Source organism: Enoplosus armatus, chromosome 4, assembly GCF_043641665.1.
Source record: "Enoplosus armatus isolate fEnoArm2 chromosome 4, fEnoArm2.hap1, whole genome shotgun sequence".
NCBI lineage: Eukaryota > Metazoa > Chordata > Actinopteri > Centrarchiformes > Enoplosidae > Enoplosus > Enoplosus armatus.
Genome location: NC_092183.1, coordinates 1,079,217 through 1,201,567, shown reverse-complemented (window position 1 = coordinate 1,201,567; position 122,351 = coordinate 1,079,217). Strand labels below are relative to the sequence as shown.

At 42.2% G+C, this 122,351-nt stretch overlaps 8 protein-coding genes across 15 annotated transcripts in view; 5 read left to right on the top strand and 3 right to left on the bottom strand.

Moving 5' to 3' along the window:
• The first annotated feature begins 9,391 nt into the window (after positions 1-9,391).
• On the top strand, positions 9,392-29,098 carry LOC139283997 (protein mono-ADP-ribosyltransferase PARP14-like). Of its 2 annotated transcripts, XM_070904133.1 has the most exons (23): positions 9,392-9,583; positions 10,295-10,377; positions 11,765-11,792; positions 12,311-12,358; positions 12,849-13,022; positions 13,756-13,881; positions 14,424-14,525; positions 15,149-17,330; positions 18,053-18,199; positions 18,557-18,632; positions 19,886-20,122; positions 21,632-21,844; positions 22,080-22,182; positions 22,486-22,635; positions 23,566-23,628; positions 24,390-24,575; positions 25,171-25,374; positions 26,028-26,149; positions 26,468-26,703; positions 26,809-27,080; positions 27,238-27,377; positions 28,065-28,239; positions 28,500-29,098. In XM_070904133.1, the coding sequence occupies exons 1-23, from the start codon at positions 9,400-9,402 to the stop codon at positions 28,781-28,783; spliced, it is 5,535 nt and encodes a 1,844-aa protein (XP_070760234.1). In that variant the 5' UTR covers positions 9,392-9,399; the 3' UTR covers positions 28,784-29,098. The 2 variants fall into 2 exon arrangements, with proteins under 2 accessions (XP_070760234.1, XP_070760235.1); XM_070904134.1 differs by lacking the exons at positions 9,392-9,583; positions 10,295-10,377 and having other exon boundaries at positions 11,784-11,792; positions 12,258-12,358.
• A 15,173-nt stretch (positions 29,099-44,271) lies between these two features.
• On the bottom strand, positions 44,272-59,900 carry LOC139283885 (phosphatidylinositol 3-kinase regulatory subunit alpha-like). Of its 5 annotated transcripts, none has more exons than XM_070903954.1 (17): positions 59,709-59,900; positions 58,112-58,251; positions 56,921-56,925; positions 55,667-55,759; positions 54,995-55,098; positions 54,704-54,809; positions 54,406-54,604; positions 54,134-54,216; positions 49,497-49,602; positions 48,825-48,923; positions 47,109-47,289; positions 46,879-47,004; positions 45,943-46,085; positions 45,385-45,561; positions 45,215-45,289; positions 44,609-44,779; positions 44,272-44,506 (listed from the first exon to the last, which is right to left on the bottom strand). In XM_070903954.1, the coding sequence occupies exons 1-17, from the start codon at positions 59,898-59,900 to the stop codon at positions 44,317-44,319; spliced, it is 2,190 nt and encodes a 729-aa protein (XP_070760055.1). In that variant the 3' UTR covers positions 44,272-44,316. The 5 variants fall into 5 exon arrangements, with proteins under 5 accessions (XP_070760055.1, XP_070760056.1, XP_070760053.1 ...); XM_070903955.1 differs by lacking the exon at positions 56,921-56,925 and adding an exon at positions 55,933-55,946 and having other exon boundaries at positions 58,124-58,251; XM_070903952.1 differs by lacking the exon at positions 56,921-56,925 and having other exon boundaries at positions 54,704-54,812; positions 55,004-55,098; positions 58,116-58,251.
• Positions 59,901-63,318: 3,418 nt separating this feature from the next.
• Positions 63,319-66,297, bottom strand: shld3 (shieldin complex subunit 3). The gene is made up of 3 exons (XM_070904959.1): positions 66,262-66,297; positions 64,219-64,982; positions 63,319-64,031 (listed from the first exon to the last, which is right to left on the bottom strand). Exons 2-3 carry the CDS (start codon positions 64,858-64,860, stop codon positions 63,828-63,830), a joined length of 846 nt encoding a protein of 281 aa, XP_070761060.1. The 5' UTR covers positions 64,861-64,982; positions 66,262-66,297; the 3' UTR covers positions 63,319-63,827.
• A 675-nt stretch (positions 66,298-66,972) lies between these two features.
• On the bottom strand, positions 66,973-77,187 carry LOC139283639 (serine/threonine-protein phosphatase 2A catalytic subunit beta isoform). The gene is made up of 8 exons (XM_070903649.1): positions 76,773-77,187; positions 74,336-74,374; positions 72,508-72,678; positions 70,313-70,486; positions 69,975-70,064; positions 69,655-69,816; positions 68,780-68,898; positions 66,973-67,711 (listed from the first exon to the last, which is right to left on the bottom strand). Exons 1-8 carry the CDS (start codon positions 76,872-76,874, stop codon positions 67,639-67,641), a joined length of 930 nt encoding a protein of 309 aa, XP_070759750.1. The 5' UTR covers positions 76,875-77,187; the 3' UTR covers positions 66,973-67,638.
• A 547-nt stretch (positions 77,188-77,734) lies between these two features.
• On the top strand, positions 77,735-81,144 carry srp19 (signal recognition particle 19). The gene is made up of 5 exons (XM_070904454.1): positions 77,735-77,901; positions 79,413-79,488; positions 80,140-80,211; positions 80,318-80,426; positions 80,719-81,144. Exons 1-5 carry the CDS (start codon positions 77,864-77,866, stop codon positions 80,847-80,849), a joined length of 426 nt encoding a protein of 141 aa, XP_070760555.1. The 5' UTR covers positions 77,735-77,863; the 3' UTR covers positions 80,850-81,144.
• A 995-nt stretch (positions 81,145-82,139) lies between these two features.
• Positions 82,140-85,865, top strand: rsph14 (radial spoke head 14 homolog). Its single transcript, XM_070905098.1, has 6 exons — positions 82,140-82,314; positions 82,636-82,738; positions 83,224-83,342; positions 84,111-84,333; positions 85,283-85,419; positions 85,576-85,865. The coding sequence occupies exons 1-6, from the start codon at positions 82,140-82,142 to the stop codon at positions 85,863-85,865; spliced, it is 1,047 nt and encodes a 348-aa protein (XP_070761199.1).
• Positions 85,866-88,036: 2,171 nt separating this feature from the next.
• LOC139284135 (dematin-like) lies at positions 88,037-111,016 on the top strand. Its single transcript, XM_070904314.1, has 18 exons — positions 88,037-88,113; positions 98,226-98,297; positions 100,081-100,145; positions 101,344-101,378; positions 102,710-102,790; positions 102,895-103,023; positions 105,241-105,285; positions 105,575-105,749; positions 106,178-106,222; positions 106,770-106,922; positions 107,044-107,153; positions 107,237-107,342; positions 108,521-108,579; positions 108,658-108,700; positions 109,236-109,243; positions 109,337-109,393; positions 109,756-109,836; positions 109,954-111,016. Exons 4-18 carry the CDS (start codon positions 101,367-101,369, stop codon positions 110,065-110,067), a joined length of 1,218 nt encoding a protein of 405 aa, XP_070760415.1. The 5' UTR covers positions 88,037-88,113; positions 98,226-98,297; positions 100,081-100,145; positions 101,344-101,366; the 3' UTR covers positions 110,068-111,016.
• Positions 111,017-116,002: 4,986 nt separating this feature from the next.
• The window catches only part of LOC139284355 (actin filament-associated protein 1-like 2), a 16,024-nt gene continuing 9,675 nt past the window's right edge, over positions 116,003-122,351 (top strand). For 2 of the 3 annotated variants that reach the window (XM_070904596.1, XM_070904595.1), the window contains exons 1-2: positions 116,003-116,138; positions 121,737-121,871. In XM_070904596.1, coding sequence (XP_070760697.1) covers positions 116,123-116,138; positions 121,737-121,871 — 151 coding nt within the window. In that variant the 5' untranslated portion in view covers positions 116,003-116,122. The remainder of the gene's footprint in view (positions 116,139-121,736; positions 121,872-122,351) is intronic. The other variant, XM_070904597.1, reaches the window with a different exon arrangement.

Sequence of the window (122,351 nt, the reverse complement as noted above, 5' to 3'; positions counted from 1 at the left end):
TTGCAGCAGGTCTAACTCCTCCACCTTGTTCAGTTTACCTGAATCAGAAACGGAGGCTTTGATCCAAACGTTTGGTTCTCATAGACTGAACAGTTTGGACACACTTTGTCTCACTGATATGAGACGTCGGACTCAATAAGAATCTCATTTCAGACCAAAAGACAGAAAAGCATCCGTTTTCTTTCATTCGGTTTGATAGCAGCATTTCTCCACTTCAAACCGCTGCACTTGCTGCTGTTCTCTTTATCTGCTGACGTTCTGTCTAAGTGGATTTACATCAATAATTCTTTCACACAGTGGGACCTGCACTGTGTTCACATTAGTAACTGGTAGCTGCACACGTTTTGAAATGAAATTCAATGCTTTTTAACAGTGCAGAACAAACACTTCATGAATACAGACGGCTGTGATGAAGACCGTGTAGTCTGAGACTCGTGAGTCAAGTCAGAGTCCACACAAAACCAACACACAATGCAGAAAGTCAGGAAGTAACGGTGCTTCACATGTTCACCACATTTAGATTACAACGATGGAGGAGATGGACTCCAAACACAGACTGACGGAGCCTTAAATACTCATCATGAACCATCCTGTTTCTGTTCTTTTAATCTGCAGTTGAATGTTTTTTATAATGTTTTTAATTATGTAAAGCTTTGAATTGCCTTTGTGCTCCACAAATAAACTGCCCTCGCCTCTCTCTCTCTGTATTACACCCGTACACTCACATGCTCTCTCTTTCTCAGCAGTCTGCTGCGGTTGCAGGTTCCAATTACTGATGGCAATTTAAAGACGCGGGCGGTTATAATGGACCCTAAAACCTTGATCCTGCAGCCTCTTGCTGTCTCGGTGTACCACAGTTAGTTTGTTAATCTTGGTAACTAAGAGTTGACTCACCTGCTGAATGCTGTGATCAGTCCAGTGTGATGAAAGTGAAAGTGAAGACGTTTCAGAACATGAGAAGAAACAGCAGCAGCTGGAAATGTGTCTGAACATGTGAACAACAGCCGGTTCTGAAGGATTATTCAGACATGTTGTTTCCTTCACTTCACATTCTAGATTTATATCTTATCTCAGTTTCACTTGTTTGTCTCGTTGATTTGACGTATTTTGCTTTTTAAAAGTGCAGTACAAATACACTGTAGTATTATTATGACACGGTACAAGTCAATGTAGTCAAATACGAACAGACCTACAGCAGCTGACGTTGGAGCTCTGCCTGCTGGATACAACCGGAGAAGGTGCAGAGCAACAGAAACCAGCCACCAACTGAAAGACGGGGGTGGACAAAATAACAGGAACACTTCAACACTTGGTCGCTGTGGAGGCTGTTTGTCCTGTTGTGAAGTATCTTTCAGTCAGTGCTAGTGACGCTTTATAACCACTCTGCTCTTTTGGTGATGCAGTTTCCGTTGCCTTGGCAACTCAACAACCATCAGAGAGGAAGACGTCGCATGTGACAGCAACACGACATCTGTGAAACGACAAGGAGTCTGGACAAGAGACCGAATGAACAGACGTCAGCTGTCTGTGACCAGAACCACTACCAGCATCCACCGGGTGGGGGTCAAAGGTCATCTGGCAGGACTCAGGGCACGGTCGGAGAAACATCAACGGCAGCGTTCACCGGCAGAATTTGTGGACTGTTTGACTTCTGGGACGCTTCAGCAGTGAGAAGCCGAGTCCAGGAATTCAAAATTCATCTCAGTTTTATTTATTGTGTTTTTGTACACAGGACGGTACATTTCAGGATTCTTTTAAGAAGAAAAAGGGTTATATATAATAATATATATAAATCAAAACTGTGCATAAAGTAACTAATTACATTAACCATGCAATATCAACTCCAGGAAGTGGGCTGTGGCTTGTGTGTGTGTTGAAACGTGTTCAGCTGGATCTGGTCCAGAGTGAGACGAGCTTTGACCAGTGGGAGTCGAAGTTTACGTGGGTTTTCTTTTTATTACATGAATATACATTATTGTAAGATCTTAATAGTTGTATCCACGCTGATCTGTTGCGTCTGTTATTTAATGTAGCATGCCGTATTGTATCTCTGAAAGCTGTTTGTTTCAGTAGAGTCTGCACTACCAGCAGATGTCAATGGTGTTCCTTTTATGTTGTTCCTCAAGGAGGACAAAGACGTGTTAAAACACTGGTTCAGAGTCACTTTTGTATTTCACACATTTTTTTAAATGCATTTTCACACAACCTAAAATCCCTTCTGACCTGACTTACTACTGTCCAGCATGTGCAGCATACAGTCAGCAGCAATCGCTGTGGTCCGAGTAGTATTGACCAATCACATTACCTACACCAGAAGCCCCGCATCATCGGCCATGGTCCCCAGAGGATAAATCGTTCTAGACGACAGCCAGTGGGTTCCGAGATTGTTTGAAACACGATTGCTTATTCTGCCTTGCATTCAGAAAGATACCATCTCAACACAAGAAAAACGTTCATTGTGACATATCATGAATTTTCAAGTCTTTGCATATTAATTTTCAATGAAAAGGAAGAAAGTTGTCTGGAGGGAAGAAACAACATTCAAAAACTATAAATGAGACCTTTGACCTGCAGTCTGACTGGAAAACACGCCTCTGAAGGAGATGAACTTTCTGCTTGGAAACCAAAAAAATGGTAAATGATCCCAGTCACACCGACCGAGCTGCCATGCAAAGGTGCTGGTCTCCATCAGGAGCAACAGTCAGTTATGTAAGATCATAATGACGTTGGCCTCCTGTTGCCGAGCTGCTGCAGGACTCTGGTATTTATGAGCCTGAGGTGCCACCTGGACTTCTTCAAGAAGCTGCTGATGCATGTTGGGACATTTTCTGAGTTTTTGTTGTCTCGATAGGTCCTGAGCAGTAATTATCTGAGAACATTTCTTCTTGGTTTTGGCTTCTTCAAAGAAACAGTAAAGATACTTATTTTGTTCTTGTGCTCAATTGTAACAGAAAATCCCAAAACTGTGCTGAGTTTTAAAAGTATATTCTGAAAGTGAATAAAGTTTTCTGTCAGTTTAAAATGTTTAGTGATGAAATTGTCATTATGATTTCAGCCACACACTCGTACACTCTCCATCAATATAATACAAAAGTCCTGTAATCAATACGATGTGAAACGTCATTTTTAGTTGTTGATTAAATTCAGTGGTGATTCTTGCTGCAGCAGTTTGTTATGTATATGTATTATATATATGTATATATGTATATATGTAAATGAGGTTTTCACCATGTAAAATGCATAAAAGGAAAACGGTACAGATCTCTGCAGTCAAAATTAATTGCCATTTTGCCAATTTTGATAATCATTAATCACAGAATAGGCAATTAATCAATGAGTAAAGAAAATGATCAGCAGATTGATTGACAGTGAAAATAATTGCTAATGCAGCTTCAATCCCGTCAGCTTCATTATCAATCGCCACAGAAGCTGCGATCATTAGCAGCAGTTAACGTCACGTTTCTCACAAAGATCAAAGAAATATGTTGATTGAAGAGATATTATTTCTGCAAGTCGACTTACAGAAACCTGCACAGCTGCAAACATCATTTTCACCAGTTTCATGTCATTATTTTTGTACCGCTGCTAAAACAAGACGATGTCTTCGTTTTTAATCCCGCCCACAAGGCTCTGATTGGCTCTGTTGTTCCCCAGTTTGGGATGCATCAGTACAACAGCAGATATTTCTTGAATTGGTGAAAAGAAGATCGGAGATGTGGGCGACGATTCAGGCTGCTGTGGGAACTTCAGATCATTGACAGTCGGTTGGGATTTTAGGAATAGGGGTCAGTGTGTTTGTGGACTGTAGAAATATCACTGTTGGTTTTTAAGCTGTCCCTACATAGACCTTGTATATGTACTGTGGTATAAATAGGGATATAGGGCCTTCAAAAGATGCTCATTTTGTAAATGTGTGCCTGTAAGCAAACACCACCCCTGTTTTCCACCCCTGGTTAACAGATCCAGATGTTTTCCTTTTAAGCTTTGAGCTTCTTAATGAGGAATATGGAGGAGAATGAGATGCAGCTGGGATGTAAAGTGTTAAAGGTCCTGGAACCTGTGGATTTATAGATCTCTCTCCTGCAGCTCCGCAGGGTTTTACACGTTCATCACATCTGGGTCAGGAGGCCCTGCATGCCTGCGGCGGCGGGACAGGCGTCTGCATGTCTGCTGTCAGGACGGACACATAAATACCTGGACGTGCAGATGCTGCTTTCACTGTCAGACTGTCTGCAGGTGGAAGACAGAAGAGGAAGCTGAGAGACTCAAACATGATCCCACTGAGGCTGGTCGCCTTCGGCTGTGAGTATCCTGTCCGCTTCAGTCAGATTCAGTTTCCCTGGTTTTGTAAGTTTTTAGTGGCTTTCATACATTTTTTCTCAGATGCGCAGTGTGTGTACAGCGTGTTAATAACTCTGTGTTTTGAATCATTAGTATGGTGAAAAGAGTTGTACTATGGTGAGTTATAAATGTCAGAATGTAGTGAGAAGAAGTAATTCTACTTCTACTACTTTGTTTACTTTTTCAGATTTTAGACTTTGAATGTGTTTTTTATGCAGTTCACATACTTCTGGAGCTTTTGGGTTAGAACTGCATCTAATTTGCTGATGATGGAGCATTCACTTGTTTCCTCACTGATAAGTCAAATGTTCAAGTATCAGAGGTTTATCTCACATACTTATTAAGAGGACGTTACAAGATTTGTTGTTTGCGACAATTAATTTTTGACAGTAAAATGTGGCATGTATTTTCCGTGCTGTTGACATTTATAATAAATATGTAGGAGCTGAAGGTGAACTGATCCATCCCAATTAAAGAGTCTCTGTTGTTCAATGCTCAGTATTTAAAAAGCTCACAGGATTATATTTTTGTGAGTGAAGATATCCAAAACGTCTGTTTATTCATCTCCATGCCTGCTGTCATTTTGTCAGAACAAAAATCACTTTTTTAAGATCTTATTTTGGTATCAAAATGTCACAAATGCAGAAATGTTTCATGGTCAGTTTATTATAAACGGGTTATTTGTGATGCCTTTTTACATGTATGCTGTGAACTACAGTAGCTTAAAGTGTTTAAATCGCTAAAAGTCATAACTCAGACGACCTTGTGTTGTGTTTTCAGTGCTGGCTGCAGCTTGGTATTTCACTCGTGCTGCTGGTAAGTTTTTAATGAAACTGAAGAACACTGTCTCTGCTCACTCTGCTGGAAACCAGAGTTTGAGCCAGTGTTTGTTAAAAAAAGTTGAAGATTAATTAAAGCCTGTTAATAGAAATGTGTCGATCACTCCTCTCCTGGAAATATCCCACAGCTGCACGTTTGGTGTTCATGTTGTCGTTATTTGAATGAATATTCTGTCTTACACAGTTTCATGACAAATAGATCAAAACAATAAAACATTTTGGATAATTATACTGGAGATGTTTGAATAAGGACAAAACACAAAGTGCACAAGACTCAAGGAAACATAGACCAGTGAACCATGATGATGATGCTGATGATGATGATGATGTCGCTGCTTGTGTGTTTTGACAGAGGGAGAGGTCATCTATGCCTGTCTCAATGACACCGCTGAGATGTCATGTGGTAAGAAAACACACAGAAAAAACTCTCATCTTGCCGTCTTTATGGGAAAAGTTCATCCACTACATTCAGTATTTTACCACTTTATTGTTACTTTGACTTAAAACTAATTCTAAATTCAACATAACAGGAAATGTTTGACATTTTGGGATATATGTTTGTTACACTTCGTTTTTGTACCGATTAAACAAACATATAAATATATATAACATGATAATTAGTGAGCTTTAGAGGTGCTAGTAAGTGGATTTTTTTTACCTTTGGACAGAGCCAGGCTAGCTGTTCCCCCTGTTTCCAGTCTTTATACTAAGCTAAGCTAACCAGCTGCTGTCTGTATCTTAATTTTTACAGTACAGACATGAGAATGGTATTAATCTGAATATCTAAGTATAGGTCAACTCTTTGCCTAAAATATTCAATTAAACTTGTTGAGACTTTATGTCCCCACAGTGTTGTGCCACAGAGGGCGATCAGGTTCAGGTCCTCACAGTGTCGGTGGCCGAATACGTTCAGGTCCTCACAGTGTTGGTTGGCGAATACGTTCAGGTCCTCACAGTGTTGGTGGGCAATCAGGTTCAGGTCCTCACAGTGTTGGTGGCCGAATACGTTCAGGTCCTCACAGTGTAATATACACAATGGCTCATTTAATCTGTGTATCATTATCACTTAAATCAATGAATGATAAATCATGGCTGTAACAGTCCTTCCCATAAGAATGGACATCTAGTCGAATCAGATCAGAGAGCTCTCAGCCCGCCAGTGGCACAGTGTCTGAGAGGACACAGTGTCTGAGAGGACATGCATATCACCCCGTCAATCAAAGTGAACTGGATATAATTAGAAAAGAAAATACCATTTGTGACTAAATGTGTGTTAAAAAGTTAACAAATGAAATGTGGTGTAAATTCTGTAAATGACTTCATACTCCTTTCTCCTCCTCCTGCAGATGTTGGCAGTAAGATAAAGCTGGAGCACATCCTGTATAAAGTTGGGGTGGGGACGAGGTGTGGGGAGGGAAAGGCCCAACCAGACGATGGACCCGACACCTACTGCTCCTTCCCCTGGGCTGAGATGGTGGTGGAGGATCTGTAAGAAAACCTCTCCTCATCTTTGTACATTCATTTCTCAGTGAATAAGAAGAAGAACTCCACAACGAGCTGACAGAAATAACACACAAGTGTTTCACTTGTTTCACAAGTGAGAAAACATTCAGAATCCCACTGACATCTGTAACGACGCTAACAACTGAAACTCCGGCCTTGGAACAGAGGCTTTGTGTTTACACAGTCTTTTCTGAAGTTTTTAGACTTTTATAGTTGGGAAATTAACTGCTGGTGAGCTTTATGGATGGACGCACCTTTGCCTCCACGCTGTAATATTTTCACGGGAGCTGTAGTAAAAATGCTGAGTGAGATTTTACTGAGATACAGAAGCTAGTGGAACGGAGGTTAGACAGGAAGTGACGTCATGACTTTGGCTCTCTGTTGTGCAGAGAAGATCATTCACAGGAGAACGTGATGACGTCACTCCACCATGTAAGTTAAAAGAAAGCAAAAACCAGTGACCCAAACTGGTATATTAACAGTGGCCCTCAGCAGCTCGCTGTCCCGGACTGGTCATCAGACTCTGGTGTGTGCAGGGCTGCAGGGGACCAGACTGTGCAGTCCACCTCTGGGTCTGACCGTCTTCTCTCTCTCTCTGTCTCCAGCTGTGGAAACAGGAGGTCCTGTCAGGTCCCGGTCACTGAGTGGGTGTTTGGTGAATATCCCTGTAAGGAGCAGACCAGGTACCTGGAGGTGTCCTACACCTGCGCCACACCACCTCCTCCACCACCACCTCCAACCAAACCTGACTGTACGTACGCACACGTTTACATTTTATTATCCAGTTCAATTTGGGACTATTTCTTTTTATTCCCCCTTTCGTTCATTCTTTAATCTTATTTTAATCTTAAGTAAAGCACTTCGTTGAAAGGTGTTAGGTTAGGTTTTATTAGATTTGCCTTTTCTTCCTCCTTCCAAACTAAACTCTTTGGACTCAGAAGTTCAGAACATTCATATTTTCATTGACAGCACAAATCATTTCAATGTGCTTTTTGTTGTATTTGTTGTTTCTTGTCTGTTTCTTATCATTTGTGCTCGATATAAAGATCCTGACACTCATCACTGTTTCTCTGCAGGTGAAGACAAATCAGCTGGTGACGCCTGATGCTGTTAAAACTTTATTGTTCGTCACTGTGGAACAGAACAGCATGAAGACTCGTCACCTCCACTTCTAACATCCGACTTCAAATCTCTCTAAAGCCTCTGTTTGTTCTTTACTGTCAAACAAAGCGGAAACATCTTCAAATCTTATCTTTTAGAAGTCTGATCCACTTTCTGAGGCAGAAGTGTTTGAATTCATGTATCTAAATATGTAAAACATGTTCGAGGTTATTTACTCAAGAAGGATTTTAAGTCAAGAAAATAAAAGTTTTCCTCCCACATCGTTCATTTTCCCTTCTGTCTGTTACTCTGCATCTTCAGTAGCTGCTCTGAAGCACTTTCTATCATATCACATGGTCTTCATCAGCAGATGGAGTTTGTTGCCATGGGAATAGATATTTAAGTTTCCACATTTTTGTCTGAGCAGATTATGGACTAATGCATTCATTCTCATCACGTTTATATTATTACATTTTGTAGGAATTACTTAATTTTCTGTGAAGTAATCTTATATTAGAGAGAACAGATTGCAACTTTGATAAACATGTTTCATTAACTGGAAAACTCACATTTCAGAAGATCAATGAAAAAGACTTTATTGTTTTCCTCTTCTATAAACGCAACCGGTCAGTGATACTGTTGCTGTTTATTAATGTTCTGTAAAAGACACGTGAGATTAATCCGGGGGGGGTTACATTGTTTTATTTAATTTTCTCAACACATACAGGAACTCTTCATCCTTCAGTTCATCACACACATGGAGATACGTGGTTTCCACTGGACAGGAGGGGCGACCAGTCTTAATTTATAAAGTAACTAAAGCTGTCGGACAGATGTGCAGTAAAAAGTACAGTATTACCTCTGAGATGTGGTGCAGTAGAAGCAGAAAGTTGTATAAAATGGAAAAACTCAAGTAAAGTACCTCAAAGTACAGTACTTGAGTAAATGTACTATTAAAAAAAAGTACATTCCACCACTGGTTACTCAATTAGTCAACTTATTTTAATAATTGATTAATCATTTAAGTATTCTTTCAAGAGACAATTATAACATTTTATTGTTAAAATGTGTTTTATATCCTTTTTAACTGAATGTTTGTTTTAGAGTTGAATAAAACAAGACATTTGAAAGCATCACCTCTACTGTCACTATCATTATTATTATTAATTAATTAATATAATTTAATTTATTTATTATTTATTTGTTGTTGGTGGTGGTGCACCTTCTCTGCCTGTTTTTAGGTAAAATAATATAATATAATCTGTATTTGTACAGTTAACAGACAGACAGAGAGAGAGTAAGTGTGGTATTACTAAAAGTCACAATGAAAGAAATACTCCATTATAAGTAAAAGTCGACATCTTACTTAAGTAAAAGTACATAAGTACTGGCAGCAAAATGTACACTGTGGTATTACCAAAGCCTTCCATATGCTGTAAATAATAATAATACTAATAATAACGACAGGTTAGACTCTTCAGTGACGCAGCACCTTGAACTCGGTTCAGTTTTTCCGTCATTTAGTGAAGAAACGAAAGTGAAAGCCGCCTGAAGTCTGCGGAGCGTCGCCGCTTGTTTGTGTCAGTCTGTCGGGGGGTTGGAACCCGACGGCAGCATGGACGAAACCGAGTGCCCGCCGGTGACCGTGGAGGGGGACTGGAGTCCGGCTCAGACCAAAACCATGAAGAACAAACTGCAGCTTTACTTCCAGAGCAAGAAGAAGTCCAGCGGAGGAGAGTGTCGTGTGGAGGCGGGGGACGGAGCTCCGAGAGCCGCCGTTTACTTCCGATCAGAGGAGGGTGAGTCTCCGTCCGACGGCTCGGCTACACGACACCGGCTTACTGCTCAGCTTTCTGTCGGGAACCAGCTTTTATTGGATTAAACTTTCAGATGGAAACAAAATACACAAAGTGACACCGAGTTTAAAAACTTTAGTGCGAAGAGAGACGACAGCCGGGCCTGACGCCCCTCCCCCCCCCCACACACACACACACACACACACACACACACACACACACACCCCCCCCTCCTGAACCCGGACACTGAACACTGAAACAACATTTCATCATTAACTAAAAGACTCAAGGGTTCGTTTCCTTGTTGTCTCCCCAAAACTTTCCAGCTCTCTGCTGGAGCTTGAAACTGATCACAGTTCAGCTGTAAACACTCTGAGTTTGTCAGCTGACTTCCCAGCATGCACTTCACCTCTCCAGCTGCCACACCTGCTTCTTATTGTTCAGATGAGTCAGCTGGTTTGTCCTCTCAGGTGGACAAATGAAAACAATGATCACTGTGATGGAAAACAAACATGACGGAGCCGGGCTAGCTGTTTTCCCCTGTTTCCAGTCGTTATGCTAAGCTAAGCTAACGGGCGGCCGGCTGGTTTAATGCGACCGTACGTCAACTCGTAGACAGAAAGAGAATAAATGTGTTCCTCTAAGAGTTCCTTTGCAGAAGTGAATTATCTGCAGGGAAACTGATGATGACTCCGGTGTTTGATGTGATTCCAGTGAGAGAGCGAGTCCTCGCCAGGAGGAACCATGAAGTCATCCTGGACAATCAAACTGTCAAGTTACGTCTGGTTTCTGCTTCAGTAAGTAGAGAAGTTTTAATGTTACAGAGTGAACAGTGTGACCGGTTCCTGTGGGAGCTCAAAGACTACATTTCCCATCAACCTCAGAGGATGAAGCCTTAGTTGTGCCTCTACATGTGTTGTTTAATTGTTGACTGCGTCTTTGTTTAGTGTGAAAGTTCATTCTTCACTTTGGGAACAGTATTTAGACGAATTCGTCTCAACTCAAGGTCCACTTTTTCTGGACCTTTCAGCCACATCTCACAGTCTTCATCAGTGAACGGAGCTCTCTCAGTGGTCACCAAACCCCATTGGTTGATGAAGACTGAGATGAGGCTGAACGTTCCAGATTAAACTAGTAAGTGGACATTGAGTTAAGATTAATTTGTCTAAGTTGTTAGCAAATGTTAGCATACTAGCTCAGTGAATCCATAAATCCTGACATGCTAACTTGTTAGCATTCTCAAACATTGGATATCTATTTGTTATGTTCTATATGTTCCTTTTTTTTTTTGCTCTATAGTTTTAGTTCATGTTTAACTTATTGGTTTGATTGCACTTTATCTATATCTGTAGATATATATTAATGATGATCTCAGACATCCAAGAGGTCACATGTTGAAGCAGCGTTCCTACATGTTAACCTCTCAAACTCTTGATTCTTCCCCTCAAATGTCCTCTTTAAAGTTCCCCACTGTCTCATAATGTCACAGATGTAGTTTATCATCTTGTTTCATCTCTTGATTGAAGCTATATGACGTTTACAAGTGAAATGATCAAACCTTTGACTCCATGTTTTTTATGGCCGCAGCTTTCAGTCAGGTGAAAGAGTTCTCGACGTCTTGAGCATCAGTTCAGAAACATGAACCCCAAAATTCATTTATTTGCACAAATGTGCTTGAATTCATTCTCCAGCGTGTAAAAACTACACAACACATTTTATTTATTCATGTGTTTTGGTTTAAACATACCAAAGAACATTTGAATGATTAAATTAAACATGTTTAAAAAGTTATCAAATATATATGATAAATATTTATTATGAATATGTGATTGGCCACATGCCCAGCCCACCAGATGTATGTGATCAGTTGTCTTATGAAACTTTAAACTTGTTGTTTCATACTCCTCTTATTTAAATGTTCTTTGTAACGTGTTGTTTGATGACCCTGATGAAACAATGAAGTTGTTATTTTTGAGTTTTGACCTCTTCAGCCATGTTTCCTTTTCTCCATAATAATGATAATAATAAAGTTTATTTAGATGCACTTTGGAAGCAGGTGAGACAGAAAAGCTCAAATCTTTAAATGTCTGAACTTAAAGATTATGTTCTTCATGTAAAACAGATTGTAGACATATTTTTCATGTCGTTCGATGCCATTAAAGTGTTTTTGTTTTCACTTCTCAGAGCCCAACGAACAGTGACGACGTCTCAGGTAAACTGCTTCCACATTATCTGCTTCTTGGCTTTTATTGTGACAGTGTCCTTTTTTTTTTTTTAAATGACTTCCTGTCTGCGGCTCTCAGCTCGCAGCCCATTGGTTCCTACTGAAGACGTGAATCTTTAAAAACACCTCACAAAATATAGTTTCATATTTAAAAAGGCTCAGTTATTTCCTCCATATTGAGGACTGAGTCAAGATAAACTACAGTGTGTGTGTTCATGGTGATGGGTTTTATTATTATTAATAATAATAATAATAATAATAATATATCAGAGATTTTTTGACAAGAAGAAACATAAAATATCACCAGACTTCATTTAAGCTTTAAGTACATTCCCATCAGTTATGTGCAGCCATTTATTGAATATGTTATATAATAATAATAATAATAATTATTATTATTATTATATAATATAATATGTAATAAAACTGTTTGCTCTGTGTTTGGTTTGGAAGCAGATATTTTATTTTTAGCACACTGATGTTTCCAAACCTGATTGTCTCGACAGGTTCAAAGAGTGAACCTGGAGACGGAGCTTCTGCAGGGAGCCAAGAGGGTAAGAACAAGCTGTGTGTGTGTGTGTGTGTGTGTGTGTGTGTGTGTGTGTGTGTGTGTGTGTGTGAAGGTTTTATTGTACGTGTCTGTAAATTCCTGACAGTTTGACAAAAGTTCCACTTTCAGCCACATTTCATGGCCTTCATCAGCGGATGCAGTTAGCTCTGTTTGTTTGTGTTTAAAGTGCTTTACACATAAAGTTATTATTAATTTAGCACTATTACACATAAGGCAGTGTTTAGTTGGTACACTCCCAGTTAAATAATTCCTATTAATTACTCAGCTAATGTGATCTAGAGAGTCATTTAGTCAGTTTACAACAGGTCAGCTGCTGTCAGCAGGTCGCTCTTTAAATAGTGAATTAATAATGAAAACAACTTTATTGGGTTTCAATAGAAGAGTTTATTAAAACTCTAAACTCTAATAACTGCCGCTGAACTTTCCCTTTAATTAGTCTCAAATAATATTTGTCTTTATTTGTCTCCTCTCAGAGTCGGAGTCCGTTCAGAGCGTCTCTGTGGTGTTGGACAATGTTGTGGACAACATGTGCAAAGATCTGCTGTCCATGTTGGTGGAGAACGTCTCCGGTTTGGACGAGAGCAGCTACAGTCTGGAGATCATCTGGGAGACCAACAGAGCCGTGATCACCTTTACCCGCCCCGCAGGTAGGAAGTAATACGAGACAGATCCACGTCTTTCACCGCACCAAGACCAGGTCCCGAATAGTTCAGTCTGAGCCATATTTAAAACCGGCGAAACCACCGAACATGTGAAATGATCACCAAACATATTAATGATATACAGATTTATAAATGGGATGAAATAACGTCGAGATAAACTAAAGCGGGAAGGAAATTCTGCTGCAGAGAAGTCGTATAAAAAGGAGAATGAAGTACCACATCTACACAAAAAACAGAACCAGTGGCAGTTTTATTTGTGTTGTTTGAACCTCTGAGGAATGTAAAAACTCATATGTATGTATTACACATACTATCATAGTATTCATCATGTACAATCACTTCAGAAGGTGAAACCAATGCCAGAGAGGAGATCTCTGAAATCTAAGCTCTTGAGTTTGTGAGTAAAAGTTAAGGATTTTCACTCTCAGCTGTTAAACACTTGATAAATTCTGGCTTTTGAAACAAATCCATGATGTTAGAAAGGTCACATGATCCATGAACGTCACACAGAATTAGAAAAGTCTGTGAACAATAAATGAGTCACTTTGAGAAGAGAGAACAAATCCAAAATATTTGATTAACTGACCCTGAACCAGCAGTGATGTAGGTACAGGCCTCGTTTATTCCTAACAACAGGTGTCCCTTTGGAGTAAAGCTCTCTGCCGTCCCCTGATGAGCCCGTCTCAGTCTTTCAGGAGTAACGTGGAGTATTTTGCAGATGCGGAGAAGTTCCTCGCTGCAGGTCAGTCCAGCCAGAAGCTGCAGAGACACGGACTCACCGCTCGGCCGCTGGAGGCAACGAAGAGCGTCCGAGTGGAGAGTCTTCCTCCGACTGTGGTCAAAGGTACACACACTGTTAAACCACCAGCTCGTCTGCATGTAGAGGAACTCCTGTGGGTTCAACAGGGGCCACCACGACTTTAAACCTGGAGCTGCTAACAGGTTATTCAGAAGTATCAGCTTTATGTCTTTTGAGAGATTTGTTGAATATTTGTTGGTGTTTCACTTCATTCTTTGGTTCAAAGTTTTCTTGTTTTGTTCTTCATATTTCACATTAACAGCATTTTGAAATCTTTGTTCTGAATTTTTAGATAAATCTTTTTCCTTGAAGGTTTCAGAGATTTTAGTTTTTCTTGTAAATCATCGTTGTTGTTGTTTTTACCCACTCCAGTTGTTGTTTGCATGAAACCGAACCTTTCTTATCACATTTTCTACCGCTGACGTTTGTTTCACCTTGTTGTTGGTCTGCAGAGAAAATGTCACGGAGCGTCACATTATACCCTCCGTGCAGCTTTTGGTTCTAGTAATCCAGATTTTGGAAAGATTTAAATCTGCAGCATTTATGTCGTTGTATTTAAAAATTCTGTGTTTCTGATTCCTTTCCAGACATATTGGAGCTGTATTTTGAGAAGAGCTGGGCTCTGCCAGACCAGGTCGTCATGATCCCGAGTGAACAGGCTGCCATTGTCACTTTCAGCGACCATAAAGGTTTTACTGCAGATATTTTACCCACTGCTATTTGTTGAACTGTGTGTTCTTCTTAAAAACTAATTTAAAACAAATGTCTAGAAGTCTAATGAATGAAGTATGCAGACACCTGAACATTTCACCCACATTTGATGGTGTAACATGTAATTCCAAATCCATCTGTGGCTATAACAGCCCCCACTCTGTTGGTTTCAGACTTTCCACCAGATTTTGATACCTGGCTACAGGATCTGCTCTCATTCAGCCAGTATTAGGCCATTGATGTCGGGTGATAAGTTCTGCTCACAGTTGGTGTTCCAGTTCATCCCAAAGGTGCTGGATGTGGTTGAGGTCAGGGCTCTGTGCAGAACATTGTCATGTTGAAACAGGAAAGGGACAAACACAAAGTTGGAAGAACACTGTCATCTAAAATATCATTGTACGCTGTAGCATTAAGATTGAACTTCATTGGAACTAATCAGCCCCAGACCAAAATGAAATGTAAGAACAAGGACGTCCACATACTTTTGGCCACAAAGTGTGTCTTAGTACCTGGAAAGAAATTCAGTATTATTTAAATGCCTTGCTACAAATAGAACAACCACTTACCAGAGCTTTCTTTTTTATTCCCTTTATTGCTGCAGTTGTGGAGAGCATTTGCACAAAAGAAGACCATGTGATGCGTTCCATTACTGTCAAGGTGTATCCGTACTACAAGTCTCTGGGCACCGCCTTGTACGGCAAAGAACGACCAACATGGAAGATGCCAGAGCCCTTCACAGAGAAGGTTCACCCCGTTGTCTGGAAATTCCTCCTGATGAAGAAACAGTTAAAAAGCATCAATGATCAGATGGTTCCGTACTTCTGCAGTGTGGACCTGGATAACCCTGAGGTGAAACTCAGCCCCCTCCAAAGTTTTTTGAGGCAGAGCGGTCTGACTGCAAAACATGTAGATATGTGGATGAGTACCGCTCAAGAGGCCTTCCGTCAGCAAATGTCTCAGTACACGGCATTTGAATGTCCAGTGAATACACCTGCATGGAAAGCTGCAGAGAAAGATGTCCGTTCGATTGTCAGGGAAGACGCCGCGCTGGTTCTGGATGCATCCAGGGGGATTTTGACCGTGGCTGGCCGAGCTGACAATATCAAACATATCAGGGCTCCTGTGGAGAACATTGTTCTTAAAGCCATGAGTCAGATTAAACGGCAGATGGATGGTGTTTCTGAGGGAATGGATTTGTCCCCTCCAATGTTCTACATCCTGAATCAGGAAGGGTTGCAGAAAGCTTCACTGGACATTTCCCCTGACATGAACCTCTCCTACGATAGAGGCGCCCAGAAGTTAACCATTACAGGACTCCCTGCAGAGGTTTACCAGACTAAGGCATGGATCTTGGAGAGGAATATGGGTATGAGTAGAAAACAGATGGATGTCCCTCCATGTCTTTTAAACTTTCTCAAGACAGTAGATCCCATGGAGATGTCACAGGACTTGTTCACATCCCAAGGCATCAGTGCTATCTACAGCATTGAGAGCAGAGGGGTTTTCCTGTTGGGGAGTTCTGACAGCGTCCTTCCTGACGCAGAGAGGAAGATGAAGACGGCTTTTGCCCTGCAGACTCTGGATGTGGAAGACCAGGAAGTTCTGAAACTTCCCAACTGGGTGGGCCTGAATCAACAGCTGTTGGACACCTACAACTCCATAAAGAAGAAAACAGTGGCCATTCAGATCCACTCAGAGAACAGAGTCAAAATAACAGTGGCCGGCTTCCAGAATCCAGTGAAAGAGGTCAGCAGCAGTCTGAAGGAATTTATTGTGAACTACTCAAAAGTACAAGAAACCATTAGAGTAGAATCCTGCGCTGTTGTTAAGTTCATTGACAAGCAAAAATCACAAGATGTGTCCAGTATTGCCAAAGCTAATGATGTTACAGTCCATTTTGATGAAGAAAGACCAAAAATCATCATCACTGGGGCTCGTCTTCACGTCCAGAAAGCCAAATTCTACTTTCAGGAACTGACTAGTGCTCTCTTCACTGACAACTTCACCGTGGACAAGCCTGGAGCTAAGAAGTTCTTCCAGTCTCAAGGGAGCCTGTCCCTGTCTACAATTATGACAGACTTCGGCTGTGTGGTGTTGCTTCGTCCAGAGAACCAAGAGGAAGAGAAGGAAGAGAACTACGAGGAAGAAAATGGCCTTCGTTATTGCAAAGTGCAGACCACCAGTGGAGTTCTGGTTTCGGTAAGCAAGGCAGACATCTGTAGCTTTGGAGTTGACGCAGTGGTCAATGCAGCTAATGAGGAATTACAGCACATTGGCGGCCTGGCTTTGGCGATGCTCAAAGCTGCAGGACCAGAGCTGCAGAAAATCAGCAACGACTACATTTCCGCAAATGGAAAACTACGTCCAGGTAACGCCATCGTAACAGGTGGGTGTAACCTGCCTTGCAAGTACGTGGTACATGCGGTCGGTCCACGGTTCTCTGAGTATGACAGGAAGACGTCAGTGTCGCGCCTGAAGCTTGCAGTTAAAGAGAGTCTGACACAAGCAGAGAAGGTCAACTGCTCCACCATTGCGCTGCCAGCGATCAGCTCAGGTGTCTTTGGTTTTCCTGTTGACCTCTGTGCTGACACCATAGCGCAGGCAGTGCGGGAGTATTGCGACAGTCCAGGAGGTCAGAGATCGCTGACTGAGATTCACCTGGTGGACAATAATGATAACACAGTGAGAGTCCTGGCCACAGCCGTCAACAGACAGTTCCTTGACCTTGGACCTACTATGACAGTACCACAGCAGGCAGGAGGAACAGGCACTGGGGCTTCAGGGTAAATTGAAGAAACATTTTTATTTCTGTTGATTAGAACACACTACAAGGATTTGGAGATCATATTTAATGAAACAGATCAACATTCTGTGAAATGCGGTTGTTTGCTTTTTCGCTGTGAATAAGATGAGGAGATTGGTACCAGTCTCATACCTGAATGATAAATATGACGCTAAAGCCAGCAGCCAGTTAGCTTAGCTTAGCATATAGACTGGAAACAGGGGGAAACAGCGAGCCAGGTAACAAAATCCAAATGTAAAAACATCAATTGTCTGTTTTCAGGGGTTTTATGCCAGACTAACTCTTGGCGTAGTTGGCAGGCAACCAGCAAAAACTCTTATATATGTTTTTACACTAAGATTTTTGTATGGATTAAACAAAATGTAACATTTTAATTAGTGAGCTTTAGAGGTGCTGGTAAGTGAATTTTGTTGCCTTTGAACAGAGCCAGACTAGCTGTTTCTGCCTGTTTCAAGTCTTTGTGCTAAGCTAAACTAGCCGGTTGCTAGTGGCGGCTTTACCAAAACGGATTAAATCACAAAATGTCAAACAAAGATAGGTTAAGCTCCATCAAAAGAGAAGAAATATGTTCAGAGCTGTCTGATTACATGTTGCACTGTATCTTGTTAGCCGACAAGCCTTGTTAGCTAGTCACCAACCCATCCAATAGGAATGTTTTACTCAGGACCGAGGTGTTTGACCGACTCACATTGCCATTCCTAGATATCAGCGGGGTCGAGGTGGGCGTCAGAGTCAGTCGGAAAGAGGAGGACGAGGAGGTGGACAAGAAGGAGGGGCTTGGGGATCAGGAGCTGGATCTTGGGGAGGTCAGAGCACCAGGGAAGACACCCGGCCTGGAGGGCATGGAGGGTAAGCGAAGCTTCTTCTTCTTATTTTTATTATGTTTCCTCTCTGTTGTTCGTGTCTTCTTCCGTCTTCTTAATTTTGTTTTTACTGCTCAGTAAAGTATTTAAGACCACATTATTGGAGTCCAAGATAATTAAAACACCCAAATGCAAATACTTGAAACGAAAAACACCAAAAGGAATAGAGAGAGCCACATACTAGGACTCAGAAGTCATGCAAGGGAGGGCAAAAGTATTGAAAGAAATCGTGGCCTTCCTTTTCCCAAATGTTTGTCTTTTTGAGTAACAAAAACATACTTTGGACGAAGTACGTCTTTGATTCTTTGGTTCTTTGGTTCTTTGGTTCTTCGATTGCCTGTAGGCCACAGAGGATGGAGCAGACCACAGCTGAGGGGCTGAAGATTGTTCTCTGCAAGGGAGACATTCAGGACCAGACTGTGAGTACTGACCCTGTCAAGTCTTTTAAAAGCATCATTTGAAAAACATTTTAACTGTTGATGCATGATTCTGACATGAAAGTGTGGTGGTTTATGTAAAAATAGATTTGAATGGAGGGTCTAAGGACAGAGGGTGTCATACTCTGTACAGATTGTAAAGCCCCTTGAGGCAAATTGTGATTTGTGATATCAGGCTATATAAATAAAACTGACTTGACTGTACAGTTAACTTCTATCTTATTTTTGTAGTCCATTATTTCCGTTGGTTATGATGACATTGTACTCATCAAAGTAATTACTCAAGTCACTAAAAAGACGTCAGAAGGGCGAAGAAACGCGATCAGACAGGTTAAAAACAAACCGACAGGTTTTTACTTTTGATTATCTAAACCACTTTATTTGGAGGTCAAACTGAAAGTGAGCTCAGCTGTAATGTGGCTAATAAACGCTCCTTCAACAGCAGGTCAAAGGTGAAGCAGGAAGTGGGTCTGTCAGTGATAATTCTATTGCTCACTTCCATTTTCATTTTGGAATAAGTTGTGTCTGAACTGACGGTTTCTTGACCTGTCAGACTTGACTTGGTGAGTACGTGATGTTATTAGAGATGGGAAGCAGTCATTGTGAAGACAAGTTGATAAATATCTAGGACACTGATGCATTTTATCATTTTGTGTTAATAGCAAATGATGCTACGTGATACTTTTGACAATTTCAAATTTGAAAAAGGCCAAAAACAGTGAGTAAAATAAAAATATCAAAGGATTACTTTTCCATTTTTTGTCGGTTTGGGGGTTGTTGCACCACCGATTGTTTCCCACGTGAGAGGCTCCTTTATTGCTGTTGAACAACAGTATCCATCTACACTGCACTGAAAAGTCCAGTGATTTTTACGTCTACTATGTCATTAGTAGTATGAAGGCACCACATGATCCAAACGTGGTTGGATCTTTGCTCGTCTCACTGTAAGTTAGGGCAGGTGTCGTTTGTGACTTTATTTGTAAGGTTCTTACATACGAGGTAACGTGAGCAAAATAACAAGCCGGCCGTATTAGACATGAACAATCTGTCGTCCTGTAGTTTGTTTCTTCCCGCACAGACTTTTAATGGATCTGTGTCTCTTTGGTCGACGGCGTAACAAACTCCTGGAATCAGCATTTTATAGCATATTTTTTACTGACAAGAATTCAGTGAAGTGACTGATCCTTTCAGTTGTAGTCTAATCTTGTGTACGATGCTGCCATTTTGGTCCACAGACTGGCGTCATCGTCAACACCATCTCAGAGAACATGAACCTGAACCAGGGGGCTGTTTCCAAAGCGATCCTGAAGGCGGCGGGGCCCCGCCTGCAGTCAGCTGTTCGGACTGAAGCCGGGGTGGCAACACTGCAGCACGCCGACGTCGTCGTCACCGACGGCTTCAACCTCAAGTGTGGGAAGGTCTTTCATGCTGTTTGCCCTCTTTGGGACAAGGGAGCCGGCCAGGCTGAGGGGGTGAGTGCTTCTATTCAAAGATGATGTGACATTTTGTTTTTGGCAACGGGATAACAGAGAAACTGTGTAGTGCTGTGGCGGGACAAACCTGAAGCAGGACTGCAGCTGTAGTCTAATAAAGAAACTGGAACTTCCAGGTTCTGTTTCATAAGTAAGAAAGCTCATTCAAAATCCCATTGACATTTGTAACAATAATAACTAAAAATCCAGCCTTTCTCAACAGTATGTTGTGTTGCTCACTTCTGAAGTTAAGACAAGGATGGTAGTTTGTTTGAAAATGATCTAATGTCGTTGTTTATTCAATAACTCAGTTTGTAGGCCTTTAAAGAAGAGTCGAGGGGTCGCGGTTAGTTCAGTCATGTCTGTAACAGCAGAGATTACAACCACAACGTTGGGAAAATGACATTGATAGAGAGCAATAGTGAAGTCCCACAATGACCAGTACCCCCGCTGCCGCTCCAGTACGTTTTGATGGGAAAGTAATTGTTGTTTAACTTAAAGTTGAAGGTTTCAACTTCTAGAGCTCCTGGAACACGCTTCATGTTTTCAGAAAGACCGAGAAAAGAAATGCTGAATGAGAGATTGGGTTATAGAAGCTGGTGGAACAGAGGCTAGACAGGAAGTGATGTCACTCAACACTCACGCAGTATGATCCTCTCCACTGTCCATGCGTGTGTTTAGCATGTTCCTTCACAACACGTCCAACTTCACTTCACTTCACTTCACCAAGTTTTGTCTTAATGATCTCCTCAGTGTTCTGTAACAGAAACACCGGAGTCTCCTGCACAATGTGACCAGACTGTTCTGGATTATTTCAACTTTGTATCTGTGACGTCCTTCAGGATTTGCAGCTCTTCACTTTTTATGTCCGCAGGCTTCTTGTGTCCGTTTTTTAATCAAAGACACACAGTTGTTCATCTTTTGTTCTGATGATTCAACAGGAGAGTTCTTCACGTCCATCAGAGACTTGGAAGAAGTGAAGCGACTCTTTAGGAACACCTAGTGGCAGCATTAGTAACTACACCTACATTAGAAAACATGTAGTCCTCCAGAGCACGTGATGGAGGAAGTATTTAGATCATTTACTTACATAGCAATACTGCATTTTAAAAATACTCCATTACAAGTAGAAGTCCTGCATTGAAAACGTCTTATTAACAGTATTATTAGGAACATGTGATATACTGTTGTGTAGTTTAATCTATAATAGTGCATCATATCTTATTCACTCGTCATATGTTTAGTTTGTGAAATATGAATCTTTAAAGTAACTAGTAACTAGAGCTGTAGGAGTAAAAACAACTGAATTGTGGTGGAGTAGAAATATAAAGTGCACGTCCCTACATGTACAGGACGTCAGTAAATGTACTGTAAATGACGCTGTTCCAGAGGATGTGATGGGTCGATCAGGGGAGATCTAACCAACAGCCTTCACTCAGAAGTCTTTTTATCCATGTATGAGGGTACGGCAGTCTTACGTGGTCTCGAAGTGTCTTCTTTATGTCTCAGGATTTAACATCAATCATCAAATATTGTCTGGATGAGGCTGAGAAGCGCCAGATGACGTCACTGTCCTTCCCGGTCATCGGTACGGGAAACCTGGGCTTCCCCAGGACGGTGGTCTGCAGAGTCCTGCTGAAGGAGATCCACTCATACAGAGCTCCTCGCTATCTGAGAGAGGTGGCCATCGTCGTTCAGCCGAGTGACACCCAAACTGTGGATGTGAGTTTTCATTTTGTTGAAGGCAGCTGCTTATCGTGTTCTGACAACTGTGACTTCCAAACCAGAACACCAGTCTTACTTATCTGACAAGGCGAAGCTCAGCTTGTTAAGCATTGAAAGACAAAGTGTGTGCTGTACATACAAATACTGGCCGTTGATTCTGCTGCTTTCACTGCCGATCTGAGTTGAGGTGGAGTGACATGTTAACATCATATGCCAACATCTTGTGTGTCAGTGTTTCTCCAGGGAGTTCAAAGGTCAGACTGGTCAGAGAAACATCCAACATGAAGCACAGGAAGTTCAAAAGTCCCCAGCTGCACAATCACAAGAGTCCTCAGGTAAGAACACCTGTCACTGAAACACCTGTGGATTTCCTGAACAACACCAGAGAGAACATGAAACACCTGTGAAATGAGACTGTGAAGAGTCACATGTAGTGAATGTTTTAGAGGCAGAACATCTGCAGGTGTTTGACAGATTATTGACTCCTCTTGTTCACCTTTAACCGATGAGTTCAGCTGAAAACCTTCTGCAGACTCTTCGTGGCACACAGTTCTCACAGCTCAGCGTTTGACTCGTTCTGGTCACATTTATGGTCACAGTCCGTCTTTAAACATGAACTCTGTGTGTGTGTGTGTCAGCCTTCTTCAGTCAGGTATCCTCCCCCTCCCTCGGTGTGTACCGGATGCAGTTGGGTCAGCTCACCCTCGAGGTGTCGTCTGGAGACATCACCCGGGAGGCCAGTGATGTCATCATCAACTCCTCCAATCAGGACTTTACCCTTAAATCAGGTGACTCTCCGTCCTGGCAGCGCTGCCCCTCTGTTTGTCTGTTTGGGGTGAATTTCACAATAAAGTAGTTTCGTTAACAAACCTTGTATAACGTTGAATTCATCTCATTTCTTAAAATGTTAACTTTTTCTAAATGATGCAGCCGTCAGTTTCAGTTCATTTCAATGAAAACTGACTGAAACTGGAAACATGTTCGCTTTCTGTGTATCAACGATATGATGATTATAATAATGTAGTGAGGACTTTTGAATGTACCACGAGGTCTGCAAATTATGGTCATTTTGAATATTTCTTCATTTATTCTATGTTTTTTAGATATTTTTTATATGAAAAATTATGTAATTATAATATTTGCTTAGGATGAATGATTTACACCATTAGCGTGTTACCAAATTATCATACATTTTCATGTAACTTTTGTGAGTTGAAAAAAACACAATTTAAAGTTAAATTTATAAGCAATAAAATGCACCGTTGCTGAATTCAATACACTCAAGTGAACTTGTTCTGGACCAGTAGCTTATAGCAGCTAACATTAGCATAGGCAGCTGTAACTGACATTAGTGAGCTTGCTGACTTCATGACTTCATGACTCACGCTCCTGGTGAGCAGAGAAAGGTTTTACTCAGATAAACAGAATAACTGTGGAAAGTGAAGGCAAGTTACAGTCTCACTTTCAAACTGTAATTATCACTCAGAGATGAGCACAAAACAAAACACAGGAACACATGATGTGTAAAGTCTGTTGGAGAATCATTAGCGAGAACATAAAGCGAACAGGATTTGGAGTTAATGGGCTGAAACAACGCAGAGATTTATTATTATTATATTATTTAATTTGTTCGGGTTATCTGTCCTCCCACTGAGAACCACTTTTTTTCAGCTGTCTGTATTTTAAAATAATGAATTTGTGTTTTTATGGTATCTCAGGAGTGTCCAAGGCGATCTTAGACGGCGCTGGATTAACGGTGGAGCTGGAGTGCTCACAGATCGGTAACCCTCATTTATCCACACACTGTTTGCAGCTGAGGCTTCAATGTCTTGCTCAAAGGTACATTTAGTTATTGAGAGAGGGGAAGAATTGAAGTGAATTTCTTATGAGTCAGAGAGAATTTGTCCACTTTAACTACGGGACCAGCCTGAAGACCCGTGCTGCCAAAAGATGCCATTGGTTGCATTGTGGGAAATGTAGGATGTTTTTGGAGGTTGGATATCGCCACCTCGGCTGCACAGATTTTGGAACGCGATCCTGTGAATATCTCAACACCTACCTGATGGACTGGCACAAAACTGAGGATGAACTCTACTGATCGTTTGACTTTGGCTGCAGCGCCACCATGAGGTGTCCACCATTAGTGCAGATTATCAGCCTCAGCAGTACTTTTTGTTTAGTGCTGACTAGCAAATGTTAGCATGCTAACATGCTTAACTAAAAGTGTGAACAACGTTATACTTGTTAAACATCAGCATGTTAGCATTTAGCTTAAAGCTACGCTGTGTCTAAGTGCAGCCTCACAGAGCTGCGAGCTTTCCTGGAGACGGTCTGTTCCACTGGCCTCACTGCTGCTTCTGTACTTTGTGATTGCACCTTTGAAATCTGACTGTTTGCGTCTTTAACCGATATTTCAAACGCTGTCGCAGAACACATTTCTTTCTCTCTTCAGCAGTTCGTATCTGCGTTGTAAAATTCAGCTTCCTAAATCAGTGTGTTCTACCAGACTGTGTCGTGAGTGCTGTGTGGTTCCTGTCTGCAGTGAGTGCTCCGGGTTACCAACCTCGTCCGATGATCCTGACGTCGGCCGGGCAGCTGCCCAGCAGAAACATCCTCCACATTGTCGGCCAGAACGATCCTGCAAAGATCAAGGACACGGTTCAGTCAGTGCTGAAGTTCTGCGAGGACCACAAGTTCAGCTCGGTCTCCCTCCCGGCCCTGGGAACAGGTCTGTGCAAACAAAGGCTATATACGCGTCACTGTTAGCATTTCAATCTGACATGTTTCATTTTTACTGTGTTTTAAACTCTTCTCCTGAAGAGAAAAACGTTTCCTTTTTGCTCTGGTTTGTTTGGTCATTCCTATCATTGCACTGGTTGGCTGTGCAGCCGTGTTGTTGGATTTACAGTCAGACGTAGAGTTCTGTGGTGTTATTCACTCGTCTCGCTGCAGTAGAACAGACAGACAGGAGGACGCCTCAGGTACAGTAGACAGGAGGTTCTGTCTGTCAGAAACCTGCAGAAGTTTGTGTCACGTCAAATATCAAATATTAAAACCCTCCACTTGACTAGCAAAGACTAATAGTCTGGGACAGACTGGGACAGACTGGGACAGACGCTAAATCGTCAGTGGTTTGTTCTTATCGTGGCTGTAATGAACACTGCAGCCTGTAGGGGGCGCCACAAGGACTTCGGACTGTTAGTCTGTAGTGTACACAATCAGGTTTCACAGACTGTGCTGTCTCTTCATGCCGATCCTCTTGTCCATCCTCACATCATCATCATCATCATCATCATCATCACCAGTCCTTGTCTGCCTTTTAGGTCAGGGACGGGTCAAGCCATCGGCGGTGGCGGACGCCTTGGTGGAAGCGGTGGTGGACTTTGTGAGAAAGAAACGCCCAAAGTTTGTCCGCAGTGTGAAGATCCTGATCTTCCAGACAGTCATGGTGTCGGAGTTCCACAAGAGCATGAAGAAGAGACAGGGAGAGGACGTGGTGGAGAAGAGCGTCTTCACCAAGTTCAGAGGTATATTCTAATTATTTTCCATCCTTTCTTTCTGTTCAGTAACTTCCTAAAACAGCTGCTCACTGTAGTCCTCATCAGGTTTGATCCTCCAAACAGGAACATGTACTGTCTGTTGGACTCACTGAACTTGTTGACTGTAAGAAAAATACAGAATGTCACCAGATTTGTCCTTTATGTCCTAATTAAGCTGCACTCGTTTGTAGCAGTTCGCATCTGTGTTGTAAAATTCAGCTTCCTAAATCAGTGTGTTCTACCAGACTGTGTCGAGAGTGCTGTGTGGTTCCTGTCTGTGGTGAATTCTCCGGGTTACCAACCTCGTCCGCTGATCCTGATCCTAAACATTATTATTTCTATAAAATAATCGGAAGCCGTCTGGTTTCCGTTTGTAGTCCGAGTGGTATTGACCAATCACATTTGAGCGGGCTCTGGCAGCGTGCAGGTGAACAGTCCGTGTAGAGCGCAGAAGAGACGCTTTGGCCGAAATGTAATCTCTGAACCCGTCAGACGACAACTGATAACTGGTTCCCAGGTTGTCTCTGTCATAGCAGCCTTACAAACATGTCTTTAATACTTCTGTAATGTTATAGAGAGTCGGTCTAGACCTGGAAATTGAATTGGATTAATACAACAAACTGTATGGTTTTATGATTCAGACACCGTCACTTCATTATTTTCGGGATCTGCGGAGGAGCGGCGGTCCGGCGCTGATGGCCTGGTCCTGGATAGGGAGGAGTTTGAGCCCACAGTGTTTCAGCTGTGTGCTGACAACAAAAAGGTGAACATGCAATTATTCACTTCACAAGTCAGCACATTGCACATACAGCGATCAACTAGCATGTTAGTTTCACCAGCAGGGAAATGTCTCCTTGTGTTCACAGGACAAAAAGGTTTTCCAGCCGCTGGTTTCATCTCTGGAACTTTGTTGTATTTTATAAGCTTGTCATTTTATTTAACTCCAGCTGTAAGATAGAGGTAGTGCAGTACAAAGTGCAATATTTCCTCTGAGATGTGCTGGAGTAGAAGAAGAAAGTAGCAAAGAATGTACCTGAGTAAATGTACTCAGTTAACTCCACAACCTTTACCACCTCTGCAGGCTTTGAGTCAGGCTAAGACAAGGATCAAGGACATGATTGTGGCCGAGCAGATGGAGAGGACCATCACGGACCAGTACATCAGTCAGCTGTCGCAGGATGACGTGGACCAGCTGAAGACCCTGCAGAGGAAACTGACCGTTAGCATCCGTCTGGACCAAGGTCAGGAGGACCAGGAGCCCCAAATCCACCTGGAGGGTCTGACCAGAGACGTCTTGACCGCTGAGTCTGCGATCAGGTCGGCAAATTCATTTATGACACAAAAAGGAGAAATAACATGTAATAAAGCTTCAGTCCAGAGCACCAAATGTTAGCTTTGAACTCGGTTGTTTGTGACCATCAGGGACATCATCCGGAAGATGGAGAGGTCGGAGAACATGAGGAAAAATGCCCTGCTGGTGAGTGGACTGGTAGAGTGGCAGTTTCCGCACAGCAACGGGACGATGGTGCCCTTTGACATTTACACCAACCTCAAACTGGAGGAGGCTCTGGAGAAAAAACAAACAGTGCCGATCAAGATCAAGAACGAAACGTACAATGCTGATGTAAAGCTCAGAAAAGCAGTTTCAGCGAATGGGCTTAAACAGGTGGAGCTACTCAGAAAAGACTTGAAAGGTGAGTGTGAGTGACTTTGTCTCCGTTGTCCTCATTTAACATGTTTAAATACAAACCTGTTCTCATGTCCAGTAGTGCCAACGGCCAAAACTATGAAAATAAGCTTCATGTTCATCACTCACCTTTAAAACAAAGCGTCTTCTCATTCTCTTTGCAGACGACGCTGCTCTGCCGCCACACTGGGACGACCTGAAGGGCGACCTGCTCAAGCTGTTTCCTCTGGCTTCAGGATCCAAGGAATACACCGATGTGGAGACAGAAGTTCAAAAGACCGGTCTTTCTGCAAACATCATCAGTGTATGTTCGATCTCTGATAATCACAACACGTGTGTGTGTGTGTGTGTGTGTGTTGGTGTGTTGTTTCAGGTACAGGTGAAACAGGAAGTTCTGTTGGAGCAACAGATCCATCAGTTTGAAGGTTTATCAGACATCAAAACCCTCCACAGAGCTTCATAATACTAATAATAATATATAATAATGTGAAGTTATCATGGTGGCAATGATTTTGTTGAAATACGATGTCATTTACCAGCAATGTGTTTGAATGAACTGCTGAATAAAACCAGGTGATGGGCTGTTTCAAGACGCATCAAATTTCCTCTTCCTTATTCCAGGTATTGACATACTAAATAGAAACAACCTAAAATGCAAACATTGTATTAATCCAAGCACCAAGTCTCAGTGCAGACTTTCTAATAGTAAAACCTTTGGACTGACAGAAGGTTGTCGGTGTTAAAACAGTTTATTTTGGCTCCAATTGTTGCTGTGTGTCGCTCTGTCTGCTGGATGTAAACGTAGCCGTATGCTAACAGGTTAGCCACTGCTACTTGATAAGCTAAAGGTATGTCAGGGCTGTGTTTCTGTGAGTAGTTCTGCCTCTTTATAGAGATTATAGAGCTAGGTGCACCTGAATGACGTCTTTACTGCTGATAATTAAGTTGTGCCGTTGGATTGAATAACGTTGTGTTGTAACTGTGTTGGCAGATTGAACGGGTCCAAAATGCGACACTGTGGCAGAACTACCAGCTCATGAAGAAACAACTGGAGGTGAAGAACAAACACACAAAGAACGAGAAGCGACTCTTCCACGGCACCGGAGCGAACTCCATCGATCTCATCAACAAACAAGGCTTCAACCGCAGCTACGCAGGAGCGCATGGTAACCAAACACAGGCACACTCGCAAAGCAGTTCATTTATCTCCACATTTAAAGTTGCATGCACCAAGACATTAAAGCACAGCTTCAGATTTCTGGCTGTGAAGATAATATGAGGCTCCTGCCGTCAGAGTAGGACGTGGGCATCTTTGTCCTGGTCCTTGCATGTAGGTTTATTGTGTCGCAGCTCGGGAGATGAGACCTTGAGGAGGCTGTTGTCTGGCTGAACGCGACCTGACTGTTTTTTGTTTGTGTCTCTGCAGCTGCCATGTACGGCAACGGCTCTTACTTTGCTGTGGACCCGGTCTACTCTGCGCAGGGCTACGCCAAGCCCGACGCCCAAGGGCACAAGCGCATGTACCTGGCCAGGGTCCTGGTTGGAGACTTTACCAAGGGAAGAAGTGGCATAATCACCCCGCCCTCCAAAAACTCTGGGAACACTGCAGACCTGTATGACAGTGTTGTTGATAACGCTGGCAATCCAACCATGTTTATCGTCTTCAGTGACATCCAGGCATACCCAGAGTACCTTATCACATTCACATGAAGTGCCATGCTCCCTTTGTGCAACAGTTTTCATAAAAATGTACCTCTATTATTTGTTTTAGTTTAAAAAAAATATATAATAACATTTCTTAACGGGGCAGTTGCCATTTTCTTGATTTGGTTTCCAAACATTCATAAATAAATGTAGAAGAAACCGTCACACTATGTCTGAGTTTAAGATCAATGTCAGAGAGAAAATGTTCTGAAAACCATGAATACGAATTTTAAAACTGTCATTTTCCTTCACATTGTGTTTTTTGTTTGCTTTGGATTATAGTCTGAAATACTGTTTATTAAAGGAACACAGCAACAATAATCAACGAGATCGGTACCAGTTTGTGTCGACAACGTGGTGTTAGGGTGGTTTTATATGAGGGCCGGTGTCAGCTGGTCGCCCCAGATCACATTTGATTGGATAAATTGATGTAATACCGACTTTGAGTATCTCTTTAAACAGGACTTTCATTTCACTGCCATGCTAGCACCAGGGCTCGATGGACGGCTGTCGTTCCTTTGGTCCAGACTTAAATAAGCCCATCTCAACAACTATTGGATGGATTTCCATGAAATTTTGTAAAAACATTTTAGTCTTTTGGTGAAATGATCATTTGTCCAACACTTTGGTTTGTGACCAAATGCCTTCAAAACCAGTGACAATCCCATCAGCCTCAGCTGTACTTTGTGTTTACTGCTAATTAGCCAATGTTAGCATGCTAACATGCTAAACTAAGATGTTGAACAGGATAAACATTAAACCTGCTAAACATCAACATGTTAGCATGCTGACGTTAGCATTTAGCTCAAAGTACCACTGTGTCTAGTCATATTTACTATATGTGATTATATATATGAAAAATACTTTTCTGTGGTATATTCTATTGAACAGAAACACAAACAGACATCTGACGACACCCAAACCAATTCAGGGGAAGTGGACGACTGTTGTGAGTGGAGATGCTGTAACTTGTATTGCTAACTGTAGCTGTAGCTGAGAGCCTGACCCTGTAAGGTCCTGTACTACCCTGCTTAACTCAACGGGAATTAAAATGTGAGAGAGGAGCTCTCATTGGCCAGCTTGAACTGCCACTTTTTAACTGCATAGTTAAAAATGTAAATATCGATTTATTATTTGTTTGCATGCATCAATGAAGTAATTCTCTACACATAATTACTCACTGAAAATGATTATTCTAGTAGCACAGTTAAGCCCACAAACAAACATGTATAAAAGCCCAACACCGCTGGGGTTACATGAATTACAACAGGCCGGTGTGTAAGCTAAGTAGAGGTAAGGCCGTGAGCTTTATCCCGGTCTGCAGCCATATATCATATTCAAAATGTCAATTTCATAACAGGGAGAGTGGAGACACAGTCCAGTGTTCCTCCTCTAAAGTGTCTATTCTTAGTCTCAGGATTAGTCTTAAACTTGATTTATTTGACTTGACATGTACATATAACCTCATGACAAAAAGATATCAAAGGAAGTAACAGAAAGTAATTATTTACTGGAAAATTACTCAGCAGCTTAGTGACGGTTAGTTTCCTTTTGTTTCGCAATATACTCTTCTTTCAAAATGACATCTAGAATTCACTGCACACAAGTGCGGAGGTCCGTCTGGCTGTGTGAGACGAAGTACTTCAGACTAACATATTCCGTAAAAGAAACAGAAAGTTAACCCTGAAATTCCACATTGACTGAGTGTTGCATCAGCTGCAGAGTGACGACTGATATCCAGTCATTTCTTCTTCTTCACACTGTTTTCTGTCACTTCAGTAGAAGTGCCGCACTGTGAAGGCCTTCTAGGAGAGACTGTGTTGTATTGTGTTGTTGTACCCTCAACATTTGAACAAGCGGAGAAGAGGGTCTTTGTGCTAAGCTAGGGTAATATGTCCCACACCTCCCTGTAAAATACATGTTTCTAGATTGAATAAGGCTGAAGGATGTTTATGAACGGGGTTATTTGTGATATATGAATTACAGGCTGCTGCGTAAGGTCTTCGGCTTTATCACAGACTGAACATCTGTCATATTAAAAATGTGTTATTACATCATTGCTGTCGTTTCACAGCCGAGGTTTCTGTTTCGATTTCACAGCATTAGTTGTTTCCTGGGAGGAAGACAGTAAAAGAAACTTAGGAGGAGAAACCAGAGTAACGACTTCCTTCATGTTTGGCACTTTCTCCCATGGACACGACTGACAAATGACAAAAATATGTCGAAAGGACTAACGGGATAATTATTTACCATCTTTTGTTCTGCGCTAACGTTAAACTTTACTTTCCAAATTACATCTAAAAATAACAGCACTTCAGTTTCTACATGTCATCCAAACTGCAGCGCATGTTCACTTTTTAACTGGCGTCAGACCAAAGGACCTGGATTCAGTTTGGGTGAGTAAAATAACAGCAAACTAACTAAAATGCTGGTGTGTGTGAGTGTGTGTGTGTTGTGTCAAACCGTAACACACAGAAAAAGAACCAGGTAAACTCTGATTTCCTCGTTGATACCTGTTATCTTTAGACTAGTTGAAACAGGTTTGGCAGCTGTTTGGTTGATTAGACACCACTTCAAAGCTGAAGGTTGTACTTTGTTAAGAAATTAAATATATAAATCGCCCCCAACTTGGATATAGGATATCCTATAACCCACATACAAATATATATAATAAGTATTATAAGTATCACAAAAGTCAGATCAGGACAGTTAGGCTGCCAGTATGCTCCATCAGAACAGCTTGTCAGATGGTCGAATAGCCTTTTCTCTGTGTTTGTAATGTTTTGCAGTGGGATGGCAGGTCGGATGAAGAACTGGGGGGTGCTGATCCTACTGATCCTCTTCAGCCTCACTGGAAGACTTGGTAAGAAATATTAAGTTCAGGCTCTTTAAGAGTCAGTCCTGTTTGATTTGGCGGCACCTGTGGTTACCACGGTAATGTTACACCTCTGAACAGGGGAGGGCACAACTTGTGTGAAATCAACACAGCGACTGTGAGTGGGTCACTGACTGAGGCACAAGCCAAGCGCTCACCATACAGAGCAGAACCTTATAACTATATAATGAACCAACTCATAGAGTACATTCATGTTTGTCTTGTTTTTCTATTATCCAGTCAGTAAGTGCAGTTTAATAGCCTAAACTCACGTTTAAAGTCAGTCAGTAAGCATGAGCCTGAAGAACGCCTCCGACCGATCCTGTGCATCATGAAATATAACATTTGTTTGGCAGAGAAAAGTGAAGCTGACCTCCGAGGACAGCGTGAACACACGGACCCTTCAGAACAAAGGTACCCTGATAAATGTCTCCTTTCCACCTGTTAAGGTACTGGTACACTTGTTCTGCACAAACACATGAAAAATACTGGTTACTGACACTCATCTGGTCACAAGCAGCTGTGACGCTTTGGTTACAGTTAATGAGGACTGTCTGAATATCGCAAAGCCACTGAGGACACGATTTGTGTCTCAGCAATAAGACAAATGGAGGAGGATCACCGTGGAGGGGGATCACCGTGGAGGAATCACCATGGAGGAGGATCACCATGGTGGAGGAAGATCATCATGGAGGAGGATCACCATGGAGGGGGATCACCGTGGAGGGGGATCACCGTGGAGGGGGATCACAGTTCTCCATTATGTGACTGGGACAATGTTATGAGGAAACTACCTTACACTTTGTTTAAAGCAGTGGTTCCCAACCTGGGGGTCCCGACCCCCACTAGGGGTCGCCAAATCTCCACGGGGGGGTCGTGAAGCCCTCTTGATTTTAAGAGTGTACGAATTTTTATGTTTATAAAATATAATATATATATTATATATATATATGCATTTACTTCATCTCTGTGATGAAAACAAGTAAATTTAAGGGTTATTTTATAAGTTTCTATCTTTATTTATTTAGAAAAAATATACATAATAAATACATTATAGATATAAACGTTTTACACAAATCTCGCTACAGAAGTAGTAAAAACAAAGAGCTGATGGAAGAATGGCCAAACGTCAGGGAGAAGAGAATGCTGAATATCTCAAAAGGACAAAGTGAATGTGTCATTTGCAGTGAGAAGGTGAAACCCTCCACACCCTGAGACGATGCGCCAACTCAGGGACTTTTTCCTCAGAAAAAAGGAACTTGTGAAGACAAACAGGCCCCGAAACATGAGGCCGGAAGCGACCAAAAGCAGGCGACTGTTGCGTCGTTTGAGTGCGCTCAATGAATTCATATATTGAGCCAAAGCTACACAATATCGGTGAAATGCTGATTAAACGGCTTGCATTAAAATGGCTGAAATAATGTGCGGACCTCAGGTGGCTAACACATTTAAGAGTGTACCACTGTCCAACAACACGGTGAGCGCTGAGAACGCACTACCAACGCCAACCACTGTGGCACATGAAGGAAACCGAGCTGAAACAAGACATTCTTGTCTGTCAATCTCACAACCGCCACAAGAGAAGACATTTTCAGTGTAGTTGACACTTCGGAAAGCACAGTCTTCCCTACAGCAATTTAGCTGCATGCTGCACAGATGGAGCTGCTTCCATGATGACAAGGTGCCCCACTGCATAGTGTTTCACTGCGTAGTGTTTCACTGCGTAGTGTTTCACTGCGTAGTGTTTCACTGCGTAGGGTTTCACTGCGTAGTGTTTCACTGCATGGTGTTTCACTGCGTAGTGTTTCACTGCGTAGGGGTTCACTGCGTAGGGTTTCACTGCGTAGTGTTTCACTGCGTAGTGTTTCACTGCATAGTGTTTCAGTAGACAGTAGATGTTATTGAGCGCAAAGTGGAGTACAGAAAGAATAAACTGGTGAAGGGGGACCTAAGGGAAGGTACTCTCAAACTGAAGTCAGATTCACATTACATGCGGTCTTTTGTGTAATTATTGTGTACCCCTCTATGATATAAATACATGTTAATCTTCTTTTAGGGTGGACATTGACAAAAACCCAATGAGATTGCAGGATGATTTTCAGGAGTGTGACAGTTTCACCGCTTGTGTCATTCAGAAGAAACAGGTTTGTGGATTTTAAAAGAATCAGAAACCGAAGAACTGAACTCAGTCATACTGAAACTCAGATCAGTGAATGTTTAATATATAAAACTAGTTATCAAAAGAGTTGAACATCAGAATACAATAAGATACCACATCTTGCATAAGTTGTAGAACTACAGTACAACAATATGTTTTCTATAAATGTTGTGACTATCTGCTGTGTTTTTATGTTATTTTCAATTACTTTTCCAGGATTTTGACAGCTTCTTGGCAGCTATTGATGAACAGAAGACACAAGATAGGCTGCTAAGTGCTTCGGAGATCTCACACAGCTACAGCCAAAAACTTCTGGTCATGACTGACAAAGAAAAGTCAACTTATGACAGAGTCCAACAGGAATACAGCGTGGATCCTCTTAACTCGGTAATAGTCAGCAAAGAACGCCTGGACAATGTCTCATGTTTACCAGAAGCAGACAGCTACACTGTAGTGAAAATATTTGGGAGTGTTTCAGAAGATGGACATGCTGTGTCTGGCCTTTCTGGCTCATCACTTGCAGAGCTGGTGTTGAAATCATCACTAGAGGCAGTACCAGTGTTCTCCCTTGATGGAAACACAACCACAGACTTCCAACGTAACTTCATTCAGGTTTTTATGGCTCTTGGTATCAAAGCAGTCTTAGAAACAAACCAGAAGGATCACCAGATTTACCAGGTCATGAATCAACTTGGCTCAGTTTCTCGCTACCAAATTCCAAAAAGGCCGGTTGATCATACCACACAATATGACCAACAGCAGATCCTCGTTATGGAGGATGACCACAATGTCAGAAAAGCTGCTATTCATCTTTATGAGAAGCATCCAAAGGTTTCCTCTGTCTACGTTCTCGATAACAACCAAAGACCAAAACTGATTCGGGGTGCCTCCGTGCCTCTGTCAGAGGACAGCAGACTGGTGCTGGTAGGCCATGGCATACGAGACAACTCAGGAGAGATGAGACTGGCAGGGTACACAGCGCAAGACGTCACCAAAATCATTCAACGAACCTTCAGGGTTGGTGATAAAATCAAAACAATAAGTGTGGTGGCCTGTGAGGTCGGATCAGATAAGGCGTTCGTTGAAACCCTGCTGAGGGAGCTTCATGAGACTGCCAACATCAAGACAGAGCTGCACCTCAGGGATGCTGTGCTTCAGGTCAGCCACACAGGAGAGAAAATCACCCAAGAGATCTCTACGGAAGGGGTGCAATGGCGACATAAAGATGATAGCAAGAAAGTGGTGGCGACCCTTGACAGGAACGGAGATGTAATTATTAGAAATGAGGCTGGCAGTAAAGGAGAGGCAATTTTTACCAATGAAAGAAACTTGCTAGGGCCCAACCATCCAAGACGTTTTCTGACCTACAGGCAAAGCTGGCCAGATAAGCCAAAGAGATTTATTGACCAGAATGTTTTTAAGAGGTCTAAGCACGCTGACCAAATAAGTGATGCCTGTGATGAAGTTGAAGCTCTGTCCTGGGGATTCTTTCACAGAGACCAGCCCCTTCCAGAAAAGATTGACACCAAAAACGTGAAGCGAATAGAAGAGCATTATGTAATAGGGGAAAGAATTGAGCATAAGAATAAGATAAAGTGGATTGTTGCTGAGTGGAAACTAAGGGACATTCTTTCCAAGTGTTATGAGATTAAATCAGGAAAAGATGTCAGAAATGTCATCCGTCACTATGCAAAGAATGGAGAAAATAAGCCCACATACCTGATGGTCAATGACTGGATATTAGTTGTTAATCCCGAAAATCTGTATGTGTATCCAGTTGGAAAAAAGCTTGCTACAAATCAAATGAGCAATGGAAGACTGGATGAAGTTAAGAACTGTATTATTGAACAGATGGGCAAAGAAAAATACTCAGACATGCGAGGACGAATTCTAGATAGAACCATAAAAAACCCAAAAGAGAGCTATGTTCAATTTGTGAGAGATATTTTTCGTGGAGAGCACACAACTACCCTAACACTATCCACTGGGGCTTGGTACACCACATATTTCACTGCATCAGTTATATCTGAATCTGCTAGAAACTTCCGGACATTTCCTCTGGTTCTTATGGCCCTGGATATGGTTGAAAGTCAAGACAACAATATCCGTCAGAAAGGACTGAATTTCTTTTTTGAAGACCATTCAATGGCAAGAGGACAGAGTTGGATTGACCCAAGCAGGCGTGGATTTAGTGGCTCAGCAACACCTAAAGGTTCCAGCAAATTAAAAAATGATAAACCTCTGACTGAGAAGGACTTAATGGATGCACTTGCAACGGTCCTATCAAAAGAAGTCAAACTGTACCAATCATGGCCACAAAATGATGAAAGAAAGTTACAAAAGATAATTGAAAGTAGTTCAGTTGAAATGGAAACCTTTATCAACGATTACCAAACTTTCAAAACAGAAATAAAAGAGAGCAGTGAACCTTCAACATCTGGCACATTAGGAGGCCACAGTGACGGCCACGTAACACTCAAAGACCTAAAATCTGCCTCAGAGTTGGAGAATTCATTCAAACTTGGATCATATTTCTCCAGGGCAAGCGTGCTATCTGCTGAACAGTTCCACAGTGAGATAAAGGCAAAATATGGTGAAAATCTGGCAGGGGTGCACCTCCAGGAGGACAGTGTCAGAATGGAGAATGGACAGATCATATGTCACCTTGTGTTCGAGGGTGCTGATGCTGAACCGGTTGAGTTCAGAGTGGCGTTATCTCCGGAGAATCAACACTACAATGAAAAGATGTTGAGGAACATCGAGGCAGCAGTTCACGAACTGGAGACTCGCGGTTCAATCCCCTCCCATCAAGACAACCAGCATGTAGAGCACACTGGGACTGCTGTTGGGACGCTGGGCCTCGTGCTGGGGATGAATGGAGCTATTCGTGCTTTTGAACAGGGTGATATCAAAGATGGTGTGGTGGGGACTTTGCAAACGGCTCATGGAGTGACAGCTATGACAACATTTATTATTGCAAGACAAGCTCTGTCCTCAGAGACAAGATTGGGCAGAGCAGCAGCAGCAATTGTGAAAAAGCCTGTAATGACGGGCATTATGACAGTTATACCAATAGTGGGAATTGGATTTGGGATATACAACGTTGAACAGGATTTGGAGAAAGGTGGCATACAGGGAAACATTGATGCTGCCTTAGATGTTGCTGTGGTTGTTTTAGATGTTTTAGAAAATGCTCAGCCTGAACTGGTACCGTTTATCGCACCTATAAATCGGGCTCTATCACTAGTCCGGATGGTTGCTGATGATGTTTATATGGGCATACAGAATGAACTAAACAGCCTCCCAAAGAATAGTGGAGTTCTGGAGAAACTGCTGGCTGTTCTTTACGGCTCTGAGATGGGGATTTTTCACTTTGAAATTCAAGTCGCAGCTTTTTTTTACAATTGGCGTTACGATGAAATTGAAGAGGGACGCAGACTTGTTGCACAGATATCAGACTATCACAAATATTACAGAGTTACGAAGGAAAAGGATGGAACAAGTGCCATTGATTTTAGAGGTGGTGACTCTTCTTGGAATGGAGGAAGTATTCATTTCAGCCTTGCTGACCAGGGTCAGTCTGAGCTCTGCATGGACTATTTCATATCTAGTAATGAGAGGTTCAGGAAGAACTGTTGGAAGATTGATACGCATGGAAGCAACGACATTATTCTTGGCCTGGGAGAGTCACATCAATTAGAGTACAAGAAACTACAGAAAAAAGTACTGCTGTTCATACCAGCTGGCTCTGTGACAGTCGTTTCAGGTTATGAAGCTGTAGCAAAGTCAAGATATGGGGTATACAAGGGAAATAGAGATTCTAATAAGTTTTTTGCTACTCAGAAAGAAGAGGATCATTATATGATTGAAGTCATGTTAAGTTACTATTACACACTTTACGGTGAATCAGGTGATGACATATTCTTCCTCGGACCACAGAGAAGTTACGTTAAAGGCTCTGGTGGAAAAGACACATACATCATTCCTGAAAATGGAGGGAAAACAATAATTAACAACTACGATCCCTCCAAAGCACTAGATGTTCTTCATTTCAGTGTTGATTACAGTCACATTTCTGTGTCTAAATCTGGAGATGATGTTGTGTTAATGTATGAGGGCAGTCATACTGTGACCATAGAAAGATGGTTTTTAGGGGAACTGTATCGTCACATGAACATGATGTCAGGAGACGGAGTCTTATTTGAGATTTCCTCCACTGTGGGGTCTTCCGTTCAGCTGGTGGCCAGAGGAATTAACAAGATGTTTGGGACACATGATGAAACTGTCAACGCATCACAGCCACTTTTAAGTACTGTTACAAACATCTTTGGGTCTCGGTTTGATGACGTGCTCACTGGAAATGGGGAGAACAATCTGATAGATGGAGGAGGAGGTCGAGATCACTTGATTGGTGGTGAAGGAGAAGACATATACATAGTGAAAGACAGAAATCAGATTGAAAATTACTCCGGAGACATTAAAACAGACCTGGCCATAATAGAAGCAAATCTTCACACGTTTAAAGTCAGTGTAGAAGGTGACAATGCTGTTCTGAACGCTCTCCATGACAACACATCCATCCACGTGACTTTAGTGAGGTGGTTCAGATCACCAGCAGACAGACACTTGCTTATTGTCACAAAGGATCTGATCACTTTCACAATCTCAGATAATAAGACCGACTGCCTGCTGAATGACCCGTTTACCAAGTGCATTAAGAGTGGCAGCATTGACTACAGCAGCTCCCCATCTGCCCTGGTGGTGGACCTTCAGGCGGACGAGGCTTTTGGCAGTGTGACGGAGGTCCGTGGGTCAAAGTTCGATGATGTCATCAGAGGGAACAAAGAACACAACGTTGTTGTTCCAGGAGGAGGAAAGGATTTCATTCAGGGTCGAGGAGGAGAGGACTGGTACGTTATCACACCAGGTCAAGGAGTAAAAACCATCAACAATCAATCCCCAGATCTAGCCATGGATGTTCTCTTCCTGAAAGAACAATATCAGCACATAACATGTACTTGTGACAGACAGAGCATCATCATTTTGGTATATGGCAGAAAAGATGTTATTTTACAGAACTGGTTTGAGTCAAAGAATTATCAGCACCTGCAGATCCAGACCAGTGATGGAATAACAGCGGGATTGATGCCCAACCGCAGCAGCTGTGGCGAGTCTTTAATGTTACCCTTAACTGTTGATTATAGAAACCAGGAACCTGAACCCCTTCATTCACCCCAAACACATCTCCAGAAACCTTCGATTAATGTAGAAGATGAATCCGCTTCTTCTGGACATGATGAGTGCTTCAGATTTAGAAGCAAAAATTCAGAGAGAGTCTTCTGCGGCCTTCGAGGCAAAGTGATGGTGATGAATAATTCTGACTCAGTGAAAGAAATGTATGGCTCCTCAGGTTTCGACATTATAGTTGGGAACAGCAATGACAATTTGCTTGATCCTTACACTGAGGGTGCACTGATGTTTGGAGGTGAAGGAAAAGACACTTACACAATCAAACAAGGATATGGAAACAACTTAATGATCGATAACTTTGCAGAAGATCAGAATATTGATACTGTGTTGGTTGACATGGATTTCCTCGGTGGCAGCCAAGTCGCATTGGACTCATCAACAGGAGATCTGAATGTGACGATCACGTCAAAAGGGGAACAATTAAAACTCAGTCTGCTCAACTACAATAAAGGTTACGAACATCAGCACCTAGACTTTCAGAGCTCAGACGGAGTACATTTTAAACTGAAATCTCTAAGCTCAACTGGAGATGTCCCTTTCTTTCACATTGAAGCTTTCAAAGTGACTCTGAAACAATCGCAGGCTGAGTGCCGGTTGGACCTCAACTCTCAGAGAAATCTGTCAAAGGTCCATACAGTGCAAGGCTGTCCCTCTCAGTCCAATGACATACTAGGTAATGATCAAGACAATGCTCTAATTGGTGGATGGAAGGATGACACCTTGGAAGGAGGCGAAGGAGATGACACACTGATGGGAGGGAATGGAGCTGACATCCTGATTGGTGACCTGGGGGACGACACTCTTTATGGCGAGGATGGAAATGACACTATGATGGGAAACTCTGGCCGGGACGTCTTCATTCCTGGACCAGGAGCCGATGTAGTGGACGGAGGTCCTGGAAGAGACACTGTTCTGTACAGGGGCGATCATGACACGGGTAAAGGGGTTTATGTTAACCTGCTGACTGGACAAGGCCGCTATGCTGATGCTGAGGGGGACGTGTTGAAGGACGTGGAGACTGTCATCGGAACCATCTATTCCGATATCTTGGTGTCCGGGTACGAAAGTTCTCTTCTCAAGGGCTCGGACGGGAATGATATCTTGGTGTCCACTGGTGGTGATTACCTGATCGGGGGTGATGGAAGTGACATTTACATGTTGGCTTTCCACCATGGTTCAGTCACTATTGACAACTGTGCAAAGGACAACGCCACAGATGTGTTGTACTTGAGCTCATGGTCAACACCAATATTTGACTGCCAACTTTTATTTGACAGAGTTCTCCTGACTTTCTATGGACTCAACCAAACTACTGTTAAAATCGCACTGGAAGGCTGGATCGGTGATGATGATGAATGCGGTCATTTGAAGGTGGTTTTCAGAGAGAAGGTGTTGTCAGTGGATGGGCTGCTACAAGAGTGCCAGTTAAGACAGAAGGCAGTGGTTGAGCCTGTAGCCATAACTTGCGTTATCTTCATCAGTCTTGTCCTCCTTATACTTTTTAACAACAAAAGACGCAGGAACAAACAGGAACAAATGAATCAGTTTCTATGATGGCTGTTGCAATGTGGATTTCTGTGGTGCTGTAGCTGAAATGTATGGTTCATTGATCATTTGTCTTTTCGTCACTTATCATTTGTGGTTTGTAACTGCTTGTTGTTACTTTACTTTGTTTGGACAAACCTTGTTTTCTTATGAAATGAATTTTTCTCCATTAAAAATGTCAGTGATCCAAGTCAGACACTGTGCTTCTGTTACTGTACTCAAATGTTTCATCATATCAAATCGTGGCAATTACTGTTGCTGCAGAGTTGGTGAGAATACTTTCAATTGATCCAATGTTAAAATTAGAATGTTTGAATTATGCATTTTTCAGAATAAGCAGACAGAATTTGAGAATTAACTTAAAGCTGAGACTTTAGAGAGTTAAAATCAAGTCTCTGCTGAACTCACAGCAAATAAAAATGAGAACAAAAACAAAGAGTTCCAAGATCCTGGTGCTTTATTGTCCTCAAGTCTGACATTAACAACATGAGAGAAGCAAAGAGACAAAAAAAAAACAAAAGATGACGAACGATTTCTGATACAGAAAATACGGTTTATGTATTTTATGGAATTCAGATGATTTATAATTAAGCCAAGAAAAACACAAACACCTGGAACATCCAACATATTTCATCACCAGTGTGAAGAGGAAACAGGTCTGGGTCACGACTGCTCTGACGTCCAACATGGTTATGAAAACATAATGAGCTTGATATTGACAGTCGGTGGTTTAGTCTGAAATCAGTTGTAAGTTTTGGGCCAAAGATATCCGTTACAAACTTCGGATATCTTTGGAGATTTCCTTCATTCAAAAGTGGCACCTTATGAAAGGATCGCTGGCCCAAAACTGAAACAAATGAAAGTCAGAGAAACGACAATTAAGCCATTAGAGGAACTCCAGCTAATAATTTTAAACCAAAAATGGATAAATATTATGAAAATGGAAATATATGTAGAAATAATGAAACATAAAATAAATATTTCTGGGCCACAGATGCATCAGTAAAACAAAACGGATTTTGTGAATTTAAACAATAAAATTAATCCCACAATTCGAAAATAATGCAATGATGGTACTCTTGAATACTACATCTTGTGTTTACTCAAAGTACTTTTATGTCAGAAACACATTTGTTAGAAAATAAAATAAGATTTTCTTCAGATTTTCTAACCCTAACCCTAACAAAAAAGACAAATAAGCCCGATCGTCCCGATAACCGTAAAATGATTTTCAAACCTGCAATGACGCAACCGCAGTTGTTTCTTACTAGCAAATCATTTTAGATATTTGAGGCTTTTGCACTAACTAATATTTAAAGCAGAGAATTAAACTTGTAGACACAAACTGAAGACAAACCTAAAACACACAGTTGGTCCTTAAACCTACTTGTGGAGTTCCTCAGGGCTCAGCATTCGGCCCACTTGAGTTAAATTCGTACATAAATTATATTCTATTAAAAGTCATCAAAGAATAGTCTTTTTTTCACAAAAACCTGTGATTAATTAAAATTGACAAATTAATCAACAATGGAAACAATCTTTAGTTGCAGCCGTATTGAGATGACACGCTGAGTGTCTCGTGGTTTTAATTTGATGTCATTCTGACAAAAGATGAAGCTCAATGGACCTTAAATGTGATCATCGTTGCACAACTCTATATGAAATATGAAAATGTCCACGAGACACACAAACTGAGGCAGGTAATGAATGTCTGACACACACACACACAGATCAATATTGATTATGGTTCACTGATGAAATAAAGGAAATGTTTGTAGATGAATATTCGATGTCAGCTGATTCTCTGGATAATCTGAACAAAACAGAGACGAGATGTTTCTCACGGTGTAAAATCCTTCAGACGTTCAAACAACTGTTTTATTCATTAGTTCCTAAACTTCCTATTGTCTAACATTACAGATCTTTGCTTTGTGTGTGTTTGGTTTGGATGTTTTACACAAAAAGCAGGACTTTAGTGGCATAATTTGAATGTACTGAGTGATTCTGAGTCTGAATCCAACAGCTGTCACAAAAAATATCTGGGGGAAAAAACAAAGAGCTTGAAAAGTTCAGGACATTTCAAAACATTCTGCAACATGTTTTCCAAACCGATCCAAGAGAGGAAAAAGTTCGACTGAAGTTACCAGGTGGTTACCATGACAACAGAAGTAATACTTAAGACTCCCTCAAGTCAAGGTTCATCTCCTGTACCTGGTTTCTCTTAAAAGGAAGTCAAACGACTTAATGCACAAAAAGAAACAGAAGAGAAAAAGACATCGTGATTCAGATTTTCTTCGTTTTACGGGTGTTTACAGGCTGCATTTTGTCCATGAAACTCAGCTGAAAATCCTTTGAGTAGATCCAGAAAGACCCAGAAGATCCAGAAAGATCCAGTTCTCGTCATTCCTGAATTTCTGTCACAGTTTTGATCCAGCACAAGTAAATCTTTGTGGACTTGTGCTGACGGACGTTTATTGAAATGAAAGAATACAAGAATCATCCGTCCGCTCGGCAAAAGTAATCGACACTCTGAGGCAGCGAACGAAACAAACCTGAAGAAACGGGACCTTTAAAAACACTTGGGGGGGGGGCTGAGTCTTTGGATGATGCAGGTTTCTGTCTCCTGATATAAAAATGCGGGTCAGTCAATTCACCCTCATTTTAAACCTCGTCACTCACAGTGTTTGCAAGAAAAGTCTTTCTGGATTGTCCGCCATTTTGCCTTTGACATCATCATCATTTCATACTTGTAGTTTCAGAGTCCAGTCCAGTTGCGGTTCTGTCCTGCTGAAGTGTGCTGGATCAGCACTTCAGAGTCATGATTAAAGATAGAGTCCGTCAGTTCAGCTCCTCTGACGTTCAGACCAGCTCTGACCTCTGACCTCTGGCCTCCACGAGACAAAAGAAGGTGACGTTTGACAGTTCAGTACCTCGTACCTCCACAGACAGGAAATTAAACTGGGACATGTTGGTCGCCGTATGGAGTCGCACTGAGGTCTCATGGGACACATTAGTGAACGAACATGAAGCGTTCATGTTGCCTATCAATCATTTGGAGGCTGTTCGTTTGTACACTATATGAGCTTTCTGTCACGTCACATTCAAATCCTGACAAATGCAGCTATATATACTGAAGAGTTGAAAGTGTGCAAGAGTTGACAGAATATATGGAGGACCGTCTGAGAATCTTGTTTTACGTTTCTTTAAGGGAAACCCTGAATGCCTCTCGCGCCCTCTGAACTCTGATCTTTCAAAAAAGAAAGGAAACAAAAAGGTTCCCAAGTGATCTGGACCTGACGCGTCAGTTGAAATATGTGTTGATCTTCGGCACCAAATCAGCTGAATAACTGAACACTTATCTTTAGTTCACTGGTGTCTTTTTTTTCAGGTGGAGCTGCTAGTTCTTTCCTCACAGGAAGTTAAAGCTCCATGTGATGACTTTCACAGTAAAATAAATGTAAGTTAACAGAACGCTTCATCCTCAGTGAACTGGATTGGTTTTTTGATCCATGTGATGTGCAGCACCAGGATGTTTATTGTCTTCAAAAGTTGAACAGACTTCTTACCGTCTGTCAGGCTGTCGAACGTTTAATGCGTCACGTGGTCAGGTACTGGACTCGTTTGGGGAGACGCGATGGACCGACCGACTCGTGTTCTGGGCGTCTGCTGCTGGTCTACGCTCCCAGTATGAATGAGGAGGAACCGGGCGGGTCACCGTCTCTGCTGGCTGTAGACGGGGAAGGCCAGCGTGACGTTGAGCGAGTCGTTGTGTTGGACCAGCGAGGTGTGCTGGTAGTGCAGCACCAGCTCCTTCAGAGAGCCGTACAGGTTGTAGGGCTCCGCAAAACCAAAACCGGTACTGGTCTTGTTGATGACGCAGTGCTTTACCTCTCCGTCCACACTGAGGGAGAGAGAGACACGCAGAGATTAGAGGAGACAGACAAGTGTTTGCAGCTTCCTGAGGCACAGACAGGTGAACAGGTAAGAAACAGGTGAGTCTTACACCACAGAGCAGGCGTAGCAGCCCGGCTTGCTGCTGTCTCGGACCAGGAAGGTCCCGTCTCTCTTCCCGCGGAGCAGAGACTCGGCCTGAATGCGGTTGATGTTTCCCAAACGCCACAGACGCTCGTCATGATGAGGAAGGTCCTCCTCATCCTCCACCATGCTGTACTCACTGAGGACACATACACACACAGGACATGTTAGCGCGCGCGCACACACACGCTGCTAACAAATGTTCATGCTATCATTTAAGTGGGCAGACAGGATCCTGGTTCTGGTTCCTACTGTTCTGCTCCGTTTACAGGTTGACCGGCGTCCCTAAAGCTCAAACTGTCTTCAACAGTCCAAAGTCACATAAAGCAAATCTGACTTTTAAGTATTTATGCTTGAAAGATTTATTGTCAAAATAGTTAGTGATTCATTTTCTGTGGATGGATTACTTGTTCTCAGTTCTCGGCGCCTTCTGAAAGCCACTGTAGTCACGGTGAAACAACAGCAGCACCTTTAACACGAGCTGGTGTGTGCTGACGTTAACGTCCCGACACACTGGGGGGGGGGCACCACAGCCAGGACTGTTCCAAGTCTTTAACCATCAAGACAAACTTACTCCTCTGTGGTTTCGTTCTTCAGGCCGAGCCACTCGTTCAGTTTCCTCTGACGAACTCCCTTCTGGGTCAACCACCTGACACACACACACACACACACACACATCAGTTAGTATAACGTGTTGAAGTACAGCTTTGATGTGATCTGTGTGTTTCTGAGTGTGTATCTTACATGAGGTACTGGTCCCTGGTCTTGCGGAGCTGGATCAGGTCCGGTTTGATGCTGTTCATCTTCTTGTCGATCTCTCTGTAGTCAGCGGCCTGTTTCTTCAGGTCCACCTCCAGGTGGCGCTTACTGTCCACGATCTCACTGATCCGAGACTTCAGCTTGTCGTAGTTCTCCATGATCCTTTGGAAAGATGAGAGCGAGGTTTACTTGCTACACACTAAACGAAACAAGACGTTTAATTGCCTCATCTGGTGTAAATAAAAGTTTCAAAGTTGTTTGAGATTAGTTGGAGTCTGATTTGCAGTTTCTGTAAACTGGTCCAGGTGGCCCAGAGGCGATTCTGCCAACCTAAACACTGACCAACTGGACCCTGCTAGACCCTACAGTGAGTCCAGGAAGTTGATCTGACTGCATAACAAACCTTTTTTCTTCTTCTAAATTTACCAGCAGGTGGTTTCTTCCTGCAGGCTCTGGTGCCATGGCAACTAGGGCTCCTTCAAATGTGTGTCTGTGTGTGTGTTTTAAAGGTCTCTTGTCACGGTTGCCGTGGCAACAGCCTACCTCTGGATCTCCTTGTCGTTGCCCTCTCGACGAAACTTCTCGATGTACTCTTTGCTGAAGCGCTCCTGAGTCTGACACTGCTCCTCGAAGATCTTTATGGTCTCGTTGAACGCCTCGATGGCCGTCCTCTTCATCTGGATCTCCTGAGGGGTGAGGAGGAGGAGGGAGAGGAAGAAGAAAAACAGGACGAGTCAGAGAAGGAGAAAATCTGTTGCATTTCATCTCTAATTTTTCTCTTTGCTCACAGTGAGTGACAGAGGCGCCCCCTTGTGTTGTTTGTCTGTTATTACAACAGTGTTGACAATAAGAACGACTCCTGTGCAGAAACCATTTGTCTTAATAAGTAGACTCGAGGTTACAGTGGACACTTTCAGTTTATTCTTTGTGTCGTCTGTTGTTCTACTGGAAGTTTGACTTTCACAGCCAAACAAAGATCCTCTGATAACTCTTACTGGAGACTCACTGTAGACTTGAATCACTGAACTCCATCTGGTCTCAGATCCACAAATAGATCCTAATTACATGATTCAGGGCGAATGGCTTTTGGCTGTCAGGCCCCAACATAGGCCCCTAGCTTATGGTCATCATCCACATCTCTTTTAACTAAGAACATTTACTCAAGTACTGTACTTAAGTCCAATTTTGAGGTACTTGTACAAGATCTGAGTACTTCTCCCACCTTCTCTTTAAAGACTAGTTTTTATAAAATGGTATAAATAAATAAAAATAAATGGTTAGGATTATTATTCTGCTTGTATTTATATTCCATTTACTTTGAATTTAGTTTCTTTTTAATGATTTATCTTTTTATTGTAAGCATGTTTTAGTGTTTTATCTGTCGTTTTATTACTTTATGAGTCACAGCTGCAGAGGTGTGTCTGGGAGCTCATCACACCAGCAGAGTACTGTAGTGTACTGTAGTGTATCGTGGTGTACCTGTGAGGTCCTGGTGTACTCCTCATACAGTCTGTCGTACTCTCGATTCTTCTCCTGGTACTGCAGATGATACTCGTGGAGCTTCTTCCCCACAGCTTCGATGCTGTCCTCCTTCACCACCTGGTCCTGGACAACAAGAACACAACAACAATGCGTCCAATAAGACCAACCCAGTCAATGAATTGTGGTCTGAGCAACACAACCGGCTGACCATCGGACAGTCTACAGACCTGCTGGTGTTTGGAGACTGGGTAGAGCAGCTTGACGTCCAGTTTGGGGTTGTACTGGGCGAGGGACTCGTGGCGGTAATGGTTGATCAGCTCCACCACTGAGCTGAAGGTTAGAGGGTCGGAGAAGCCGTACTTCCCCTCTCGATGGAAGATCTTTATCAGTTTGTTGTTGCCTCCTTTCCTGAAGGTGATCAGAGGACATTCGTCCATTAAAACAAACCAGTGTATATTTTCATCCATGCAAACTGGTGTCTGACATTTTATCCACAGAGCCAGTGGGACTGTACTATTAGCTGTACTAATACTAATAAGTATATACATTTATTTTTTTGTTTTTATGAATACTCAACATTATTATATACAACATTAAAAAAAGTAAAAGTCCTGCATTAAAAATCCTACTTACATAAAAGTACAGATGTACTTTCAGTAAAATGGACTTAAAGTAAAGCAGTAAAAGTACATGTTCTGCAGTAAAATGTCTCCTGTGAACGATATCTGATTCTATCTGACATTATAAGATTGTTAATACTGACGCATCAATGTGAGAGCAGCATTTACTGTTGAGCTGCTCGAACTACTTTATATACAGTTAGCTAGTTTAACTGCTTTATATACAGTTAGCTAGTTTAACTACTTTATATACAGTTAGCCAGTTAACTACTTTATATACAGTTAGCTAGTTTAACTACTTTATATAGAGTTAGCTAGTTAACTACTTTATATACAGTTAGCTAGTTTAACTGCTTTATATACAGTTAGCTAGTTAACTGCTTTATATACAGTTAGCTAGTTTAACTGCTTTATATACAGTTAGCTAGTTTAACTGCTTTATATACAGTTAGCTAGTTAACTACTTTATATACAGTTAGCTAGTTTAACTACTTTATATACAGTTAGCTAGTTAACTACTTTATATACAGTTAGCTAGTTTAACTACTTTATATACAGTTAGCTAGTTTAACTACTTTATATACAGTTAGCTAGTTTAACTGCTTTATATACAGTTAGCTAGTTAACTACTTTATATACAGTTAGCTAGTTTAACTGCTTTATATACAGTTACCTAGTTTAACTACTTTATATACAGAATCAGAAACTGTTTATTGCCAAGTAACATACATTACAAGGAATTTGCCGTGGTCTGATGGTGCTACATTTTTTTAACATATAATCTGACAGACAACAAGCATGTAAAAATATAAAGGTAAAAGAATAAGACAAGATAAATAACAAACAGTGCAGTGACCAAAATAAAGTGTCCAGTATTGTTCAGTAGGGGGTGCGTGCGTTAATATAACGTATAAACGTTAGTTAGTTTTAATGTCTAGCATTTTGTTTTTGGTTTAATCCTGTCATATACCGTATTCCCGGTGAAATGTCAGGAAGGTATGAACGTATGAAATAATAGATACCGCCCAAGAATATTTGGTACTTTAAGTATATTTTGATACTAACACTTCTGTACTTGAATGCAGAACTTACTTGTAACAGAGTATTTTTACACTTTCACTGAAGTAAAACATCTGAATACGTCTTCCACCACTTTGGGACGCCTGATGTGTGGATGATTTTTAAAAATGTACTTTTCATTTATGCATATAGTAATGTAAAAATGCAAAACAAATTGGTTTAAATGATATATTATTTGTATGAGATTTGGTTGGGTTTCAGGAGGCCTGTGATGATGTGAGGCGACAGTGATGAAGAGTTTACCTCAGAGTCAGAGTGTAATCTCCATGCATCTTAGTGGAGGCGTCTCGAACCAGGAACGTACCGTCAGCTGTGTCTCTCAGCTTCTCATTCACCTCCTCTCTACAAACACACACACATAAAACACACACCACGTCAAAACATACAACCCCAGATCACTGATACGACAGGGTTCTCCTTTCATTCATCATCTGCAGCCATTTTGAAGCAGAAGCCTCAACTGGATCCTGACTGGGATCATCTGGGATCTACTCCAGTCTTGTCGTCATGAGTGAATGAATGATGCTTGTAATGACATGATGTAATGAGTTTTATGGTAACTTGATTCTACCACTGTTTGCAAACTGTGTATTGTGTATAGCTTGTGTCTTGGGCTGTTTTGTATCCATTTTACTGTCAAGTTTTGTGTATTTTAAAAGGCCCATCTGAAGACGGCCACTGCAAACTATAAATGTTGTGGCATTGGTTCATATTATATATACACGTGTCCCTAATAAATAAACATTAAATAACATAAATAAATGTGTCAGTATGAAATGAACCCAAACTGGCTGCCTGATTATAAACCACTCATGAATTCTTTGTAAAATGTATTAACCAATAAACTTTGAAATGTTTTGCTACATGCTACTGGATGGATGCATGTATCTGTGTGTGTGTGTGTGTGTGTGTTACCTGGAAATGTCTCCCCAGTACCACTCTGCGTCCTGCAGGGAGATACTGTTGTTGAAACTACTGGAAGGTGCTGGAGTCGAAGACTTGACCGGTTTAGGAGGCAACGCTGCAACAAAGACAGAAAGTGGACACTTGTATTGTCATAGTGTCGGGTACGTGCGCTGAATCAATAGCTTCAAACGAGTTTTTAATTCTCTATACAATCATTCTGGAAGTCTGTTTTATGATCAAATATTCAGAGAAAGCCGATCGATCAGGCGGCCCGATGATCGCTCATCACAGATACATCAGTGCCTGATATGTGTCAGCTGATCAGCAAATGTCAGTAGACAAATTATTTGTTTGATTTAGAAACAGAGTTTGTCCATCAGAGGACTCTGACAAGTTGATTCTTACACTGTTAAATGTAAAAAGTTTACAAAAGCATGCAAATCCAAACACGATGAATGCTAGGTGCTGCCTGACGCCCGAAATGTCACATGATGATACACTAATAAATGTTCATTTATCTAGTGTGCAGACTGTATTTAAAAAACAAACAAACAATCAATCGTGATTCAGATCCCACATTTGTGAATCATTTTAAAAATCAACTCAGAGCTCTCTGGTGGACAAACTCTGTAATGGAGACCTGAAACCTTGTTTGTCATTTCTGTACCGACATCTTGTTGATCTTGAGATGATCAATGCTACCTGTGATAAGCTAATATCGGCTGAGTGATCGCTCGAGTCAACACCACATACGACTTTAATTAATGTTTATCATAGATCAGCATAGTTTATCATAGGTTTTCTGCATGTGTATCGGCTGCCTATTAATACATTTTATCTACCAATCTACCAATTAAAGTTTTATATTATATATGTTATATTTTCTGTTATATATACTTTCATAATCAAATCTAAGGAACGCTTATCAAAAATCTTTCATGTGTTTTTTAACGGTAAAACATTCGGCCTGCACGATAAACACCTTCACACACTGAGCATCTACAGGAGGCATCGTTCCCTCCGTCCCTTCAGAACACAACCACACTGTGTGTAAACCTGCAATAACTACGATATTTTGGGCACTTGGGGGGGGGGGGGGTGACATTGTTAGCAAACAGTTGATTACAGTTGTGTAATTTCCCCCCGGGGATCAATTAAGTATTTCTGATTCCGATTTCCTCATCCAGCAGTCACAGAGAAACACCATCCTCCATGTGGAGTCATGCTTGTGTCTCCTGATGAATCAAGTCCAGAATTCTCTCTCTGTTAGCTCCGTTTCTGGTCTCCTCCACCTCCTGAGGGAAACATCTGGCTCTGTAGCTGCTAAATGCTGCACTATGTTCAGCAACTCATCTCTGACTGAGTCTGTCTGCTGTCTGTGAACCAGGACAGATAAACCAGGACCTGAGAGTGAACCAGGACAGATAAACCAGGAGCCGAGAGTCACTTAAAAGCTCCGTGATGATTCTCTGGAGGCTCATCACTACCAAAGACAACTTTCACAGTGTTGTCACGTTGTCACTTATAGTTATATATATTGATTATAGCCTTTAATGTGAAGCATCAACTCTCAGGCTGATTTGGGGGGATACGTCTCCCTAGTCACGACTGACAAAACACAGACAATAAACCTACACGCAACAGTCAAGACAAAGAGCCCCATTTGTTACTTGTCAACTCAGGTGATACACCTCCATACCTGCAGCACCACAACACACCCTGCAGGAAGTTCACTCACATGTAGTCTCAGTAAAATACAGTCATTTTAAAAAAGGTGTAATTATGCTTCAGTCACGTGTACATCAGAGTCGTTCAGACACATTGACGTGTTTCTTTTATACTTTTACAGATTGGTGATATAACAGACGTAGAAAAGAAAGAAAACACAGGAAAAAAATTCAGTTTCACCCCGTTGACAGTTTGAAGAAAAAAACACGACAGGAACGCAAAAAAAAAAAATTTATCAACGTAAACGGACGAGACAATGACAGGAGGGCAACGGTATAAAGTGCACTGAACAGTCATTCGTTTTCCTGCTCTGCTAGAAGATCACTTGTGACAGAACTGCGACCAAAGTCTTATAGAAAAAGCAGAGGAAGCTACCCGGCAGGACGCTGGACGCTGGATAAACCAACCAGCTTGCTTGACGCGCAGCTCCGCATGACGTATTGTTGAGATTTGAGAGCGTGAGCGTTGGCTCCATAACGCCCTTCTCTGCGTAGGTTCGTGAAGACGTTTTTATGTATCTTTGCAGAAGCGTAAGTCAATACAATGACTTCCATAAGGTTTTATTAAAAACATTATATAGAAGAACTCATGATGGAATTTGAATCATCATATAATCTGATCAAAACACCATTTTACAATTAGCAGGAAACCTACAACGGCCATATTATCCGTACACAGTCTGACTGCCAGGTGTTGGTCCCCTCTAGGTTCAGGTCTGAGCTCATACCTGGACTCTGCATGTTAATGTAGCAGAGGATCTTGTCTCGTCCTCTCACCGGCTCGGCCTCGGCCCGGCCTCCCTCCTCTCGCTCCATGTCGGCCTCTAAACCTTCTCCCACCTCCACGATGCTTCAGAGGTGAAACCAAACATGGATCCTTCTTTTCTGGGTCTCATGATGTCCTGCCTACAGCCGAGCGCTGCGATCCTGCCTCGAAAAAACTGACGTCATCTCGAAGGAAACAGGTCCGGGCTACATTCTCCTGACTGAGCTCTATTTTCCGGTCTTTTCGACTGTCTGACTGACTGTCGACTGCACTGAAATCTGGAAGATATCCTCTTTAACTGCTCCCTCTCTGCACCTGCAGGTAGATTTTTCACATTTTTACCTTTGACTTGTCTACAGAGAAACTAACCGCCTGGAAAAACATTTCTTTTGCATGTATCAGATTTCTGCAGTCACGTTCAGTGTGAAAGATTTAAAACGACGCAACTTTCTCTCCGTCCGTCTCCCTCTCTCCCTCTCTGAAAACCAGCCTCAGTTCAAAGCTCAGGAGAGCAGCTTGGAGATGTGTGACATCACCGTTGCCCCCAGCCAATCCTGCGATGGCAGTGATATCACCGAGGCAACACCCCCCTCCCCTCCCGTCCTCTCCTCTGCTGCATCTTTCACTCTATGGATGGATGATGTCATCGTTTCAGCTGCCGCTCAGTCTGACCGACTGGCTGATCAACACACTGACTCAGAGGCCGACCGAGTGAAGGGATGAATAAATGAATTAATGACTGAATAAGTAACTGCTCACTGACCGAAGGATCAAAGAATCACGTGTCCATCATCTTCAATTAGTTGTCACTTATTTAATCTACAAAATGTCAATGTCAAGAGTCTACAGCATGCCAGCAGCTCTGTGAGGCTGTGCAGTGGTGCTTTGAGCTAAATGCTAACAGCAGGTATACCGTTCAACATAACCATCTTAGTTTAGCCTGTTAGCATGCTAATTAGCAGTAAACACAAAGTTCAACCTTTTGGACAAATGCCAGTAAGGTTTCAGGATGCAGCACAGCACAGAGAGTAAACTTACAGACGAAGAACTTCTTCCTGTTTTTTGACTCATGAAACCACAACGTTTTAATTTGGTTTTTATCTTTCTGCTGCTACTGTTTCCTGTGGTACACCCCAAGGATGACACCCCCGGATGAAAAGTCAGAGGATCACCTCTGCCATCGTGAATGTCTGAACATTTCATGACAATCCATCCAATAGTTTCACTAAAAAACACAAATTTGAACCTCATGGTGGCGCTACAGGAAAAGTCAGAAGGATTCATCCTCTGAGAAACATGAACGTGTGAACGAAACATTTTTCATCAGTTGTTCACGCTGCCAACATGGTTACAAACAGAGAAACCAAGCTTGTATCATTTCAGCACTATGATCAATGCTACTTTCATTTTTCAATACCGATGCCACGACAACCAAGTTTCAGAACCAAATCCATACTTTGTTTTATACCTTAAACTGAGGAACATAAACCTGATTATCTATTAAACTTACAACAACAAGAACAACTTTGTCTAAATAAAAAAGTCTAAAACTGGCAGAGTTTTGATTGAAAATCCAGTATATGATATGAATATCATCATATCTCATATATAAAAGCAGGTATAGAGCTGACATTTTCAGCCTTTGACCGTTATTAATACTCCACAAAGCTCCAATTAGGGAGGCTATATTGACAAATACTGTCAGGAAATCACTGCCATCATATTTCTAGATCATTTATCCCTCAATAATCTCATCTGGATGAAAAATGTGACAAACATCTGACATTTAAGCCTTGAGATTGAGCAACAGTTGTGACTCAGATCCAGCGTGACGCTGCTTCACTGCTGTCAGAGGAACAGAAAGTGATGATGATCGAGGACTCTGCACCCGTCACAGCTGTCCTATAAAAGGGTTGAGGTGCTTTTGCAGCTTTGCTTCTTATTAAAAAAGGTGCTTCGAGTCTTTGTTTTTACTCCTCGTGTAAACAGCTGACTGGGTGAATTAAAGGGTTTCATGTCGACAAAAACATGTTCAGATGAAAGTGTGTAAACTGTTTTCTCTCGTCAACACGTCATGTGATCACAGCAACGATTACGCTCTCCTCCATTAACCAACCACACACACACACACACACACACACACACACACACACCTGGTGCAGCCTGGTTCATGTTGAGCTCGCTGGTTATCAGAACCTCCAGAACCTGAACCAGAGGATCCAGACTGGACTCAGACCTGAACAGGAACAGAGAGTCACAGGTTGGGTGAAGGAGAGGATAACCTTTTATATTTTAATGTTCATAGTTTCAACAAGTCATGTGTCATGATCAGGGTTAGGCCTTTAGTTTAAGTTTATTATGTTAATGAGGGTACTCACTAGTAAAGAAAGACAAACGTGTGTGTGTGTGTGTGTGTGTTACTGACCCTGCAGTCTGTCTGAACAGAAGAGGACTGAAGCTCTCTGCCAGGTTTCGGGGGCTCAGCTGGTTCCTGGCTCCATTCAGACAGAGTCGGGCCAAGTGTCGGACCACGCTGAGCAGGGTCAGGCCGTACTGGGCCGGGCAGGTCGGCGAGCTGGCCACCCCCCGCAGCACCTGGGCACAGTCCTCCAGGTCCCGGACCTCTGCAGACCAACAAAGGAGGACAGAACTGTTAACAAACACCGTCTGTAATGTTAAAGACCGTAGTGTGTGAGTACTGGGAGGGGCCACTCTGGTCTGACCTTGCACTGCATGAATCATGTCGGCCTGCAGCGTGGAGGGGAGGACGGCACCGGGGAGATCCTGCAGGAACCGGACCACCCCGTCACACAGGGAGGAAACCTCCAGCTGCTCCAGGTCTGAAAAACAAACACACCTCAGGTTAAGGGATCGAGGCTCAGCTATCCACAGTTCCTCTAAAAGACCTGGACTCAGTTACAGATGCAGACTGTTCTTGACCGGGGGGCCGTGGGGGTCTGGTGGGTACGACGCAGACCACAGACCGCCAATCACCCTTCTGTATTTTAGAAAACATGTCTGACAGCAGAAGAAGGCGGCTCCTCACCAGTGTCAGCCAGCTGCCGAGTGTCCAGACCTCCTCCACTCAGACTGCGATACACACCGGGACTGTCCAGACCTGCAGGGACACACCAACAACACAACACATGACCAAACAGTCTCAAGTGTCAGGTATAAACAGCCGAGTGATGATCCACGTTACATACAGACAGAGGAGAGAGAGAAGTGGATTAAACTCAGGACACACTCTGGACATTTTAATGTTATTTTCTGCCAGGACTCTGGTTCTCCATGTGAAGCTCACTACAGGTGCTGTCCCCCATGAGACGGGCAGTGAGGACGGAAGAGCAGTTTGAAATGTTGAAAATCTTCTATAGCGGTCCAAACACGATGCACCGGTTAATAAACCTTTACCCCCCATTTAATAAAGTTAGAGCAGAAACGATTAATCGATTAGAAAATTAATAATAAGTGATTTTTGATGTAAAACCATTTGCTGGTTCCAGGTTTCAGAAAGCAGAAAGGTTCATGTAGGATGTGACTGAACTCCTGCAGTGTGACGACGTTTGCTTTGTCTTGATGTAGAGAACAGCTGAGTGCAGTTGTGTCAGACATCAGAAACACATGATATCATGTATGTAGCATGTGTTAATGTTGGTGTGTGTGTGTGTGTGTGTGTTTGGTACCTTTGCTCTCTATGGCCTCCATCAGTCTGCTGAGGAGAGGAGGGGCTGTGTCCGGGGGTCCAAACTGCTCCGGGAGGTCTGGCAACATGAAGCCTAAACACAAACACAACAAGCTGTTGAACACGACGACACACAGTATCTGTGGGTGACACTCTCCTGCTGAATCATCAGAACTAAAGATGAACAGTTAGAAAATATCTGGCTCCTTCATCAGAGCTCCGCTAACAACAAGCTGAAGCTAAAGATGACACACCCAGCTGTTAAACTCTGGTCACTGTCTCTGGGTCTCTGATTCGCACACCTGACCGGCTTCTTGTCTGTAGCAACAGAAGCTGATGCTCATGGGTAACGTAGTTTAATGAACAGTCTGATGGCCAGAACATAAACTTGGTTACGTTATCCAGGAGAGCCCTGAGTTTATAGAGCTGCTCTTCAGACATAAGAATATATAACATTTGTGGCTCCGTCTGTCTGTTAAAGTGACGGCTTCTTGTTCTTCAGACTGAGACGTTAACGTCCCTCACGGCTTCATTCAGAGATGACAGCATATTTACAGAAAGAGACACAACATTTGGCGGAGAGTGGAAAATGTTAGGATATGAAGGAAGAAGAGTGATGTCTGTTCTCTCTCAGGCTGCATCACTGATGGATTTTAAAATGTATTTTGCTGCTGAAGTCTTAATGAGCATCATGAGCAACGCAAAATAACAAATGTGATACGATACGCAATATTAAATTCAGACTTGTGTCCTGTTGAAGGTGAAACAGGAATGGTTCAGGTGTGACAGTCAGACTGTTGTTGTGATGTAAAAGTGACTCGGGTGTTTATTCAGACATGAGACCGACATGTTAAATTGCTATATGATTAATGTAAAGGGAGCAGGTCTGAAAGAGGATTTGTGTTGACGAACATTAAGGAGATCAGTAGAAGAAAACACTGAAATGGAGATTTACAGCAGGTGCAACACCTTCAGGAGGCAGCAGCTCCTCCAGCTTCACTACTCTTCACAGGAGAAGCTCAAACCGCTTACAGTACTTTTAATATGAAAGGGTGAAAGCAGCAGGAAGCAGAGTGAGCTCAGGGCGCAACAGCCAGAGCCTACTAGCTTTCACCACAACACACACACACACACGCGCTGCGGATACCATCAACACACACAGCATATAGTAAATCACACACGCACTTCCTGTGTTCTCTGGTAAGGCTGGTGGCAGCAGAACAGAGCTGAGATCTGTTCTGTCAGCAACCACAACCCTGACTAAACATCAGCTCTGTGTGTGTGTGTGTGTGTGTGTGTGTGTGTGTGTGTGTGTGTGTGTGTGTGCACCCCAACACGTGAAGCTTTTACTCTGCAGATGCTGTTTGAGGTTTTCTATAATGTGTTTTCTGTCTCATGGTTTAACTTCAGGCTCAAAGTACAAAGTAATGCCACTTATTTCACTTCAGTTGTTGTTGTTGCTGTGTGTGTGTGTGTGTGTGTGTGTGTGTGTGTGTGTGTGTGTGTGTGTGTGTGTGTGTGTGTGTGTGTGTGTGTTATTGTGCATAAAGCTGCTGCTGAGGAAGCAGCTGAAGGAAACTCAAGTGTGTGAGTCACACTGAGCCACTTTTCAGGCTAAAAACTCTCATAAGTTTCTTCTTGAAACATTAAGAGGATTTACAACAACAGTAATACTGAACTGTAATAATCTATCATCAGCTATTAAAACACTAGAGAATTTGGAGAAATCTGTGCTGCAACAGTTCACTTAAGATCAGGTACAGACAATATCAGGAGAATTAATCTGTGTCTCCCGACTTCATCATGTCGCAGATTTCTTCTATTCTCCAAAACCTTAATGAAGCAGTAGAGCCACGGTCAGCCGGAGCACGAGGCCATGAAGGAGCATCATTCATTCAGATATATAAATCCTTAAAGGCCTTTCTGTTTGGCCAACATGCACCGAAGAATGTTTCAGCATATACAACGTGTGTGCTGCTGCAGTTTATCAACGATCCATCTTTTTAATACATGGGGGTCAAGTCAAGAGAATGTATTTATAGAGCACATTTAAAGACAGAAACAACACTAACCATGTAGTCATATCAATAATCTCAAATGGATTCAACTGTAGTGATCAACAAACTGTTCTGAGAGCAGCAATGGAAAACCTTTCACTCCAGTGGAAGCATATATAATACAAATAAAATGGGGCCTAAAATGGAGCCTTGGGGTACACCACAAGAGAGAGCCTTTGTGCTTGGTGGCCGCAGAAGAGAAAAACTATGGGATGATTTATCAGAATGAACCAGTCAAAGAACATTTCAAAGTCATGAAGGGAGGCACTGAACACATGTTATCCAGAGATGGATCAGCCGCTATTAAAGGCTGCAAATCAATCGTTTTCCCTCTGAGGATTAACAGCTGATCACCTGTTGGATCATCAGCCTGACTGATCTTTGTGTACTCACCCTCGGACTCGGAGTCGGTCCTCACCGACGCTGCAGATGGAGATGGAGGTCTGGGAGGGCGGGGCTTCGGTGTGGGTGGAGACATCCTCTTTCTGCCAACAAACTCCACGTACGTCCCCGGAAAGTCGCCTTTCTCCTGTCAGCCAGAGAGGGACGAGTTAGAGACGTCTACGTCTGACAGAAACTGTGTGTGCTGTAAACTGTAAATATACTGGCCACTATTCTTAAAGAACATGTAAGGGATTGTTATCAAGAATGTTTGCTCCTGTCATGTGTTTATGTTAGAATGAATATCGACCAATACATCCCTTTGAAATAAAAAGAGAAAAGCTGTAATCTGTTGTTGTTGCATAAAGAAGTTTAACTGGTGGGAGGATTCATTCTTTGCTGGTTGAGTGAGAAAGATGATTAATGTGTAGAATATTGTATGAGCACAATGACAGGAAAGTTTGACATTTGAAGTGATAACATCAGAGTCAACACAAACTGTGGGGGGGGGGGGGGGAGAGAGTGTTTCCTCCAAACAGGTGAAATGGAAACTTTAAATTGCCTGTAGGTGTGAAACCGAGTCGCTTGTTTTGTCGTTTGTGTGAAAAAAACTCGACACTAAGATGAACAGTGACGGCTGAAAGTGGCTGCAGCTTCATTCAAACAGTGATGAGGATGATGAAGCTCTCAAGATGATATTCCTCCAGTCATATCTAAATCATCATAAAAAGTCAATATTTAATGAGTAAAACAGAGGCCTTTTCAGCTCAACCTCCGGACACTAACCAGTTTAATGTAGAATATTATAAATATTAGATTGTTTAGAGGATAAAATGTCAAAACTTTCACCAGCATTATGAAGTATTCTTATTCTGTTGGCGTGGTGGAGTTTTCCAGACCTCTGTAGCCGCTGCTCATTAGCTGATACTAGCATAACACACCTCAGTCTCACACACAGCTGTCAGACGGAGAGTTGCATTGTGGGTAATGTAGGTGCCAGTCTCTGGTTCTGCTGCGTCATTTTTTATCCTTTTTTTTATGTTAAAGGAACCCCATGATTGACGCCTGATTCATCACCTGATCGATCAATGATCTGTCTGTCAGACTGTCGGTTGGATTTCTGGCAGGTCAGAAAGTTTGGTTGCCTGTCTGCAGTTTGAGCAGCTCCACAGTCTGATTCCCAACATGGCTGCTGTCAGATGTGTTATAATAAAGTGTAGTAAGCTTGTTTTAATATTACTGGAGGAGTATTTTATATGTTGTGGATAAAACTGAGACTGAGCTGTGATATAAGACCGAACTACACTGCAGAACAGACACCATGTCTGCAGCTTTTTCTTCTCTGTCTTTCTGTCAGCATCGTCTTTCTTGAATACACTTTATTGGACAAAACACACCAGCGGTTCAGTGTGAGCTCCCGCTCAGTTGCTCATATAGTCGCAGGTTCTGCTAGCAGAAAGGCCGATTAAAACGTATAATGTGAGTCAACACATCGCACACGATTAGTGAAAAACGCACAGTGTCTGTCCACCTTAACTGGGACAAACCAGACTTAACTAGACCTTCCCAGCCCCGACTGTCTAACGGGTCAGTGTGGTGTCGTACCTGCGTGGTCTCGTTGAAGCCCGGCAGCCAGCCGATCTCTGACGGTCGCTCTTCGGCTCCGTTGCTGCAGCCGAGTGCCAGCAGCGCTCCTTTACTGACCAGCAGCATGTCCCCAACATGTAGGTCGATGTCCTCCTCTCTCTCCTTCTTGTAGTCGTACAGCGCTCGGTACTGAAAGCCCTCGGAGCTCATCGTGACGTCTGCTGCTGAAGGCTGAGTATGGCTTTACAATAACTAGCAAAAACAGCTCTGAATAAAAAAATAGAAAAATAGGATTTTTTCTTATCCTGAGAGGATCTAATGTGGAGAACCTGGACTGAGTAAATATGGCGTTTCCAGCTGTCTGTATGTCTCTCCTGTCTCCATGTCTGCTAAAGTCCTGTCATCCCTCCAGGCCGAGCCACAGCCGCTCAATCAAAGCATCCTCGCCGTTCATGAACAGGAGTCTCAGCAGAGGTGGCGGCCACATCTGGGGAGGCGACGAATCAACCTGTGACACGAGAGGAGGCCACAGTTGATGAACAATTAGTGAGTTAATACAGAAAATGTATCAGCAACTAGTTGGATGATTGATTAATCGATTAAGTCATCCATCCTCTGGCTCCAGCTTCTCCAATGTGAGGAGTTTCTGCTTTTCTCTGTTTTGTATCTCAGTAAACTGAATATCTTTGGTTTTGGACTGTCGTCTGTTGATGGACAGATTTGAAGACGTCACTTAGAAATAAAAATAAGAACAAAGAACTAGAAAACTGTATCATACAAACAACTGATTAAATCTTTTCAGAAAGCAGAAAATGAAATAAAAAATGCATCAAAGAGTCACATAATAAAGACAATGGTTGTGAAACAGTAGTAGGTGGATTGTTTATCTTTTGCCTTAAAAAGGCAGAAGGATTTGACTCTTTCTTAATTAAAGGAGGTGGTGTATTCTATTCCAGGGCACCAGCATGCAGAGAGGAAACCTGACCCGTCTTACACTCAAATCTAAAAGGTTTTCCCCAACAATACTTTCTTCCACACTTTTCTTTGAGAAATAAACTGGTTTTCTTTTCTACAAAACAATAGGTGCAGTCACATGCGCTCAGCATCTATATACAGTCGGTTGCCATTAAGTACCTAATATGTACCTAATAAACTGGCATCTGAATGTACATTTTATATTCAACCTCTCAAATATGGGGGCAATGATTTGATGGCTCTTTACTTGGCAGTTAAGTTACTCTTAAAAACAAAACTGCAGGGTTTCTCCCCAGGCGCTGTGGTGAAGCACCAGACCCTGATGTATCTGGTCTTGTGATATATCTAGTTATATATAGTATATAGTTCTTATTATTATTATTATAATAGAAACTAGAAGAAGAACAACAAATACACAATATCTGGCAATTGTGCAAAATAGCACTTCTGTGCATTCTTCTAATTTCGTGTTTCATGAAGGAGCTTTCAGGATTTTAGAGGTCAGTTTCAGCTCTGCTATAAAACACAGTGAGAAACCTCTTAAAAACGTGTGTGTGTGTGTGTGTGTGGCCATCCTGATTTGAGCACATCCTGTTTTTCTGACACTTTAATTGAATTAAAATAAAAAATAGTCCAAAACCCAAAGATAGTCTGTTAACATTGATATAAAAATAGCGCTGAAACGATTCATCTATTAGTCAATCAACAGGAAATGAATCAGCAATTATGTTGATGCTCAATTCATTGTTTAAATATTTAAAAAAGATAAAATTTGGTTGTTTGTGGCTTTTCATTGTCTTGTGTGATAGTAAACCGAGTATCTGACACAAGACTTTGTCATCTTCAGGGTTCATAAAAAACTGTGATGGGTTTTCGTTATTTTCTGACATTTTATAACCACACGAGTCATCGAGAAAAAAGACTAATCAGAGTATAACAACTCTAAAATCCTCACAATGGAGAAGCTGGAATCAGAAAATGACATTTTAACTTGAAAGTAATCAATAATATATCAATTATAAATATAAAACAATGTTCGTGAAATAAATCAATTCTGCTGATCGTTTTAGGATTACTACGTACATTAGACAAGCTGTAAAAGAATAAACATTATGTCAGTTTTAACGTTAAAACTAGTTGTAATGCAATATAAATGAATTTCAGACTACATTAAAACATTACAATACATCCAATTAAGGTCGTAAAGATAAAAACGAAGTTTCTAACAAGTTTAATACGTTTTTCACAGAGTAAAGCTGAAATCCACACAAAGCACAGAGAATTTGAAACGGGCTTGCGTTAAGTAAACAGCAGAAAACAAGGAAAAACGGGTCAGACCCAAAATGTGAGGTACTTTCCAATCAGCGGCGTTGAACAATCAAAGAAAGAGTTGGTATTTCACCTCTATCTTCACTCCCACCGATAACCTTCATACTAACGCTCCAAAATGTTGTAAAATAGTGTCATGAAAGCACAGACATGAAACACAGACAGACTGAATCCCTCCAGGAAACGGGAAACGACAATGCATGCCAGTGCTAGCTTAGCCTGCTAGCTTGTGCCAGTCGCTCCAACGTCTCACCTTTTAATCTTTCACCAATTGAAACCTCCCGGGGAGCAAACAGCGGACGCCATTATGGAGCAGCGAGCAGACACGACGTCCAGATCTTCTGCAAACTGAAATATTGCGCTTTTCTCGATTATTTCCAAGGTGGAGACACTCGTGGCTCAGCCGTCTGAATTCTAGGAGCTACACTGGCGTCAATTCGCAATAATGAAAGCACTTCCGGTACGGCCCGTCAAAGTAAAATCGGCTTATAGTATTAAAATACCAAAAACTTCAAATGGATGTTCAGTTTTAAGGAAAAGCGTTGGTCTGTTAAAATAGGTATACAGTTTACATTTAAAGTTACTTCCTAGATTTACATTTTACTAGCTAAAATGCGTTATATAACAGAAAAAGCCATCAGAATTGACAAGTTCCGGATGGCTTTCAAAATAAAATATCACTGGCGAACATGTGTTGCAAAATTAATATGCTACACAACACCAGCGACAAAATAATGTTAGTTTTTGAGGGGTAATCCTTACAAATCTGAACACACTTTGGAATTTTCCCACAATCTTATTTTTACGTCACGTATTCGTAACGTTAAGAGGCCATAAACATGGATTTAAGAGATTACAACCGATTACAGCTGGGCAGGGAGGCAGGGCACTGACGTCACATCCGGCGACCTAGATTTTAATGCAGTGTGCACTTCTGTCAAGGCAAGGGACCATGGCAACAAAAGAGCGTGTGTGTGTGTGTGTGTGTGATGGGGGGTGTAATGTATTTCTGCTGTCCTCATTTAGGTCTTATACAAGCATCACAGTCTTTGTGTGTGTGTGTGTGTGTGTGTGTGTGTGTGTGTGTGTGTGAGATGGAAAACCAGTTTTTTCTTGTGTGTCAGTGAAAAGCAGGGTGACTCCCGTATCATGTGACTGCTGCTGCGGCTTTTCCAGAACAAAGTGCACATCACATGCAGGGCTGTACATCCATCCATCACTACAGACTGTTCATTAAAAATATTAAACCTTTTATTTACATCAGAGAGAGATTACAAAATCAATATGAAAAATACAATACAATACAATACAATACAGACTGGAAGATGTGTCAGTTCAGTTCATTAATGAAGTAGATTTTTATCAAATATGTGGACATTGGGATAACTAACTCTCAATCTCTCCATGTTGTTGATTCATGTCAGTAAACTAGTCTAAGCAGTAATATTAAAACAAACTGCACCAAGTTATATTACCCTCAAAGATATATCATTATTCAGCGCTCACAATCTAAATGTTGGCCTGGTGGCAAATATTCCCAACAGCTAGTAGTTGGGAACCACTGCACCAGAGGATAAGGTCAGTCGATCATTGGGATTCATCATCTGGAGAGCTAACACATACAATCTGACCAGTAGTTGAATCATAGATAAAATATCAAGTAAATTAATGAAGACTGCAGTTGTGATGAGTCTCAGAGTTTGATGATAAAATCTAAATGTGTGTGTTCCTCTTATTACTGAGACATCTTCAGGTGATCATAACATCTGCACCTGTCATATTTGTGGAAGCCTGAGTCTGTGCTGCCTCTGTGTACTTCCATCTGAAGTTCCTCTACATGCTGAAGATGTCTCCCAGTCTGTGAACCGACAGGCTGATCTTCTCCGACAGCTGCAGCTCCTCCTTCAGGAAGCGTCCCACCTGCTCAGAGCAGAGAACGTCACAGAACACCCAGATCTCCGCCCGCTCCCGCCGGATGTTGGCGTTACATGTCGGCAGCCTGGAGCTCCAGACGGACCGGCTCAGAGCCCGCCACACCTGCAGGGAGGAGGACCGGCAGGTGGGGTGAGGTGAGGGAGGTGATGAGACGATGAGAGAAGCAGAGAGAAGCTGGATACTCCTCCAGGATTTTATCCTTACAGTTTCACAACTGTCACTCTTAGGTTATACTTCATTGTGTTTTGGCAGCTACAAATAATAATAATAATAATGATAATCTACTGACCTGTTCGATGTCTCTGGCCGCCCCACAGTTGTGCTGACTGATCACCCATTTGACCCTCTGGCGGAGGTGGAGCCTGTGGATGGACACCATGTGACGGAACTGCTTGGACAGCGACTGGGAGCTCTGCTGCAGAACTCCTTTCTGTGTAAAGACGCTCCAGGACCGTTTGACCGGTGAGTCTGTGACAGAGAAGCCATCTTTGCGTTTTTCAGGAGATGGTCTGGTGATCTCTCTCTCTGGTTTGTTAGAGAGTGAGGCGGGGAGGAGATGGTTTGGGGTTTCTGAGATGCAGACACCATCTTTGGGTTTTTGCTGATTTTCAGGTGGTGCTCTGGTCGTCTCCACTCGTGGACCCTCATGAGGTCTCTCAGCAACATCAACTTCAGGTTTCTGTAGTCTGTTTCGTGCTGTGTGAGTGTGTGGCCGGCTGTCAGAGACGAGTAATTCTGCTGAGGAGGTGATGACAGGAGCTGGTTTTGCAGGTCTGATGGGCAGGTGGCAGCCTGCGGCGGAGGGGAACCAGGGGGTGAAGACCGGAGGAGTCCGACAGGGGAAAGACTCCAGAAGCTTCTCTGTCGTCTCTAACAGAGAACTGAGCCCGGCAGCTGATCCCGGCTGATAGTGCAGAACCACATCCTCCATGCAGACAGACGGACATCAGAGGACTGACGGCACCACCCTCCTCCTCCTCATCTTCCTCCTCCTCATGATGATGATGTCTCTTCAGGTATACAATGCAAGGGATGATGGGAAACGGCAGGATCCTGTGGGAATTCAAGTAGAACAATGCTTAATTTTACATCTTAGTAAAAGTTTACAGGGGTGACAATCTACATCTATTCTGTTCAACAAATCAGTTCTTAAAGCTACGATGTGAGCGTATGGATCCAACTGAACTCTTGAACGGGTGAAAATAAAAGTGGACAAACCTGATAAAAAGAAATGGATTGAATGGATCCTGAATAGCAATGGATGGATATTACATAACAAACAACTCTGAGGGTGATAAACAACAATGCCTTAACTTGCACCAGCTGTTCTTAAACTCAAACTTGGTCTCATTTTAACATGTTTAATAACTACAGATTTGCCTATCACTAAATTAAAACGGGTTGCACCAATGTGAACATGGTCATCACATGTGACACCTGATACTTCAAATAGCTGAGTTAACTAACTATTAGTTAACATAAAGAAGAATTTAAGTAGATATGCCTACAATGTCAAAGAAAGTACTACTTTCTTAATTAGAAAATAAGATTTGCGACTTGGGAAACTTTTATACAGATGTTCAGAAGAATCTTTTTATATTGAGGATCAGAAATTCAAAGCAGCAGTGAGTTATAGGTCTTCACAGATTTATCTTTCAGAAAAACTGATGCTGAGCCTTGTGATTTGAATGTAATGATAAAACATGAGAGACACAAACTAACAACCCTCCAGACCAATCAGCAGATGACACACTGCATATACTGAGACAAAAGCCGTGGGACATAAACATCCAACATGTACAGTATCAAACCTGTCTTAAATGAACTGCTGCCACCTTGAGACAAAGACGTGGAATTCAGGAATTAATTCCTGAAGATCTCTTTTTCTTTCTGTTGTCTGCTGACTTACAGGAAACACGCAGTAACGCACCTTTAATATGAAAACAATTACCTAAAAGCTAAATGAAAAGCTGAGATTACAACATACTGTGTGGAGAGAAATACAGAAAACTCAAAGTCGATCCGATCAAACGAAGCGTTAAATCAACATTTTAAATATTAACGGCAGGAAACGGATCGTTTAGCAATTTGTTAATGCTTTCCTGATTTAGTTGACTGTCACACTTTAATACAAGTTAAACTTGTTTCATCAAACTGAACATCCCCTCCCTGGTAGTTACTGTTTTTAGCTTACCATGCTAGTGGACGACAGCGACCTGTCATTAGCTAAAAACTGCTAACTAACAAGCTACAAACCCACATGGCGCCGTTGGAGGTGACATGTCCAGGTATTAACACCCACCTGTACAGTCCAATAACACAGAATACCAACCTTTATGTCAGCTGAGTGTGGTCCTCTGTCAAAAACAACCGCTAACATGGAGTTAAATGGCAACTGGGGAGCTAACATGGAGACAGTTTGTTGTGCGCTTCCCGGAAACTCTCGCGATAGTTAAGTTAACGTTCACAAAAGTCAGGGTACGATACATTTTGTTATATCCTCCTTAAAGCTACACTTCAAGGTTAAATGTATTTTAAAAATATTCTTTTTAAAATCTGCATGTATTTGGATTTTGATTCCCACTCAATGATATATTCTCCCAGCTAAGCTGTAATATTTAACTACACTATAGACAAAACCCCAGCAAAGATATCAGCATACATTGGCTCAGTGTTTGATTTACAAATACAGCTTCTCTCCAAATAAGTGCACAATATGAAAACAAGAATATTTTATAGTAGGCTTTTTCAATCAACGGTTCAATAGATTTTTGGTTTCAATTATTTAATACAGGGATTTTCAAATCATAACGTATCTAAATCTCACAACAAACATTAACTCGGGACTTGACGAGCTTTGTGAACAATGAGGAAGATTTTGTTTCAAAATAAAATTTTAAAAAATCATCATTTTCTAAAGTAAACCTGTAAAGTTTAGTTTACCTGCTTTATTAAAAACACAGTATGTGAATTCAAGCGTCTTCACCACAAAGACTGAATAAAGTATAAATGAAGCTAAAGAAACGACACTGACGCAGCTCAGTAGTTTGTCAATAGGACATTTTATTTCATACGTCTGTTGTCTTTATTCAAATTACAGTAATATACTTGCTGAGATGACCACCGGCTGCAGCCTGGACAGCTAAAACTGACAGCTGTACTACTTGAAGCAAACTTTTTTCCTTTTTTTTTTCTTCTTTTTTAAAATTATCTTGCAACAGAAAAAAAGCACATATGCCATGAGATGTGTGGTGTGGTGGTGATGTCAGGTAGGTAGGGTTATAGTGCTGGTCTAAAAAATAAAAACAAAAACAGAAAAACCAAAGAAAGAAACATTGCGCGCGTTGTACATGTTGTAAAAGGATCAGAATATGGCACATTTGGTCCACGTTGGTAGTTTTATTATCTCGTTTTCAAACATGTAATAAACAAAAAAAAAGAAAACAGATCATAGTTGTACGTGTTGTATTTCCCCAGAAGCACAGCATTAATGACAGCATATTGAAAACAAGACTGTAGAGGGGGCCGCTCTTTAAGTTTCTCTCTTTTTGTTAAAATCTTGGGTCATCAGCCAATCGTTTGTTTCTATTCTCCCTGGTACAGTATTATTATTATTAATATCTTCTTTCCATCCAAAATGGGGGGGTGTGGGGGCAGGGGGGGTAGGGGTGGAGCTTCGTGGATGATTGACAGGGATGGCTTTGGACATTCACAGGAAGTAGTCAGGAGTGCGTCTGGTCACATGGGGCTCGCCGCGGCGGGGGGCGGGGTCAAACTGAAGGCTGAAGAGACAGAAAGGGTTTGTTATTGTCGACATCACTTAAATACTGCAGAACGAATTAAACATTCATCTGTAAAATGTTTGGTACAGGATGTTGTAGCCCACATGAACTTGGTACCAAGCTAGTGTTTCACCAGCTGTTTGATAAATCCTTCAAAAGTGAGAAACTTCTCACCAGTTTGCACCTTAAAAAACTTAACAAATGTCTTAGCTAGTCTTGGCTTTGCCCAATCAAAATCAATCAACTGTGTAAACAGAAAGCCACTGTAGCATCTCAAGCTATCACATTTCTAAAATGACAGTTTAACTATCAATCCTTTCTACAAACAGATATGTTTACATATATGGAGAAATGTGTTTCAGGGCTAGTTGTATTTATAGCGTTTTGAAGGAGTGGGGAAAGCTGCTAGCTGACGTCATTTGGTCACCAAGTCAACAACTAATCTTTACACTAGAAGTTTTAGAAAAGATGAGTGAACAGAGAAAAGCTCTTAGAATCTGATGACTGTCTTAAATTGGGTCATATATATATTCACCCTTGTGTCAGACAGGAGTGGACATTATATGAACTGACCACAGCCAACATCTTTTCCTAACCATAACCAAAAGGTTTTTAGTTGCCTAACCTTTCCCATAATAACCACGGACAAGTCATGGAGCTTTGACTCCTTCCCTCTGGTGTCCCCTCCCCCAGGTTACAAAACACCAATAAAAAGTGAATTGGGTTTTCAAGTTGTCAATCTTTTCATTGAACATGTGATCATGTTTGATCAAGTTAAATCAACAAGGTTCAATCTAAATAAAGCAGGTGCAGGAGGGATCGTGGCAATGTGGCCAAATAATAAAATACATTTTTTAAACTCAGATAACAATAACAGAACTGCAGGTTACCCCACAGCTATGGGCCACACCAGGCTGAAAGCCAGCTCACGTAGCCAGCTCACGTAGCCAGCTCACGTAGCCAGCTCTCAGCTGCTTTAGAACAAAAATTCTACTTAATCAAATGAATTCAGTCCATCTCCGAACCCTACCTGAGAATTAGATCAACGTGAAGTGTCTTTATACTTACAAAGAGTATTTGAGAGTGTCGTCCAGTTCCATGATGGCTGCCTGGTTTCCACAGCGGTAGCAGTAGTTTGGAGCACTAAAGATGGTCACCACGTTCTTGTCATGGCCCCAGTTGTAGCCCTGAAGGTACGACAACACATCTCTAGTTAGAAAATGTTAAAACCGCATGACTGTATTCATCTGCAGAGGCACAACAACACTGCAGAAACAATCGCATCTTTTAAATGATTCAACGAGTCAAAGGAATTCAACGACCACCAGACTGAAACTTCTCTACGTCGACTGGCTCCGAGAAAAGATTCTCGTTTGCTAATAAACAACATTAGTTTGAATCCTCAGTTTGTTGCAGCTGCTGACCGAATCTCATTTAAACCAAGTGTGAGTCTCTCAGGTGAAGAGACTCTCACAGAACCAGTGGGAGTGAAACTGGTACAGAAACAGGAACGGGGGAGCGCTGCCCCCTTACAACTTCATTATATTGTGTTGTCATGGAGACATGAGGATTTTTTTAGGATTCTTCAGTCCACTTGTGTGTGAGCATGTGTGCCAACTTGACGAAAATACACTCGAAAAGCTTAAAATCTCAAAATGTGTGTATTTGTTTGTGGTTTTCCATCAGAAAATTTAATCAAAATAACTATTTTGATAATCGAATAATCAAAAATGACTAACGCTTGCTAGTTCCAGCTTCTCAGTTATGAGGATTTGCTGCTAGTTTTTATCGAATATTTTTGGGTTTTGGACCACTAGATAAAGCTTAGTTGCAGCCCTATTCTACACATTTTGGCCATCACTTGCTTCTTTGGATAACAGCTGCCTGATAAAAACCAACACAAAGCTACAGAGAGTGTGTGTGTGTGTGTGTGTGTGTGTTACCTCCATGACCAGCTGATGGGCGCGGGACACCAGGGTGAGGCCGTTGGCGTGGTTGAAGGTTTCAGAGATGTCCTGTCCGAAGGTGTAGCCAGCACCTCGGGGGGAGATACCCCACCCACCACGGTCATCAGGGTCCGACCACAGCAGGTCACACATTGGGCCCTGAGGTGGGGGGGGGTAATTTAAGGTTCACTTACTCGTGTTTTTATCAAATTTTAACCACCACAAACTGGCTGGCCTTCACTAAACAACTTTTAACTGACATCCAGTGTTTCAGCATTTGGGTGTGTGTGTGTGTGTGTGTGTGTGTGTGTGTGTACCTCATGTGGGACTTCTTGCAGGCGGTCCAGAGCTCGTATATGATCCAGAGTGTCTATGGAGGGAGACAAACCTCCGTGGAGACAGAAGATCTGAAATAATAGCAAGAGAAATTACCCTGATTGAAGTTATCCTGCACTATGAAACATGAGAACGTCAGCAGCTTCAAAATCTTAAAGTCTTACTTTATTTCAACCCCCCCCCCCCCCCCCCCCCCCCCCCCACACACATTTAAACAACTAACACTTAAACAGTGAGTGTGCCGTTACGTCCCGTATCAGAGGAAGGAATCACAGCACAAACACACGATGCTGCTGCCCTCCCTGGCTAACCGTCCTACCTGTCCGTCCACGAGCGCGGTGAGGGGCAGGTAGTCGAACAGGTCTGTGAAGTACTTCCAGACGTTGGCGTTGCCGTACTTCCTCAGGCACTCGTCGTAGAAGCCGTAGACCTGTGTGATCTGCCGCGACTCGTGGTTCCCTCGCAGGATGGTGATTCGCTCCTGGAAACGAACCTGGAGACACAACAGTAAAGAATGGTTAATTAATTAAGTAACGTCTAAAATGTAAAAAAAAAAATCCCATTACAGTCCAAAATGAAGTCTTCAAAGTGCTTGTTTTTTCTGAACCAGTGAATCTTACTTTCTTTTTAGAAATTTAGCGATTATCTAAATTGTTGCAAACATTGCAATTTTTTGCTTGAAAAATAAATTTGACTAATCACTGCAGCTCTAGTCACAGTACTGACCCGTGACAAAGTCAAGCAAAGATTAAGACACTGTGTTGAAACTGGGCTTTGATCAGATATTTCCTGATTTAAATCTAATTAGTATTGAAACATCTTTACATATCTGCATCACTATCTGCTCTACGTGAGGAACATGATCTTCTTGCTGTCAGCTGATGCTCACACATCACTGTAAAACTTCACAGTAAAACTATCAGCACAGAGACACTGAATACACACTCCCTGTGTGTTGCTGGTTGGGTTTCTGAGGCTGATGATGAGGATCCACTGCGTTTATTCACTTCTGTTCGAACAGATCACATTCAGAGTAACTGGAGGTTATTTTTAGATGCATTCAGGCAGCCAGATCAACAGGTTCAGTCGCCTGCTCATCAGATTTGTCACAATAAAATCTCGCAGAACCGAGACTTAAAACATAAAGTTCTGATCTTTAAGTCTGCAAACCTCCAGAGAATCAAATGATCCCACTGTGTTGAGTGGTCGCATGATTTAATGACTAGAAACTTAATAAGTTTCATCTTCAACTTCATTTAGAAACCAGCGAATACATTTTGACAGTTTCCAAACAGCAACTAAGATATCGGGTGCTTTCAGAAGCCTTTCAGCCATGTTTTTCATCTGGCTGTCACATCTGACAAAACAGATATTCTATTTTAATTAATCCTGCTGTCGACGCAGGCCGCATTTAACTCGCACTATCTGCACGCAGCCACAGCTCAAAGCATATCCAAGTCTATTTTCTTCCATTACGAGTGTATGCAGTGACTGTATGTTGGGCTCTGAGCGCTGTGGGTGACCTACACTCCATACTGTCCCTGAACACATCCTGTGCAGACAGATGGAGGACTGAAGCTGCTGCCGCCAACGTGCTGCTTTAGTTCAGGAGACCACGTCAACATATTTTGGTTCAGGTGTTTATCGGCTGAGCTCCTTTTTGCACTGGTGTGATGTTACGCAGTGAAAAAGGCGGGAACCCGGTTACCAGCTGATAATCAAACAGCAGCAGGTGGTAAACTTTTCATTTAATCTTTTCACAGCTTTTGAACGTTGGCAGAGACACTACAGTAGCTTTTCTATTTCATTATGGTTTATTAGTCTGTACTGTTAACTATGCTGATGTATCTGTGCTGTTTTGTTTACTTGCTGGACGTTTTTTCAGTCAGCTACATGTGACATTATGTGTGCAGAACTGAAATAGAGTGGAAACCACAGCAAACCAGCTTCAACTACCGCCGGCAGGGTTTTGGGGCAAAATCTCACATGACCCTGAAAAAGCCCCTGAAGGATATAAATAAAGGCCCTCTGTTCTTAGTAGCAGCCGGGACATGTTGTTCATCACTACGCTCATTTACACACATATTTACTGTTAACATGCTACACTGATCAACAGCTGTCGGTCATCTGTCCCAGACAAATGTTACAACTAGCAAACTTAGGGATCATCCCAGCTGTATATAACAATAATTCCTATTTATAATATAATTCTAATTAATCAAGTTAATTGAAGTTTTTAATTCTGTGTGGATGGGCTTCCTGCTGCTGAAGTTGCAGCAGTGACTGTTTGCTGCAAGTCTGATGGTGCCAACTGAAACTCCACAAGTAAGGATTCAATCCTCCGTCACAACAACCCCACTGTTAGTGTAGAGGTAGTCAATGTCTCCTGACAGCCTCCAACCACATACAACAAGAATTACAACTAAAATGAGTGTCTACAGCAGGTTTCAAAACCTGCACATGTCCTACTGTTTGTTAGCTCTGCATGAACATGTTTCCATGCTGCACGTTTACCTTTAGCGTGACGAGCAGCGTGACCGTCTCCACGGAGTAGTAGCCTCTGTCGACGTAGTCTCCCATGAACAGGTAGTTGGTGTCGGGAGACTTGCCTCCAATCTTAAACAGCTCCATCAGGTCGTGGAACTGACCATGGACGTCGCCGCACACCGTCACCGGGCATCGCACCTGAGCACACAGGTAACAACGTCACTGGGTCATCTCAACCACACAGACATAAAACAGTAATGATACGCAGATTAAACAGCATTTCAAACAAAGTTGAATCAAATGACAGATTTCCTTTTGAAGTGAAGCTTTAGTTTTTTAGTTGAGGTTCTATCTTGACTTCGGAAACATGAATCTGTGATGAAATATTCTAAACTGAAGGTTCACTTACTAGCTTTTGACAGCTTCTTATGTTAAACATATGATTAAAGCCTAACAGCAGCATTGGCAGGTCAATATAATATATATCAGTCTTTGGTTGAAATGTTAAAAACAAACGCAACTGATGACTAGCAGGTGCCAGAGAACATTTTGTTTTAAGGGGTTACAATAATTATTATACCAATATCCAGTTATTCAAACTGCTAAAAGAGCTAGTAAAATTGACTCGTATTATCTTTACAGTTGTTTAATTGTAAAATAACCTGTTTCAGTACATCTTCGACACAATTTAAGATCTGATTTGGGAGATGCCAGAAAAATGTGAGTATCAGCTAATTTATCCTCATTTGATATTTTTTACCCTTAAACAATTGCCCTGCAAAAATCTATATCAGTCGGGATCCACTTCTGGCAACATGTGCAAAACCTCACCGAGACTAAAATTACATTTCCCTAGCAATGAGTAAGGAACGTTTATTCGGTAAAAACACCGACACTGTTTGTAATTTGTAAAACCCGTCGGCCGTCAGTAGATCAACACTATCAATGTGCTGAATAAAGACTTTGATTAAAAGATGAAACCATCTCTGATTAGAATAACACTGAACAACTTCTGAGATAAACACAGTTCCATTTCCTCATTAGAGATGAAGTTTATCAGGACTGATAGAGGAAATACACAATGTTGAAATGGTACAATAAAAACATCAGTTAGTTACATTTGGGGAAACGAACACCTAAAACTGTAACCTACTGTGAATACACGATTATGCTGAAACGTATAACACGCTGCTGATTGACGTGTTGTGTTCAATGCTTATTGAAGGATAAAATTAATATTATGCTTTTATGTTTGCGGGCAGATTTTTGTTTCTAAGAAGACTTGTTGGCATATAAAATGAAAGTGTGAGAGAGCCTGCAGCTCGGCAGAGACACAGTTTGCAGTGTAAACAAGGTGTGATATTGTTCAGACTACAGAGGCTCCGTTATATTCTGCTCCAAACACGCCAGAGGGAACAACGCTGGAAATCAGCATCCAGATAACATTCATGTCTTATTTAAATATTATAAAGACACCCATTATAAATAGAAGAGCTTTAGTAGAACAAGAACTTCTATTAACCACTAAACTGTATACTGTTTGGTTTCAGCCGAAGAATCAAACTTGTCATCAGAATTAGGAACAACTCTTCACCTACATGTGTTCATTTCTGCTGTACAAGAGATTAATGAGACTTCCTGCACAAAAGCTTTCAACATTTCTATTTTAGTTCTCTTTCTGATGCAGTTTGGAAACCCTCCAGCAGCTGAAGGCTTCAGCAACTGAGTCTGAACAGTCTGTTCTGCTTTTTTGTACTTGTATTACTATAATAAAACAAAAGAATAAAGAAAACAGTCTTTGGTTCAACTTTAACATTGTTTTGGCCAGCTTGGGGGGGGGGGGGGCAAATCTCACCTCCTGGACGTTGGACTCCTTGGTCAGGATCTCCTTGGCCTGGAGAGGAGACAAACACACAGATTCTTTATTCAATTAGTGACCTTTAAAACATTTCCTGTAAACCACATATCAGACGCCAAGTGAGCATGCAAGCAGAAGATTAAATAAAACTCTTCAGACAGACACACAAACAGTAACTCATGTCATACGCGCCCACGTTTAGCCTCCACGACAGATCTACGTGTTATTTTTGAGGCGTCAAGGCTGCGTGACCTCACAGGACACCGTAGAGTTTGAAATGGTCATGGACAGAAAAGCTGAGCATTTGCTGACGGAATGACAAAAATCACTAAACTGTGGTTGATGTATTTTTAATGCTCTTATTTGAATGGCAGTTAATTCTAATTCTTAGAACTGTCAGATCTTGTTGTTGTGCTTCAAGCTAATGGCCCTTCAAAAGGGTATAATAAGTAATATGTATAGTAGCTGTATGGGCAGTCCACTCATCTAATGGTAAGTTAGCAAGTTAACATTACGCTAGCTAATGTTACTTGCGGCTATTCAAATGAAATGACATAAAGTGAATAAAAGGTAACTTTAGTACATTTTCCTAGTCTGTGAATGGGGTTAACCTCATAGAACTGGAGTTACATCCAGTAACTCCCATTTTCACGTCAGATACACTACGTCAATCATCAAACTACATCTTTCCTTACTGTTTTGATTGGGAGACCGCCTGCTGCAGAAATGACAATGTGCCTTTAACTCCCCTAAAATAAAGCTCAGTTGATTCAAAGAACAATATGAAACGACATTACCTGCTAAAGAAGAAAAAGACTCATTGCAACTTTGCAAGTTTTTATCTTTTTGATGTTTTTAATCTCCCACTCTCGATCTTGGGAAAGATTATTTACTACTCATTCACAACATCAGTCGCACAACAACCCAAAATTAAGATTAATAAATATTTTTTTCAAAGAGACAAACAGTTTAATTGAGAAACCGAGATTAAACTCTGGGCTCCATGATTGCATCTCTGTCTCTCCTACAGAGCCCACCACACTTTCAGGTTTGCTTTTGATCAACTTGGTTTTGTTGTTGTTTTGAGTTGGACTATTTACACTTTTTTTTTATCCAACCATCAGTCAGAAAACCAAACACACTCACAAGTATATACATGCATTTACAACAGTATACAAACAGAGAAAAGCAGGAAATCCTCATATCTGAGCAGGATCTGCTAATTTTTCTGTTGATCAAGTAATAGTTTCAGATCCAACAGCGCGTTTCTTTATTATTACTTGCATTGACTTTCAACACCAGCACCACCAGGTGCACTATCAGACCCTTACAAGAGCTGTAGATCGATGTATCTTTAGTAAAATGAAAAGGTGATCAAATGTTCCTGTCCCGAGTACAAGATACTAATTCACCATTGAATACAGCAGTTTAAAGACATCACTTTGTGCTCCATCATTAACCATTATTTTAGACATTTCATTGAATAATGATATCTACTATTTATTTTAATAGTTATTCGCAGGCCTGACGCTCTATAGATCTTACATTAGCTGATACCAACTACCTGCTTATTATTACTAAATTAAATTACTCTTTCCCGGTTCACTAACTAATCGGATTGTTCACCCCAAAAACGACTCAGCTGACACTTTCAATATTTAACCGAACAAACGAAGGTTTTAAGTTTTGTTTTTCATTCATTCAACTCACAAGGAACCACAATTATTCCTCTACACATTCCGGAGAGAATAGCCTGCAACTTCTCAGTAATGGCAGTTACACATATAGAATAAAATGTGTTTTGATTAAATAAATAAGTCGACGACGCAGGAAAGCTACTGAACGAGTTATTTTTATGGTGCAATAAAGCCGAAGTGACGCCTGAAAACTGAGAGGCTTGACAGGTTTATGCAATAAAACGGTTGATCGATAAAGACAGGGCGCGGTGCAAACCATAACATGTAACGTTAACTTGCATATTATTAGTAGACATTTACTGTCAATATAAGAATAAGAATATATAATTCCAGAATTAAACATTTGCTAAGTCCTTGTCTGTGCGCAAAAATGCAGCCCTGATAATAAACAGGCAGTAAAATGGATTCCCGTCTATTTGCTGGTAATGATGTAAAAGACGCGAATTTTCGGCCTGTATGTCCTGAGACGACGGTAGTCGGAAAATCGGCCACATTACCACCGTTTTATTGAGTCAGGTAGTGCGCTTAACGCCAATACCAAGTTTAAAAAAAGATTTCGCTGCTACAGCGCTATAAAACATTGGCAAACTCAGGATGACTGGTCGAAATGCGGGTGAAAATAGCCGCCTTGCCGTGACTTACTTTCAGAAATTAGTCGGAGCCGCTTTCGCAATCTAGGCCACATTGAAAGTGAGGCCGACTGAGTCCGAAAAAAACAGGTAGCTGTAACAACTTACCTTCTCGCAGAGTGTCCTGACTTGGTTTTCTGATAGCTGCTTACACTCATTTAGCTGTTCGATCCATTGGTCTAATTCTTTAGTAAAAGATTTGTCTTCCATGACAGCCGCGGTAGCTTGCTAAGCTAGCTGTGTTAGCTACCCGAAAAAACAAACTGGCCTGTGTCTCAACACTAGCTGCGTTAGCTTTTAGCTCGTCGTATTGTTAACCCGATCTAGTCCCGCCAAATCGGTTGGAAAATCAACGATAAGACCTAAAATTAACGATCCCTTCAGTCAACTTCTATCATGATAAATTGCCGACGTTAAGTTACCACCGTTAAAACCAGCTTATAAGGGCCGGGGGAGTGAAAAGGGTCGAATGTCCCCGATGCGACAGACCGTAGCGGCAAAAAGCAGCGGCGTCGCAGCGGCTAGCCGATTTGCTAAAAGAGCTAGCTACAATAACATCCGGGCATTTCAGCAGCGCGCAGAGTCAGCGCATCAGCGACACCGCGTGGACAGACAGTAAACTAGAAAATTACAATAATTTTTCCCTCAACTTTTTAAAAGTTTATATTTTTTTCGGGTGTTGGGAACAAAAACATACTCAGCGTTCTTTTATCAGCATGCCATGTCGTGATAATTTTGAATGAGAAAGGATTTTCATTTGCTCTGTATCTGTGATTGGTGATGACAATACTTTTTACACTGCCCCACACCTCCCAAATTAAAACTAAGGAACTAATAATTAGCAATAAAGTAATAGACATTTCTCTTCTTGGAGTTTTTAGAACCATTTGTTCATAAAATGTATAGCAGTGAGTTAGATCTCTCGGGGGGTCTAACTGGCCCAATAATTATCTTCCAGGTACAGTAGGGTCACATTTTCTGATGGCCCCTTTGACAAACTGTGACGTTCATTCTGCTGGTTACAGAATATAGTGTAACACCGGCGCACTTGGTACAGTGAGCAAGTCAACAGTCAGTGTGCATGTGGAGCAGCCGTATGGCTGCGTGTTTTACGGCACAAATCAAACCGCGTCGTTAGTCTCTCAAACCAGCAGAGACTTAACCTCCTGCAGTCTGACGAACCACCAAACGAACAAAGAATGGCTCATCTAACTGAAAACTCCGCTGACAAAGAGAGGTGAGTTCTTGTAAAAACGAGTCTGTTAGCCTAGCCCAGCTAAGCTAAAGCTAACAGTGATTAGCTATTCGGTCACGCATTGTAAAATCCAATAGAAGATTTTTGAATTTCAGAACAACTTGGGTGTCTGCAAATGTAAGAAGAAGCTGATAGATACTGTAGTAAATATGTCGACAAAGAAGGGCCACTCTTCAATTCGGCATGCATTATATTCGGGTTTTAGCTTTTAATCCAACAAAAACTACTCTTTTGGTGTAGCTTACGTTCCTGGGTCCACTACAGCCCTCGACGAGGTAACGTTTGTGAGATGAGACTATGTTAGCTAAATGTCGAGCAAACCGAGTAAAAATGTTTAGCTTAAAAAACCCGTTTGCCACTAAACCACATTAGAATGTCCGTTTTAACTGATTTGGATATAAAGTCACGTTTTACGAGATCTTTTGCCGTAAATGTTAAAGTGGCCTAGTTTTTACATTAAGTTTGGCCTGTTGGTCTGTCAGTACGACAAAGTGGCGTTGTTGCCCTCTAGCATGACGTGTATAAAGGGTCCTTTAAACCTCAATATGTGGCCGTCTAATATTGACTCCACCGACGTTATATTGTTTTCTATGGCTGAAGACGTTGGAGGACAAGAACATGTTCTACTTCACATTGTAGAAATGCTATTAGATGAAGTGTAACGCTACGCGAGGTTAACTTCTCAGTCAGGTTAGCAGGGGGTTGGCCATTAGCTAGTCACAGTGTTAGCCAGTGTTTTGTCCCACTCAGCTGTGAGTTCCGGGCAGCAAAGTCAGAAATGTAATCAAACTACAGCTATTCAACAATTAAATAAACAGTACCCGTGTGTGAATAAGCCTGCAGCCAGCTGATCGCACACAACTGGATTTAAACACACCTTCTTAAAGTCAGTATGAACGCTGCAGTGAAGTCAATGACCTGTAAAGAGGTCTAGGACTATTTTCTTCATCGTTTGGTCTTTTAAAAAGTCATAAAATATTGAAAAATGCTCACCACAATTTCCAAGTTAAAGTCTTTATATTGTCTATTTTATCCAACTAACCTATCCAAAACCCAAAAGTTATTCAGTGTACTAACGTAGACGACTAATAAAATCAGTAAATATTTACAGAAAATTGACTTTTATCTGTGCATCTCAAAATTACAACTTCAACGTCTCATTACTTCCACAACTAACTGTTTTCTGGTGAGTCCATGATCATGGATCTAAAGAGACTGTCCTGGTAAAACAAAGAGTAAACAAATAAAATAGATCCCAAAAGGTGGTGATAAGAGAAGCATTGTGAGTCAGCGTCCTGTCTCTCCTGTCTTTGTCTCCAGGCTGAGAGGAACAGACAGAACATACAAGTCACTCATCACTACAGAAAGATGTTAGATGTCATAATAATATCAAGATAACTGGTTAAAAAAACAATATATGATCTGTTATGTTGAGATAATAAAATGACTAAATCATTTGCAGCGAGTCAGTCTGTGTGTGTGATGTGTTCCAGGTTCATCTGCATCTATCCGGTCTACATCAACAGTAAGAAGACTCTGGCTGAAGGACGAAGGATCCCTGCAGAGAAGGTGACGCTTTTTACTTTCCGCTGTGTTTTGTCCGCTCTGTAGAACTCTTGCTAGAACTTGTGACTGATACTCGGCTCACCTGTAGCCAGATGTAACCTGTGCCCCAGAACACAGAGGCCTGGTCCAGGCTCAAGGGAGACTTTAACAGCACTCTCCTGCGATCCTCAGGAAAACGTGCTGTCAACTCAGACTGGTCCTGCATTAGTTTGTCCCTTGTTTTGCTGTGGTGACCAGAGCAGAGTCTCAGACTCGGTCTCTGTGGTCTCTTTAATGCTCAGCTGGATGTCTGAAGTTTTCCTCACCTGTTTGTGATGTTTCAGGTGGTTGTACTAATTCATGGTGTAACTTTTGGTTTTAAAGTAAGTTGACTGTTGAATTTGTTTCCTCACAGCAGTCTGAGCAGCTGTTACACTACAAGCACAGAGGATACTGTGGCTGGGTTTCCTAAAGTCTGCCACATTTTCTAAGAAGCTTTTACTCCTGAGTCTCTCACTTTTACGTCAACATCCTGCCCCCCCTCTGCACTGCAGTGTGACATAGAGACCTGAATGAGGATCACGTTTCAGTTAATCGTGCAGCCCTAGCTGAAAACATGTGGAGTGTAACATGTAGTTAGTAAACCGTGACGAGGCCGATGCTGTGTGTCTGCAGGCTGTGGAGAATCCGTCCTGTGCTGAGATCAGAGACGTCCTGACGGCTGCGGGGGTCAACGTCTACGTGGAGGTGAAAAGAACCTTAATTGTTCCTGCAGCACAGAAGAAGATGACAACAAATGTCACACACTTAAAAACACTTGATATGATGACGTGTGTGTTTGTGTGTTTTCCAGAACAAAATGCACCCCAGGGAGTGGAACAGGGACGTCCAGTTCAGAGGTCGTGTCAGAGTTCAGGTGAAGGAGGCCGACGGCAGCTTCTGTCAGGAGAAGTTCGCCTCCCGTAAGTCCTGCACACACAGTGTGTGTGTGTGTGTGTGTGTGTGTGTGTGTGTGTGTGTGTGTGTGTGTGTGTGTGTGTGTGTGTGTGTGTGTGTGAATCGTAATTGAAGAACAGAATAATTATGTTACTGAACTTCTGGAACGGAGTCCCATCCGATTCTGTATATTTACTTACATGTTGATTAAATATGTATCTGACACAATTTACTTTTCACGAGCTGCTTGATCCGACAGTCGGCGGTGTAGAGAATAAACGAAATAAATGACGCGATGATTTATTTTTGTTCTTCCAGGTAAAGAGGTGATGGTTTACGTCGCAGAGATGATCCCTAAACTAAAGACTCGGACCCAGAAGAGTGGAGGAGGAGACACCAGCTCTCAGCAGGGCGAGGGAGGAAAGAAGAGCAAGAAAAAGAAGAAATAGACTCTTAGAAATGACGTGTTTTCAGTTTTTTTTTTGTATTCATTTCTTTTTAAATACATGTTAAATATGAGGTCAGCAGTGTCGAGCAGAATCAAACCCTGAAGGTTGTTTTGAAAGGGTTTGTTGTCACGTGACCTCGGACACTCTTTTCTTTATATTTTGACCACACTGAACTGCGAAACCTGCTCGCAGCTCCTCATCTAGTTTCCAAAAACAGGCCCGAGCCGAGACTCATTTCGTCCTTCATCGTTCTGTTAACTTCATCGTCTCTTTCAATAAAGACTTCATGTTCTCACATTTTTGTTGGTTTGATTTGACCAAATGAATCGTCCTCGTGGAAGCAGTCAAAGAAAGGCGTTGTCTTGTTTCTCTGTCTCAAAGCAGAACTGGACCTGATGGTTCTGTCAATACAAGCTCAGGTTTAACTAAACCGGATGATTAGTTTAGACTGTCTAACTTCCTCCGGTTGTTTTAAAGAAAGTCAAAAGAACGTTAACATCATGAGAAGTACCTCTGGTAGAAGCCTGTCCTCTTCTGATGCTGGTACGGCTCTTTGAAGTACTTGGATCTCAGGCCAGGTCCACCTCGTAGAACCTGGGCAGAGCTAGAGACCAGAAGGAGAACGCATACAGCCGTCACATACTTGATCCTGAATCATGTCTCTTATTCCCAGCTGCGGTGATCAATAGGCTGAATGATCTCTGCTGGTGTTAGTTAGACTCCTGACAAACACTAACCACAGAGACCAGATCCTTCAGTCCCTCAGCTGGATCACACCGGCTTCCTGTAGAGTTCACTTCAAAAATAGTTTTATGATGTTTTAATTCTCAGAGTTCGACCATTATTATTGATTATTTTCAGGTTCATCACAGTTTGGACTTGTTGCTTCTGTAACTCCAGACTCAGACATACTAAAGAAGAATAGAGTAACAGAATTTAAACCTCTGTGTAAAACTTGTTAAACTTGAGTCGATCTGTCGACCCTGTGGCTGTTAAAGGCCAGGAATGATGTAATATAGGAACTGAATGATGTCATTCATGTTTGTGTTGAAGGAAGTTTTGAACTGAATGTTTGCGTCTCTTCAAACTTCTGCTTTGATTAACATCCTGTCATCATTTGAATGACTTCAAGATAAGTTACAGACGCTCGAGGAACGGAGGCGTGGCCGGAAGTGGCACCATGACGTCATCGGCGCTGTGTTTTCGGTTACCAGGCAACGGTGTTTCTGCGTTTCGCCTGTTGGCGAACTGAACAACGATCCCGCTTTTAATTAAACTAGTTGATTAAACATGGCCGCCTCCCCGGTGGACTCGACCCGGGCCCCGGTGGCCTTCGGGCAGCGGGCCGTGCCGCAGCTGTTCGAGGAGCTGCTGCGGCCGGAGGCGGGCAGGAGGCAGCGGGCTCTGGCTTCACTCTGCGACCTGATGCACGACCCGGAGCGGCTCTACCAGACTGTTAACGGGGGTAACTGCGGGTTCACAACCACCGCACATCATGCATCACATGTGTAGACTAGTTACTAGTTTAAGACTTCTACACACAAAACATCTGAAGAGTTTATAAAATATGGTGTTTTGTCATAAAGTCAACTCTCAGTTTATACAAGTTCATCTGAAACAATTAGTCCGTTAATTAATTTGATTTAATTTAATTTCGATTAATTTGAAACTAAATGTGAAAATACATCATATAAAATGGAGAGATGGGAAAGGAAAGGACATTTGTGATAATTAATAATAGAACAGAATAATCAAACGCTGACATTTTGTTTTTCTACTTCTGCAGGTTTTCTGGAGCAGCTGAAGGTTTTGTTAAAGGACGAAGATCCATCAGTCAGAACAAAAACCTGCGAGCTGCTTCACATGCTGACCGCCCACAGCATCGGCAGGTAAACAGAGAGACAGGAGACAGAGAGACAGACAGGAGGGAGACAGGAGACTAAAACAGCTGCTCACTGTAGTTTTTATCAAACAAACAGGAGGAAATAGAGCATTTGTTGGGGACTATTTTCAGCAGCGGATGAATCCACATGTGGGGGCAGCGGGACGGTGTGTATGGGACTGAGTCGAGATAAACTACAGTGTGTGTGTGTGTTCATGGTGATGAAGGAACATGTTTTAAATAATAATAATAATAATAATAAGATATATCGGGCTGTGATATAGACACATCCACTGCTGCGTTGAGTCTGAACGTGAGAGGAGCGGTTTGTCCCTGCTGTACTCTGAGATGCCACCAGCAGGTGGCAGTATAACACATCCGTGACGTCCAGGTGAACCTGAGGCTCAGACAGAGAAACGAGGCCTCATGATGGACAATGGGGACTTAAATCACTGTTGGGTTCATGAGTGCGTCTCTTGTCTCCTCCTGCAGACAGGCTCTGCTCTCCTCCTCCCTCCTCCCTCCTCTCTCTCAGCTGTTGGACGACTCCTCGTCCTCCTGCAGGAGGAACGTCCACCGAGTGCTGAACCGCCTCACTCTGCTGCCTGCAGGTTCCGACTCTTTATTGTGTTTCTGTCTTGATTCAGTTCTGTTCTGTTTGTGTTTGGGAACCACGACTCAGTTCGAACAGAAGCATTATTTCTATTACTTCACTAAATATATTAAACACCGAAGACTGCATACTGTTTCCATTAAAATTAAAAAATGAAACTATTTCCTTTTTATAAACATGTTAGCCTGAACGGTGTTGCACACATAGCTCACTCTCAGGAGTAGTAATAGTTGTACTTTTTAGCAGTAACAGTAGCAGTAACACTAGTAGTGACTGTAAAAGTATAAACTTTTCAATCCTAGAAGCTTCAATTCAAGAACAACTCAAAGAATTTCAGAAAACAAAATCCACGGCAGGTTGATGCAGAATCAGCATCATTTAATATTATATTATTTAAAATAAATGGTTTGACTCAGCATGTGATCAATTAACTGATGACTCCAGTCGGTTTGGGTCTCATTCTGGTAGTTTTGTAAAACTGTTTCTATCAGTAGTAATAAACTTGTTCTAATAAACAGAAGAAACACAATCAGGCAGATTAGAAACAAACCAACAGTTTATCTAAACACTTTATTTGGAGGTCAAACTGAAAGTGAGCGTAGTTGAAGTGTCACTAATAAACTGTCATTGCTCAGAAACACTGTGAGCTACAGTAAGTACTGGAGGTCAAAGTTGAAGCAGGAAGTCGGTCTGTCAACTGTGATGGATGTTTATGACCGTTTGGATCCTGATTTTACTAATCCAACCCTGGGATTACATCCTGCAGGTGCAGACGCTCTCCTGACTCTGGTTCCTAAACTGATGCTGAAGCTCAGACAGGAGGAGGAGGAGGAGGTGCAGGTGCTGCTCCTCTCCACCCTCAGCTCCTGCTCCAGGCTGGACCCTCTGCCGGCTCTGGCCTCTGACGGTGTCTCACTGCTGGGCCACAAACTCTCCCACCGCTCCCCGAACATCCGCAGGGAGGCGGCTGCAGTCCTGATGGACCTCAGGTTAAACACCAGGCTCTGTTCTATAGAGTAGGGAAGTGTCCAGTGTTATTTATGTCACTTCAACTCCTTTCAACATTTATTTCACCTCACTCAGTGCCACTCGTTTCAGTGTTTGTTGTTTCTGACTGCTGGTTTCAGTGTTTGTTTGTTTGTTTCTGACTGCTGGTTTCAGTGTTTGTTTGTTTCTGACTGCTGGTTTCAGTGTTTGCTTGTTGCTGTCTGCTGGTTTCAGTGTTTGTTTGTTTGTTTCTGACTGCTGGTTTCAGTGTTTGTTTGTTGCTGTCTGCTGGTTTCAGTGTTTGTTTGTTTCTGACTGCTGGTTTCAGTGTTTGTTTGTTTCTGACTGCTGGTTTCAGTGTTTGTTTGTTTATTTGTTGCTGTCTGCTGGTTTCAGTGTTTGTTTGTTGCTGACTGCTGGTTTCAGTGTTTGTTGTTCTGGTTGCTGACTGCTGGTTTCAGTGTTTGTTTGTTTGTTTGTTGCTGACTGCTGGTTTCAGTGTTTGTTTGTTTGTTTGTTTGCTGCTGTCTGCTGGTTTCAGTGTTTGTTTGTTGCTGACTGCTGGTTTCAGTGTTTGTTGTTCTGGTTGCTGACTGCTGGTTTCAGTGTTTGTTTGTTTGTTTGTTGCTGACTGCTGGTTTCAGTGTTTGTTTGTTGCTGACTGCTGGTTTCAGTGTTTGTTTGTTTCTGACTGCTGGTTTCAGTGTTTGTTTGTTGCTGACTGCTGGTTTCAGTGTTTGTTTGTTTGTTTGTTTGTTTGTTGCTGACTGCTGGTTTCAGTGTTTGTTTGTTTGTTTGTTGCTGACTGCTGGTTTCAGTGTTTGTTTGTTGCTGACTGCTGGTTTCAGTGTTTGTTTGTTGCTGACTGCTGGTTTCAGTGTTTGTTGTTCTGGTTGCTGACTGCTGGTTTCAGTGTTTGTTTGTTTGTTTGTTGCTGACTGCTGGTTTCAGTGTTTGTGAGGATGGGAGGCGGCAGGTGTGTGAGGAGGCGATACTTCCTGTCCTGGTTGGTCTGCTGCAGGACGACGACATTGAGGTTCAGACCAACGCTGCAGGAGTCATCATGTACACTGTGATCATCACCACAGGTACAAACACACAACTGATTTTTCAAACTGTCAGTAAAGTGGACACTCTCAGGGACAACAAGCTGCCTGCCGTCCAACAGCACTGCAAGTTCTGGAAGTTGATTCTGTTTCAACTAAACGCACCACCTCCTGACCTATCTGAATGTCCTCCTGCAGGTAAGCAGCAGTGTCTGGATCTGGACGTCGTCCCCGTCCTCCTCGACCTAGTGTCTGAGAAGAAAGAGGAGGAGGAAGAGACGGATAAGGAGAGGAGGAGGAGGAGGAGGAAGGCCCTCATCATGTACTCCCTGCGGGCTTTGACCGCGCTGGCTGAAGCTCCAGACGGCCGCCGCCTCCTGCTGGAGCAGCTCCCCCTGCTGGTGAGGAGGAGCGAGGCTGCAGAGCAGGACCAGGACATCCGGAGGACCGCTCAGACTGCCGTCAGTGTCGTCACCTGGACTCCCTGAGACACCGACGACCTCTGACCTCCAGAACAGACCTACTAGGTTAGCCTCAGCGAATAAGCTGATGAATAAAAGATGTAATTATATTTATATATGTTATATATATCATTTATTATCTGATGAATGTTTTAGATTTTTGAATTTGCTTGTTCTTGATACTACATACTGCAGGAGTTTTATCTTCACCACATGAAGAGCAGGAAAGACCTGAAACTAGAGCCGAAACAATGAGTTGATTAATTGATTATTTAGTATTTTAAGCTTAAATACCAAATAATCTGTGGCTGCAGCCTCTGCTCTGGTTCCAAATGTCAATATTTAGTATTTAATTTTCGATAATAATAAAACTGAAACTTCAGCACAAACTGATCTGGACATTTGTCACTATTTTCTGACCACTATTTTAAGACCAAACGATGAATTGACTGATCTGGAAAATAATCAGTAGATTAATCAATAAAGAAAATAATGCAAAAGTCTGAAACCAAAAGGTTCCCTGTTTTCTGAGAGAGAGAACAAAGACAGCACACCTCGCAGGGTGTGATACTTCTTGTTTACTTCCTTTTTTTATTTGATCATTTGGATTTTTAACAACTATAAACAGCAAAAAGCATCTTAATGGGCAGTTTTTAGCCACATTAGCAGCGCGGAGAATGTCGGTGTGTTGGTCCTCCGCTTTGGTCCAGACTGAAATATCAACTTTTGACTCTAATATCACTGAGGACCTCTGGGGGCCTCTCAGTGACCCCAGCAGGGCCACAGACCTCAGTTTGAGCTCCCTCTGAGTAGCATCACCTTCAGCAGTGTGTTTGTCCTGAATCGTTTCCTCTCTGACCTGCTGCACTGAATGCAGCTGCTCTCCAGTCAAATTAAGGCCATCACATGAATGAGGCTCTTTTGTCTGAAGCTCAGGGCGCTCACATGAAGAGGAGAACCACCGAGAACCATCGAGAACCTTCGAGAACCATCGAGAACACCACGACACCACGACACCACGACAGGAAGCAGAGGTGAGGAGCAGGCTCGGGAATGTCTGAGCTTACCGCTACTTTAATATTTAATATATTTATTAACATGTATTAACAAGTAAACTCAAAGGTGTTGAATGTTTAACTTCTCCGAACAAGAAGGTTTAAATCAGGAACTGAGGAACGAGTCAACGTGTTTATGAATCTGACGTTTGATTCCAACTAAAGTAAAATCATCCATCACTTTTTAGATTGATTCCACTGGATTTCATTTTCTAAACATCGACCTGCAGAGAGTCACCCTTTCTTATTGCATTTTATTGACTTACTTGATTATTATTTATCATTATTATTAATAGTAGTATTTAAACACAAGTTAAGGATAATTAGATTAATTAATAATGAAATAATTACAATAAAGTAATAGAATAGAGGATATTAAGAATTTTTAAAGGTCTAATCAGAGAATCTACATTCAGGATTCCTGCTGTCCGTCTGTCACGGACACTCCTGCAGGAGCAAGACACCAAAACCTTTTGTCTGTCTGTCTGTCTGTCTGTCTGTCTGTCGGTCTGTCTGTCTGTCGGTCTGTTGGTCTGTCTGTCTGTCAGTAACAACTTAAATGTACACACACACACAAAAAACACAACATGTCTCATTAAAATGTGTATTTCACAATTATAATTGCAGGAGGGGCGGCGCCCCAACGCCCTTAATGGACCACGCACCCCTGACCCGGACCCCCTGGGACCCCCTGACCCCCTGGGACCCCCTGGGACCCCCTGACCCCCTGGGACCCCCTGTGCTCAGTAACCCTTCCACACCTCCCGTAGTTTCAAACTGAACCTTTTTTCTGTGGAAGAAAATCAACAACAATAATCCTGACAGTTGAAACTGAAAGTTGACACAGAATATTATAGAAATATTAGAGCCTTCAAGGTCAAACTCTGAAGTATTTACTAAAACAAATAGATTTGTGTTAAAATATACTGTGACACACACACACACACAGACATGTTGCACTGTCATGTTTACCCCCCCCCCCCCCCCCCCCCACCCCGCCCTGCTGCAAATGGATTGGTCCAGAGAGAGAGACGTTGACAGGTAATGGGCTGAAACAGCAACAGCAGAGAGAGAGAGAGAGAGAGCGCGGCACACTGCTGCTATCACACACACTCACGCACACTCACGCACTCGGACTATATTTGGGACTGAGCGCAGTGAGAAACAGTTGGTGACGGAGCTGCTGGATGTTTCTGACAGACACCGGCAACAACTGACAGGTAAGATCCACCTTCTGCTGTCCTCCTGTCGGGTCACACGGATCTGGGATCTGGGATCTGTGACTGAAGTCCTCATGTAGAATATTATGGAAATATTACAGCCTGATGAAGAACATACGCATCATATACAACACACTGTAGGATTATTACAGGGATATTCTGTAGAATATATATATATATATATATATATATATATGTTCATGTTCGATGTTCTGATGTCCAGCAAAACTGCAAAGTGAAGTTGGATTAAAATATACTGTCAGATGTGAACACGATAGAGATATTATAAGAATACTAAAGCTATTGTAGGAATAAAACGCCGATGTTTTCAGCGGGACTTCGTCGCGGCTCTCTCCCCGGTTGTGGTCGACCTTGTCCGGGGGAGCCGGCGCTGTGATACGCCGGGCTGCGGTGCGCCGCAACGGGGCAGAGGAGCTCCGACGTTCCCTTCCCTCCTGCAGGCGACTCACTCCCTCCGTGTTTCCTCAAACAACAGCAGCCCCCCCAGTGTTTAATTATCAGGTTATAGAGATTGAATCAGGTGTGATTCAGTTACTGTGTGATGGTCTGAAGTTATGTAAGAGGCTGCTGGAGAGTGAGCACGCCGCGGAGGAGAGGAGGGATGGAGGATGGAGGGTGGATTAAGAAGGAGAGGATGGTTTTATGTAACCCCCCCCCCCCCCCCGCCCTGCATCCAGCATCACAACATCTGCCGGCCGGCCTCCACTCTCAAATCCTCCCCATGATAGTCCCACAATGTGAAATATTCCTGTAACTGTAAAGGCTGATAGCCTGTAATCTATCTCTACCTGTATTCCATGGTGACTTTACAGTGCTGGCATTATGTTGCTTGATCAGGATGATGAATTTGTATAAATCCTACATTTATACACATAAATGTAACTTTATTGATATGATATATTGCAGGTTAGGCCGTCAAAGTGATTTGTTAAAGCTGTTTAACAAATGATGAGATGTGGTTCAGACCTTCATGGTCCCCTCAGGATGAACTGTAGTAACTCTGGTGATCCTCTGACTCTTCATCAGCGCCACCATCAGGTCAACATGTTCATGTGTCCAACACTTTGGTTTGTGACCAAATACCTGCAGAACTGATGACGTTCATCAGCCTCAGCTGGACTCTAGCTAACTCTAACTAGCTAATGTTAGCATGCTAACACGCTAAGCTAGGATGGTGAACATTATACCTGCTAAACATCAGCACGTTAGCAACGTCATTGTGAGCTGATGTTAGCATGTAGCTCATAGCTAAATGCTAGGAGAGAACACGTGAAGATGTTGAAGATGTTTCTGTCCATGTGGAGAATAGAGAGGTCTGGTTTTTGGGAGGAACCCGTGAACACTCAGTGAGAGATGCGTTGTCATGGAAACACTGAACAACAGACTCTTTGCTCATGGATGTAAGGAGAAGCGTTAACCGTCCGGAGGTCAAAGGTCACAGTGAGAATATGACACAAACAGGTCATAATGAAGCTGTGACAGGGAGACGAACTGATGACTCGCTCCTATTGAACCACTGTAGCTGTGGATAATGGTTCTCCAGTCCTGTGGGAGCTAGAAAGAACCTGTGTGTGTGTGTGTGTGTGTGTGTGTGTGTGTGTGTGTGTCTGTCTCTGTGTGTGTGTGTGTGTGTGTGTGTGTGTGTGTGTGTGTGTCTGTCTCTGTGTGTGTGTGTGTGTGTGTGTGTGTGTGTCTGTGTGTGTGTGTGTGTGTGTGTGTGTGTGTGTCTCTGTGTGTGTGTGTGTGTGTGTGTGTCTCTGTGTCTCTGTGTGTGTGTGTGTCTGTCTGTGTGTGTGTGTGTGTGTGTGTGTGTGTGTGTGTGTGTGTCTCTGTGTGTGTGTGTGTGTGTGTGTCTCTGTGTGTGTGTGTGTGTGTGTGTGTGTGTGTGTGTGTGTGTGTCTGTGTGTGTGTGTGTGTGTGTGTGTGTGTGTGTGTGTGTGTGTGTGTCTGTGTGTGTGTGTGTGTGTCTGTGTGTGTCTGTGTGTGTGTGTGTGTGTGTCTGTGTGTGTGTGTGTGTGTGTGTGTGTGTGTGACAGACTGTGCTGCAGTTAAATCTCTTCATATTGAGGATTTTAGTTTCCTCCAAACACAGAAATTTCAGCCTCAACACACATTGGATGTAATATTTGGTTCCATGTATGTGAAACCGTGTAAAGATATAATAATATATTGGGTGAGTATTCAAGTCCTTTACTGCAGTAAAAGTACTAATGCCACTCTGTACAAATACTCTGTTCCAGTCAAAGTCTGTGAGTATCATCAGTAAACTGTCCTTAAAGTACTCCAGCAGTCAGATGCCCCCTGTGTCTGTCCTCCTGTGTCTGTCCTCCTGTGTCTGTCCTCCTGTGACTGTCCTCCTGTGACTGTCCCCCTGTGACTGTCCTCCTGTGACTGTCCTCCTGTGACTGTCCCCCTGTGTCTGTCCTCCTGTGTCTGTCCTCCTGTGACTGTCCTCCTGTGTCTGTCCTCCTGTGACTGTCCCCCTGTGACTGTCCTCCTGTGACTGTCCCCCTGTGTCTGTCCTCCTGTGTCTGTCCCCCTGTGACTGTCCTCCTGTGTCTGTCCCCCTGTGACTGTCCTCCTGTGACTGTCCTCCTGTGACTGTCCCCCTGTGTCTGTCCTCCTGTGTCTGTCCTCCTGTGACTGTCCTCCTGTGTCTGTCCTCCTGTGACTGTCCTCCTGTGACTGTCCCCCTGTGTCTGTCCTCCTGTCCTCCTGTGTCTGTCCTCCTGTGTCTGTCCCCCTGTGTCTGTCCTCCTGTGTCTGTCCTCCTGTTATAGATTCTGTCATTAGAGGATTATTCCTCCTCATTAATGTGGAGCAGGATGTTGCTGTTGGAGTTGAGGTGGAGCTCATTCTGAACTATCAGCTAATGATTATTAGTTCGCTGTGGATGAATCAGCTGATTATTTCCTCCATTAATGGATCGATCGTTTGGTCACAATGACCCAGAGCCCAAAGTGACGCCTTCACAAAGCTCCACATTATTAACAAGACGTTACAGTTATTAACAGCATTCAGAGGGAAAGCAGCACATCTGCATCTGAACAGCTGGAACCAGGAAATGGTTTCACACCATCAGTTCACTTCCTGTCAGTCCACTGATCCATTAATGGCTTAATAAACTGTTTAATAACTGCTTCATGTTTTAATCTGTGAAGTCACTGAAGCTGTCAGATAAATGTAGAAAAGTACAATATTTCCTCTGAGACGTTGTGTTGTGGTGGAGGAGAAGTAGAAAGACTCAAATTTGTACTTAGTACAGTATTTGAGTAAATGTACTTGGTTACATTCCAGCACCATTTAGGATAAAATATCATGTCTATGTTTTTCAGCTGGTGTTTGACGGGTCTTCGTGTTGGTGGTGAGCTGCTGTAGTTCACACCTGGTCCTTCACTGATCTAAGTGAACAGGTGTGGAGGAGTTTCACATCACTCAAAGAGTCATGACGTGTGTTGTTGCAGAGAGCAGAGACCACTTTCTCTCCTCACATCAGCGATGATAAAATATCTGAGTCCGGCTTCCTGAACATTCACAGTTTGGGTTCCTGTACTCGTACGGTCCCTGAACGCCTCAGCGCTGCGTGGGCGCTCTCCTCTATTTCTGGACACATGAGTCATCTTCATCATCTTCACTCATGTTACACAATAAAACTTTGCTCTGCTGAGACTCTACTGCAGCAGAAATAGAAAGCAGAGTAGAGCTCAGTCCTCAGTCTGTTGGGAGGTTGCTGGTTTGAATCCCTCACTACAGTTTGGGTCACCTGAGGCCTGTTTCATTAGTGTGTTTAACTTACAGTACTGAAGTACAGTTCTAAGGTACTTGTACTTTAGTGTTTTGATTCTATGCTACTTTATACTTCAAGGTAAATATTGTAACATGTATCTGTCAGCTGTGGTTACTTTCCAGATTATAAATACTATAATAATCCTATAAAATACATAGTATACAGTATATCAAATGAGTAAAATTACAATATTTAAATGGGCTTTTACTTTTATACTTTAAGTAAATGTTGCTGATAATACTTACATACTTTTACTTAAGGTGAGGAATACGTGACTTTTACTTGTAACAGAGTATTTTTAAATTGTGGTATTATGACTTTTACTTTGAAAAGATCTGATGAGATCAGTTTGTGTGACGTTGGTGCGTCGAGATGTCTGAGACCGATCTGAACATAATTCAGAGGATCGATAAAATCTGAACTTTACTCTGTTTTGTTAGAATCTGTTTCCTCTCCAGGAAGCAGCCGCTCATGTTCATGTCTCACTGATTAAAGTCACATCAGCTGTCACTAATTAATGTTAATTAATGTCTGAACTCGATCAAAGATCATCTGTGAGGAAAGAAGCTCCACTCTGTTTCTGTAGTCCAACAGAGCGAGACGTCGTAGTTTTTAACCAGGACCGCCCGTCTGATCTGTGTAAAACAAGTCACATTTGATTATCTGCAGCTGTTACTTATTTAATCAACACGTCACCTGCTTCATTATCATATTATTATCATATTCGACTTTACTGAGCGTCTCTGGCACAAACGTTCACTTGGGGTTAAATGTAATTCTGTCTGATCTCATTTTCAGAACAGCTGTGTCCTTTAGGTAAATATGAGAATCAGGTTGGACTCAGTATCAGCAGATATTAAAAAGTGCCCGTTCAGTGCTGCGTCTTTCCTTTTCATACTCAGTGATTAGAAATAAAACTCACTGAGCTCATCGCTCTGTGTCTGAACCTTTTTAGCTTGTGACTCCTCAAAGTGCAGAAAAGTCGACCTCTTGTCTCAATTTTTTTTCTTTGTTTTATTTGAATTCACTTTTGAGTCTTGAAGAAGTAAAATGATCCATTAATAATAGAAAAATAGAAATGACAGGAAAGTCGAACTTTGTGTAGCAGAAATAAATATTTTCTGCTCTCCAGATTTACCTTCCTCCAGGGGTCACGACCCCCAGGTTGAGACCCACTGCTGTAGGGGACCAGAGGACGGTCTGAAGCAGGACTTCAGATTGGTTTCAGACCGGTGTGGTGGTTCATGTTGTGATGATCTGAGCAAAATGTTCCTTTGATAACGAGTGAGGATTGAATCGTGTTACTGCAGCAGACGGAGGCTTCAGCTCTTATCTCTGAGAGCAGCAGGGGGCCGAGGGGGGCGAGGGGGGGCGAGGGGGGCTGTTGATGTTGCAGGAATGAGGCCATGGGCGCAGCCAGCAGTGGTGCTGGTGTGTTGTTTTGGCTGCAGGCGTTCAGGCTGCCGTCCACTCGGTCGGTCGATGCTCCGCTGCAGGAATTTTAAGTTGAGTGTTTGCTGATACGACAGCTGGACGAGCTTTATTCAGAACAACACCTCCCTCTCTCCTCCAACATCAGACCGGGACCTTCTCCTGCAGATACATGATGTCATCATAACAGTAACCTGAGCACAGTCACACAGCCAGGTGTGTCTGACACACAGCTGGACTGTGATCAGTTAGAATGACACACAAGGAGGACGGAGGAGGTGAGGAAGGAAAGGAAATATTAACCAACTTTAATAATAACAAACTTTATTTCTAAAGCACCATCATACAGAAAAGGTAACACAAAGAGAGACACCTACACACTTAACATAAAACAAGGATGTTAGGAAGGACGTAAGGGAGTATAGAAAGAAGGAGGAGGTAGGGAAGGAAACGATATAATAGGGAAGGAGAGAAGGATACAGGCAAGGAAAGGAGGAGGTAGGGAAGTAGAGAAGGAAAGAAGGATAAGAAGAAGAAAAGCTTGGAAATGAAGGAAGAATTCGAGGAGAGGAGGAGGTAGAGGAGGTCTGAACTCTAAGCCAACATGGCTTCCACGTAACAGCGTCGTGTTTACACGGTCCAGGTGTTTTACTGTTGCTTTATATCTGTTGTCATGACGACAGCACCAGAATAAACCAGCGATTGGATGGAGGGTCTCAGTGCTTCAGTTAACATTCATGATCTTTCATCAAATCACTGTTTGATACCGGGAGCTGTCGTCATGACAACAGCTGGACCGTGTTGATGGGTGATAATGAAACAACAGGTGGGAGGAGGAGGTGAGGAAGAGGAGAAGGAGATAGGGAAGGAAAGAACAATTTAGTAAAAAGTATGAAGGAGGAAGGAAAGGAGAAGCTTGGAAAGGAAATAAGGGGGATATGTAAGAAAGACGTCCTCCTCTGTCTAGCTGAGCGCCTGTCAATCAGGACGTCCCCACAAACATGTTGAAGACGTTACGCTGTGATGTCGTCGGCGTCAGCCAATGACAGCAGCCGTTGCCTTAACGAGGACAGGCTGGGTGTGGTCACATCTCTGTGAGGTCAGATAAAAGTCTGCCAAAACACACACACACACACACACACACACACACACACACACACACACACACACACACACACACACACACACAGGTTGCTGTAACTGTTGCGTCTTGTGATTTCTGAGTTGCTGTTAAAGCCGCCGTCAGAATGAAATGTAGTTCAAGGTGGCAGGCGGCCATGTTTCTGTTTGACTTCAGTTTGTTAACTTCATAGTTTTGAGCCTTCAGTATATGAAAGAAGTAACTTAGTAAATGAAAGTATGTAAAGTTTGTGAAGTTTGGCCTGACTGTAGCGCCACCTTTAGCACCGTAGTTGATCAGCATGAAACCGCTGACGGCGACTCAGCAGACGAGAGGAAAGTTCTCAGTTTGCACATGTTGTTCCAGAGAGCAGGGCCACACTAACTGTCACTACATGAAGCTGATAGTACTGGTAGTACTTTTACTTCAGCAGGACTTTTACTTGTAATGAATATATTGGTACTTATACTTAAGTAAAGGATCTGAATACTTCTTCCACCACTGCTGATTTGAGATCATTGTGTTCATTTGGAGGCTTTTCATTGATTGAAAGACGTCGCGTGCGTGTGACTCATGAGCACAGCTGGAATCACAAATGAATCTGCAGTTTGTGACACATCTGCGATCTGTTCAGCCGCCGTTACTCCTGTCAAAGCACCGTTCTTCTTCGTCTTCGTCTTCATCTACAGGAAATGTTGCAGCTCAGTAGATGTTTGGACAGACAGGTTGAGAATGAGAAGACTGAGTCAGAGCTGTGAATGTGAAGCTGTGACTCAGCAGTTTTCAGTCTCTGACCCACTTACAGCTTCAGGCATCAACATGTTTTACATTTTACTGCATCACGACTCAACAGAAACTCTGATGAGACGGAGAGCAGCATGAAGCCCAGCAGGAGGAGCGTTTCTGCAGCTTTCAACCTGGAGAGAAGCTTTACATTTAACTGCAGATAAACCTGTTTGTACTAAAACAGATGTGTTACAGCGATTAGGAAACAACAACAACAACAACAACAAACGTAATCAGAGCAACGGGAAACTGTAATGCATCAAAAACACACAATAACTTAAATATAAGACTTGAAAAACAGACTACAAATGTAGACTTTCAGCAACAAACTTTAAAACCTGTGTGTGTGTGTGTGTGTGTGTGTGTGTGTGTGTATCTGTGTGTATCTGTGTGTATCTGTGTGTATCTGTGTGTGTGTGTGTGTGTGTGTGTGTCAGTGTGAATGTCAGGTCTGCACCTTCTCAGGACCTGTGTGTGTGTGTGTGCGTGTATCTTTGTGTATCTGTGTGTGTGTGTGTATCTGTGTGTATCTGTGTGTGTGTGTGTGTGTGTGTGTGTGTGTGTGTGTGTGTGTGTGTGTGTGCGTGTATCTGTGTGTGTGTCAGTGTGAATGTCAGGTCTGCACCTTCTCAGGACTTGTGTGTGTTTTCTGTGTGTGTTTTCTGTGTGTGTTTTCTGTGTGTGTTTTCTGTGTGTGTTTTCTGTGTATGAACGCAGTGACCGGCACTAACGACCTCCTCAGAGACACTAACGACATCATTTATGTCTCTGACACAGAGAGAGAGACGGACGCCCACTGGACAAGTCAACCCGTCAGTTAACTCGCTCTGCTGGACCCTTTCTTTACTGTGTACTTTTACTCAACCACTGTACATAAGTACAAATTCAGTTGAGTATTTCAGTTTCTCTTTTACTGGCAGTATAAGTAGGGCTGAGTACAGGTACAGGTACAGAACGTGTACTCTGTGGTACTGCCTGAAATGTACTTTTATTGTAGTACAGAATGTTTTGTTGGCTCTGGTGTCACAAGATTGAAAACTTTACACACAAGCTGATAAAGTATCACATCTTTCTGCTGTGAGTTTGTTTGAGCAGCAGGAGCGTGAATCATGTTTGCACCATCACTCTCTCCTCCTCCACACCACCAGCTGCTGACAGCAACACGCTGCAGCGCCTTCACTCTGACCTGTCGTTGAAAGGAATTCTGGGAAATGCAGGAAATCACTGACGGCTGTAGACGAAGTGCATTCACCAAAAAACGAAATCACGACAACATGTCATCACGTCTGTTAGGCAGGAAGAGTTTGATTTATACTCCCAGGCGTGGCAGCCGGGTGGGGTTTACAGTGTGTGTGTGTGCGTGTGTTGTATTAGACACACACACACACACACTCTCAGAGTCGGGGTGGTCTGATGGTGGGAGGTCTATTTTAGTGCAGCATCTCTCTCTTTGTCTCTCCCACATTTCTGCCAGCTGATTGGACGGCTGGGTGTGGTAACCTAGCAACCTTCAGATATCTCCCAGCATTCCACTGAGTTATCTCCCGTCCCAGCAGACTCACAGATCTGCTGAACGAGAGCCTGAACAAACACTTTTTGAGCAATGTCTCTGCCAAAAACCCCCAGCAGGATATATTTAGAAATGTCCTTTCAGGACCCCTCAGAGTGAATCTTTACACGTCGACGATGACCACCAGAGGCAGAAAGACACGTTTGCCTGAATGATGGCTTGAACTCTGATTTATAACCTCGTTAAACTGTTGACAGGAGTTCTGTGTACGATGTCCTGATTTCAAACAAACTCCTGTCAGCCAATCTGTGAACAGTATTCACCGTGGTCACGTTTAAAGTCGGCTCATTGTTGATCAAGGTTTAAACATTGTGGAGCTAAACCTTTGGTATGTTGCGGTGTAGATAGTCAGCTGAGTCGGGTCGGCACATTCGGCTGTGCGTCAGCGCTGAAGGATCAAATGTGATCAATGCCAGTTCTGGCTCATAAATGTACGGTGGCCCTGAGAGCTCAATACACTGACACTGACAAGAAAACATCCTCACCAATGTGACAACACATGTGCTGCAAATACAGAAACGCTTCGAGTCACACTTTTAAAAAATGCTGAACTCACTTAATAGAAACAAACTAATGCTGAAACGTTCTGATTGCTTGATTCAGATTTGAGTTGTAAGCTAGTAATCAGCAGAAGCAAATAATATCTGAATCAACCAGAATGCTAAAAGGAAAAACTTTAACTAACCAATAACGCGCCCCAGGTGTGAGCTCTCAGGGCCACCGTATCAATGGCGTCCAGATGTGGCTCATTTCTGTTCACCTGACCTCCTTGTACCTGATGATCAGCCTGAGTCATCATTTACTTTCACTTCATTCTCTCAGACGTTGTGTTCACATTAGTTGTTTTCTTGCATAACTCAACATTTTTCACATTTTATTTGTTTTTTATTTAGATGTTGGTTTCTTGTATGAACTAGCTTCACTGGCTGACATCACTTCCTGTCAAACATGGACGTCAGCTTCCTCCTGAACCTCCCCCAGGTTCATCTTGTGTTTTCTGTCAGATGGAGCAGATTTCATTTTCAGATCAAACTCCTCCTGTTTGTCTCCTGCCAACACCATCGCTTAGCAACAGCATCGACTTCCTGGAAATAAAACGTGAATCTGAAAATAGACGCAGAGCAAACAGGAGGAGGACTGCTCGGCCTCTGTTCAGAACTCCATTCAGATATCTAGTGATTCTAACGGAGAGAGCCACTGTGAGGCTCTGACAGTTCAGCGGCGACAGAGAGGTGTTTAATCCACTCGGACACACAAACTGCTCGTCCGCTCAGTTTCTATTTTTATCACCTGAAGCAGCTCTGAGCTCACCTGTCTGCTGTGAAGATGTGTTTCTCTGTCCTCTGGGTTAAAATGTTTCAACAGTCTGCGCTCTGTTTTTATTCCTCTTCTTAAAGCTCCTCGTTTGGTTTCCTCTCAGCAGACTGGTGAGCTGGAGGATCTGTGAAGAGAAACTCCAGTGAAAAGATGTAAGTCGACCTGTTTCAGATTCGCATCCGTTAGTTTCACACAATGACAACTTCATCACTAACCACAACCAAGTCTCAATAGTCCCTCTACAACATGTCTAACATTAGAGCTCTGAAGGAGAAACTGATCAACAGTGATAATCAATAAATAACTCATAACTGAAGTAGAACAGACAGTGAAAACAGACTGTCAATAGTTTATGTCCATTACTGTAATTAAACATCTGAGTATATAAAGTAGCATAAAATGGAAATACTCGTGTAAAGTACCTCAAAATTGTACTTAAGTACAGTACTGAGTAAATGTACTTAGTTACATTCTACCACTAACGCCGAGCAGTAACGTCTGACTGTGGAGGAACTGATACCTGATTCCTCCAGCTTATTGATCAGATTATTGATCACCAGGAGCCATTAGACTGTAATTGATCTCCCTCCAGGGACACTCAGAGGTCTCTGTCTTCTCTGGAATCTGGTCCCAGACGTGATGAAGGGAGGCTGCTGGTGTTCCGATGTCACATCCTCGATAGGCTCACAAGTTCAAAATGCACTGCAGCTGCTCACGCTGACGGAGCTGGAATACCACACTGTAGAAATACTGCATTCAAAATGGTACTTCATTACGAGTACAAAAGTATTTGCAACAAAAAGCACTTGTATTGATGTTGTTGCTGGTCGAGCTCATTCTAACCTCCATACTTTCTATCAGTATTTCATCGTTATGTTTCCTGTGTAACACTGTGAAGCTGAGTCGCTCATGTGGCTTTATGACGAGGGATCAGATACTAACTGAGAGCTGGCTTTAGTTTAGCTGGTGGACGTCAGCTGATGTGAGGCGGCCATGTTGTTGCTTCATGTTGTTTTGGACCAACTTCCAGATGTCAGATGACCTCCATGTGACCTGATCAACATCATGGAGGTGTCCTCAACCAGACGCCAGGGACCACAGCTCCCAGTCCACCAAATATTAATGTGAATTATTCAGTGTCACAGACACCAGCAGAGATCAATACAGGGGGGGGGGGGGGGGGGGCAGAGCCCAGTCTGACCAAAATCTGAAACATCAGCAATGTGGGTCAAACATTTACTCAAGTACTTCTACTCCATCACACCTCAGAGGGGAATGTTGTACTTTTACTGCACTACATTTATCTGACAGCTGTTCAAACAAAACACACGATAAGTTTATAGAATAAGATTAAAGCATTTTGATTGGGACACTTCCAATTTATTAACACGGATTAAAACCTGGAGAGTGATGTATTCAGTCAGGTCAGCTGAACATGCAGAAATATGACATTTGTCGACAAACAATTCAACAAATACGGAGAATTAAGTGAATAATGAATAAATATTCACGAGTTTGAATTCAGCTCTTCTTTCAGGAGAAGTCCTATTTTGTCTGTAATTAGTTCCAAATTACATCGTTTTTCCAGGAAACTTCCTCTGAAATATTAGGAAATTATGTGGAAATTATAAACCTGCTGAAGCCAAACAGTATTTCAAACTTTGGTATTTATTTTTAAAAATCTGTACATTTTATCAGTGTTAATTTCTGTATTTAATAAATTATGAATATTTACAAAAGCTCAGGGTTAAAATACTGTTTGTAGCGTGAACCCTGTGTTTATTTTACTTGATCATGTCTGCTGCAGAACCAGCAGCTCAGTTGGAGTTTTTGGGTGATAATAAACAGGAAAATAAACAGCCTCAGATACATATTCTGTGTGTTATTAATGTATTTTAATGTACGTATGTGTGTGTGTGTGTGTGTGTGTTTCAGGTGCTGATCAGGCTGAGAGCCCTGAAGACAAACAGATCCAGACATGATCCCTTATTCTCCCTGAGGTATCACACACACACACACACACACACACACACACACACACTGTATTTCATTGTGTGTCAGTGTGTGCAGGTCTTTTCCTGTCACTGACCGCATGTTACCCAGACTTCCATGTGTGTGTGTGTGTGTGTGTGTGTGTGTGTGTGTTGGACAAAGCTGTGGACTCTGGAATGATCCCTTTGTGTCTGTCGGTCCCATCAGACAATGCAGACCTGCAGACCTGCAGTCCAGCAGCTGCAGCAGAGCGCTGAGTCCTGACACTGACGTTAACTGTCTGAGATCAGATGAAACAAACACTCGTTCATTAGTCACGTCTTCTTGTTGTCTGTCTTCTCCAGATGTTTCAGATGGACATCAGTTTCATCTCTGTGAGTCCAGTACAGACACAGATCCAGGACCTGATTAGCCTAGCTTAGCACGAACACTGGAGGCAGAGAAAAACTGTATTGAGTGTTTTTTAACAAGTGAACAGATAACAGCTCCCTTTCTTCTTTGTGGATTTTATTTAGATGTAACTGTCAGTTTGTCGTGTGCAGTAACCAGGAGACCGACTTGGTTGCTCGTAATTACGGTCGTAACGATGGACGAGGAATAATCTAGCAGCATCTTCTCTGTGTCTGAACTCAGCGCTGAGTGGAACAGTTTGATGAGTGCTTGCTATAGTAAGCTAGCAGTGTCGAGTTCCTGCTTTTGTCTAAACGCTTACAGCCACTGCTGGTAGTCTTATTGCTGTTACACAGTAAATAACATGTCAGCAAAAGTGTTGAGTTGATTATTTTTTCTCTTTGGTGAAGCTAGGCTAGCAGTTTCCCTCTGCTTCCAGTCATTGTGCTAAGCTAGGCTAAAGACATGTCTCTGTACTAGTTGCGCCGAGACTGTGACGATGACGATGGTCCTTCACACTGAATCACAGAGATGATGTAACTGACTGGACTCTGGTGTATGTGGGTCTCTGGTCCAGCAGCTGTCCGTCACAGAAAGCCTCTGCAGCAGATTTCTGTTTCCAGCTGACTCACGAACTCCACACACACACACACACACACACACACACACACACACACACACACACACAGTTATTCTGTCAGCTGGTGACCACCTCACCGTCTCCTGTTTACTGTAACATATATATTAAATATACTGTCACATATATATGAAATATCTATAATATGATGTCTTGTTGTGTCTGCGTGTCTCTCTCAGGAACTGACCAATCAGCAGTCAGGATGATGCCCAAGGTAAACACAGATTTCACCTCCCTGTGATATTGAAACTGTTTAAAGTGTCGTCATTATTTCTCCTGGTTTCTGCTTCTGGTGGGAAGAAGAACCTCAATGTCTCTGAGATTTCTATTTTTAGCTCCTAAAAGAAGAAACCTGAGAGAAAAAGATTAGATATTAATACTGACGGTTGGTTTAGATGAGTTTCATCAGGACGCTCTGTAGAGTCTGGACTCTGTAGACTCTGTAGAGTCTGGACTCTGTAGACTCTGTAGAGTCTGTAGAGTCTGGACTCTGTAGACTGTGAAATCGGTGGACTCTGTGGACTCTGTGGACTCTATAGACTGTGGACTCTGTGAAATCAGTGGACTCTGTGGACTCTGTGGACTCTGTAGACTCTGTGGACTCTGTATACTCTATAGATTCTTAGGACTCTGTATACTCTATAGACTCTGTGGACTCTGAAATCGGTGGACTCTGTGGACTCTGTAAACTCTATAGACTTTGAAGACTGAAGACTCTGTATACTCTAGACTCTGTGGACTCAATAGACTCTGTGGAATCTGTAGACTGTGAAATCGGTGGACTCTGTGGACTCTATGGACTCTGTGGACTCTATAGACTGTGGACTCTGTGAAATCAGTGGACTCTGTATAGTCTATAGACTCTGTGGACTCCATAGACTCTGTGGACTCTGTGAAATCGGTGGACTCTGTGGACTCTGTAGACTGAAGACTCTGTAGACTCTGTGGACTCTGTAGACTCTGTGGACTCTGTAGCCTCTGAAGACTGAAGACTCTGTAGACTGTAGACTCTATAGACTCTGTGGACTCTATAGACTCTGTGGACTCTGTGGACTCTGTGGACTCTGTAGACTCTGTGGACTCTGTGGACTCTATAGACTCTGTGGACTCTATAGACTCTGTGGACTCTATAGACTCTGTGGACTCTGTAGACTCTGTAGACTCTGTGGACTCTGTGGACTCTGTAGACTGAAGACTCTGTAGACTCTGTGGACTCTGTAGCCTCTGAATACTGAAGACTCTGTAGACTGTAGACTCTATAGACTCTGTGGACTCTATAGACTCTGTGGACTCTATAGACTCTGTGGACTCTGTAGACTCTGTGGACTCTGTGGACTCTGTAGACTGTGAGCTTTTTGAATGAAGGTTTAGATGCATTAAATCAGGTTTAAAGTGATTCCACTGAGCAGAAACCTGAATGATCCTCATTGATTCCTTCATTAGCTGAAGTTTTCTTCCATTTCACTGAATATCAGTTTGAGGTTGACCTCTGACCTCTGACCTCTGTGTGTGTGTGTGTGTGTGTGTGTGTGTGTGTGTCAGCAGCAGCTGGCCCAGACGTCTCCAGGCAGTGTGTTGTCTCTGAGAGGGTCCAGCGTCCCCGGATCCCCTGCTGCCGCCATCGTGGTGAGACACACACCCACAGATCAAGTTATATTATCCTTCAGATTAATCTTGAGGCAGTAATCTGTAATCTCTGGGTCTCTGTTCCCTCCCCCCTCTCGCTCCAGGCCAGAGTGGAGGACGGGGTTATCGGCTATAAGGACTTGGCAGCGTTACCAAGAGACAAAGCCATCCTGGATATAGAGAGACCAGACCTGATGATCTACCAGCCACACTACAGCTACAGTCCACTGGAGGTGACTTAAAGTGATGTTTTTACAGTATAAGTCTGGTGACACGTTTCTTCTCATCATCAAATCTCATGTTTATCTTGACTCAGTCCCACATGCACCGTCCTGCTGCCCCACATGTGGATTCATCCGCTGCTGAATTCCTCCTGTTTGTTTGATAGAAACTACAGCGAGCAGATGTTGGAGGAAATGACTGAACATGAAACTATACATTTGTGTGAAGGACAGACTAACATGTTGTTGGTTTGAGTCTGAACATGAGATTTGAAGGCAATCAGAAAAATACAGAATCATTTAAGAGCTGAAGGAACAGTGGGACAGCTCCTGTTCTAAGATGTTTCAGCTGGATCAGTCTGGTCTCTGTGTGTATCGGGTCCAGGACCTGTTGAGCCCAGATGTTAGAGGAGCAGTCAGTGTGACGGCAGGCTGAGGCGGGTCTGACAGTCGCTTAGTTTGCCGGTTGGTTGGTTCTGCGTCTGGCTGCGACACGAGACACCAATCTGCTGCCTAGAGACCGGACAGCTCGTTACCACAGCTGAGACCCAGTGTGTGTGTGTGTGAGTGTGTGTGTGTGTGAGTGTGTGTGAGGGTGTGTGTGTGTGTGAGTGTGTGTGTGTGTGTGTGAGTGTGTGTGTGTGTGTGTGTGTGTGTGTGTGTGTGTGTGAGTGTGTGAGTGTGTGTGTGTGTGTGTGTGTGTGAGTGTGTGAGTGTGTGTGTGTGTGTGTGTGTGTGTGAGTGTGTGTGTGTGTGTGTGTGTGTGAGTGTGAGTGTGTGAGTGTGTGTGTGTGTGTGTGTGTGTGTGTGTGTGTGAGTGTGAGTGTGTGAGTGTGTGTGTGTGTGTGTGTGTGTGTGTGTGTGTGTGTGTGTGTGAGTGTGTGTGTGTGTGAGTGTGTGAGTGTGTGTGTGTGTGTGTGTGTGTGTGTGTGTGTGTGTGTGAGTGTGTGAGTGTGTGTGTGTGTGTGTGTGTGTGTGTGTGTGTGTGTGTGAGTGTGTGAGTGTGTGTGTGTGTGTGTGTGTGTGAGTGTGAGTGTGTGTGTGTGTGTGTGTGTGTGTGTGAGTGTGTGAGTGTGTGTGTGTGTGTGTGTGTGTGAGTGTGTGTGTGTGTGAGTGTGTGAGTGTGTGTGTGTGTGTGTGTGAGTGTGTGAGTGTGTGTGTGTGTGTGTGTGTGTGTGTGTGTGTGAGTGTGTGAGTGTGTGTGTGTGTGTGTGTGTGTGAGTGTGTGTGTGTGTGAGTGTGTGAGTGTGTGTGTGTGTGTGTGTGTGTGTGTGTGTGTGTGTGAGTGTGTGAGTGTGTGTGTGTGTGTGTGTGTGTGAGTGTGTGTGTGTGTGAGTGTGTGAGTGTGTGTGTGTGTGTGTGTGTGTGTGTGTGTGTGTGTGTGTGTGAGTGTGTGAGTGTGTGTGTGTGTGTGTGTGTGTGAGTGTGTGAGTGTGTGTGTGTGTGTGTGTGTGTGTGAGTGTGTGTGTGTGTGTGTGTGTGTGAGTGTGAGTGTGTGAGTGTGTGTGTGTGTGTGTGTGTGTGTGTGTGAGTGTGTGAGTGTGCGTGTGTGTGTGTGTGAGTGTGTGTGTGTGTGTGTGTGTGAGTGTGTGTGTGTGTGTGTGTGTGAGTGTGAGTGTGTGAGTGTGAGTGTGTGTGTGTGTGTGTGTGTGTGTGTGTGAGTGTGTGTGTGTGTGTGTGTGTGTGAGTGTGTGAGTGTGCGTGTGTGTGTGTGTGAGTGTGTGTGTGTGTGTGTGTGTGAGTGTGAGTGTGTGAGTGTGTGTGTTGTTATGATGGTTTTCAAAGACACATGCAAACTTCTTTTATCTGAATCTGGAGGAAAGAACCGGTACATGTTTCAGTCCTCAGTGTCCAACAGTCCATCATACACCCAGCGTCCATTCAGGTCGTCTTCTAGGAAGTATTCAGATCCTTTACAGCAGTAAAAGTACTGATACCACACTGTAAAAAGTACAGTAAAAGTCCTGCATTAAAAATGTTCCTTCAGTAAAAGTATGTAAGTATTAGCAGTAAAATGTCTATGTTTCCCTCTGAGATGGAGTGAAGTAGAAGTATGAAGTAGCATGAGAAGAAAATACAAAGTGTAAAGTACAAGTACTTCAAAGGTTGGCTTTGAAAGCACTTCTTCTGGTCAGGTTTGGAGTTGTGGACGTAGCTCTGCTTCTTCATCGTTCTCTGAATGTATTTATATGTTTGAGTGTTTGATCTATTTTTATGTTCTCTCCTCAGAGGTCCTTGTCTCCTCGCTCCATCTCTCCTCCTCCCTCCCCAGAGGTAAGACCCCCCCCCTCCACATGTCATCATATAGTTTTCACTGTTAAGACACACCTGCTGTCATTTCAACTGCAACATAAGCTCCAGTCACCAACATCACAGCTAGGTCAGAGGTCAGAGGTCACAGCAGCTTAATTATCAATAAGTGAATGATTATAGATGATCAGTGAATGATCGAAGGCAGAAAGTTTTACACTTTACTGACGCACAGAATGAGTCCCCTCCCAGTTACCTGGACAGGCATCAACCCTCCACCTGTCTGACTCCTGTCCTTCCTCTGTGTTTCCAGAGGGAGTCCAGGGACTGGCTGGAGAACCGGTCTCCTGGAGGTTCCTCACCGGGCTCCACCATCCAGACCAGCAGAACACACAGCACGCACACACCATCCACACCAAACACACCCAACACACCAAACACACACTCCTCTGGTCCCAAGAGCACCATGCACCACTTCCACAGGCCCGGTAACGACTACTTCCTTCTTATTTTACTTTCAGCTCCGTCTTCTGCTGCTGCGCTCTCTTTTTATTCTTCTATCCTTTTATTTACTGACCAAAACAAGACTGTGAATGATTTCATATCATCTTGTTGAAGGTATTACAGTATCACTGTATACTTTGTAATAGTAATAGAAACCGTTTGTACACCAGAGAGCGCTGACAGGTTTATGTTTATATATATATGTATATTTATATAAAATGTCACTCAGTATCTTACTTAGCTACTATTCCATAAAAACCAAATTTAAGAGATCTATATCAAACTGTTTGTTCAATGTATGTGTCTATATTGAACATTTTGAATATATTAACTGAATATGGACATCAGTAATCTAATATCTGCCAGGCTTTCGTCTTTCCTCCATCTTAACTGCGTCTTTTCTTTCTTTCAGAAAATGGCACCAACATCTACAAGAAGCCTCCAATCTACAAACAAGGTGTGTTAAAGCCATCGACCGATGTACTTCCAGCCCTCCATATACAACAGTGTGTGTAGGTGTTTTATCATGCAGCTGCTGTGTGATGACCAGAAAATCTCTTGTGTTATGAGGAAATTATATTTTCATACAGAATCTGACAGGCAGTGAGCTGAAAGATGCTGAAACACTCTGCGTGTGACAGAACAGGTTTATAGTTTCATACAGTTACAAGTAGCTGAAAGTGTTTGTTTACACCAGAAGACAATTTGCATGTTTAGCATGCTAACTTCAGTTAGCTACTGAGCTAACATTAATTTGTTTCGTAGCTACTGTTAGCCAGGCCAGACTTTGGACAGAGCCGGGCTAGCTGTTTCCCCCTGCCTCCAGTCTTTATGCTAAGCTAAGCTAACCACGTCCTGACTCCAGACATGAGGCTGAAATCCACATGAACGTCTTGCTCTCAGAAAGAAAGCAAATAATCATATTTTACATTTATTAATACAGAATCTGACACCTAATGTAGTCATGGAAATGTGTGTGTGTGTGTGTGTGTGTGTGTGTACAGATGTGTTGTCCTCTCAGGTCCCTCAGGGGAAACACATCGAGGATCTGATCATCGAGTCATCAAAGTTTCCAGCAGCTCAGCCTCCGGACCCCAACCTGCCCTCCAAGATAGAGACTGAGTACTGGCCCTGCCCCCCCTCCCTGGCTGTGATTGGTACAACACACACACACACACACACACACACACACACACTGTAACTGAAACACACTTTGTGCTCATTTCCTTCACTCCTCTTTCCCTTTATTTCCCTTCCCTTTGTCCCCCCCCCCCATAGAGAAGGAGTGGAGGAAGAAGGATCAGAGAGATGAAGATGAGGAGGAGGATGGAGAGCTGGATGACGAGCTGTGGGGACTCCGAGTGCTTCAGAAACAGGAACTGAACAAGGTGAAGGAGACCTGACGATCTGATTCCAGATCAGTGCTGTGTGCAGTACATCAAGGCTCTGACATGTCTGTCTCTCTCTTTAGATTCAGTCTAATCTGGGAAAGATCATCCTGAAGGAGGAGTTGGAGAAGTCTGCAGCTCCTCTGAGGAGGAAAACTCGCTCCCTGCCGGACCGCAGCCAACACGCCGGTACGTTAAAGCTCGAGCGTCACCTTCAGCTTCAGCTTCAGCGTCACCTTCAGCTTCAGCTTTAGCTTCACCTTCAGCTTCAGCTTCAGTCGAGCTGCCGTCCTCTGGATCCAGACAGATCCAGAGTCGGCTCCATGAAGAGCTCACAGGATTGTTTTTATTGATTGATTTTATTTCACAGAAGCTTTGAATCATCAATATAGACTTAATGAGGCCACTAAGAGACTGTTACGTCTGATAAATCAGTGGAGGAGGAAGAACTCAGATCCTTTACTCAAGTAAAAGGAGTAATACCACACTGTGAAAATACTCTAGTAGGATTAAAAGTAGTATCAAAGTATCAAACAGCATTCTGAAATGAGCCATTCTGCATAATGAGTACTTTTACTGTTGGTACTCGTATTTTGATGCAGGACTTTTACTTGTATCAGAGTATTTCTACTCTGTGGTATTTCTACTTTTACTGCAGTAACAGGTCTGAGTACTCCTTGACCACTGGTGAGTCGGCTGCAAGTCTCCACAATGTGATATAATCCAGACACACACACACACACTCAGTTGTGTTTCCATCACTTCAGAGGACATTACATTGACTTACATTCATTTCCTGGAGACTTCCTCTAACATGAAGTCTTGACCCTAAATTTTAATGACTGACGTTATGAGGACTTACAATTTGTCCTCAAAAGGAAGGCGAGTCCCCACAATGTGACAGACAGATTTATGTCCCCACAACATGAGAGTAACACAAGGCCACACACACACAGCTCTGGTGACACCTAGTGGTCAGGATGACTACGGCCACCATGACTTGACCTAAGCTTTAACACATTTAATAGCATTACATCACAGAAACAGTAAATGCATCTTAACATAACGATCATCTCTTCAGACCTGTTGTAATAATTAACGCTTTGAAATGCTGCTGCAGAGCTTTAGACCAGGTCCCTCATGTGCCCCCGATCTTGATTTCTCTTCACTGGCTCCTCATCAAAGTCAGAATCCAGCTCCAGGTTCTTGTGGTCTCTTATAGAGCCCTGCAGGGTCAGACAGCTGCCTCCATTACAGACCTGCTGCAGGCCTGTATCACCAGCAGGTCTCTGAGGTCCTCTGGTCAGGGTCTGCTGGTTGTTCTCTGCCTGATATTTGACTCACTTCATGGACGTCCTCCTCCGCAGGGTCCAACGCCTCCAAGTCTGTGTATTTCCCAGCATCCTCTAAGACCGGCCTGTCCAGGGTGAGTGCTGCCGAACAGAACGTCCAATCACAGCAGAGTTTAGCGATGACGTTGACGAACGTGTCTGTTTGTTTTCAGCTGCAGTCGGCAGAGTTCAGCTCGTCTGAGAAAACGGCTGCAGGTACGAAGTCACGCGATGAATCGACATCAGATAAACGTTGTTGTGCGTCAGGATGGGAACAGTTCATTGACATATCAGCTGACTTTTAGATTATTATTTATCTTTATCTGATGTGCAAACGGCTGAAAATGATTCTGATTGTAATACTTGTGATACTTTAGAGAAGTGGTTCTTTACCTGTTTGGCTAATGAGCAGTGAGTTCAAGTCTTAGTTAAAAGTGCAGAAGTCTTTCAATCAAAATGTACTCAAAGTATCAAAAGTAAAAGTACTTGTATGCTGATAAAGTAGCGGCCAGTGGAGCTTTAACAAACTTATACAGTGAAGTGAGCTAGTTTAGTCCAGAGGTTCCCAACATAGGGGTCAGGCCCCTCCAAAGGGTCACCAGATAAATCTGAGGCGATTACTGATATTTTGATGAAGACACTTTTGTACTTCTACTCAGGTAACTGTGTATTGTGTAACACTGTTGTAATAGTACTTTTACTGAAGTGAGGTTGTAAATAATATTCTCTCTCTCTCTCTCTCTTCCTGCAGGTCTTCAGGTACAGTCTGATTCATTCATGTACAAACATTTTCTAATCATTAATAAGTGGCTAATAAGTTACTGATCACTTGATCACGTGTTTGTGTGTCAGAACGGGGACTCCAGGATGGACAGAGGAAACTCTCTCCCCAGCATGTTGGAACAAAAAGTAACAGCAGTGTGTTTGTTTTTAATAATATATCACTTACTAATAATTAGATTTAAAGGGACAGTTCACACAAATGAAAAACAAAAAAGACCTGTTCTCTCTTCTGTCCGTGCAGACAGTTTGGGTTTTATTTGTCCAGGTTTAGAGTTTTTGTGGACTGTTTTGTTCCAGTGAAACCAGTTCACAGAGGATCCACAGTGAGAGTGTTTCTGGAAAGCTGCTGTTGAAGGTTTTGAAAGTATTTTTAGTAATTTAGGTGAACTGGCCCTTTAATTCTAGAAAGAAGTCACTCTATCAGCTTCTTTTTTAATGCTACATCCATTGTCTGATTGATTGATTGACTGATTGATTGGTCTGTGTAGATCTACCCCTATGAGATGCTGGTGGTGACCCACAGAGGGCGAAGCAAACTGCCCCCCGGTGTGGACAGAACCAGGCTGGAGGTAAAGCTGTTAGATTACCTGATGTGCTCAGGTGGATGGTGCTCATTGCACTAACCCCCCCCCCCCCCTCCCCCCCCTCTCTCTCTCTGTCTGTCTGTGTGTCTCTCGCCCGCACAGAGACACCTCTCTCAGGAGGAGTTCTTCAGTGTTTTCGGGATGTCCATCGAGGAGTTCGACCACCTCTCTGTCTGGAAGAGAAACGACCTGAAGAAGAAAGTGTGTCTCTTCTGACGCCGCTGGGACCGCATCTCCCACAATCCCCTGCTCTTCCCGGATCGCTGCAGGATCCTGAAACCACACGGACTCCGAACGAAACTTCATTATCAGCACCGCCACCATCATCACAGCAGCTCACTGTTGAGACGTCTCCGGCCGCAGGTTTGATGTGATTCACAGTGAAGGTTTGAAGGAAAACTCGGAGTGATTTTAGATGAACCACCTGTTTCATAGCAGAGCTGCAGAACTGCTGTTTATTAAGCTTCAGTTTCTAGATGTCTGTGGAAATGTATTAATAACAAAACTACTGAGCGAGCACAAAGAATCGACCTGCAAGTCCAAATGTGGAGGCACAGATCAGGTTTTGAGAGATCGACAAGAGAAGAAGAACTTCTTTAACGATGTCTTTAATCTCAGTTTTGGAAGTATTAAACCGCTTGTATGCAAACTGTAACTGAGAGCCAAGCAAACTGCAGTGGGTTTGACCTGGAAGTGAAGAGTCTGGTCACACCAGCCAGTTTGCACTAAATTCATTTCATTTCAGAGAAATCGCAGCAACCAATCTAATTAGCTTTGAAACTGTCTCGACAGTCCGGCGGCTGCGGAGCTCAGCGCAAGAACGCATTTAGGACAGAAAACACTGCAAATAATAAAAATACATGCAAATCAAGATTTACATTCACAGCACGTTGTAAATGCTGCCAGTGTGTTTTTTTAAGTTGCAGTGTTTTGAGTTCTTTGAGCCACCGTAGAACCGGAGATACCAACGTAAAGTAAGCCGTCACATGACCTGTTTTATATCTCTGCTCTGCTGGAGCATAAAGATGCACCATGATCTGCAGTCACACGTCACACACCAGTACCAGTTAGCAAACTGATAGCAAACCAGCTAGCTAACATGCTGCCATTTAGCTCCACAGCCAGAAGCCGGCCAAGTAGTCACTATGTTATCCAGAGTGGGCGACTGAACATTATCACATTATCAATATAACAATATATCATAATATTGTACATTTTTAGGAAAATCAAGAAATTATGAATTGATAAAATAATCAGACATAAATGTCGTGTTAAAGAATTTCATCATTTTAATGCTTTTAAAGTAAAAATGTCCATAAATCAGTCTCGTTGGCTGCTCGTTGGTTTATTATACTGGCATAATGTACCCAGAGATATTAAAGGGTAGAGATACTTCTGGTGTGACCCGGCTCAGTGTACTTCCTGGTTCACTCTGTCGGCTTTCTCATTCGTCTAAAAACTTTAAACTGTGAAATAAGAGCAGCCAGATGTGGATGTGAAAGTTCATCTTCATATGTGAAGCTCAGTTGTTTGGTTGTGATGGTGGAATTCTGGGAAATGAAGTTAATTCCACTGTTGATCTCACTGGAAGTTAAATGTAAATTCCACTAATTTTAGCATTAAAAGATTTCCACATACCAGACGAAACATTAAAGATCACGCCCTGCAGGCAGAGTTAGACTGACGTGCTGAGTTCAGACACTCGAACAGTTTTCATCATGAAGCTACAGGCGGAGATGTTTCTGCTGACGGATTTATTTCCATCAGACCGGATTTCTTCAAGATGAACGACTGCAGTAAATATTTTATTACTGAGCTTCCAGCTGCAGTCGCTTTAAAACAACATTCCTGCTGACTCTGAATCAGGTACAGATTAGATGCTGACTGTAGGAATAGACATGTTCGCGATCTTTCAAAGGGATCGTTCCTATTGGCTTAGCCAGCTATGATGTCATAATGACAGCATTTCTATCCCAGCACCTAAAAGAAAAACAAGGAGACAGTTTGATCACAGTGTGATGTTTAACATCACGTCCAGTAGCAAGAAGCTAATAACATAATAATACACTTCATACAAACAAGCTGCACTGTTAATGATTCTATTAAATTCATTGATTTATTGATTTATTGATTTATTCCTCAAAGTCACAGCCTGTAATGGAAAGCTAGTTATGTTTTCCTTTACTTCAACTTCAGGATGTAAATTTGAATCTTGTTTTAAATTCAGTTCCTTTGGAAGGACGACCTTTAAAATGACGTGGACTTCGAAGGTCATAAAGGTTTCATTTACTATTAATTTGTAAATATTACTATACTATGCTACACTATATATTACTATACACTATCCTATAATATTGGTAGCCCCAATTCAATAACTTATAATGTGTAATAAGTCTGCAGTCATGCTAACAGCTCTCTCTTAGACACAGCAGCGCTTTGAGCTAAATGCTAATGATGTTTAGCATCTTAATTTAGCATGTTAGCATGCTAAACACAAAGTATTTGGTCATAAACCAAAGTATTATGTTTATATATGATTTTTTTGGTGGGATGTTCTGATGTCCACGTACTCGTTTAGACGCTCATGTGATTTTGCTGTATTGGGTCTTTGAGACATGAGAAGAGGTCCAGAAGACTCCAAGTGCCATTTAGAGGAACTGCTAAGTTAAAATACCCAAGATGAATATTAAATCAAGCTTCATATCCGGGTGGAGCAGGTCAAACCTCCGGACATCATGTTTCCCTGTTGTCCATCACCAGTCCAAACTCTGCTCCCACTGGCTGTGACGAAACTGTCTCCTCCTTGGTTTTTCTTCATAATACAGCAAAAGCCACTGCCCTGTTTTATCTAAGGACACCACACACACGCAGATATATATATACGAAAACCTTTTGAAGTGTAGAAGAAAACCTTAAAACCAGAGCTCAGAGCAGAAACACACTTTGCAGCAACATGGCTGAATCTGTCTCCGCGCAGCTCTGGTTTGTCCAAGAAGCAGGTTGTAGACATTTAGCGTCGGCTAGTGTTGCATAGTGACCAAATGATGTGCAGCTATTTTTTAACCTACATAGAGAAGTGGCATGTTTGTTATTAAAATCTACAAGAAAATGTAAAATCATTTTGAAAAGTGAATTATATCAATACATGAATGTTGAGAAAAGAGAATGACACATTTTCACCATGAAAGAAGACAACGGAGGGACGAAGACGAGACAAAACGTTTTACTGGACTTTACTGATGGTGGTCTCCAAACCACAGGAGGACAGAGGCATGATGGGAAATAACTGGAGATCTTCACAGGGACATTTTTCACCTCCACAGCGGAGATCAACAGAAGTGTAGTGAAGTGATGAACATCGTCATTAACACACTTCAGTACAACGTCAGCACATGTAGTTATATATCTATAAAGTAGTAATATCCATCAGGATCATATCTGATCTCCATGAACACATTAAATCTGCAGTGGAACAAGTGAGTGTTCAACAGTTCAGCACCTTTATCTAATTAAAACACTGACACTGAACGTTGATCTGAATGGACTATTTAAAGGTGCAACATGTAAGATTATATATTTTAATAAATCTAATTCATACAGCTAGCATCGTGTAATGACTGTAAACAAATGAGACGACTTCAGACCACATTTCCCATCAGCTACTTTGCTACTTTGAGTTCAGACATGTTTTCAAATTTCATGCCTGTAAATTGCTTGCTGCCTTCAGCTCAGGTTTCTATGACAGCTCCACCTTTACTGGCCAATCATTTGATTAATAACTTTAAATATTAGCTACCTTGATTAAAAACAGGTTTATTATCTGATGAAGTCCAGTCGAATCATCACCTCAGCTTTGCTGTTTGTAAGAAGAGTGCATTCAAAATAGAAGAACAAATGGAAAACAAAAAAATAAATAGGCACCGTGTCCGTTTGGTTCAGTATCACTCCGACTAGTTCTGACTTATTGATAGTAAAGAACGATCTTTCAGAAGAGACCAGCACGATCAGACGAATTCTACATGTTAAGAAAAGTATTGCTAACAAGTAAAATCCCACTTGCTGGCTTATCTGTCATATATTAAGTTTGTCTGATCTATGAAACAACAACTTGTAAAATGTGAACAACATGTGTTAACGGCAGTATAAATATAATAATACTTCGGACTTCCTACAGTCGAGCGCCTGTCTTTGTAGCGAGGCCATCGCTATGCTAGCTTGTGTTTGTTATTGCAGTGAGTGAATTGAGACACGTGACGTTACATTTCGCTGACGCTTCTTATTTTTCCCGCTTAAATCGAGAGCTATTTTGTTTCGGCGTCCTTCCCATGATCCCACACTCCAAACTGTCGAACACGTCCGGATGTTTGTTCTCAGCTGTTTACAGTCACTACGCTGCTGCTCGAGTATTACTGGGATTCTTTGAAGGTCTCAGCAGCTCAGACCTGTGTGAGGTTTAAACACAGCTCAACACGCTAAAATCACCGCCGACACATCCTGCATCACACCCCACCATGTCTGCCTCGCCACCACACGCTTCCTGTATCTGTGGGGCTGAAAACGAAAAGCACTGGATGAAGACGAGTGATTGGTCAGTTGGAGTGAGCAAGCATTGGTCACTTTACGTTGAGATGATTTCCTTCTTGTTCTTTCTTTTTGTATTTTTGGGGAATGACTCTTGACGATGTTTGATGATACTGAGGGGATTTACGCTTTGTTCTGATTGGTTGTGTGTAGTAAGAAACAGGAAGTGGGTTGCTGTGACTAACACCATGATGACACAAAGATTGTTCCATGTTTTCTTTCTTTCTTTTTGTACATTTTAAAGTGTTTTTTCTTTTTTTTTTAAATCTAATTTAACACGTAGGGCGACTTCGTTGAGGCGTCACTGTCATCATGTCGGATATTTTAACTGCTGCATGCATGATGTCATGACGATGATGTCATATTTTTATTTAACCTTTAATTAGATTTACATAATGACGCTGGCAGTTACCGGTTCCTGACACAACACAGCATGACAGGTTTTACTCTGGATTTGAACCTTTGTTTCTTTGGACTCAGACTGAGGTCAGAGGTCAGACAGAGGTCAGAGGTCAGACTCGTTGACGTGACTCACCTGTCCGAAGCCGCCCTGCTGCTGTACATATTCAACCACTGAATGACAGTATAGTTATTGTTGTTGTTGTTTTCTTATCTGGATGCAGGTGATGTAACAGATGAATGGTGATGTGAATGATTAGCAATGAGTTACAATAAAGAGCATTTCTATTTGCTTTGAAGAGACTGCGTTGATATTTCTGTACACTGTGTTCATACGATACATTTTCATTGTACTCTGCAGTGACCCAACCATCAACAATGACTCCGCCTGAGTTGAACTAACATGAACAAAAAGTAATGTCGAGTGGGGGTCAGTGCTAACATTAGCAGGCTAAGCTAACTAGCTTCCACTTTCTGAGTGGTGTACAAACTTCAAAAACTGATTATAGTAAAGGGACAGAAAGATTAAAGGATCACTCGACTGTTATTCTATATTTTTCTTATAGTCATTAAATCTCATGTTCAGACTCAAACCATCAACCTGTCGGTCCGTCTCTCAACACTGTCTCACTTCCTGTCTGTGGCTCTCAGCTCTCAGCCCATTGGTTCCTACTGAAGATGTGAAACTCCTCACAAATATATAGTTTCATGTTTAAAAGGCTCAGTCATTCCCTCCAACAGCTGCTCGCTGTAGTTTTTATCAAACTAACAGGAGGAAATGGTGCATCTGTTGGGGACTATTTTCAGCGGCGGATGAATCCACATGTGGAGCTCTAATGAGTGTTTGGGGCAGCAGGACGGTGTGTGAGTCCAGATAAACTAGAGTGTGTGTGTTCATGGTGATGAAGGACACAACAGTGAGGCTCACTGATGAGTTTTAATAATAATAATAAGAAGAAGAAGAAGAAGATGTATCAGGCTGTGACACACAGCACTTTGGTTTAACTCTGCATGAAGACAAACATGGAACATCAGCAGACTTAAAGTGGTTTGACTCTCTCTCTCTTCAGTCATAATGAGTTGTTGGCCGTCCTCTGTCTCCTCCCTCATGTGTTGATGTCACAGAGAGGCAGGACTCGAACATCTGAGCTGAACTTCTTCACACAGAGCAGAAAGAGAAAGTTCACTGAGGAGGGAAACGTCTCTTTCTCTGTTTCTGTCAGTTGTTTGATGTTTTCTTCAGCAGAGAAATGAGACTGAAGATCGGCAGCTACTGAGACGACAGACAGACATGGACAAACAGAAAGGTACACTTTAATATACAACTACAGAAAGCTATGATGACTTTCAGTGTAACTAAGTACATTTACTCAATTACTGAACGTAAGGTACTTGTACTTTTATTGAGTCTTTTCTTTTCATGCCACTTTCTACTTCTACTTCACTACATTTATCTTTAGTTACTGTACAGATTCCTTCATTTTCAACACAAAACATATGAAGAGTTTATCAAATCTGATGTTTTGACATAAATGAAACTTATACAAAGTACAGCTGAAATGATTAATTGATTAATGGATCAGTGGACTGACAGGAAGTGAACTGATGGTGTGAAACCATTTCCTGGTTCCAGCTGTTCAGATGCAGATGTGCTGCTTTCCCTCTGAATGCTGTTAATAACTGTAATGTCTTGTTAATAATGTGGAGCTTTGTGAAGGCGTCACTTTGGGCTCTGAGTCATTGTGACCAAACAATCGATCCATTAATGGAGGAAATAATCAGCTGATTCATCCACAGTGAACTAATAATCATTAGCTGATAGTTCAGAATGACTTTAAGACAGATATTACAGATAAAACAGCGCAGAAACATAGAAACATCAGGAATAATGTATTCACACCACAGGAAATTAAATAAAAGAACTATGAGGTTTCACTGTATTCTCAAATCTTTCTTACTAAAAACACCGGATATAAAATTAAGTTCACCTGTGATTGTTTTGTTGTTCTATTTATAGTTTATACAGTGTGTGTTGTTATTACCTCACTATAAAAAAAAACACTTTACTTTAAGATCCCCTATTTACGCTCACAGCTTCTTAACAATATAATAACTTGAAGTAACTTTTCAGAGTTATGACAAACCAAACCTGTTGATGTCATAAATTCATAGAAAATGTGTGTTACGGGGTCTTTAGGGTCCATCCTCTGGGGAGCAGGACTGAGATTTTAATGGAAGTCTATTTGTTGAGAGGTCTCACTCTATACTAAAGTGTTAAACTACAAAGCCTCATTAGTGATAGTTATTCATCCGTCTGCTGTGTGGAGTCTTTGTCACACTGATGGTATGTTAACTACAGCAGCACAACAATCGGAAACACCCATCCTCCATCCGACCACCCCCCATCATCATCATCATCACTTCCTCCTGCTGCTGCCCTCAGGAGACTGAGCTAATAGACTGTTTACATTCAGAGTGACTGTATAAAGTCTCCAGACCCAAAACTTTACTATTTGTCTCCCTTTACAAGCACTCTGACTAACGACTGTAGTCAGTTTTAGTTTTATTACTTCATGTGTTAACTGCTTTCAACAAAGATAAATCCAATTTACTCCAACTGGGGTCAGATTGTGGTAGTTTTGTCTATCATCTAATAACAATAAGTGTGTTTCCATGCCTCCAGCCCGTTCCATCAAGCTAAGGCTAACAAGTCCAAGGTCCTGATATCATGCTAACAGAATGATGCTAAAGCTAACAGGTCCCGGGCCATGATATCATGCTAACAGACTGAGGCTAAAGCTAACAGGTCCCTGGTTATGATATCAGGCTAACAGACTGAGGCTAAAGATAATAGGTTGCAGGTCATGATATTATGCTAACAGACTGAGGCTAAAGCTAACAGGTCCCGGGCCATGATATCAGGCTAACAGACTGAGGCTAAAGATAATAGGTTGTAGGTCATGATATCATGCTAACAGACTGAGGCTAAAGCTAACAGGTCCCTGGTCATGATACCATGCTAACAGAGTGAAACTTAAGCTATACAATACCTATAAAAGGGCTAAAGGCAGGTAAAATTAGCCGGAGTCCAAAGATCAAAGATGAGGACAGAGCTGCTAACACCACAAAAAGTAATGTAGTTAACTAAAGATATGCTAACTCTTGGTGTTGTAAGTAATGCTTGGTTCCTGACATGCTAACGTTAGCAGCTTACGTTAGACAAACACACTGTTTCATTCCTTTTTTGTTCTTTCGTTTTTGGTTCCAGAAACCAAACTGTATTCGGTGTCTCTCTGCTACACAGCTCCATGTCCTCTGTGTAGTGGTGAGGCTGCAGCTGATTGGACGACTGAAGTTGACTCAGTAATGTGAATGTTTCTGCTGCCCTGTGTTTACCAACTGAGGATGAAAGAGAAAGCTGCTCCACACCCTGCAACACACACACACACACACACACACACATTTTAAACGTTTTCTAAACGTTTTACCCTCCGTCAGTTACAGGATCAGCTTCACTGGCCAGAAAGACACAAATCTAAGTTTGAAACTTAGACAACAGTTGTACTCTCTAACAAAGAAATAGTCCCTGTGAAAACTGATGACAGTGTTTTATGTGTAGAACCAGTTTTCAACACTGAATCTCATTCACCTTCACTGTATCGAGGTGGAGGAAGAAAAATATATAAAGACAAATACCTCCAAAGTTATCTGACTGGACAGATACTACCGTAGGTTCATTAGTTTGTTTGTCTCTCAGTTTGTTTGTGTGTTTGTTAGTTAGTTCATTTGTTTGTTTAATTGGTTAGAATATTGTCCTTGATTCACCACACAGCACCAACAAGAGAATTGACTGAAGACAGACATTACGAACAGAACACCAACAATCAACATAACTACAACACCATAAATACAAAGACATTTAGACATAAAGAGAAATAACGTTCTCTCCGTGTGGTTGTTGTTTTTGGTTCCTGTTGATGTTGTAATTGTTGTGTTCTTGCTGCTGATGTTGTTTTTACCAGAATGAGATTATTATACATTCAAATGGACAGTGGGCGTCATTCACTGTGTGTGTGTGTGTGTGTGTGTGTGTGTTCTGTAGCATCAAAGCCAGAGACAGGAAGTAATGTTGATGGTCAGATAAGCAGCGTTCAGCAACACAAACTCTTTATTTCTCAGTCCAGCAGCAGTCTTCTTCTTCTTCTCTGTTGTGTCTCTGAGGTGTTTCCTCAGCAGACGGTCATGTTGTTGTTGTTGTTGTTGTTGTGTTGTGGGTGTGTGAGGTATGTGCAGCTCAGTGTTTAAAACAGCAGCAGGCTGATAAGCAGAGCTGTAAGACCCTTAAAATCAGCAGAGAGGAGTTAATCAGAAACATTTAACCTTCATCTCCCACTCAGCTCACAGTGTGAATGGACTCACTCTGTCTGTCTGAATGGAGCTCCAACACAATCACCGTCTGTTTGACGCTGCTTTTCTCTGCATTTTCTACATTTTCCACTCCTTCTGATGATAATTCAGACTGTTTTCAGATCAGTTCAGTCAAACTTCTCAGGCTCATTCACTGCAGTTTGGTTTTAAACAGCAACAGGAAACAACAGAAATTCTGTTTAGACTTCAACCAATAAAGTTCCTTATTTTATTTCTCGTCCCAGTTGGGTCTGCCTCCTGTCAATCATGTAATAATAACATAGTCTGTTAGGATGTTCCAGTGGTCTGTGGCGAGGTTCTAGAGGTCATTTAGGTGGTTCTAGTCTACCTGTAGGAAGTTCTAGAGGTCTTTCAGGAGGACATAGGAGTGCTGTAGCAGGTTCTTGTGGTCATCATGGAGGTTCTATGGGTCTTTTAGGTGCTTCTAGTCATTCACTAGGAGGTTGCAGGCATCCTTTAGTATCATAGAAGGTTTTAGTGGTCCTTTAAGTGGTTCTAGAAGTTCTTGAGGAGGTTATAGTGGTCATTTCAGAGCTTCTAGGGGCTCCAGTCTTGCTGAATGATGTTCTAGAGAGGTTAAATAGGAGGTTATTGGTCAGTGAGGAGGTGTCCTTTCAGTGGTTCTTCATGTCCTATAGGACATTCTGTTGGTCACTGAGGAGGTTCTAGGGGTCCTTTTGGTGCTTCTAGAACTCCTTTAGGAGGTTCTCATGGTCAATGATGAGGTTCTAGTGGTTCTAGGCTTCAAAATGTTCCCTCAGCACAATTATTTTCCACTACAGACTACTTCCTGTTTCTGAATGTTTGTACAAGAACCTTTTTAAATGATGTAACCCCACAGTCTTTATTCAGTGTTAAACATTAGCAGCATCCAGCAGCTTATCAGTGTGTATCCTGTCACGTCAGTCAACACGTGAAGGCCAGAGCATCTGAATGTTTGTGATGGGAAACTTTACCTGAACAGGTGGCATCACTTCAGTGTTCAGACCTTTTCATTCACTCATTAACAGAATAAATAATCTGAACTCTTTTATTTTAAAGAGACAGCAGCTCCTGTGTTTCACCCCCCAACACCTTCACGTTAGTTTTAGAACAAACATCATGAGCATGAACCCGAGTCTCCCGTTCCTGAAAGTCATCTGTTGAGGAACTGCAGCTGAACGTACCTTAGTTTTGACCGCTCGTCTGATCCATGAAATTATATACTTTGTCATCCAAACGTGTTTTTAATAAAGTTATTCAAGTTTTCTAGAGATAGCAGGCCAGTATGAGGCGTACAGGAGGAGAATACTGTTTGTGACCGTGGATGATATGAAGTGAGAGGCGTCTCGCATCGCTGCCTTCAATGATTTGAGCTCTTTACTCTTCTGAAGTCAAAACACAGAGTCAGTATTCATTCACTGACGGAGAGACAACGGCTTCATTCATAACGTGAACACAGACTGACTTCATGACTGTTTTCATGTTTTATCAACCTGCTGACGACAAACTGAACCCCCATCAGTTTCTGTCTGTCATGAAACTCACAGAAGTCATTTAAAAAACTGCAGAATCTTTGATCTGATGATCTACTTTCAAATGTTTTTAACTGGTTTCGATGAAAAAAAGAAGATAAAATCAATGATAATGTGGTCGATCTCATTTGATGAATACAGAGCCACTATTTAGCATTTTATGTTACATGCTAATTTTGAAAATAATGTTGAATGAAATGTTAAAATGTTTCCAGCATGTCAACATTTGGTGTGTAACATTTAGCATGTTAGCTTATAGATAAATGTAGATAGTAAAGGTCAAAGGTCAGCTTTTAAAAATGATCTAAAACTTTACTTTAAATATTTAAGATTTAGTTAGTTTAATTAAGTTAAAGATCACCCTGTTTGTTTTGATAAATGTAGTTCTTATACTTGATCATTTTATTTAATCAGTGTATTATATTTATTGAATCGGATAATTTCTTATGTTTTAATGCCTGTGTGTTGTTTTTGAAATGTTTGTTGGTCGATTAAAAAGAAGAAGTTAAAATATCAACATTGGAAAATTTAGCATTTAACATTTAGCATGGGACGTTTAGCATGTTATGAGGTTAACAAATGTAACTGAAAAACACACAGATCTGATGTTTTCAGCTCTTTCAGTCACATGCTTCATGTACGTCAGCATTAATTGAATCTGTTTCTTTTGCATTTGTCACATTTTGCTTTTATCGAAATGTTCCACCTCAGTCAAGCGTAAAGAGTCTTTGATGGCGTGTAATCAAACATGAGTCATCGCTCTGCTTCTCTGTCAACAGTCAGTTAAAAGATGACTCACCGTCAGACTCAGATAAAGTCTGTCAAACTGTTCGGTGGTCATTTTCTCTTTATTTCACTTTAGATTTGATCAAACAGGGAGACAACTGAGCAGTCTGTGGGTCCAGCTGTTAACCTGACCGTCTGTCTGTCCATCTGTCTGTCTGTCTGTCTGTCTGTCGTTAGTGCTGGCCAAGCTGGTCTGGGATCTGCAGTCCTTCCTGTCTGTTCTGGACTCAGAGAACCTGAGTTACATCGCTCAGGCTCAGAAGAAATCCATCTCAGAGCTGCTTTCCAAACTGCAAACAAACGACACTCCTGGTAATACTACTACTTCTACTACTACTGATAATAATACTACTACTACTGGTACTAATTACTGCTACTACTGCTGTTAGTACAACTGAGTGTGCTGGCTGCTGAATATCTGCAGTTGAAACATTTGAAATAGTTGAAATACTGAGAAAAGTTGAAGTGGCAGTTAAAATACAATTACTGAAAGAAGACAGCAGCGAAGTAAGAAAGCACTGAATGACGTTGAAGTGTTAATCATGTGTACGTGCTGAGTTAAAGGAGTTAAAACTGATATATATGAGGCGGATGTAAGCTGAAGTGTAATTACTGAAAGCAAATGAACTCTTGGTTAAAGAATGAAGGATGAAAGCAGTGAAACTGTTAGTGATGGTAAATGGACTTCACTTATATAGCGTTCACATGAGAGCACTGAACACAGCTGAACTGTAGAGTAAGAGATAAAAAACAGTGAAGATCTGAAAGTAGTGAAACTGCTGGTACAGTCAG

Coding starts and splice junctions, on each gene's coding strand:
- LOC139284135 (XM_070904314.1), top strand. Junction 106,223..106,769: donor GCCTCCAATCTACAAACAAG/GTGTGTTAAAGC, acceptor GTGTGTGTACAG/ATGTGTTGTCCTCTCAGGTC. Junction 109,394..109,755: donor CCAGCATGTTGGAACAAAAA/GTAACAGCAGTG, acceptor TGGTCTGTGTAG/ATCTACCCCTATGAGATGCT.
- LOC139283885 (XM_070903954.1), bottom strand. CDS start 59,900: ATGAGCTCCGAGGGCTTTCAGTACCGAGCGCTGTACGACTACAAGAAG. Junction 55,099..55,666: donor GGAGGCCATAGAGAGCAAAG/GTACCAAACACA, acceptor GTGTCCCTGCAG/GTCTGGACAGTCCCGGTGTG. Junction 54,217..54,405: donor CTGTTCAGACAGACTGCAGG/GTCAGTAACACA, acceptor GTTCCTGTTCAG/GTCTGAGTCCAGTCTGGATC.
- LOC139283997 (XM_070904133.1), top strand. CDS start 9,400: ATGGACGAAACCGAGTGCCCGCCGGTGACCGTGGAGGGGGACTGGAGT. Junction 20,123..21,631: donor GAGCCGGCCAGGCTGAGGGG/GTGAGTGCTTCT, acceptor TTTATGTCTCAG/GATTTAACATCAATCATCAA. Junction 27,378..28,064: donor TTTCTGCAAACATCATCAGT/GTATGTTCGATC, acceptor CTGTGTTGGCAG/ATTGAACGGGTCCAAAATGC.
- shld3 (XM_070904959.1), bottom strand. CDS start 64,860: ATGGAGGATGTGGTTCTGCACTATCAGCCGGGATCAGCTGCCGGGCTC. Junction 64,032..64,218: donor CGGCCAGAGACATCGAACAG/GTCAGTAGATTA, acceptor TCCTCCCTGCAG/GTGTGGCGGGCTCTGAGCCG.
- rsph14 (XM_070905098.1), top strand. CDS start 82,140: ATGGCCGCCTCCCCGGTGGACTCGACCCGGGCCCCGGTGGCCTTCGGG. Junction 84,334..85,282: donor GCAGTCCTGATGGACCTCAG/GTTAAACACCAG, acceptor TGCTGGTTTCAG/TGTTTGTGAGGATGGGAGGC. Junction 85,420..85,575: donor CACTGTGATCATCACCACAG/GTACAAACACAC, acceptor GTCCTCCTGCAG/GTAAGCAGCAGTGTCTGGAT.
- srp19 (XM_070904454.1), top strand. CDS start 77,864: ATGGCTCATCTAACTGAAAACTCCGCTGACAAAGAGAG. Junction 77,902..79,412: donor AACTCCGCTGACAAAGAGAG/GTGAGTTCTTGT, acceptor GATGTGTTCCAG/GTTCATCTGCATCTATCCGG. Junction 80,427..80,718: donor TCAGGAGAAGTTCGCCTCCC/GTAAGTCCTGCA, acceptor TTGTTCTTCCAG/GTAAAGAGGTGATGGTTTAC.
- LOC139283639 (XM_070903649.1), bottom strand. CDS start 76,874: ATGGAAGACAAATCTTTTACTAAAGAATTAGACCAATGGATCGAACAG. Junction 72,679..74,335: donor AGGAGTCCAACGTCCAGGAG/GTGAGATTTGCC, acceptor CTGTGTGCTCAG/GTGCGATGCCCGGTGACGGT. Junction 67,712..68,779: donor GACACTCTCAAATACTCTTT/GTAAGTATAAAG, acceptor CTGTCTCTTCAG/CCTTCAGTTTGACCCCGCCC.